General features: G+C 36.5%; 4 protein-coding genes and 1 long non-coding RNA gene across 7 annotated transcripts; 3 read left to right on the top strand and 2 right to left on the bottom strand.

Annotated features, from left to right (window-relative positions):
* Positions 1-31627: 31627 nt before the first annotated feature.
* Positions 31628-35456, bottom strand: LOC113492824 (replication factor C subunit 4). Its single transcript, XM_026870501.1, has 6 exons — positions 35232-35456; positions 34884-35159; positions 34318-34536; positions 33606-33765; positions 33077-33159; positions 31628-32729 (listed from the first exon to the last, which is right to left on the bottom strand). Exons 1-6 carry the CDS (start codon positions 35339-35341, stop codon positions 32522-32524), a joined length of 1056 nt encoding a protein of 351 aa, XP_026726302.1. The 5' UTR covers positions 35342-35456; the 3' UTR covers positions 31628-32521.
* Positions 35457-35658: 202 nt separating this feature from the next.
* LOC113492825 (ribonuclease H2 subunit B) lies at positions 35659-40592 on the top strand. Its single transcript, XM_026870503.1, has 5 exons — positions 35659-35954; positions 36031-36240; positions 36621-36745; positions 37027-37201; positions 39324-40592. Exons 1-5 carry the CDS (start codon positions 35858-35860, stop codon positions 39644-39646), a joined length of 930 nt encoding a protein of 309 aa, XP_026726304.1. The 5' UTR covers positions 35659-35857; the 3' UTR covers positions 39647-40592.
* Positions 40593-42062: 1470 nt separating this feature from the next.
* On the top strand, positions 42063-49969 carry LOC113492823 (YTH domain-containing family protein 3). Of its 3 annotated transcripts, none has more exons than XM_026870499.1 (6): positions 42063-42362; positions 42471-42495; positions 45289-45420; positions 46294-46302; positions 46715-48417; positions 48524-49969. In XM_026870499.1, the coding sequence occupies exons 1-6, from the start codon at positions 42339-42341 to the stop codon at positions 48563-48565; spliced, it is 1935 nt and encodes a 644-aa protein (XP_026726300.1). In that variant the 5' UTR covers positions 42063-42338; the 3' UTR covers positions 48566-49969. The 3 variants fall into 3 exon arrangements, with proteins under 3 accessions (XP_026726300.1, XP_026726301.1, XP_026726299.1); XM_026870498.1 differs by having other exon boundaries at positions 42066-42362; positions 46294-46419; XM_026870500.1 differs by lacking the exon at positions 46294-46302.
* A 2630-nt stretch (positions 49970-52599) lies between these two features.
* On the top strand, positions 52600-120136 carry LOC113492820 (heparan-sulfate 6-O-sulfotransferase 2). Its single transcript, XM_026870497.1, has 8 exons — positions 52600-53300; positions 63329-63565; positions 70450-70547; positions 99253-99378; positions 101869-101951; positions 109240-109484; positions 114933-115117; positions 116247-120136. Exons 1-8 carry the CDS (start codon positions 53112-53114, stop codon positions 116386-116388), a joined length of 1305 nt encoding a protein of 434 aa, XP_026726298.1. The 5' UTR covers positions 52600-53111; the 3' UTR covers positions 116389-120136.
* LOC113492821 lies at positions 91667-93947 on the bottom strand. The gene is made up of 2 exons (XR_003400531.1): positions 92982-93947; positions 91667-92013 (listed from the first exon to the last, which is right to left on the bottom strand). It is a non-coding gene; the product is annotated as an uncharacterized LOC113492821 (long non-coding RNA).
* Positions 120137-144179: the final 24043 nt, after the last annotated feature.

The raw sequence follows: 144179 nt of genomic DNA, 5'->3' as shown, positions 1-144179 counted from the left end.
ATTCGGCCATTAGGACCAAAAACAGTTGGTTCAGCTCAAACTGAAGCACGATTATTTCCTAAGTCAAGAACCGTTCCAGTGATGTTATCAAAGTAGAAAACCTTTTGTAATTAAGAATAAGTCGTGGCTAGCGTGATACTTAAGCTGGCACTTTCCAGCCTTATCTATTGACTAATTCCATGGGAGAGGCACTTTGTTCTAGCCGATAGCTTCGACGGGACAACCTTTTTCAAGCGGTAAAATAATTTGCTGCAAATTTATTTACACTAGAGGCTTTGAAGCGTTTTACTCAGTTAAGACAGTAATGTTGATTTATATCTATTGTCACTAAATTAATTTTACGTTGCTGTGTCGCTTGCCTGCTTATTGTTTTGTTCAAGTGTTTAGTAGGTGCATAGCTGTTAACTTTCTAAGTTATGTTGTTTAGTTATATGTAAATGTTCATTTTGAGAGGCAGACAGTGGTTATTTTATTTACTACTAGATTTCGCCCGCGGCTTCGCCCGTGTTGAGGCAGACAGACAGACAGAGTTACTTTCGCATTTATAATATTAGTAGGGAAGTAGGGATGGTAACGTCTCTATAAAACCATAGTTCTCAAATAATATGAAAGCGTAAATCTTCTAATTCTTATAATTTAAATGACTTCTAACTGCAATTCATTTTAGTTGCCTTTCTTCCTCGCACATTCTAATGAGCCTCTTAATATCCCCTCCAAAGTTCATAACATTAAACCGAATAATATATATTCTGTAAAAACCCGTCGACAGTAAAGTATACCTCTAGCTCTAGATGTAATCATATCCACCTCGTTTGAATAAGACAAAATAAATACATACTCAGGCATTTTGTCTGATCGTTGCCGGTTTTAACAGTCCGTCGACAAATACCTAGACACTATTAACACCTAACATCTAAATACAAAGTATATTTATATAATGCCTGTAGGTAGACCGACTCGAGAACAAAATGCTACATTATTTAATTGATACTTTCAGACTTTAAGGAGTTTCTTAGACTGTCGCTGACGTCGGTATATATTCAAATTTGGATGATGTCACGTTATGATTTATGGCTTGGTGTATTGAAATTGGAATAAAGTTAGGTTAGTTTTTGGTCCTTTTATCCGCAAAGAAGAATAGTTAAAGTCATGAGTGTAGACCTTGTTTTTACGTCTAATAAACTATTGAAGTCGTGTTACCAAAATTCTAACAATTTTCAAAAAAGTAAAGTTGATGGAAGTACTTTAAAGGTTAACTTTTCTGTGTTTTCTATTGTTTTTGATGATAAACCAATCCTTAACGATGTTACAAATTAAACAAATAGCTACATAGTAATAAATAATTAAGGCAATACCAAAGTCTCTTTTTTATGACATTTAATTTAAAGACTTCAATAACTTATGGGGAAGTACGTACAATTATTTTTATATTATCCTCGTCTGTCACCGAGTTCTTTATTGGCATTTATGTTCCGGACAAACGTCTTTAGAAGTCTACGACTTGGCTTTTTAATATTCACAGCTCAATGCACTGTTTTTTGTTTAATAAGCCACATTATAGAACAATCAAATTCTTTCATGTGTCTTTAATGACGTACGAAACGACGATATAATGTCGTTGAATAAAAAATATAGCTAACGGTACTCTGAGACCTAACGAGCTATGAATAGAGGTTTTGTGATGTCTCAACTCTACTTAATAGAACCTCAGAAGTCCTATCATAGGTCTCTGACCGTATGACGACAGGAACAAGGAAAATCTTAAAATTAAAAAGAAAATACTGCATATAAAATTTTAATTGTACAGGTTCCATAAAATGAATACATGCACACGTCTTTGACCTTTCTAACCTGCAAAAGTATCAACCAGTTTGCAGAGAGCTATACCTATAAATAGTAGATGAAATACTGTTGGTACATTGGTACACTACTCTATATCGGCATGAAACAAGTCATAATATCAATAGTAACTTTCTAGACGACCTCCAGAGGTCATAGAAATTCAATAACTAAAACCTAGAGCGGTAAAAACCCAGTCGCGCCATAAAAGGACACGATCGTAAAGCTCGTAAAAAATGATTTATGTAGTCCTTTGTACGCACTGTAAAGATTTGTATGAACACAAAGTATAAAGAGCGGGCCAACGTACCGAGAGCCTTGTTCTCGTGAGCGCTTGCTCTGATTTAGTTACGTTTAATGGAGTTGTAAGAGATCGGCGGGGTCGAGGTAGGTTGGCCGTGTCGCCGCTCGGGCACAAGGTAAAATAGACGAAGACGAACGATGGTATCTGCACGTGGAGCGCGGTACTCGGAGGGCAGGCGAACCGGTTCTGTAGTAACCGGCGTAGCTTAGGGCACTAGCCGCTTTTACGCTCAACGTAGGCCTGTGAACCGTTTTATCGAATGTTTATTCCCACTTCAATCGCTACGGGATTCAATACATGTTTCATTCCTTGAAATGTTTTACGCCGCGAAAAATTAACACTATCGAATTTGAATTTTTAAATTTTTGGTGTAATTTATAATGATTACATCACTTATGCTGCTTTGCCGAGTTAACGTTTTCATAAATATGCAACATAAATAAATTCATCAGTAATTTTGCCACTATTGTAGCAACTTGAGATCATAAATTTATATTGGCTCGTTACCTTATTTGGACTGAAAGGCTATTTATAATGCAGATTACATATAATGACTTGATCAAACGTTTAGCGTTTCAGCACAAATGTATTAGTGTCTGGTTACTGAATGTTGTTAGTTTGTCATGTACAGTTTAATGACACACCAAGGTTGTCGCACAAAAACCGAGGTTGACGCGTCCATCGACATGACGAATGCACATCACTATGGGTCGTTCGTCCTCAAACAAAGGAACAGCTAGGTAGGAATCCGTCAAGTCACGCCAACGAACCCCGCGCTGTGCTGCTCGGCCAGCATAACAACCGAAAGCTAATCGAAAACACCCGGAACTAATCATTTTCTAATTATAAAAAAATGCGGATAGCATCGGATTCCTTGGCATGAGCGGGCAACCGAAACGACTCAAGGAAAATCATAGTTTACCGAAACATGGGGTTTTCGGTGAAACAATAGAACAATACGGCAGATGTCGAAACGGATGCTATTGATATTCACAAATAAATCCATTAGAATTACGATGAAAGACCGTTAGTGTTGCCTCGCTCGGCACTCGCATGCAGCCTGCCCACGCGACCCGGATCTTTCCCGCATTTTTTCCGCGTGCTCATACCAGTCCAATCCGCCAAAACACGTAATTAAGTTGCAGATTACCGCCATTTCTGCTGGATAAGTTTTGCGTTCAATTAAGGCCACATATTTATTCGTTATACAAGCTGTAACATAAATAGTGACCGACAGAGCGCGATGCGAGCGGTACGATCATTTGAAATATTGTAGTCGATGGAGTTTAAAGCGTGAACAAGTCGATTAGATAGACTGGTGTAGTAGATGTTTAACTCGTTTTAGATGCGTGTGAATGTTATCCCTGTGAGCTGCGAGTCGCGGCTCAGGTATCGACCGCGCCCGCGTGCCCGCGTGCCCGCAGCGCGCCAGCGCACCCTCCGCGCTTCCTATGCGCTTTATTATTTACTTACCATGAGTAACATTTTTATGCCATTAAACGCATATTGATCATAATTATCTTAAGTATTCGTGTATATTGTGTGAACATTATTCAATTTTTTATTACTGCACCAATTTAATGAACTTGTGGAGTGTTTTCAACACGATCATTTGCATTTTTCAACTTTCTTGTGACGTCTTTCTATCTATGTATGGAGTTGGAACGAATGACTCACACGTGTAACTTTAAGTTTAGTTTTAATAAACGCAATTTATAACACACTCAAGCCTGTATCATTACCTGTGCGACTCAAAACTACGCCATTTATCATAACTATAAACACACCGGTGCAGAAAATGGTTATCACATCTACAAACATTATTATAGTGGCAAGTTATGAACATTGTAAAAAATAAACAATTTAGATGTCTGCAGTGAACCAAAAAGCGTTCAGGGTCCCTACTACCAGGTCTAAAAACAAGATTAATGCTATTGTGGGAGAGAGATAGCATACTACACGGCATAAAGCGCTATCTCTCTCCCACAACCGCAAAAGTCTTACCTTGAAAGGTGTTAATAGGCCCCTAGTAACCGTTTTTGGAATTGTTGCAGAATAAAGCAGATTGTAGAGCAGTAAAAACTATTGAACAGTTCCCGTCAATCTAGGGCAGGTAGTTTACGTTTAGTTTTAGAAATATTCCAAGAAGTCCATTAATTACCATAATAGATTACTTAAATGCCTTGCTCAACGTTTCCTCGCGTTTCTTAAGATCAGAATCAATCAGTCTGCGCCCGGATGCAAAATAGATACGTATACGTAGTACCAGGTTTTTGCCGTCATGTTGGCATAACAATTTCCTGCCATCATTTCACATTATGCTATAGAATAATGTCGTATCTTGAAGCATATTATGTCGAGAAATTTATGTATTTTTTCCTTTATTGTTAACATAGACTACGCATTAAACTGTAGCGTAGAAAATATATTCATGAGTATAAAAAATATAATTCTATCGTCAATAAACTATAACATTATATTTTATTGATATTTACTTGATTGATTGTTTGACAAAACTTAACCGTAAGTATGCAATTTGACTATAATGAAAAGAATCAAGTTTTTACTGATTATGTAATGAGGGATTACTATTTTAAATAATTTAATTCTATAGAATAGATAATGGAAAACAAAAAAGAAATACAATTAAAAGTATTTATTCGGTTTTGTCTTAATTTATAAACATGGATTAGCTAACAGAAATTTGTAGAGCTTTACTTAAACATGTCCTGGTCCTTCTGTACTACTTCACGTAATGATTAAAAATAGACGTAGGCAACAATAAAATAGTTAAGTGACGTGTTAATCGATCCCACACAACAGTCGTCCAACAATGCACGCACATACGCTGACATATTATGCTATGAAGATGTTACCTATAAACTTATAAGCTACACAATATATATGTGGTTAGCTCTCACACCTTACCACGAGATTTTCACATTTGCTCTTTGATCATTACTTAGTATATCAGCAACTAGTCTCTTTGCAAAGAGGTCGCAGTACGCAATGTACTAGTCACAAATTTTTATGACAGCTGTCTCTCTACCTCATGGTATCGCTTGTCTAGTTATTCTAGTGTGTAGGTACAGCACGTATCTTAGCCCGAAATGTATTTAAGTATTTCTTAGAAGTTTAATTCCATTGCAACAATTTAAATTAATGTTCTTAACGCTTGCATTTTGGGAGCGGTCAACAAACTTGGGCTTCCTTATGCTTTATAGTACGACTTTTGCTCTACTATAAATAGGTACCTAATGACTTGCATATTTGAATAAACTCGCGAATCTTTCACCGTGTCAGCTCATGACAGAGGACTTATGAAGGAGGTTGATTCTGAAACTAGTCGGGCGATCGTCATTAATACGCGTGAATAAATCGTTATTAAATAAATAATTATAGTCTAAACGCATTTTAAACCGATTTCATTTACTTTGAATCAAGATACGGATTTATTACCGTTTGACAGCTAGATTTAAACTTTGGTCCTTAGATACGCGGTGAGGTTGGTATGCAAATAAACGCATAATTTTCTCATAAATGGCTAGGAAAGGATGGGTTATACAAGCAATCCATAAAACGAAGGAAAGTTTAGAAAATGTCGCTAATTAGGAAGTCGTAAAGATTTATCACAACCAGTTGCATTTACACTAAATGCTAACTGCTTACTCAGGAATGGGTATCTACTGTACGTAGTATTCGTGTCACTGCAACTCGAGTCCACAATTTTCTTATTTTCTACAGGAAATTCAAATTACAAATGCCGATTCAACCAGTTAACTGTACCAAGATTTGTTATTTAATGGAGCGTAATACCTCCTCGAAATTTGGTTCGTTTCGTAAATCGGTATGCCCAAGCGGTCACGGCACGGGGTTGATTCGTCAAGCTGTAGCTATCGGCTGCTTCTAAAAACTAGAAGTACTGGCCTCTGGGGGGAGGGGACTATTACGTTCAGTTGGACGTATTATCGAGATTACAGTCATAGTAAATCGGCCGTAACCTGTGTCCAGGTGCGGCCTCGCTACGTCGAATTAACTAAAATCATAATCACGTATCTGGCGACTAACTTAGTGCGTTCTCAATACTTTGCTTCTATTTAGAGCAAAGTAATCTTCAGAAATATCAGCGTCCAATATTGTTAAGTTTGAATTACACAAATAAATCTTGTAAACGTATTTGAAGTTACATTAATTTGGGTTATTGAACCTCTTTACGCAACTAAGGGACAATAAACTCCCCACAGAGCATTAAACCAAAAGGGTAACCATAAAACTTGCACCTATAAAATTATTATAAAGTTATTATTGTTGTTACGCACAAGAATCACACACTTGAGTGTCAAGAATTTTAATTAAAATCATAAAAAAAACAACTGACAACAAATGTAGGTACATATACATAACTTAAATCTTAAAAGTTCGCTGTGACTAGTCGTTACGGTGAGTCACTGGATCATTGAACCCTTGGGGCCGCCATCTTGGATCTGCGCCGGCGCAGCCCTCGTGAGCCTACTTGTTCTCACCCCTAGCGAGCGTCAGAGAAACGGATTATTGTTCAATAATATATTTTAATAATAAAACTGTGTTAATGGCAGATATTACCCGTACACATTAAAGTTTATTAAAATTGCTGTACCTACCTACAAGCGTTTAATGCCTAGGAATTTTAATATAATTAATTTAATGCTGATAGGCAGTATAAGCCTCAAATATGAAATAAAACTATTATATTTTTACAGCTGAATTATTTTCGATGTCGTACTCAGCCATTTTTCTAGGATTAAAGTAAATATGTATGACATTTATATAAGGGTCCCTGTAGGCTACGCCTAAGGAAAGCACAATTAACTTTACGTTTTCCATTCTAACTTTCTTGACACTTTCAGAAATCGCAGGCAAGCAGGCATAATAGAGGTACCTACTAATACCTAATAGTTTTACTTGGAACTGAAAATAACAACCCATAATAACTTTCTGAGGTTTACAAGAAATAATCTCGAAATCGAATAAAAATAAAATTATAACTCAATCGATAAGCTTGTAAATGTTTGAAATGTTGCCATATAAAATTATACACAGGTTTCCGAGTAAAATAAAGACGAGGTGTTTCGTAGCGGCGTATACGGGGCACTTTGCGGTTTTACTATTTTATAGCATAGTAAAGCACCGCAATCATTGTAAAACAGAACTATTCTAGTTGTAAGGGCTCGGTATTGCGTCACTGCGACTCAATAAAACAACAATTGTATAATTCGACGTTATAAGGAAACATTGTATTGCGTTTTGTTCTCTCAATGGTTATTGGATTGTGCCCGTTGCATATACCTAAGGTTCGGCAATTTCCTTTCCTATTGTTTGTTGCTTATTCCGAATTCATTTTATTATATGTTCACTAATCTCTGGGTTTCCCCTCGCTGCAGTCATATAAGCTATTTTATTTTTTAAGGATATATTTCTTTTATTTGGGCAAAAATCGTCACACACTGGACGCCGGAGGGAGGACATCGGCAACGAGGCCGTCCGCGACGAAGGTGGTGTGACGATCTAGTCAAATACGCGGGGCGCACGTGGCCGGAACTTGCACAAAACAGAGAAGTGTGGAAGAGTAAGGGGGAGGCCTTTGCCCAGCAGTGGGATCTAAAAAATTCTACATAAAAAAAAAATATATATATATTCTTTCAGGGTAAAAACCTTAAAATAAAATCCATAATTCATACTCATACGTACATATTGGTTGACCTTTTTCTAAACAAATCAATTAATTTATGGAATATAATCTATAATTTAAGTGTCCTGTATAAATCGATTAGGCTAGAACATAGTTACCTAACATTTAGCTAATGATATACTCGGCAAGCATATGTTAAATAACTAGCACATTTACGAACTAGGCACTACCTTCCAGATGAATTACGTTTATTATAAAATTACCAGTTAGCAACGACTATCTATTGTATCTTAGAGAAAGGCGAGTAACTTATAATATCCTGGTAAGAACTTACTGCTTACCGTTTACTAACTAATAGTGATGTATGTTCTCGCGTCTGGTTAGGGTCGCTACACATTAGCCATTGCCTCCTAATGTAAGACTATAAAAAACAGAAATTATGCCAAACTATATCTCCTATACCCATATCCCCTGTACTCTGTCCCGGATTTGTCCTAGCTTAGAGGGCATCAAAATCCTTATGCCCAAAAGCGCCCTTTGCCAGAAGCCCTGGACGCCACGATCAACAGACGTACGGGTATGTTTAAAGAAACTTTTGATATGTTCGCGTTCGAAAATCGGGGTTTAAACACATCTTGTCCTAATTGTCAAATTTACAGACAGCGACCCTAATCGTACCGCAAATGATTATATATCAACCGTAAGTTATCGTCAATGACATCTGAAGAGTGAAGAATTTAGAGTGTTGCTCTTTGTAAATAAACCGGCCAAGTGCGAGTCGGACTCGCGCACCGAGGGTTCCGTACAAACCTGCAAGGTTTACAAAGTTCGTTCATTACGACAATCGAGTCATATAAATATATATGACTCGATTGTAAAACGTTGCTTCAATGCGAAATTTCAAGATTCTAGGTCGACTGGAAGTACCCTTTAGGTTTTGATTCCCTTGCGAGTACTCGCGCGTTTCAAAATATGCAGCTTAAATTGCTGTTTCTTTTGATTGCGTTGACATAGAAGTTTGATTTTGTTACAGCTTAAAGGTATTATAGACCTGAGTATTTGGTATGAATTTCAATTTAATACCTCTACGCGTTTATGAGGAAATAGGTAGTAAGTTTAAAATTATTAAAAAAAAAATTATTATGTGATGTAACTAAAAATTTAAGGTTTTCGGAATTTTTCCTTTATGTGTGCTATAAAACGTTGCTTCGTGCCAAATTTCAAGATTCTAGGTCGACTGGAAGTACCCTTTAGGTTTTGATTCCCTTGCGAGTACTTGCGAGTTTCAAAATATGCAGCTTAAATTGCTGTTTCTTTTGATTGCGTTGACATAGAAGTTTGATTTTGTTACAGCTTAAAGGTATTATAGACCTGAGTATTTGGTATGAATTTCAATTTAATACCTCTACGCGTTTATGAGGAAATAGGTAGTAAGTTTAAAATTATTAAAAAAAAAATATTATGTGATGTAACTAAAAATTTATGGTTTTTGTAATTTTTCCTTTATCTATGGTATAAGACGTTGCTTCGTACCAAATTTCAAGATTCTGAGTTCACGGGAAGCACCCTGTAGGTTTTGATTCCCTTGCAAGTGTCGAAAATTTGCGGCATAAACGCTGTATCTTTTGATTGCGTTGCCTTAGAAGTTTGATTTTTTCACAGCTTCAAGGGACAGTAGACCTGAGTAATTGATATAAATTTCAGCTTCATACCTCCACGCGTTCCCGAGAAAAAGGGTCTTGACAGACGGACGGACGGACGGACGGACAGACGGACGGACAGACGGACAACAAAGTGATCCTATAAGGGTTCCGTTTTTTCCTTTTGAGGTACGGAACCCTAAAAAGACGCCGCTTTCCAACATCTTATACACTCAGTGTGATGCTTAAATCAGTGAAATTCTTCGTCACCTTTGATCTTGATAGGTTTCACGAGGAAAACAACTGAGTAAAGAATAGTTTGCACCTTCCAGTGTGTATCTACCCTTAAACTAGCGCAGCCTTGCAAAGTACTTGTGTACAGTACCTTATAGTACATACATAGTAATTAACCAGTGTGTACATGTCATGTGACGTAGATACACCTGCCTACCGTTGCTCCACCAATTAAAATGTTCACTGACAATGTTTTAATTACTTCGTGTTGCTAAGTACAAGACATCAAGATAGATAGATACTTATAATTTCATGAGCGTTACAGTTATGTATAACTACATTAACGCCTTTTTTGTCGCGATGTTTTCATTGTTATAGTAATGGCGAGAAAGTACCTCGTCTCTTTTTAAGGGCTGGTTTAATAATTGTGTTTTTATTAGGAAATTCTCAGAAGTTATTTGCTCTTTGGAATTGTGACTTAAATGCCAATAGGTGCCAATTAATGTGTCTTTTTCCAAGTTTAGGATAGAGTAACACACCTGTTGCTTTGTTATAAAGGTGTTAAATAGACACCATATAGTAATATACTCTAGTTTAAATTCTACGATTGGGTACTGAATAAGCTAAATGTTTCTCCCATATAATCTTATGCGTAAGGTGACAATTTAAGACAAATTACCATTTGAGAACTTCTTACCTTATATAGGTTTAAGTTTTTTCAGGTTATACAACAGTATACAATAAATCAAGGAGTATCACAGCTACCATGAGAAAACCAGACTTCTCCTATCTTGTTGTATTAGTAAAAAGGGTAAAAGAAACTGAAACAAGCTCTGCCGGATTAACGAGCAAAAAAAATTCACCAAGGTGTCAAATTGAATTATGCTATAAATATGACAGCTGAACCGACCCCTTAAGTTTGCGAAGGGTTAACATGACACCTCGTCTGTCTTTCAATACGGACAATAGTGTCGAAATTGTTCAAAGGTGTCAAAGCTTATATTCAAATAACCAGCCATTCAAACTGTCAGATATGGATTGGCAGGACTGTGGGAGCCAGACGCAGCTACGCCAAGTACATAGCGCTGTCTCACTTCAATAGTAGGATCACAAGGTACGAAGGTTTCTGAAGAATAATCGAAGGAATTATAAAGGTTACGAATGAATGCATGCGTCTACAGTTTGCTGACCCCTGCCAATCATGATCACACTTGTCCAGATTTAATTCAGGAAGCGTGTTAAAGAAATCTGGTTGTGGATGGCGTAAAAACAGTCGACAAAAAAAAGTTTCGACCCTAAATTGTCCGTCGAAATATTCTTTTTGATGTCGAAAAGTAAAGTTTTTTGGTACTGCATTTCTTTCTTGGGGAAGCTTAAAATAGGAAGCAGTAAGAAGGATTGCATATTAATTTTTCATTTGTAAAAATTCCGTAAGCTTGCCTGCATTATAGGGTTCACGTGTAAAACGTACTCATGGTCTTAGATTGGTACAGTATATATTTAACAATTATTTTATTATTTCAACCTTGAGCCAGTAGGTTTTATAATAACAGATACAAGCAACAGTTTCTCAGATAATTCCCATGTTTAAGCTGATTGTATTTACCGTTCGCTTGTATTAATCACGCACGATCTGAATGACATAGTGTCTTTGTAACAACACACGATATAATACTTTTCAAGGGTTTTATCAAATGTAAATAATTAAATGTACATGGCAAATAAAATATATCAATAAAAAAAAAGTATTTAGTTATTAAGGACTCCGATGTGGTCCGAACTAGTCGGGTAATCCCGATATATATGCGTGATTAAACCGTTGTAAAAGGCAAATCAATTAAATTTTAGGAGTTACTAAAATGTTATTGTAAATCATTTAAAATTATTGCTTTTCCTGACAGCGTATTTTCAACTTCATCTTGAACATTATAACAGTTTTCCGCAAGGGATAGAAAAGGGACCTCTATCCGGGTATTTCAGGACAGGTAAACATATTATTTCTAGAAACTAGATTATCGTTTTATTGCAATGTTTTTCTATTTAATCCCTGCAAGCTAATTGTTTTATGTATATTAAATATGGGATATAAACGGTCTATTCAGAACGGTTATAAGGATTATTTATTAACTATTAATCTTTTTTACCTAAATCTCTATTTAAAGTCATTTTATTGCTCATATCACAAAACCTGGACATTCCTCAAAGCTTAAAATTTAAAAATAACCATAAATTTTAACTATTCACAAACAAAAAATACTTCTAAAATCTGTCTGAGTACCTCCAAAAAAATTACAACTCGTGTAAAAAGGTTGAACGATTTGCTCCGCGTAGGCGAGTTTAACGAACGTAAACTCAAAAATACGCAGAATAATAGTTATAAAATAATATAAAACTAGAAACTGTGATATCTCGTCACTCGGCGGTCGGCAGCTGGTGTTATTAGACGCAGCAATTACGGCCAAGAGTGAACACCAACGACGCTTCAAATTGCGCAATAACAATCATAACTTTTTTTCTATTTTTTTTTTCGAGTCTTGATGACGTGTCGCCAATGAAAGGAAGTGTTCGCTTTGTAATCATAGCTTAGATCTGGATCTGAGGTTTGTAGGAACCGCCAGTTCTTAAGAAAGTGTCGGTAATAATCACAGAGATGGAATCTTAAATGATTTATTTGAAAAGTCAAGTAAAATACTTGTGTAGTTTCTAACTTTTTTTCTTCTCATCTACCTTGTTTTTTTTAATAGTTTTTTTTTTCAGTAAACTTGAGCGCAGGCTCTATTCATCCACTTTGAATACAAGTAATTTGGCACGCACGTCATCACTAAAGACCGTTTCGTTTTAATAAATTATAATGGCATCTTATATTCTTTTTTCATTATTACCTGCCTGTATTAAACCTTCGCGAGATTAACAGTGAAAATAATAGTTAATCGAATTGTAGGAACTGTGATTACACTCGTACCTACGTTCTTACCAAAGTAACTATAATTATGTACAGTTATACAAATCAAAGTTAACAGAAGGCCATTAAAGTTCTATTAGTAGTTATACTTAATATTAATGTTATTTTCTTATGTGTCTGACTGCATTGACGTAAGAAGTGTTTTGATGTTCGTCTCGGTATAATGAGTACGGCTTTTAATATTAAATTTATTGTTTTACTATAATGTTAGGTACTTGCTTATAAATGTATTTTTGGTAGCGTGCCTCTGATGAAGCCAACTGAAAAATATTTCGTGGTTTGAGTAGTTGAGCGGTTTAAGGCAAGAGAACGATGTGCTATTTCCAAAAGGCAAGTTTGCTATTGATGAATTCCGCTCATCAGTATCAATCGTTTAGTACATGTATACATTTGATGTTCTTTTATTAACAGGTCTATCTATGCAGTATGGCTAGCGATATGCTTAAATACTGCTTCCTGCTTCGGAATTTGTTAAACAAGCCACGCAAAATAATACAACTTAGGAGTCAAAATTATAACAGTGAGCGATATCTTGTCGTTCTATTTGCAACGCTATATTCTTTTTAGTCCTTTCCAATCTAGTCCTTATCACAGGTATAATAATATGACAATAAAATGCGACAGTAAGTATGTAACTGTGTAGTGTCAATAATAGTTGTGTTCCCATCGCCAGGGCGAGCTAGCAAACACCGCTTCCCTGGAACAGCTAATGATCACATGTGTGGGAAAACCTTCGGCTTCCGCATTCACTTACAACTTTATACCATCAAAACACAATCAAATATAACACTTATTGTCATTATAGTAAGGTTCCTGTCAACTGCATGTAAGTGGTCGATCCTTATATCAACGCACACGCAGATCGTGCCAGTTCACGGGAAAGGTTCAGCGAATATGTTAGAAATAATATTGACTTTTCATTTTTTTGTGTTTAATGGTAAATTAACTGTATGTGTTTCTGTTGTATGTACCTGAAGATATGAAAAAAACATTGTTTTAAAAAAAAACGATACTGTAAAAGTATTATGTGAAATATTCTGAATGAAACCACACGTATGAGTAGAAAGGAGAGTCTTCTGATATTTTAACTAAGTGTACTATTTTAACGGAAATAAATAATAGCATATCATAACTCAAACTTACATAATTTCATACTTAAAATTATAATCTGATGACCTCCGTGGTCGAGTGGCGTACGCACCGGTTTCAAGGTGTCGCTAGCTCTGAGGTCCCGGGTTCGATCCCCGGTCGGGTCAATGTAAAAATTCACATTTCTACATTGACTCGGGTCTGGGTGTTTGTGGTTCCTTCGTTGTATCTGAATTCCATAACACAAGTGCTTCAGCAACTTACTTTGGGTTCAGAACAATGTATGTGATGTTGTCCGCATTTATTAAAAAAAAATGAAAAATATGTCTAGCAACACTTAATACCATTCTAGAGAAACAAAAATCCTGCGCCTGTACCGCTTCTTGAAGTACTTCTGTGTAGCCAAAACAAACAAAAATGTTAAAAGTAGGTAGCCTGTTTTGCAAGCACAATATTATCACTATATTAAGCAAGGTACTATCGATAGCACAGACTAATCTATGTAGATACCAGTCAAAGGGCATCTATGCTAGACAGCATATACTAGACATAGACATAGGGCATAACGTACTTGAAGATAAATAAACCAGCGAACATCGCCTTAGGTACCACATAATCGATGCGGTTATACGGAGGTTATCTCGCCCTATCCGCGCTTCCTATATGACTCAAGGTGCTTGCCACAGCTTCACAATAAACGCTAATAATACTCGTTTACAATACGAAATCTGATCTTAAATTACCTGGGGCCTTACCACTGTATCTTTTAGTAAGTTACTTGCGGTTGTTGAAAGGAGATGCCGCTTTACGTGTGATGTGCTGTCTCGCTTACACTAGTACTTGTTTTAGTTGTACAGGTAGTTGTAGGCCCGTAGGTATCGGTTTTAAATAGATACTGAAGTATCCACTGATAACAACCGATAGAGTCATAGGTTATGTATAAAATATGTTCAAACCGAAAAAGAGGTTTCACTATTTCTTAATAGAGAAAACTCTTTCTTATAGAAATTATGAAGGTTATGTTTATGTATAGACAATTAAATCAGTATTCATTTTTTTATTATAACTATAAACTTTTATTTAAATATCGACACAACTTAAAATTCAAAGACTCAATAAATGATGATGTTCCAATTTTATTTCATATGATTCCAATTATTTTAATACTTCACGTATTCATGATTTGTAATTGGAAACTTTAAAAAGAGGTCTACATTATCATTAATATGGTAAACCGATAAAGTTGTCCCAATAACAAAATAAACGTTAAGCTTCATTAGTCGTCCGGTAGTCGTCAGTCGAACATTAAAAAACAAAACTTCGTGATCAAATTTCACTTTGGTATTTGTTTTTTTATTGTCTATGATAAGGAAAATGTAAAGAGGTCACTCGTGGTCAGTAAGCATGCGTAGCATTAGAATATTCTTCGAAATAATTTCGCAAGGGCATAAAATTTGGCGCGGAATAAACTTACTTTGCATATTTACAATACAAGCTGTCTTTTCGACGAATGACATGAATCATTGACTGCCAATGTCAGTATATTAATGTTAATATATTTTTTATACACCCATAAATTCAAGACAAATCCCTCCAGCGAAAGATGATATCCCACTTTTTAAGTCGGTTAACAATTTTCAGAAAAATCACGTATATCAACTACTTAACTAGACGATTAAGTAGTAACTGTTTAATTAACATAAATATTAACTATTAACTTGTCTATAATGTGCTTTCTCACGCTTTTGCCTAATTCAAGTACTTAATATAATTAACTGAATGTAGCGATCTAATTAAGATAGGACCGTAACATAATAAGGTTTACTTTTAAAACAGTATTGACTCTACCACTTTCGATTAAATTAACACTTGTTTTTTTTTATTAGGTATATTAGTAGCTTTAGACTAACTTCAAATTCTATCCCAAGGTTTAAAATTGGTCCTGGTCTTTTCACTGATCAATTTACATAACCCTTCTAATTTTAAATAGGTAAATGAAAAAAAACCTGCAAGGCACATCGTTATTTTCATGGGTAAGTTAGATATAAAAAGGACTTTTGCATAATCTCACAATTAGTATCTCACTATACTTTAAGTCAAAATAATAATCAATATTGCAATTACAAACTCTGAATGTCGGTTAAACAATTTTTTTCTAATATAAAAAATAGGCTTCTTTTTTCGAATCACGCTATTCCAAAACCAAATGATAGCTGCAGAAAAAAAAACAAAATGGCCGATATTCATTCCCTGTTGATTTTATAAAAAAGAACGCATTTTTTTTCTACAGCTCTATAGCCACAGACAACAAAAGCACTCGCAAATGATTACATTGTATTGTACCTATACAGATTTATTTAAAATGAAAATAGAGCCTGTTTACGAATTAGAGACTTGAAAAGCGGCGTGATCCCTAAATAGCCATAACGTAGTTCAACGACCCGGCGGCCTTGCCCTTGACGGAGTACCATGGTCCATCCGCTGACGGATTGGTGGTTACACAGTACACTGACGCGGTACACTCATGGTGAACTGGCGCGTACTCTCCACGTAGCGCTGCGTAATACTCGGCTACGTTGGAGATGAGTTATTCGTTTTAAAATGCTTTTTTAATGCGACGTCGACGTTTTGGTAACTCATGCTATTGTTTTTCGAACAATCAAATATGGTGGACAGGATACGTGGCGATTTGACAACCTCTTTGGATTTTTGGAGTTTGAAAATTGAAAATAGTACGTACTATTTAATGTGCTGTCAGATATAGAGAAAATAATAGATTGTGGTTGGTTTTATGTATCATCTTACAACAAATGAGTTACATATTTTAGGAAGGAACATAAGTAAAGTAAATGTTCGCAGTAAATCTTGTAGAGTTTTAACGTCGATGAGAGCTTAGTTCAATTTTTATCAATCCAGATACAAAAGTAAGACAAGCTATCTGCAGCTAATAAATGTTAAATCTTGTATTAGTATCGGGAAATCAAATATTTTCTATGAGAAATAATTCAATTCAGAAATAAGTAACTTCCATGAGTTCCGTGGCAATCTGTCCCTTTGCGCGTTCCCGGCAGGCACGGGAAACGGCATTCGACATAGCATATGGTATTGGATTAAAAACCTCCTTAGAGAGAATTTCGGTGAACTGTGTCTCACAACCCTGAACTCACGCTAAAATAACTTAAACGTGCAAATCACGACAAACGACAAAAGACAAAATTATACACTTATGTAGAGCAATAATTGGACACATTTTGCTATCGTCATGACAACTTTACTATTGTCAATATTAGTCACAGTTGCTTATTCTTAAAGTGAGCTACTTAAAATAAAATGTCGACTTTATCAAAAACATTCACGAACAGTAATGTTTTGAGAATGAACAAGTTCAACAGTTTTATCACGTTCCTAGTTTTGTAATTTTTACTAAATAATGAAGTCGCAACCAAACAAATGAAAACTAACAAAAGACATTAAAAAACAAATATATAAATTGTACAAAAAAATGTATGTCTTGTTGAATAGGCTCAAAATTGTATGTGTAATTAACATAAATCTTATCTAACGCTAAAGTTCCAACGTGTTAAAAAATATTACAATTCATCATCATTATAGAAGATTAATCACCATTTATGTAGTACATTTTAAATAATTTCACACACAGAACATTGAACTAAGACAATGTCTTTTTTCTCAAATTCTTGTCATGGCGTCTTCTGTCCGTCGTCTAATCTGATCTAATTTTCATAAGGCGGTTCCCTTCCTGACATGACATAGAGCTAGGATTCCAAGAACGCTTTCGACGCAACCATAAATCAAAAGGTTTATGAGAATACGTGACGAGAACTTGAAGATGACGACAGCATACTGCACGGATTATGTAATTATGTTGCTTGTTAATAGAGGTAACTGTAAATGCTGCTGGAGGCAACATGCTAGTTTGCTTTAAGAATACATACAACAGACAAAACAAATCTTAAACAAATACCTCTCTAGACCCTCAAGTCATCAGTACCCTCAAAGTAAGCTTTTATTTGTTCTTCGCCCGTTGAGATAATAATATAATACGTGCAATCTTGTTTGATTTAAAAGCTCCGAGCAGTGCCTCAGACGCACTAACTATTAAAGCTTCTAACATCCCCTCGGATAGTCACGATCGAAATGTGTATAAAACAGGATGGCGTAAACACCAGTACGAGCTGGTCCGACCGCTTCTTGCTGCGAGATTACAGAGGCGACTAACTCCACTTAATGTTTTCTAGATATTGCATCCAATGACAGTTCGCATGCTAGAGAAATGATTGAAAATTCCCTTCCAAGAAGCGTGAAATGAGAGGAGGGTGAAGGCGCCGCGCCGGCGCGCTCTCGCGGCCGCGCGGTGCCCGCTTGCGCGCGCGCATTCCTGCTGACCGCAGCCCTGTGTTTAGGAGTCACTGGCATCGCGCCGCTCGCTTTCCACGGCTTATGTTCGCATAACACCACCACACTTATATAATAAAGGACCAACAGCCAGCTTCAGGTAAGCTTAAGATTGTAAGCTCCGCTGTGGTTTACCAACTTTCAAATGCATCACACTCCTATGCTAATCACGTAAATAATAAGGAAAGCTGCACTTTATCAACAACGTTTGGTTTTCTGTCTTCGTTTGTCTATTCTTTATGAGCACGACCCTTCAATAAACATAAATTGCTGTTTATAGCTTAGCTTTTGGCAGGCACTACGCTGACCATAAACGGTAATGGAATAATGTTAACGTATCTACGATGCAGATCTTCTACTTAGTTTACTAACATGCTTATAGTTTATGCTTTCAAGTATTGGATGACCAGAATCAACTCAAATGTCAATTAAATCAAGGCATTCTTGACCCCAAAATCCATAATTTGTTATCCATAATTTGTTCAAAGATTAACTCAAAAAAGGGGTCACCATGAAAACGAAGATTGGATCCTCGAATAGAATTAATATTAATATTACTAATATTTCAACTTTGGTTTTCATTTAGAGTAAGAAAACCTATATTTATTGAAAGCGCTCAGCAAGTTTTCTTTGACACCACGTCGAAGAAGTTTAAAAACGCGTAGTTCAGTTTTTCTCGCTTGTAAAAAGCAAGATTGCGCTCACTGCACATAGATTACACAATATATGCATAACGTTGCGTTGACATCCACATCACTGACATCACTTACTAGGAATAAAACAGTCGGCAGGAAGCTGGCTTAAGAGTCGGACACGCCATTACAATTAAGTGTCCGCAAGACACCGATCGCTATAATTACGATAATTAGCGTCACGCAAGCCGACTCATTGCATGTAGCCTTTCTAACAAACATTTGAGGATCGGGATCCCACGGACTGAATGAATGATATTGTTCAGACGCAATTCCGGCGGTTTCTTTTTATTTTATATTATGTTTCCTCGATGATACTGTCACGCAAAGAGGTTTTAGTGCTGTTATAGTTACTCAATAGTTACCCTAATGATTCTGAATAGGTTTTGAAATTCATTTTTTTTATTGAATACGATTGTGGCACTCACGTAATGATACCTTATTTGATTCCAATATTTGTCTGTCGCTTACGAAAAGAGGTTACGAAACCCTGTTTTTTGAACTGATCTATTCACTTCCCGTGTTTTAAACATTCATCACCGGATTACACCAAAACCTTGTTCATTTGGCTAACTGATATGACCTGAGCTTTTCGACATTTTTCATCGACTGATGCGATTACCAATTTAGTCATTGTATCGCGTCGTAGAAATATAAAAGTCACATAAACAAAGAGTCCCAGTCTCAGAACTTGTCCGACGCGGGGATCGAAATTGCGACACTTCGCACAGTGGGGGGAGGTGACCTTTGTCACTTAGCTATCCGTGCAATACTTGATTTGCTAGTTAGGATAAATTATGTATATTAAATAGAAGACAGAATGAGTGATTTCTGTAAAGTAAATATGTGATTATGCGTGAGAGGGAATTGGACTGAATAAATAATGAAGTATACTTAGCAACATAGTTGCAAGTGGCGTGCGTGCAAGCGGTGTCGACCATCTTTCAAATTTCAATTAATGAGTTGTTAAACTTTGTCCCGTGGCTCTTTAAAGATTTCTGTAAGATTTGAAGAAAATTTTGCGTAAGATATAAAATAATACATAAGTATTCGTTGCTCTCTGCCCCCGATCTGTTTTAGAAAATCTTCTATCAGAGTTCCTACTTAATAAAATTACCGTCCTTTATACGCAATCGTGTAAACATGTCATTTGTCTCTCCCCAGACCTGAAAACATTCTAACTTACAGATCAGAAATTCATTCATTGGTGATGATGAGTACAAAAGTTGTCCACGTGACCTTTGACACAAGTTTTACGTAATACAGACACATATTTCTTTTTTATATTTTGTACAAAAAATATAATTTGTATTTATATTATTCTGACGATGAGAAAAGTAAGTGTTTATATATGAACATTAAGCTCACAATTACTTCTATCTCAATCTTGCGCACCTATTAGTATCTAGATATATTCTTACAGTTTCATTCACAGTATTGGCAGCATTTAATAAAGTGATACTCCATACATTCCTGTTCTCCTAACCAAAACATTTTCACAATATCACCTTTTCAAAATACCGATACAAATGTATCTTTGTCATTTGATTTAGAATAACATGCAGCTGACTACCCAAGCTTACAGCGGAAGTTATAGGCGACAGGTGGCAGCACCTGCACTTAGTCCACATATCATGCCAACATGAATATATCAACTTTATTCGTAATCGATTTAATGCATCGATTACAACTTCACTTAGCATTTGTTTGCATTTATTTACAGCTTCGAGCGTTTTTTTACTGTCCTTAAATGCATATTTCGTGGCTTTAGAAGCGTCAGCTTTTGACTTTTACTGAGGGTAGGGTAATATTTTAGCATTGGTTAATGTTAATGTCTGTATTTATTCTTGAAATGAGATGATTTGTTAGGCTTTCCATTTGATAACAGCAGACTTTTATCGAGAAATAAATGATTGAATTTTGAAATTGCAATTCTATAATATGGGTAAATATCTAAGTATACCTCGCTCAACTTCCTACAGTTCAAGACTCACAGCAATGTAGCAAAGATGGAAAATAATCAAGTTATTTCCTAATGAGTTTGATGTGTATTTCCCCAACGTAATTGTTTACTAAATAAGGCATTACGGTCTCAAGTGCTAATAACGTTAGAAACAATTTTAGATCTTTGTAACTGTAAGGAGATCTCTATAGGCGGGCCAATAAAATCCTATGTTCTGCAACTTTGTGTTTTTATGGGCCGTAATTACTTTAAACAGTTTAAACGGTACCTCGTAAAGCTCTCTAACAGGGGTACGCTGTATCAATTAAAATAGTTGTATTCGTTCACACAGGAACTGAGCCGCGCTTTCAATCACCCCATGATTAGCGCGGAGCTGCTGAGGACCGCGGCCGGGCGGTGGGCACCCCGCGTGACGCGCCGCCGCTCAATGAGCCCGCTCTGATAGTCAACATCGGCGACACGCACCATGCCTCGCAAATTGTTGCCTACCAGCGTTACGCAACAATAAAATTGTCGCTTACATACAGCTACATCACGCTACATGCCATCTAACGCAACGCGGCAAATAATACGAGCACTCCGACTGGCGTTTCCTGGGACTTGGCTGTCATTGTGAAAGAATTCCGGCGTTGCGTTATTGTCTTGCTTTATTGTGTCCGTCACAATAGATTTCTGAATAAGACTGTCCAAAATTATGATGACACGATGTTTAATAATGGATCGTTTGGTCATATTATTGGTGGGGACTGAAGGGCCCTGTGTCAGACTTGAATAATGGCTTCAAAATAGTTTGCGTAAAGAAGGTCTACGGATCGAAAGTTTTAAAAATAATTTATCCTACACCTATCCTATATCATCTCAATACTCAGTTAACACTCTAAGATTAGTATAAGAAACAATTGAAAAAAAACACGTGACCCACAAGCAGGACAGGGAGACAGATAAAGTGAAGGTTCAGGGCCACACAGTTATATCACGAGAACACCACTGTAATCAGTTCGAACAATCTAAAAGGCACAACAATTCGCTCGCAAATCATTCGATACTTACCTGCGTATTTTCCGCATATTACCTATGTATTAACTCAAGTACCGCGTAGTGTTGCATAACAAGTGACTGTCGCACCACACGACCGTCCATGGGCCACCCTCGCCGTTCACCAATTAATCCGTCCAATTGGATATCTAGCACAATACCTATGTCACCGCAATACATACCCACTCAACTGAACGCCGGGCCGCCTATAAACGTTACTTTGATTTACAATTATTGGTTTTGTCGTTAAATCGCCGTGTCCGACTCCATACTATTGTTTCAATTGTAAATATTTTTACACTGCATTGTAAAAAGTTACCTCAATCAAAATTTGCATTGTATAACTTTTGGCATCTATGGATGTAATAGATCGCCAAACTTCGATAACATTTCCATAGCATTCAGGTGCCTATGATTGCACAGTCGTATTTCCTTTGAATTATTAATGAAATCACGGATAAAACATTCCACAATGTAACATTGCATTACGCGGTGGACAGGTGTTGTATAGCACAATAACTTCAAGGTACCAGTGAATGGTAGGTGCGTGAATGAACACAGTACTAGTTCATTTGTGGAGGCAAACGGCGCGCGGCTGCGCGGCTTGCGATCTTAAACAAACGACCAATAGAACGGACATTGTGGCCCAGTTAACGATACATTTAATACCAACTAGTGTCCTTCTTAATCGGGGATATTGGCTCAAAGGCCGCGCGTACATAATCTAATGATCTAGGTAACGACACGTAATCGAATTCTGTAGATACTTGCCAACTGTTGTAAAATCATGCCTGCATTAACAATAAATATAGATAAGTTGCGCTGTACTTACAAAATAAAACTTTATGTACGAAGTGAGAATGTTAATATTTTTAATTCTTTATTTACAACTACTTTATTACTTGCCAAAATGGCCAGCTCGTATAATCCGTATAAAGACAGCGCGTACGCATCTCACGAATCGTAAGTTCTGTTACACGATGCTACTCACGTTTTATTTTATGTCTTAGTCAATGGTGGAAAGGTGCAAAATACAAGCACCTGCCTCATTAAGATACAGTAAGCTCCATTCGTAAAGATACATTCGTCAAGCGTTTTGGCGGCAAAACGCACTGGCTCGCAATATGGCGCCTATTTTCCCACGCATAATGCGTGGATTCGAAAACACATTTAAAATTAATTAAGTATGACCGTATTTCCGTGAAGCAGAATAATTTACAAAGCATTAGAATATATAAATATGGATATTTGATCTGATAACAATGGTGCGTAATAACACGTCCGAATTACTTTTCTATAAAATAGTAATTAATTATTGAAATGAATGAAAACTTCCTTTGAAAAAAAGTGGTATAGAAAAGATACAAAATTCCCTAATGCGCATGTAAAACAACTATTTTAGGGGTATTGTCCTAAAATAAGTTATTAAACAGCCGAGAGGCGAGAAAATATTTAGATGAGAAGACCTATTTAGTCAATATGGGCTAAGTACTTATATCTGGTACCTAGTTTACTCGAAGCCACTTCATATAAACTCTTGGTCTAGACACTACCGAAATGTCTCATTTTGGTCCCTTTGGCACGTAAACGTCAGCATACATTTGTAACTAATATCTGCGTGACTCTGCAGGAGACCACGGACTCGAGAAATATCTTAACACTCCTTGCTTATCACCTTAAATCATTCACCTTTTATTTTGACGTGTTTACGGCCATGGTGAATTACAGATATATTGAGTGAATATAATAATGTCTTGACATTTAATAGTAATGTTCTGACCTAGTGTATTATCGAGTATTTGATCAAAAGTTGATTTGTTTATTATTATTAAAGCGAAGCGTTTTTGGATACAGTCTTGCGATCTGCTACTACTTATGTATATGTATGGATTAAGTGTCTAAAAAGTATTTTAACTAAAAAATATATACTCAACATAGGTAAGCCTTTTAAATAGAAATGATTAAGGAATAAAACAAAAGAATTCAATATTATTTTTCCTTTATTCAACACATTTACTAAGAGTTATTTTGAGGAAACAAAGGACATTTTTAATAGAAACTATTAATAAAACACAATAGAAATATCAATAGTTACAGTTCTGGTGTACACAAATATATTATTTACTTAATACAAAAATACTTAATTTCCTTTATTCATATATATACCATTAGCCACACAATCAACATCCGCCGGTATACCGGGTGGAGCAAGAACCAGTCGGACTACATCAATCAAAGAGGTATGTAGGCACACGTTACTCTCACTGTAACTAAAGTTGATTTTAATGGACAATAATTACAGATAAAACCATTTTTTTCACTTATTTCTGATCTCTGAAAATATATCTTTTCGTAAATAAACCGACCCCCACTTTAAGGAGAGTAATCCTTGTATTGCGGAGGTTTTCACAAATATTCAAGTCATATGCACAAAGACACCCAGACTCGGAACAAGTATTTGTGGATTTCACAAACGCTCGACCTACGCGGGAACCCGCAACACGCCCAATGGGTTTGGCATAGTGACCTCAACCTATCGGCTATCCGTGCAGATAAATATATAGGTATTGTATAATTTGACCCTAAAACTTTTTTTGACTCTTTTTAACAGGGAATTTCTGTATTAAGTACATTGAGCGTAATAATAATACTACGATAGCCATATATTTTAAAGCCTTTTTAATAATCAATTCTAAGAGTCTATAAAGAACAAAAATGAAGGCGTTTACCCAGCCTTTGTACTCCGCACTGTATTGTTATCAGCCAAAGGCAAATGACAAGGTCTTTCTCGGCATATTCTTTAAAAACTTTCAAAGGAGGGTGGAATACAAGGTAATAGCCATCTGTCCCAGCTAGTTCAAAATCTACAAGGGCAAACCGACGTTAATACAAAAACCTGTACATTTCTATAGTGATCCTATTCATTCAACATCGTTGGGGTACCACAGGGTAGGGTCCTTGGTCCTTTGCTTTTATGTGGATCTTTGACTTATTACTTCAGATGACAATGCTTCATGTACGTGTAATTTCCCCATTATTATTCTTAAAAATCTTCTTCAAAATGTAGTTCTGTTACATAGTTGTGAGGTTATACAGTTTCTACTCTGTATTGCACGCCACTAAGTATAGAAACTTACGCTATCATTAACATAGTTCTCGTGCCACTTTCAATTAATTTCATGTAATTGTGTTATCAATCGCGCTACCTATCTTAATTATTTCTTGACATACTAATGACTGATCTCGTGTTTATCTAGCAATATGAAAACTTATAGTTAGTCAACCAATTTACCTTTATTTATTACACGCCTAGCAGATGTCGTTCTTGCTTAAGCTGGATGATGAAGAACAGATGAAATGTAAACTTTTGAAGTCGTATTATGATCGAGTGTAAAAAAGTTTTGGTATTAATACGGTGCCTTTGGTTTTAAAGCAACATTACACATTGCTTTACAATTATGTGACGTTCCAAATAAAGTTGCTGGTTTATTACGTTTTCTGTCACTCCGCATTATAACTGCATATAATCTTGAAACAAATACGTTTTTGCTAAACTCATTAGCATGCCTGAGACTTTCGATTAAGGCAAAAAACTGCATAAGACAAGGCGTGCCTGTTGTAACCGGTGAATTGAACATAAAAGTGCAATAATGATTGTGGTGTCACAAGCTGACAGCAATCGTGACCGCGGCGAGGTGGGCGCATCGCGGCCGCGCGCGCACCGAGCTGACACCGCAATCGGCGCGCAGCCGAGCGCCCGCGTAATGACAGCTCAGCCGCCATTAGCTCTCATTACCCCACAGTCACGTACCGCAGGCAGAAATGGATTTGTCTTTGCAAAAATAATGATTGTAGATTGCAGACCGCCTCAAAGAAAATTGGATTCGAATGCGCGTAAACAGGATCCAGGGTTAGGCGGTTCACATCGCTGCCCTTGAGCTGTGGATGGACGTTGCACTCGCCGCCAGCGCGCCGTGCTCCGTGCTCTACATTCTCGCGAGCACTCGCCGTGATCGAAGCCTTCAATTGCGTTGCAATCACATTTGGTACCTATATGTTCTATAAACAAGCAGTTACACATGCAATTACATCATACCGATGAATTCGTAAAAATAAAACTTCATATTTAGCAGTTTTTTTAATTAAAAACAAGTGACAAGTCAGTGCTGAGTCGTCGACAAAAAATGAAGACGATACCTAATCATGTTATGATACTTGATACTGGGTTAGCCAATTCAGACACGATGGGAACTTGCCCCACGTAAGTAGTATTCAAACAAAATGTTGTAACTTAACGACTGCATGATTCATGCTACGGTTGCGTAAAACACAGCCGTGGTACAATAAGTAAACCTAATTACAGTGCGAACCTGAATACGAGTCTACGTACTATGGGAAGCTATGTTAGAATACAAATGGTAAAGAGGCCATTATTCAAAGAAAAAATATGTGTTTTTTCTATAGGTACATGAACCTCGTGTTCACTTGCATATATTTTTACGCAATCGAGTTATTTAGACATTGAAAAAATACCGTAACTAACGCATAGAAACATATTTCTGAATTCGGTTTCTGTTTAAATGTTCCAAGTACAGTCCGTACCTACTCTTGTTCCATAAAGTCTGTCCTCACTAAAGCGTGTACTTGACCGTGGTCGCCATTTCTCAGATCACGACAAGCATTTCTGCATATACATTTCAGGCACGGTGACGTATAATTCTTATCTCCGCGTTAGTTATTACGGCGGCTCGTAAAACTAGAATAACACCGCGCACTAGAAGCAACCTTACAACGTTCTCAATAAATAGCAATCAAAGTTCATTATTGAATCAATAACGTTATGCATCGTCGGTCGCGACTCGTGGAGTCTATAAAATGTGTCCGACACTTCATAAACCAGATGGGTGAGAGCCGGTGCGGCGATGCGGCGATGAAACAGAATCCAGTAGCCAGTAGCCAGTAGAGCCAGCGACCTCGAACATTTCACACATAAATCTTGTTCACAGTCCCCGTGAGCCGTTCGGTGTTCACAAACAAATTACAGCGCGTTATCCGACCGCGGCCGGCCGAGGGCCGTTATTACAACTAATTGGCGACAATCAAGCCGGCTACTGCTTTTGTGCGGCAGAATTTTCTCGTCGCATCACTTTGTTTTTCAGACAATTCAAATTCTAACTCGTTTTTTGTGCTATTGTGTTAGATTTGTCTATTTCAGTGTTAGTTAGAATATAGCTCGGTTTTATTTATGTTTTTACTGCTTATATTTTGTTTTGTTTTTCATAAATGAATAATTCCTTCCGAATAACCGAATCTTTGAAATCTTTTGAAGGCTATTAACGAAATAGCCGTTATTTTATTTTAACGGCTTTACAGTGCCGTGTATTAGTATTTTTTCAAGTTCCACGTCAACTAGGGTGCGTATTCCCCTCTGCATCTATTTCGAGCAGTGTGCAATGTGTGCATGCATAACTAAACTCCAATTAGCATGTTTAATGCATTTATTTTTAGTCGTTTCTTGTTTGACGCTTGAATCATCGACGGTAATTTCAGAGACACAGGAAAATCTATTTTATTTGCTAAGTAGAAGCAGTCGCGTGGCGGTAACTGTGCGAACATTATACTAATGCGTTAAAGTGTTAAACAAAGGAAACTTACGTTAGGTCGGGCGGTTCCCTCGACCCTCGCTGTTCGCACGGCCCAGCTAACGCGGAAGCGCAATGTTTACACGACAAAAAAATAGCGTTCGTCGTGAGCACGCGCATACAATACACATAACTCCGACTTCATGGGAATAACGCAACGGTCTACACTCCGCTTCTCCGACAATTGTATTTTACCATCTTTATGCGTTCCTGCCTACGCCGGCTGGTTCCAGTTTTGAGTTATTGCCGAATGTAATAAACGATACATTCAAGTTGTCGTCTACAACTGAATAGTTATAGTTATTTCTCGGTTACCATTTCCTATTTGCTCGGAACATGGTCGGAAATCTCAAACTGTAATATCTGAGCTGGATACATATCGTTTGGATATTCATGATCATCGTTTATGTCCGCAGGTAATAAATGTACATAACATTTTAGGATCTCGATGTTGAAAGTCCGATTTAAAGGTCATCTTGATCCCAGAGTAGTTTACAATATCAGGTCAACGTACTAAATAATACCTCTGAAACGGACACTTCATTTCACATCATAAATATTCAGCAAAAACAAGAAAAACCTGAAGAAGCATAATAAATATTACCTAAAAAACAAATATACGTGCTCATTACAAACGTAGTTAATCATGAAATAATACACCATCTAATTAATTTAGGAGATAACAAAACACGTTTGTAGAAAAACTGCGCTGTAGCGGAAAAATTACAAGTAATAAAAGTAATGCGATAATCTTTTATGAAAAATGTTGAAGCGGACCGGCCGAGCACAATACTAGCGAACCACGCCGTAATTCAAATTCTCACTTTTAACAAAACGTTTACAAAGCGAGCGGGGCCTTACATAATTATTTTTTTGTTGGGCCCGCGCTTTATACCTTCTACCTGGCGATGGGTACCTGCCCCACTAAACCCACTACCCGGAACACTATTAAGTAACTCTACGAGGCATAAAAACATGTAGAAATAACAGAGAGCCGACACTCTTGATGGACACAGTATAATTTAGTCTGAAAAGAATTTGTAAAATTGCTTTGTTAGACAGCGGTGGGACGTTTGAAAAGGCAACCGTTTCCTGAGAAAGGCCCGCATTTCGTCCATTAGGGTGTAATAGCCATGGCAGAATGATAACTCATTTTGACCGTTGTTTCTGGAAGTGGCGCGATGGCGGGAAAATTATTATTACTTACTTCTGGCGGGAAAAAAGTTGTGAAGCAATTTAGATGGAAAGATTATGTCGCGGTTGTAAAATGTACTGCACAAGCTCTATGCATAATGAATGATACAACGGTTTCGGCGGATTTTCAGGTACTTTTGGGTAGGAATATCTATGAAATTCTAGGAACGAATTGAACTCCTCAGGATATAAGAATCTGTTAAATATTAAATTTCCTGTCATTAATATTTTGCCAAAAGCTTGGTGCCCAAAGATCATTAACAAAAATACGACAAGTTTTATGATATAGTATAACCGAAACAAGGTCTTTTCTTGGATTCCATGAACAAAAATGCAAACAAATTAAATAAGTAAATATTACATTATCCTGCGGGTGTATTATGCTAAATTCATTTGAATTTCCAAATGAGATTTCGGCCGACAAACAGGATACAAATGCCAAGATACCTGAGCACATAACAATCAACAAAAACAATTTTAACATAACAAATAGCATGCAAACTAATCTCTCGGAATGATTCGCGATCGCTGTCGGATGTGAGTACCTCAATGTTGTGTAGGTATAGCGTCGGGGCGAGGGGCGAGGGCGCGGGGCGCGGGCGGGCGCGGGGAGGAGGTTGTCGGCCCCGGCCCGTGACGTCACTCACTGACCACTCCGGGACCGCCACAATGGCCTTTCTCAGAAGGAGCAGATGCGCCTACGCCGCTATCTGCCGCTCCCTTCCCCGCACCCCAGAACGCTTACCCCGGCCGCACGTGAGGTTTTCGAATCGACGCCGATAACCTTACAGGTCCAATCTAACAAAACGTACCTCGTATTCTTGTTTTGCCGCTCAAGAACAAACCATGACTTAACCGCCAAAAAAACTTCAACTTTACCTTTGAATTAGATGAAAAACAACCACAAAAACTTACATTGAACGACCAATAGCTAAACAGCGCCGAGTGTATCTAAATGACATTATTTGGGCAAGTCTGCGCGCGCAGGTAGAGGCGCGGAGGTAACCTCGGCGTCGGAGCGCGTACCTGCCACTCAACGTATCATTACGGCGCACCGGTAATCAGCCCGCGATCGCCGGCTCGCCGACGCCGCCCGCAGCCAGCTCCAGCCCGCTGCTTCGTGTAGAACCTCGCAACTTCCATGGATGAGTGTGGATCTAGTCATGATGTACAAAAACATGCACTAAACCTCCACTCATCGAAAGAAATTGACCTTTCCGCCGGCGCTGTTTCGTGGAACCGTCGAGCACGACGCACTGCACGCACTGATCGTTAGCGATGTCACGTTGTAGTACCGAACCGTTCACGAGCACGTTGCCGTGTTTTTTTTTTAAACAATCATGATTGTTTGCTGCGCGCGCTCCAGCGACGGAGCGCGGCCCGCGCGCTCTGCCCGCTCACTATGAAATAAACGGTCGAGATTTGAAATCTGGAAAGCTAGACGCTGCGCGTGCGGCGGTGGGGGAGGCGGCAGCCGCGGCGACCAATCCCGGCGCCGCGCGCGCGCTGACTGACGTGGAGGGGCGAACCACCGCGCCGCCCGATATTATCTTTCTCTAAGAACGTTATTTTCTTCTTTCCTACTCGCCAGTCCGTTCAACCGACAGCGGAAGTGAAATGAACGCGCGCGTAAACTGCACACTCGGTGGTAGTGGTTTGCAGCCGAGCTAGTATCCACCTGACAACACATTTTAAACGGCCAGCCTTATGAATGAAAGTAAAAAGACACTGAGTGATGGCCAATGCACTCGGTCATATCGACGCTTCATACATTTAGAGTCAATACAATAAGGTTCTTTACTTGGTACTGATAGTTGAGCAATCCAATCTAAATGCCATTGAGATAACAGAGTGCATTAGTAGCATGGTGCACACCGCTGTAATTGACTACTGTTGCAGCCACACACCGTGCAATTCCGCGTTGACAATAATCACACGGTAAAAATGCGCGCGTTACAATTGATGAACTATTTCTTGAATATCTCATGCATGAAACATGGCTACATTTATGAAGCTAATTGAATTGAAATCAAAATGTATAGAAACGTAAAAAGTATGAGAGCAATGAAATAATTTTCTATTGTTCCTTATAAGACCACGCTACAAAAACTTAACTCATTACTAGCTATTTTAAATAAGTATACTTTTATTCCCTTAGCAAATTTTATAGAAAAACAAATAACGCTAGTTTGCAAAGCTATCTAAAAAATTAAATATATCTACAGCCGAGGCAAACTTACTTACATGAAATCTCCCCTCTGTTCTGCACCCTGTATCGCTATTCCACGTGGTAATTTTGTAGAGATAGCCGGTTCTTCTCACACTCACATTTTGTAACAGCGCTTAAGTGAATAGAACAAAGCAATGATTTAAGAACGAACTTTTATTTGATTTGTAACTCCATGATCTATCCATTTTGATGAGCAGTTTATGCTCTTTTTTACATTGTATACTTCTAAAAGCTAGTGAAGACCTAACTATTCTCATTATGATTTGTTACTACTGATGACGGTTTTGTCTTTTTTTTCGTTAGTCAAAACTAATGACAATATATTGATTCCCTATCGATTAATCATTAATTCGATAACCCGGGATCCCTCTATAGGTTTTTTTCCTAACATACATCATGTTTCGAAAGCTAAACATTCGACTCTTTGGCGCGTTCTAATCCAAGGTGCTAGATACCGCTAAAAAAGATTTTCTTTTGCCTTCTAACTGACATACAAGCACAAGGGTTACCAGTATCAAAAAAAGCTTAAAACTTCTTTTTTAATACGGCTCAGACACCAAATTTCAATTTAAGTATCGCGGGAGCTTTCACCAAAAGTTAAAGTGACATGAACCGGACTTTAATCTTGGAGCTATTGTAACTACATATTTTACTTGTAGTTTTTTATTAATTGGATGTATAAATAAAACAAAAAGCTGTTCAATTAACATATTCACAGTTTATTTAAAACAAAACTTAATTATATACTTACAAGTTATTGATGGGTTGCTTCAACATATTTTTTATGCGAATCTTATTTCAATACAACACTTGCATTAAATGAAGACATCAGAATTTCAAACTCTGTTCAGCGACAGACGTTATTTTAATGATAAAGAACGGTTTTTTTTTGTCATGGACCCTTATGACAATGCAGTAAAGTTCACATTCGCAATTGTTGTGTAAAATACAATCGAGTTGAGAACTTGCTACTTCTTTGAAGTCGATTTAATCTTCTTATCATCATTTTTTGCCGTAGATAGTCCAATTCACTGTTTGGCATAAGCTTTTGTTGTTTTAAGACTCTAGTCTCGTAAGCTTTATAAGCTTCGAAAATAGACTAATATTAAAGATATTACATGTTCAAACTAAACTTACAAATGCAACTTATTCGGGGAATCATTCACGTAAGAAAAACCGGCCCTGTTCGAGTCGAACTTAAGCACGAAATGTTCCTTATTATTATCATGAAAGCCATTATAAAAGTTTGTGTGGCTGTGTGAGAACCTCAAATATTCTCTCCTCAGACAAACAACAGAACAGCACTAAATTCAGGTTATAGTTTCCAAACGTCGGTGTTTTTTCATTGAATTTGTAAGTTAGGTACAAAATTAGTTAACACTATCGTTATGTAATCATAAACACCTTACCAACGAAATGATTTTAATGCGTTTCTTTTTTATCTTCAGAACGAAACTCTAGAAAAACCCTTTAAGGTTGTTGTACATAATTATTTGATAAAGCGGTTTACTAATAACTGGAGTCCTTAATCATGACTACCATGAGCTGACTCGATGTGGAGTCCGTTAAACCGTTTTAGCAAATCATTTAGTTTTTGCCTCTCATTATATACCTTATGGGTTATTATTAGCCATAATGATGGTACATCCTAAGTCTGTTAGCTGCATGAACTCCGCTCCGCCGTCGAGCAGCCTGTGCGAGCAGACAGCGACCTTCTCGCTAATCTCACACTTCTGCTTGTTGGTGAGGTGGCCAGATGTCACCACTGTCGCGCTCAGCTGCTCCAGTAGTTGCGATGCTGAGTACGCGTCCATTAGGAAACTAAATATTGAAGGATAATTTATTTGATTACTTATAAGTTAATACCTACTTTATTAGTGCAATATTCTATCTTGAAGTCAATCAATTCCGTAATTTTAGAGATAAATTAACAGAGCAGGAAAAAAAGTAACTGATAGAATACAGTCGAATTACACTAATTTGTAGATATAGGTTAAAATATATATTAAAAACCATAATAGATTATACTAAGAACCAAGTCCTACCTACTGGCAGCAATTCATAGTGACAAAGATCATAATAGAAAGCACCTAAAATCCAAGTATTATAAGGAACTGTTTTAAAAAAAGTATTTTACAAAAAAATATATATTATCAACAACTACTCACCTTTCTACAAATTGTTCCAACTCACTGTAATTCTTGATACTCAAGTATTGGTTGACTAGCTTGTCCGGGACCAGTCCTGTTACCTGTGTCAATACATAATATCAAATTAATAAACATCTTTTTGAAGGGGTATAGCGCAAAATATCGACTACGTCATAAACGCCCGAATAGTCACATCATGCGACGGGCAAAACTGTAATATTAAATTATTATTAGTAAATTACAACGTAAAAAATATTCAATGCCTTGCCAATACCCATATCTATAACAGAAACACAATTTGTTTGTTTGTTAAATCGAAAAATCACTAGATTGATTCAAAATACATCTTCAAGCCACTTTATAGCTACTTTAATTTGACTAGATACTTTTTCGAATTTCTGTTAAAAAGTATTTTGTTAAATAGATTGATGTAGAATGGATGAAAACAAGAATGAGTTAAAGAAGTTGCTAAAAGCCATCAATTGTACTCAAGCAGTATCAATTCTTAGTAAAAAGAAAAGATTAGAAATATTCTGTTCTCTGTCACCTCAACCAGTCCCTCAGCGGTGATCTTGCCGAGCAGCCGCTGGCAGCACTGCAGCGCGGTGAGTGCGCGGCGCAGGTCTCCCTCGCACGTGTCCACGGCCTGGTGCAGCACGTCGCCGCCTCCCACGTCCACGTTCTCCGCCTCGCAGATATCGCGCAACCTTCACAAGTATTGGAGGATAGACATGTGGATTACTGACTTTAATCCCTACTAATATTATAAATGCGAAAGTAACTCTGTCTGTCTGTCTCTTACGCTTTCACGTCTTAACCACTGAACTGATTTTAATGAAATTTGGTACAGAGATAGAGTTCACCTTGAGAAAGAACATAGGATAGTTTTTATCCCGGACTTTTGAAGAGTTCTCTTGGAAACGCGATATAACCGACCTCGACCAGGGCGAAAAGCTAGTACACATATAAAAGAAAAAAAAGGGAGAGGAGAAATATTTTTCTTTCTTTAATTGGTCCTAAAATCCAGAGTTAAGAGGGCACTTTTACGATCTAAGAGGTACAATGGTGAGGCCAATGATAGTCATGCCCCTTACTTATGAGGAAACAATTATAGCTGTGCCTAGAATTTGGCAATACAAAAAACTTGTTTTATATTTAAATATTTACAAGCATTGTTTGCTGACCAGTTATATTGAAATTAAAAGAAAAAAGTATAATTAATTACTAATTACTTACTTATGTGGTTTTCACATTCTTACCTCTTAATAACATTATCCCTAGCTAGTGGTCTAAAGCGGAACTTGGAACATCTGCTAGTAATGGGTGGTATGATCCGTGACACATAGTTACAAATGAGACAGAATCTTGTTGTTTTAGTCTCTCTTTCCATAGTCCGTCTTAACGCTGCCTGTGCGGCTGTGGTCATGGAATCCGCTTCATCCAGGATCACCAGTTTGTATGGAGGACATGGTCTTCCACTGTAATGGCAAAACAGAACTTGTAATCAATGAGGCATTACTTATTTTTTGTTGATGACTTGTACAATATATTCAGTCTGTATTTAGTAGTATTTTTTTTGGAATAGGAACTCTTGTAATTTACTATTTGACCCCTTGGACTAAAAATCTACAAAGTTTATTTTACATGAGACATAATATGAGACGAGACAAAAACTATCCCATAATGTTTTTCTTAAGGTAAAGTTTAAGATTTGTACTCCCGAAGTTATGGTTTATAATTAAAGATAAGGAAAATTTCTCTAAAATTTGTATTCCATGTGTTAAAGGATGTTTTTTAATACTTTTTCTTTAACTTTGATACTTACTCAGGCCTTGTGCTGCTAGCAGTAAGCTGAGCAAAAGTCTTGACTTTATCTCTTACAACTTGTATTCCGCGTTCATCGGATGCATTGAGCTCCAACACACGCTCCCGAGATATATCACCAAAAAGTTGCCTGGCCGCGGCAAGTATAGCACTCGTCTTACCGGTACCCGGGGGACCGTAAAACAGTAAATGTGGCAGATCCCCGCCGGCCAAACACTCCCTCAACACCTGAATCACCTCTCCTTGGTCTACAATATCATCTATCGTCTTCGGCCGGCTGTAAATATCAAAAAGAAAATACGTTATCTCAAATCAAAAGTGTAAACATGTTGCTGTTACAAACACTTACTATTTTTCAACCCATGGCGCTGGAGGTTTCTTCTTGCCAGATGTTTTGACACCAGACGATGAAGGTTTGTCAGCCACCGAAATTTTACCAGTTTTTAAGAAAGCATCCATACTTATTTTCTTCAATATATCTTGCAAAAAAGTAAAACCGCGGTTTTACCGAAACTTTCGCCAATTTGAATGACAGAATGGACTTGCCGCCGTTGACACTGACACTGTCATTTTTAGTTGAGGTACGGTCCACAGGAAAATTTGTGAACAAATTAATTTACCGGTTTTCACATCAACGTCCAAAAGAAATCGTAAATATTTAGTGTTAAATATAAACTTAACTGTCTTACTATTTTCTTAAAATTATAAACGTAGAATCTATCTCACAATAGATTCTATCTCACAATACAGTATAACACAATAATAGTTGACTATTGTACTAACTTTCTTGATTCAATTGAATAGTTGATTGAAGATATTTAATATTATGGTAACAATTTTCACATGTCACTCATCGACTCATGTCAGTTACCCAAATATCAACAGTAGTAAATATAGCGCGAAAATAATAAAAATACAGTATTTATGAAAATAATCGTAACGTTTTAAGTTCATTAAAATATATAATCCTACGAAATGACGACTAGAACAAAGAAAAAGTCGGGAGCAAATGTTACTCCACCCTCTCCACTAAAAAAACGAGTTGAAAACTCGTGGATACTTCTAGCGAAAGGTTTGGCGATATTTCAACATAACATACATAAGTTTATTAATTCAGTTTATACTAAGATGATTCTTATTCTTTACAGATTCATTATTAGAGAATAGTAGTTTTAGTATAATAAGTTTACCACACCCTGTGCATGGGAAACCGGCAAAGTATTGCCTTGATGACGAGCACAATAAAATTTACGAAATAATAACATTTGACGAGCCGCACCGGTCATGGTTTATCGGGGAAACTGTTAAATCCGACGGCAGTATACAAATGGTCACGCCTGTTAATCCACTATTTTTAGGTACGTATATATAATATGAATGACTTTTTAGACTGCATATCATGCTGGTGGAATAATTTTATTATTCTAGTATTTGAATTTAATTTTCATAAACACAGACTAAATTTCCTCATTCCATTAATGCCTGATTAGAATCATATACTTATTATCAAGTACATTCCTTATCAATTGTAAAGGTGTTTGTTATGATAACATAAACTAACAGTACATTAATACCATAACAACTTATTAACAACATTTGGTACACAAGTAACTGGGTTAAGAAGATCAGATAGCAGATACTCCTTGCAAAAAACTACTATACCTATTAAGACTGGAAACTGACCTCAAAGCAGTTGAAAATAATAGTATAACCATCACTATGCTATTTATGATTGCAGTTTTACCAAGATTAAAGGAACAGTGCAGCAGCAGAGCCATACCCTTAGAAGACTTGCTTTCGGAAAAAGGATATGACAAGATTCTTGATTTTATACCAAGTTTCGATTCAGTTGCAGACTTAAAGGTGAGAATACATGCAGGTGTCAAGCTTGGCCTGACATTCTGTGTTCTCACTTAATGTCTAGACACATATGTTTATTAAAATAAAAAATAAATTCATATTTTACTAAAATTATTTCAAAATAAAATAGTTGTGATGTGACATTTATAATTTAGCTAGAAAACGGAATTTCTTCAGCAAGAAAATAATTAATGGAAATGCAAGAAATAGTAGTTACATTCACATTTATGGTGCACTCAATTAGTTTATTCAAAATGCTGTTAAACAACCATTTTATTTTTCAGGGACCAGCAGATATGAAAGCATATAAATACAATGAAGAGAAAACCATGACTTGGCTGGAGGATAGAGTGCGCCGGCTATCCAAAGTGTTACGGCAGAAGAATATTCATGTCACATCTGGAGCTACTTCTGCCACATTTGTAACCAGCAATATCAGTAACGATAATATTGATGAAGGTGACTAATACATCATACTTATTATTATTAAAGCCTTATAAAAGACTGCAATAAACCTAGCCATACTTCAATAAACTTAATTTGGCAATAGAAAACAGTTTCATCTAAACACAAATTCGTTTTCATTGGTTTTTAAATATCGCCCATTGCAGTTGTTTGGATGAGACTTGACTTTTTCAAAATGTCCGTATGGATTGAGGAGCCACTTTCGATTTAAAAAGGAAGCTCGCCCCCTTATTTAGTAGGAAAGTAAATAATTTTGTAGACCGAATTCTGAAATTTGTAGTATAATATGTCTAAAGTTATGTAACTGTGAATGTGGCTCCTCAATCCAAACATCTGAATTGAGGAGCCACCTGAAACACGGAAAGTATTCCATGTATATTTTTGAAAATTTTGTATCATTTAGTAGCAATTGTGTATAGTGTCTACTAAAAATTTGAGCCCAGTACTGTTTATATTCAAGAATATACAATACTTTTAATGTGGCTCCTCGATCTATACACAAGAGCATGAATTGCCATGAAAGTTATTGGTCAATTTATATTCCACTCTAAAGACATTTAGTAGTAAGTGTGTTCGAATTTGTAGTATATGGACAAAGTAGTAGACTGAGCGAATTTAATAAATAAATGCATTTCATTTGGCTCCTCAATCGTGACGTCTGCATAATAAATAATTGACTGTACCTACCTGAGATCAAAACGGAATAAAATACCAGAGACACTAACATTTAGTATAAACGGTCTACTAAATACATATGCACAGATCAACATTGTATATGTTCGGTATCTGAAAAACAAATCACTTCTAAATATTCCTTACGAATTCGCTATTTAGGGTGACCATGTTATATGAATTAAACTAGGATGATTCATTTTTGAAATTTAATTTTTCGACAATATTCGGTATGTTTTTGGAATCCAAAGTTTAGAAGATGCAATTTGTATTGTAGAAGAAAATAACGTTTGCACATCTTGTAACCACCAAACAGTGTGTAAATATACTGTATCAAAAACAGTGTCATTTGAACTAAATGTTTCTACGAGGTTTAGAGTAAACGAGGTACCAGAAACTATAATGATTTCAAGTAGCTTATATACTTTAATAGGCGTTATAGAATTTATCCCTGCGATTAGCGAAGCTGGAATGGGTCACTATAAATGTCACTACCCAGCGAATGATGAGATGTTTTGTTATGATGACTATGATTCTCACTGTAAAATTCATAAAAGCACCGACCAACCAATATTAATTCATTCTTTAACTTATGTCGAAATTGACTAGATACTAAATATCCTAAACCTATGAAGAGTCTTTGTACCGAATATTGTCGAAAAATTAAATTTCAAAAATGAATCATCCTAGTTTAATTCATATAACATGGTCACCCTAAATAGCGAATTCGTAAGGAATATTTAGAAGTGATTTGTTTTTCAGATACCGAACATATACAATGTTGATCTGTGCATATGTATTTAGTAGACCGTTTATACTAAATGTTAGTGTCTCTGGTATTTTATTCCGTTTTGATCTCAGGTAGGTACAGTCAATTATTTATTATGCAGACGTCACGATTGAGGAGCCAAATGAAATGCATTTATTTATTAAATTCGCTCAGTCTACTACTTTGTCCATATACTACAAATTCGAACACACTTACTACTAAATGTCTTTAGAGTGGAATATAAATTGACCAATAACTTTCATGGCAATTCATGCTCTTGTGTATAGATCGAGGAGCCACATTAAAAGTATTGTATATTCTTGAATATAAACAGTACTGGGCTCAAATTTTTAGTAGACACTATACACAATTGCTACTAAATGATACAAAATTTTCAAAAATATACATGGAATACTTTCCGTGTTTCAGGTGGCTCCTCAATTCAGATGTTTGGATTGAGGAGCCACATTCACAGTTACATAACTTTAGACATATTATACTACAAATTTCAGAATTCGGTCTACAAAATTATTTACTTTCCTACTAAATAAGGGGGCGAGCTTCCTTTTTAAATCGAAAGTGGCTCCTCAATCCATACGGACATTTTTCAAATTATACTAAAAGTATTACAAACAGTAGATTTATGGTGTAATTTAAGCCTGTTTGTATTTTCAGAATTCTTCTTAAAATATGCTTGTGGCATGGTATCTGAATATCTGCAGGAAGACATGGCTGAAACACTAGAAAAGCGATTTAATTTTAAGCCAGATTTAATTGAAACCATTGGAAATAAACGTAAGTCTGAAGTTGAAAACAAAGAGCCAAGTAAACGAATAAAATCAGAGGCAACTGATTTGGATTCCAAGGAAAATGGATTTGTGCCCAATAGTAGTTTCAATGAAGTTAAGAAGGAAAAAGCATTGACAGCAAAGGAAAAAGCAAGACAAAAGGCAGCTAGTGGAACCAAAACAATATCAGCATTTTTTAAGAAAAAATAGTTGTCTGCGGCAACCACATTATGTAGTGTGTTTCATCCTTGTTTCATCCGTACTAGAGCAGAGGTTTCATCAAATAGCTCTTATGGCGTTATGTTGGCAGCAACGTTATTCAGTGTTGCCGACTACATTTAAGAATCTGCTCCCTAGAATTGGGGTGATTTTAAGTTTTAAGTAAAACGTCAGGGGAAATATTTTATGATTTTCTTTTTATAATTTCAAATAAATTAACCTCATAAGTTTTCATTAAAATGCAGGCTGGAGGGTAATAAGTGGCGAAAATAATTTAAAAGTTAATATGAAATGAAATATAACAAAAAACATTACATTGAAAGCCTGATTAGCTTTTAGAGTAATTATGTCCTCCATTGTATTTATCCTTGTCATCAGAAGTATCGGTATCTCACGTCTCTCCCACTTCAATAATGAATCGATCGATTTCAGCGTCAATAGCAGAGCCATCGGCCCAATACTTTTCTTCAATCTTTTCTACGTGCTCACATTCCTTTATCCATTCTTCTTTATTAATTGAAGCAAAAGCTTCCTCGGTAATTTCAACAATTCTGTTGGTTGCTTGACCCACATTTTTCTCAGCAATCTTCTTTTTAAAAGACTCTGTATGAGCTCTATAGGGTTTAAGTCACAGTGTTAAGGTGGAAGCCTTACCACTTTATGCCCATGCTCTTCCAGCATCATATCTGCTTCATAAATGGGTGGCTTATGTGCTTTAATAATTAGGTAATACTGAGCTTTTACCATGGTTGGCAAATATGATAAATATGAATCCTTTCCTCGTAGTTCAACTTTTTGCGACAGACAAGCGTGCCAACATTACGGCATAGGAACTATTTGATGAAACCTTTGGATGAAACGCACTATAAATAAATATTTGACTGCAGGAATGTATTTTTTAATATTGTTTTTATTCAATACACAACACAACAATTTCTTTGTTTTTTTACTGCAAAATTTTCGTATGTTGATAAATATATTAATGCTCACCCCAGAGACTAATGAAGGTATTTAAAATTACAGAAATAAGTAGAGCAACTATAATGTTATAGTTGCAACTAAGAGCAACTTACAACGACAAACCTCGTATTTACGTTAAGATAAAATCCAACGACATAGTTGGAAGTTCATTCATTCAAGTTCAATTCCTGTGATAAAGTTATAACTTAAATGAAAGTTACTGCAAAAATAATGATGTAATTAGTTTATGAAATAGGGCAGTACATCAAATAATTTAATTATTTGCATGTTAAAAACCGGTCAAGTGCGAAACGGTCTCGGGGCGCTGAGGAGGGTTCGGTACAATCAGGTTTATAACCGCACACCACACTAACCGTGCCGACCTATAACAACAGATAAAATAGATATCTGGCTAAGCTATGGTCGGTAAATGGTACGACTAAAAAAAGTATGGGCGACTTTATTATTTACAAATTGGTTTTCTTATGCTTATTTATACGGAACTCGCTGTGTTCTGAAGCCTACACACTGTACACACTTGACTTGACTAATACACATGACTTTTAATAAAATATATATATATATCACGAGTTAATTGACTACAAGGACCTATTTATTTATTTATTTATTTAATAATCACACTAATCTACCATTACAGGTTACTTAACCTAATGCGGTAGCTAGGACTAAACAGAGGTCTAAGTATTTATGTGAACTAGGGTTTCAAAGATTCAATTATTATGCACATAGTTGCAGGTGTAGATTCCAGCGACTGTTTTAATATGTAATCTTCTGATAATTCTGATATGCATAGGCAATAAGTTAGCCTGATACACATGCCCATCATTGCTCCTCCTGGAGTTGCTTGTTGCTTCATCCACTTTTCTCCTAGATATGAAATCCTTACTATTTACTATTGAAACCTACAACCCTTTATGCAGCTTAAAACTTTCTGACAGACAAGCAGTTCTAGTGAATAGCGTCAAATTAATAAATCGTAGTGAACTTTGGCCGCTGTTCCGTTGGCGTTGTACGAACGTTGGTGCAGGTTGCGCAGACGCACGGTGACGTTGCTCCTGGTACCGACCGACCCTATCTGTCTGTGTAGGCAGAACGAGACGACGTAGCTGTATCTGTTGCCAAAAACGCAAGAAACTCGAAACGTTAACGCCGCATCTGTGGAACGAAAGCGCCAGACGTTGGGAAAGCGCAAATGTTAAAACGCTAGTAAGATAGCAGCATTACTGACTTACGGACAGTATGCCTAAAATTGTTGACTTTTGAACTGCTTAGGTAATAAGCCAAAACAAAGTATCTTTATAACCCACATCAGTCAATTTGTGGTCACATGACATTTTGGTAAAATTTGAGAAAAAAAAACAATAAAGTGTTATTTACTCCATTTATCTTATTGTGTTTCTACAATGAACAATTAGGATATTTAAATTGCCATAGAAACGAATTTATCTCGAAAATTATTGTTACGGTCTTCGGTTAACCGGTAATTTCCGACAAAATAATAGCAACACTGCTTTGGTCGCCATTAACAAACGTCCATCCGTTTCGGACTTTCAGCGGATTTTTATACAACACGGACATTTAGAAATAATTAAGTGAATCTCGGACACTCCGGACCTTGTGTAGTGAAACTGATGTGATTTATTTTGATATTGTCGTGTCTAAAGACTTCCACAAGTGCTCTATATTCTCAAAATCGCGGCCAATGTCAGCAGGCGTGTCAGATCAGGTATTTCGCATTTACACTATCTCTATTCAATAATTACGTGTTATTTATTTTAGATGTATAGCTAATATTAGTGTTTTGTTTCTTGTTTCATGATTATGGCGGTTCTAGCGGATGAAAGGGCAAGGGAACCAAGGTAAAGATGTTATCGTTGTGACGTTGCAAAGTGTTTTCTCCGTAGGTGGAACAGCGTACCGGTCGGCTTCACGTTTGGTTTTCATTACTGCGATGCTGCGATTAGCGTCGTAATCTTTTCAGCTTTCACTTTTATTCTTTATTGCGTGATTTTATATGTATAGTAACGTAATTAGTATCGTTGCAGTGTAATATACATTGTAGAGCATTGCCTGAATGTTGTGTGTTTGGTGTTGTTAATAATTTGTGTAACAGAAGGATTATTGTGTCCACCTGGGTGTATGTAGGTGGAATGGGTGGGCTGTTCTCCCTATCAACCCACAGACATCTAAAATAACTTGAAAATCTTTGCCTCCCACACACAATCAATGATTAGTCTATGATATTCTTTTTTTAATAATGAAGGAGAGTGAGCACAAGACATGAAAACATGTACTATTTTGTAGACCACAGTATCAGTAAGTCCTAATATTTATCTATTTATTCTGTTTATTTACATGTAATAATCTGTTTGTTTTGTGTAATGTGGAAAGCAATTAGTGTGAATTCAATTTAGACTAACAATTGGTGAGCTTATCTGTTACTGGTAAAACAATAGTTATGTTAACACACCTCTAAAGATACATGTTAAGGCTATAAATGATATTAGCTGTGTCACACACTAATCTAAAAGACATTTGTTTGCGGCTATTTACACAATATGTAGGATACAATTAATTGTGCTTTACTACACTTGGCAACAGCTTCTTATAACTGCCTAAATTGAAATTGGTCAGTAAAATAGTGTTAAGATTAGGCATGACCACTTCACTAGGAGTTGCTGGCTATTTTAAATGCCTAACTCAGCAGTACTCTATATGCTTCACACTTAGTAACAAATTTCCCTAGTGTTTACACTATTCTATCATCTCTTTGTATCTGTTTTTTACAATCAACTAAGTGGATTTGAGTGTTCGCGTATTTGCCAAATATATACTTGCTACCAGCTGGTGATGCAGTCAGAGAATGTAAAATATAATTAATTTCATTATTAAATTTGTCATATTCATCTTGCCAATTACTGTAGTATTTATTAAAGAAAAAAAAAAGCAGCAAGCCATAATAACTATGTAAACAGCATGTAATTGATTTGCGTTGTATTCCTGTTGTATATAATTGCAGTCAATTGATTACTTCATTCTAATTAATGGGCATTTAAATTGGCTGCTCTACAATATATAAAGTCTATAAAGAAACCGCAGAATAAAGGCACTCTATGTGAACAAATGGAATAGAAATGTAGGCTATAGTTTGCATCCCACACGTAATTGGACTCTTGCGAAATGTGATATTTAAATGAGAGCAACTCAAGTTTGGTAGCACTAAATAGCGTGTTGAGTGGGAAGTGTACTTAATTTGCAATCCCTGTATTGATACAATAATATGGTCTGTGGATTGCCCAAATTTGGGCAATTCACAGACCAATATTATTGCTAATCCTGCTTTCTTGCCTTGTTTATTTCCTATTACTATTACTTAGCTAATTATACTGTATTTTTTATGCCAATTATCTAGGAATATAAGACTGAAATTAAAACCGATAAAGCAACTAGCATGTCTGTCTATTATGAAACAATTGTTATGCAACTAGATGTTTCAAGGCAAGGAAATACATCAAACAGTTGTTAGAATACAGACTTATAAAGCCAAACACAGGCCATCTGCAATATAGAATATAGTAACTGCCTTCTTTAAATTCATTGGTGTCTTCTCTTGCATTTTGTTGTACAAATCATAACATTTGCTTATGAATCAAGGTTATTGACTCATGTCAAGCATAGGTGACAATTCTCTGAAATACTGTGTTGTGTTTACAGATATGACTCAAGTTTACATTGCCTCTTGGAATAAATTTCGTAAATATGTCTCATGTCTGTCTATATTGATCCTCTAGACTGTTAACTGTACTTCAGATTTCTTTATTGGGCTTAGTTGTAAGCCTCAAGGTTTACAACTGCCCTTTGAAAATACTGGTTTAAATCACCTGAGTGCTTTTGTTTGAGGTATGTTGCAAAATGCTGCGTTCCCCAATCCTCCTGTATCAACACTTATAACTTAGATATAGGCCTATCCCAACTTAAATGATTTGACTCTTTCATTTTAGGGCTAGCGCCAGAAAATTTGTCTTTTGTTGATGGTGAAGGAATAATTTAAGTATTACTTATAAACCTTTTCTAATTATTGAAAACTGATAACACAAGCTTTCAGATCTTACATTCCTTACTATTTCAAAAATGATGTCTGTTACCTGCCCTATTTCGTTCGCGTTTATCCGCATTTTTCGTACAGCGTGACGTCACAGACAGCTGCAATCTTTTAAGATACAATACTGTTATATCGCCTTTAGACCACCTGTCTTTTACACCTGTTGATGAGGCGAGACATACCGGTTTGTTATGTCTTTAAGACTCGTGTAAAGTGTCCAAGACACCTGCCGACTTGACATCTGAGACAAATGCACATGCTGTCAAAACGCCCCTTTTATTCGTGACGAAACCTTGCATTGAAGTTTGACCTTGCTGGTGTTCATAGTAACACAAGCGTGTTCACGTAATGCCAGTTTTGTATTATCATCCAGTACGTATCTACTGAATAAAAGAAAAGTAATTTTGATAATTATTTTTACACTAAGTCAAATACCTATTTGAGATTTACTATGGTTTCCTTCGATATTTTATAACCTCTCATGTTCTACGCAAAATTATTACTTTACTATTTTACATGATATTAAAACGTGAACGTTTACGATTTACAGTGACAAATGCACCGAAAGAGCAACATTTAGAGAGCGGCGGCGACGAGCTGGCAGAGGTGTCATGGCGCCACCAGCAACAGCCTTCTTATGCGCCACCCATCTCGTCAGCGGCCGATCCCTACAGCGTGGCAGGTAGGTACATATGTTTCGATTGTCTTACAACATAGTTACATAATTAGGAGACAACTGATTCTTCGAATTAGAGGCATAATGAAACGCTGCAGTGGCGCCACTGTGATGTGCTAGCTGTTCCACTCCTTGTTTTCATTATAAGTGTATAGTCACTAGAAGAACGGCCAGCGCACATCAGTTCTCATTTGGCGGTTATAGCCATCAAGACTGATTTACATTTATTATTTTGGGTTAAGTCAATGTTGGTAGCTGCCCCAATGAATTTTGTACTCTCAAAAGTCTCAAAGTAATTCCTGAAAGACCCAAATTCTTTGAAGTCTTATAATAACCATTCATACTGTCAGTGGCTTTGTAAGAATTCAATTTAAAATCACTCCTTTAGAGCGAGCCTTACACTTGACCAAGGATGAACTTGCCGTTAATCAGAAATTAGTACCTAATATAATGTAAATCAGCCTATACACTCAGTTTTAATAACCTGTCCTGTTTACACTTGGCAATGTTATTGGAATTGAATAATTCAGTTGTCAATATTGCCCTCAGTGTTACAAGTCTTCTCTTTTTCAAAGATGTTCTTTTGTGACAATTTGCGTAGAGGCTTAGCAAGTGGTAATGGGAGTGCTGAAGTTAGCTATATTAAACGTCACACAATACACACAAACACTCATATATGTGTATGATAAATTACTACACATTTAATATGCATAAGTTATGTACATATATGATTTAACATTATAAATACGCAGAGGTCTGACCTAGGAGTTATGTTGTCAATACACAAAACATCTTTTGTATCTTGTTGCATTTATTAAGACTTAATATACCTTGGAAATGGGATATTTGTTTAGAGGCAAATATTTTTCGTTATTTCAGGTTATTACGGTACAACAGCACTTCCTTATCAAGCTTTTGGAGTCGGGGATGGGACATGGTCCACCAATGGAACAGACCCGATGACTTTCGGAGGATACAATCCTCACGATTCTTATGGAATGGATGGTAGCTAGAATTCATTAAGTAACAAGAGAAAAGATGTCACTATTTTCACAATTGTCATAACTTTCATATTATATTCATGAAAACGAATATACTGTGATGAATATCTTGCTTCTATTAAACCATATCCATTTTATATACCTCACATGCCATCAGTTAATTCATCTTTTCCATGTTTTTAACGTTTGTTCTCTCACTCATGTTATAAAGGCTATTTAAATTATATTGAAATATTTTTTACATATCAATTGTGAAATATGCGATGGTTTTCTGTAATTATACATTTTCGCAATTCCAGGTGTGTTTGGGCCCTCAACGACACCATTTTCGACCGCTGCATTCGGTCAACCAGCGTCAACTTTTAATTATTTTCACGGTAATGGCGACTATTCAACTTGGGGACAACTCGGTCGCGCGAAGCAGTATGATGATTATTATAGGGCCGACGGCCTTTACGTGCCGGACGGCATCAAAGCTGTGGAGAGTGGCGTGCAGTCGCTCTCGCTCGGCGAACACAAATCGGAGAAGGATCGCCCTCCGGAGCTCAAGGACGTGTCGGGTGGCTCTCAACCCAAAAAGATGACATGGGCATCTATCGCCAGCCAGCCCGCCAAGCCCGCGCCCTCCACCCAGGGCGGCGCAGTAAAGAAGAAGGGGCCTGGCATGCCTCCTCCGCCGATAGTGCCCGGCAAGCACAACATGGACATCAGCACGTGGGACGCAGGCAAGAGCGCGCCGGTGGTGACGGCTCCGCCACCGCCGCCGCTCGCGCCCCCGCCCGTGCCGGCCCCGCTGCCCATGCCGGCCGCCGCCCCGAGCGCGGCGCCGTCGGGCGGGCTGCAGGCGCGCGCGCCCCCGCAGCACGCGCCCCCGCCCGCCTGGGCGCACCCGCCGCGCGCGCCCCCGCCGCAGCACGCGCCGCACGCCCCGCCCCCGCAGCACGCGCCCCGCCCGCCGCTGGTGGCGCCGCCTGTGGCCGTGCCGCCGCCACCCACCGCGCCGCCTGTGCCGCACCCAGTGCTCGACGAGCTACGCGTTAAAAATGATTACAATCCTAAAGAATTTGACTTAAGTGCACCCCTTGCTCGGTTCTTTGTGATTAAATCGTACTCTGAGGATGATATCCATCGCAGTATCAAGTACGAGATTTGGTGCAGTACCGAGCACGGCAACAAGCGCCTCGATGCAGCTTTCCGGGAGCGCGAGCGGGAGGGGGGTGCCGTATTTCTGTTCTTTTCAGTGAACGGCAGCGGCCATTTCTGTGGAATGGCCCGTATGACTAGTGCGGTCGATTACAACTCCAACTCGAACGTATGGTCGCAGGACAAGTGGAAAGGACAGTTTCGTGTAAGGTGGATCTATGTTAAGGACGTTCCGAACGTGCAACTGCGTCATATCAAATTAGAAAATAACGAGAATAAGCCGGTGACGAATTCTCGCGACACTCAGGAAGTGCCGCACGCTAAAGGGCTGCAAGTGTTACGTATTATGCACTGCTATTGTCATTCGACTTCTATTTTTGACGATTTCATTCATTATGAGAGGCGTCAGGAGGAAGAGGATTCGCGAAAGGTCCCTCATCACAGCAACCAGGACAATAATCGTGACGACCATGACAACGGTCGCGGGTACCGAAACTACCGAGACTATCGTGATAAGCGAGACGGACGCGATGGGCGCGACCCTCGCGACGGCCGAGACGGGCGAGATGGTCGCGAGCAGCGTGATAGTCGTGACGGTCGCGATGGGCGGGACGGGCGTGACGGTCGCGATGGTCGGGACCACCGGGACGCGCGTGACGTACGTGACGTGCGTGACGTGCGAGACCCGCGCGACCACCGCGACTCCCGCAGCTACCGCGACCCTCGCGACGCGCTCGACCTGGACGACGACGGCCCGCGGGACTATAACGACCATAACGATCGTAATGACTCAGGCATGTATCGTGACGGTCCGCTGTCGAACATGTATCGCGACCGAGATTACAACAGGCCTCGCAAGGTTCGTTATATCAATCACTATGCATTAAACTTAACTTGTTATGTTTGTCCTTAATATTTGTTTTACCATCTTGTTTATTTGTCATTAATCAAGTACTTTGTTTCAGGACCGAGACGGTTCGCGCGGGCGTGGTCGTCCTCGCAATTGATTGATGTGCTCGCTATGTGAAGACAATGAGGACTGGCTTCTCCCCATAGACAACTAGTAGTCGACTAATTGGTACCGCATTACATAGACGTATGTAGAGTGGACATACATAGACAGCAAAGAGGAATTATGTCCTACGACGTGACCGGCGGTTGTTGCGTTCCAACCTGAACAATTTTAATGTAACATAGATATTATTAATTGTTTTAAACAGTGCATCGCTAAAAAACTTTCAACAAATTAAAATGTGCTAAATAATATTCGTACTGGAAGAACGTTTAATGAAACAAACGCCTAGTGAACAGAACATTAAATATTATATACCAACTGTCGTCATGTACTTGTAACGCGCTATGTGACGATGAGTGGAATTGTGGACTTTATTTCAAATTTGTGGACTGAATCGATAAAATATAGTAATTTTTATAACTAGAAAATTCTGTGGTGAGAGGAGTTGATCCTATGGTTTAGGGACTGGTGAAGTTTCAGAAACGGTGATACAAGTATCTACATTGTGCGCTGACTGAGTGTTACGATACCTCGGCATCAAGTGTCTATAATATTCATTAAATATATGGAGAGCTGATAATATCAGTGGTGACTTATAACTTTTATATTGCAGAAATTGTAATCAAATAAGGTGTGGACCTTTTGTATAAATTTTTTTATATCAATATAATGGACAGTTATGTAAGAGTTCTCTCGTGGCATTGAGTTTAGTCTTACTCCATGTGCTGGCTTTACCTGTTTTACTTTTATTTTCGATACGATGATATTACATGTTTGCAAACAGTATGTTAGATATTGCAATATGGAGTAAATTGATACCTATATATCTTTATCAATTACTATGTGCAATCATTTGAGATGAAACTGATCACATAATTATTTCTAAGTTGTAGGTATGTATGGATTGTTCCTTGTTGAATTTTTTTAACATGTGTACATATATATTATAAAAGAACTCTTAAAATATTTTCTACTTTTAAGTGAAACTACAGTGTGACGAGAGAAATTTGATGACAAACAGCAGGAAATTTCCATTATAACTTGTTCTGACCTTAATTATATTTTTATTCATGTATCATTACTCCCCCACCTTAATTTTAAAGTGCCTTTTCGTTTACAATAAATTAAATATTTTAAATCTGTTCTTGATTTGTGTAGACGTCTAGTAGTAGTGCCACAATGGTATTTTATTAATACCATCAATTAATTTCTAGTTAATTTTGCTAATGCATTCTAGATATGTCCTTTGTTTTACATATTTTTTTAGTTTGTATTCTGTTTTAGTAAGGAAAATGAATTCCTTCTTAACATGTGAAACATTGATTTTAAAATTATGTACCTTCTATATGAAATTCTCTTACTTAGAAGTGATACTGGATTAAAGCCTGTCATTGAATTTGTTAACTATTATTTTTATCCAGCCATTCCTTTAAACAAAATTTTAAAACGTAGTTTGTACATCCTGTAGTTACACAACATTTTTGTAAGTAACTAAGAGACCAATTAAGAGATCTGCATTTTATTCGATTATTTTAATCCACAAAGCATGGAAATTATTTTAATTTAAGAGCCCGTTTAGATAAAGTTAATGTTTTCCAATTAGCGTTCTGTGCTAATTCATTTGCCTAATGACATCTGCGTGACCTAGAAATCGCAAATCACATGCAAAACTACGAATGCGGAAACGAACGTGGTGCGGCTAAACTGGATCTTACTGCTGCTATATAAGGAATGTTTCCATTTCTGGACTATTTTTTTTTACTTGTAGGTCAAGTCGTTCTTAACTTCGAAAAACAAACATTTATCAGTTAATTCCTAGAATTCATTGTTCCCCAACTTCAGCACTGATGACGAGGAGCAGCGCAGACTAAGTGCATTCAACTGTCTTTTAGAGAATAGCAGCTTTTTCATAATGTTGTTTTACTGTCAACAATAAAATTGTGCTTATGCATCGCATAACTTTATTAGGCACTCGTCAAGAGATTAAATGCCTATCTTTACTTTATTCACTTTTTTTAGTTCGCTTTAAAAAGCAACATTAGCGTCTTCATATAATTTCTAAGTATTTTTTTATTTGGATTATGGTTTACAATCCTTCCAACAGCTTACAGACAGAATATAGACGCAATGAAGGACCTACCTTCTTACTTATATCTTGGTATCCTGAACGTCTAGACGAAGCGGATAAGATCACTTTTAGAGCTCCGGTCATCAAGTAATAGAGACAAGATGATTGATTACTTACATTATTTATGATGGCTAAGGTACGGTAAGGATAATATACCTACTATAATGGAGAAAACTCAAAGAGTATCCTTCCAAAGGAGTTATTGGTGTAGATTATTTGTAACGCATGGAACAATTCGTGGACTAGAATGACTGGGATGATAATACTTACAGGAGTTAGTAGGCAACCTATCTTCAAATACCTGCAGTGATATTACATTTCTTAAGTAACTGGAGTAATTGAATAATAAAACCGTTCAAGTACGAGTCGTACTCATTTGAAAATCGTTGTTTAGTAAAATAAATGCATCACATACTATGAATATATCATTATATATCAACTGTCTTGCTATCACGGATTATGAGATACAGCCTGGTAACGAACAGACAGCGCGCCTTACTAATAGAGTTTTATTTTACCCCTTGGATTCGGAACCCTTAAAATGCAGTATACATGAAAACATAATAAATCTATAAAGGAAGGACTAAGCCGAGCAGTGAAATGAAATGAAATCATTTTTTCTGTAAGTAGGATATATCATCACTTTTACATGTCTTCTTATTTTTTTGAGAACGCTGGAGTCGACATTTCCTATCTGACTACCCCGAGAAGAAGTGGCTAAGTCAAAGTTGGTGGTGATAATTGCGATGTTATCTACTCGAAACATTCGTGTGGTAACGCACTTACTTTCGTGCCCTTTTAGAGCTGTTACATTACCTACAGGTAAGCCAGGTATTTTAAATGCTGACCTAAAGAATATAATTAGGTCTAAATATGGTCCTGATTAGCTATTACCTAATAGGCTTTGAATACGAAGCTATCGGTGAGTAGAACTCAGTTCAGTATTGATACTGGGCTAATGAGTTACGTGAGATAATAAAATTGTCCCAAATTAAATGGTTACGCTTCACTTCCTTTTATCTTGACACAGCCTTTCCTTCAGTTGCTCTTGGTACTTACTTCTTGGCCTGCCTCTTCGAGCCTCTACATGTCCTACTGTTATATCCTACTTTTATTAGAAAAACAAAAGTTTGTATGTGTGGATGTTGGTTACTCTTTTATGTAAAAAACTACTGAACGGATTTAGAAAGAACTTGGTAACTGGGTAACCTATGTTTTATGTTTGAGTAGGATCATTTTCGAATTAGCGGATGGGCTCAAAAGCAATGGCTAGATTAAACGTAAATGAGTCCTGCCGAATAAGGTGACCAATCAAATTTCTTCCCCTTTTCTTGACACTGTTTGGAATCCTTTTGGCTATCTATTCGATACCTTAAATCAGTTCATGATATTTTTCTTATACTGAGATTTTTCATAAAAGAGACCTTTCAAGATTAGCATTCAAAATTATCTAAGCCAACGTCTTGCGAAGCCTAATATAGGTACGCAAGAAATCTTTATAACGTAAAAACCATAAAAAAACATAGAATAGTTCGAAGACGTATAGTGCTAAGATATAGATATTGGCTTTAAAAAGTGTCAATTTCTAATACAATAAAAATCATAGTCTACGATAGTAAAGTGGTGATTTACATGTGGTACCAAACGATATAATTATAACTACAAATATATAAACGCATTTACTGGTTCTGCTACTGTAATTCGATTTTGCAGTTCTAATTTATTCTTTCTTATCTTATTTCCGATCGTAGATTGAGATGTCAAAGAGTTTCTAAACGATTTTCACACTTCAACCTGTACAAATAACGCGGAAGCATTAAAATCGTAGTATCTCACATTTTTATACTAAATGCCCATCTTGTTGTCTCGCTTTCACGTTGATGCGATAGATATACAAAATGATTGTCAATGATATGGAATGCACCAAATTGTGTTGAGGAAATTGAATTTACCATGGAAAATAAAATTGAGTGACTGATAAAGTGCTTTGATTCTGTTCATTAATTAAAATTGATAGCCAAACCATCGCGTTTCATCCATTCTTTAATATGGTTCATGAGTCAGAGTGCCTTAGAAACGTGTGCCCAGGGATTGTTTGTTTGTGTTCATTCGCGTCTCGATTCCGTCAGTCGTCTTCGCATAGTGTCAGTCGCAGTCGGTTGGCTCGGGCTCGCCTGGGGTATCGTTCTCGTCTCGCATTTTATTTTCGGCATTGTTAGTGGCATAACATATTACGAGTGATATCAACAAAACAATGTTATCGCACTATATCTCCTAGAGATAATCGAATTACGATAGCTACAATGTGAAGTTAATGTTACGATGAATTTATGTACTTTTCTAAAAGATGTAAGACAGTAGACTGGTCAGTGAGAGTGTTTGGTTGTAGATATTTTTGTAAAAATGAGACATGCATTCAGTCGAAATGCAAAAAAGTGTATCAGTGCAAGTAGATAGTGATTTCGCTTTGTTGCTGCCGAGCGGTGTCTACGAAATAAAAAAAATGGAGCCAAGATCGAAGTTACGAAAAGTGATACTCTTCTGTTTACTACTCTCATTATTTGGAATGGTTGCATTTGGATACTTCTGCCCTGACCAGGTAAGCCCTCATAACTGGGAACCATCGTAAATACGCACCGTTCTGGTGTTGTTTATCATTTGCAAGTGACATTTGTTATGCTTTGTTTTTACTTCAATCAATCAATTTTACTGTCTAAATTGAGAGGAGAAATAATGCCAATGCTTTTGCTTAACTTAGATTATGTGAAGCAGGTTTTTCACTATCAAAATTTTGTACTGAATGTGCAATAAAAAGATAGGTTTACTATTTACTACACTTTGTTGACATTAACAGCATGTAAAACAATGGTAAAAAATGTAGGCTTATGTTTAAGTAATGTCCAATTAGTATTTATCATTTTTTTTAATTTGTAAAGATGTTACTTATATAAAAAAAAATTGTGTCCACAACTAAGGCTAAAAACTGTAAAAATCTTCAGATAATGAGGTCCAATAGATATATATGAGGATAAGAAATTATTATTTTTATCACTTAGTAAAAAAAAAGTACATTCTGAGCCAAAACAATTTATTTTTAAATACATTTTAATTTAGAACCACAATTCTAATCAGTTCATAAATTCATGATAACACATTTGATAAGTAAGCGGACAAAATAATAATATAATTTACATTAATTGAATAAACCACAGCAATTAATTATGTTAAAAGAAACTGTTTATTAATTAACATTTGTTGTATATTCACACATGAATCAGTGAATGATAACCACTATATTAGAATAATCAATTATAATTGTTGTGAATAAGGATGAATCTCCGTTAATTTACAGAAACTCCGATTTATTTCATGATTCAAATAAACTTACAGTAGTTTTATTTATAATATTAAATTCTTAGTAAAAGTGTCACTTTTCAACTTAAATATAACTTATTGAAAAATGCCTGGGATATTGAGCCTTATTACATTCCTATCCGTAAACTGAGATGCTCTTTTCTTGGTTTTAGATTTGTTTTCCCATAGTTAATATTAGTTAACATAGTGAAACTAACAGTTAGAATATATTTTGTATTTCAAAAGGAACAATGGAAATGTTGAAAACTACATTTTTAATTTTGTTTCAAATAAATACCCATAAGCCCACAGTAGTCTATGATTATCATGGAATTTAGCTTTCTATTTACTTACATAAATTAATACAATTGATTCAGCCGTTTCACCATGAAGTAACAGACTGACAAGTAGATTCTTGGTTAAACTTCTGTGGTATGTTTTGCGTTATGATTCTTGGTCAGCTTCAGTTTGTCTATCTCAATTAATTTAGATACATTGTAACTGTAACATGTGTTTTCAATCTAATGTTAATAATAATAAAAAGATACTCAGTAAAAAGTATTAATTTACTGTACATAAAATATACATTTTTTAATACACTCCGCAGTATTTAATTTTATATTGTATCACAGTGGCTTTCACTAATATTCAATGCACATGCACAAGAGACTCAAAACAAGCATTCATGGATGACATAAATTTAATGCTTGTCCTACGCGGGATTGAACGTGCAACACGTCTCGCGCAATGGGTTTGGCGTGACCTTTACCACGCGGCTATCCGTGCAGTCAGTTATAATAACATTAAAAGCATCTTCTTAAAGATCTTAAGTAATTAAAATCTCATATCTTCATTTTATGTTGATGTTTTTATGTGATTAAGTTGCATTATAATTATTTTATCTCAGTGTTAGCATTATTAAAACATAATTCTATACATTTGTATGATACGGAAATATTCTTTGTTTATTTACTTAAATGACGCAGGATTTTTACACCTACTTTATATTATAAAGACATATTTTGTGTTTGTTTCCGTGTTTTGTTACCACTTCACACAATTTCGATATGGAGATAGCTCGTGGATTACAAAAGAGGATACATTTCATCCCGAAAAAATAGTATTCTTGTGCGTGTGTAGTGTAGTGTTTCTGATTAGCCGTGAGCAACTCCGCGTAACGCAGTTGTATAGAACTAAACAAAGGTTCCAATTTACACTTAAGTTACTTTAAAGTTTTAATATCAATTTACAAGTGACCACCAGCCATGAACTTGTGTGCTGGGTGATTAATGAATGATGAATCAAGCTATGACACAACATTCCTACTTTACCTACAGATTGTAAAACTATTAAAGTACTTATTTAAAGGCCTTACTGGTTTTACTATATCCCACCATATTAGTAACCGTATTGTGTAAGAATATCGTCTTTAGATAATGACGTTAATTCTAACAAATATTGAAGCAAATGTGAGTTTCTTCTTTGTATGTTACCCATGATGTCTTGATTTGAATTGTTTAGAAAAGTTTGAAATCAAATAAAGGACATGGTCTTGGGCCGCGCTATCCAAGATCCCAACACTAAATCGAATTCTCAGCTCTCGTCTCTACATCCCTCATGACCATTATCTTATGTTATCCTTTATTTTTGCACGCCATACTGAAATGCTTACTACCGACACCAAAAATGAACCAAAGTAGTTTTGAAGCTTATCGAAAAGATGTTTTTTTGCCTGCTCATCCAATCTGATATGCAAATTGAAAAGAACGATTAAAAATAGATATAAATGAATCTGAAAATAATACCAAAAACTGTTCATGCATAGCTTTATCATTACTTGGATCAAGCTTAAGTATTATCGGACACATCTTGTATAACTGCAGTTTGATTCCAACTTAGCATAAACAGATACTTCTAGCTAGACTGTACCGGCTCTACTAATTAAGCGCGTGGTGGCCATGCGGCCATACCTTTAAGTTTTTACGAGTAGGTAGCTGAGAGGCGACGGGCCGCGGCCGGTCCGACAGCTCGCAAAAAACCTCCCGTAGCAGGACTTGCAGCCTCCAGTCACGTCACAACTACATGTTGGCATGAACCTCCATCTTGTACCCATCAATCATTTTTTAGTAAAAATTCGTCCAACACGCCACGATTCGCTTTTGACCGGTTTTTATACTTTTTACATAATATCATCTCCGTAAGAGTCAATTGGGACTACTAATAAAGATATTTTCGCTAAAACTGGTCACCGATGTGGACAATCTCGAACGCGCAGTGGCATAATGGTCGTGTTGTGGGCGGATGGGTGTTAGCGGTCGGAAAACAGTTGGCCATTTGAATAAATGCAAACAGTTTGCAATATCGTTGTATGTAGGTGTCAAGGCGGCGCCTGACCTCACCTGATATGTGGTAGGAGCTTTTTAGCTTCTTTAAGTCGTTTACGTGTCGTTTTATAGTTTAATTTCGCCTCGTGCTTCGTACCGCTTATCAGATGTAGTTAGAATGTAGTCCGAATTCAGGATTTCTAATATTGAAATTTAAAGTTCATCTGTATCAACACAAATACGTAACACAATGCTTGGAATGGTTCATTTGCATCTGTTCAAACACCGAGATATCGTCTTTCATATGAGCACAAAACAAACTCAATTGTCCTCGTCTTCTTTCATCCATTTCTTTTGGATTAAGTAAATACGCCTCGATACGCACATTAAAATGTCTGGCTATGCCTTCTTCCCGGACATCAAGCGTGAGACGGTAGCCTACGGTTCTTGAAATACCACTTTCCAGTTCCCGTTATGGTCATGCGTTGGACATTCGCATTGCAAAACTCAAGACAAAGGATAAAATTGCATCTCTTTGCACGCACGTTGCGTTTTGGTGTCCACGCGGCCTCATAAGGCGCTGCGAGTTGTCGTCGGCCTCTGTCGACCGCGCCGTGAATTGATAATGGACAGGATAACACCTGGACAGTAACACTAGCACTATTGCCATCCACTTATTCAAATGCGCTTAACATTCACAATAAAAAATCCCTTTAAACTCCCTAAGAAATCTAGCATCTACATACATATGGTTGGTGAGTTAAGACGGTCAAAGAGATTCACCAAGTAGGTTTTAATCGTAAATTGCGTAGTCATGGAATGAGTTATGTGATTACGTGTGAGTACTTCGTAGTTACGTTGTCAGTGTTTAGCATTGCATATTAGCTCAATTAACCTAATTAGATGGCGCCAGAATGACCACTTCGGAAGGATTATCTTAGGATGTTAGCATGTTGTCGTAGATGTGCTATCTCCGCCACTAATTGTAAAAGAAATATCGAACTAATAGTTTCTTGGCTAATTAATTTACTAATACTACTCGTTTTCAGGTCATTACTTTAAACTGTGGAGTACTCTAAGTGAATCTATCAACTCTAAAAAATTAAGAGAATTCGAACAGAATAGCTTGGTAAAATAACTTATCTATACCTAGCTAGTCCTTCGACCACTCATTGATATATTTTGCAATTATTACGTTCTCGAAACGTAAACACGGTGGATACGACCATAAGGTAAATTATATTTACTATATTCTGCACCGAATTACGATCACACGCGATAACCGCATTAATTTGGTTCCTTATTATAACTAAACCTTGTTATAACGTTTTGATAAGCTGTAACGTACTTGACCTATATACGAACTAGGTCTTTCACTGAAATTCAGATCGCAGTAAGAAAATAAAGTGTAGCTAGATAAGTACGTGCATCGTGTGGGTCCGGCGGTCTACCACGATATCACGACCTTTTGAAGCATTTGCATTTGTGTGAGAGAGAAGGTGCTCTACAACATATACTCTCGTACGTCTCGCTTCCCCAACTGCTGTATAGCTTTTTAAGAGGTGCTGAATAAGTGTCGGGGTGAACATTCAGGGCACGTTGTGGTTTTTGTTAATTTGATAACGTCAACACAGTGATGTAACTCGAGACTTGATTAAGTTTTACTTTGTAAGCCTAGCAAGCGACATTATTACGCGCTACTTACGTGTACACGTGTATAATCACTTTATTTACATCATAATATATGCCTATTGCCTATTTAATTACTTAATTCGCAACGAGTAAATATTCTGTGTTGCGTTGCTTTGAATCGAGGAAAATGTTTGTTTTATAATCAGATGTATGTCAAGATTTCATTTTAAAGTATTTTATTATTATGTACCCTGAAAGCCTAAAGCTATGTGTTCATTCGTGTATTCAGACACGGTCTCGAATGGCATTTCTATCAAAGTTTAAGGCGACGTTTTTCTGTCAAATAAGAAATGACAAGAAAACAATAGAAAAACGAGTGTTACGTGAATCGTCTAGGGGCCGTAGTTGAGAACAAACTTCGTAACAGTAATAACTGAATTTCGATATTACAATAAAATGGCGCCTCCGCGCCTGGCGCCTGATCGTATTTCAAGTATAAGATATTATAAACCGATGCCGCATCGATGAGTAATCCGCCGCGAAAACCTTTGATCGATGAGAGCTTTATTTAGAAACATAATCGATACTGGATGCAAATGCAATTGCTTTTACCAATCATTGATAACCACTACTCAACTGTAATACGGTCTTGTTTTTGTTGTAATATGAAGATATTGATTGGTTATCGCGGCGACAACTCTCGGTAATCATAATAAGTGGAGCAGAATCAGTGGGGAGGCTGATTGTAACTGTATATTAATGGGCGCAGGGGCTCAGCCCACTTCATTAGGCGGACAAACAAGCGGGGAGAGCATAGACGCCCTTTATCTCTCCACCCTCTTAACCCCCACCGACCTCTAACGTGAACCTAAAAGATATTTAAGCATTTCTCCCCTTCCAGATTAGATTTTATTGTAACGGAAACCATGAAAACATGCACCGAGATGAGAAATAAACTGGGAAATAAGGAAGTTGGTTTCGTTAAACAGGGTAAGGGTTGCTTTCATGCTGTGTTGCACAGGCTTACGTGGCCCTGTGACGTTAGTGAGACTTTGTTCTAGAAACTTCAGTTGAATGAAACCTTTTTTTAATAAACCCTTAGAGACTGCGATCTTTAAAAAGAAACTTCATTAAGTTGACTGTTGCTAGACTTGCTAGTCGAAAAGAACAGTTTATTAAAGTAAGAAGATAATGCAAAACGGGTCGTAATTTTAATCATTTTTGCGACTGAATATGTGTCATCGATATCTAAAATGGTTTCAATAATATACCGCGGATTTTAGGCGTATTGAGTAGGATGCCATTTATTTCAATATACGTTGGACCTGTTGGCCTAATAAATTATTCGTGATAATAACCTGTTTGGTGAGAACAATACGAATATGGAGAATGTTGAAACATAAATGGTTTTGCTAACACAATACTGATATTGAACAGAAGTTTAATGATTACTACGTTTTGCCCGCGGCTTTGCCTGTGGGACGTCGGTTATTACGGCAAAAAGTTTTGTACCTTCACTATTTGATTTATAGTTTAGACTAGTAAATTAGATTTTATGAGCTGCAAGACCACACGTTATTAATTTATCGCATCCTTTTCTATTCATAATATTTTAAATAACAGATTTTTACTAAATCAATCAACAGGAAAACTCGCTAAAGTTCGAGTTACATATGAACTTTATAACGTACTTTGATTAGACTTCATTAATACATGCGATAATGTTTGGTGGTTAATTTAAAAAGTCATCGACTATCGTAAAGTTTATGACAATATGTTAAGCAAGCAGTTTAGGTTAGTTTCGGAAGTTGTCTATGTCTAACAGTGATGAAAAGAGATCGTAAACTCGTGATCGGTAGTAAAATTTTTATGTTTACTTTTTAATTTTTTAATAAATCTTCTAGCACCATTTTCGTTTTAACTTTTGATGGTTCCTTCTCTTGCGTGTATGGAAACAATTTATGTATTTCTTAATTTTTTTAATTAAAGTTTAATCTTTAGCCTATTATTTTAATCATAGCTATTACACCATAAACGTTTAAATCTTGGGGTTTACGAGTTCCGTTTGTTAAAACGTCTATCTTTGTCGTGCTTATAGATACAATGACAAATATACAAAAAAAAGATTAAGTGAATACGTTTTTTATAGCTTCATAGTTTTTTGAAGATTAAAATTATTTAAACAAGTATATAAATCTTGGGAAAAAGGTGTCAAAGATGACACGCTCAAATGTCCTCTACCTTTCCCCAAACGTCATTTTATGCGCTAGTAACATACTAAAAGTATATTAAGTAGAAAGAAAGTACAGTGAAAAATGAAAAATACAATGATAGAATGTGACAGGTTCCGTCTAAAAATGAATAAATTCTATCAAAAGCATTTTGGTGTTTATTCTAAAAAAAATAACAATAAATTGCACTTTGAAGCTTTGTATCATATTAATGGCACTTTTACCACAGTATTATTATCTTTACTGCGTAATTTTGTGTGCTAGTATTCCATATAATACACATTTAAAAAAAGGTTTTTGTCCTAGTATCCTTATAAAACTTTGCATGAATAACTGCATGACCTAAAAAACTTGAATGTGTCATGAAAGTAATCTACACCAGTTTTTTCGTTTAAACAAGTAACCTCTTTTGATATCAGATTTCTCTTCCACTATAACAGGATTTAAACTGATAAATTATTACATTTCTCTTATAAAGGGCACTTGTATTGATTACTTTACTTTCGGTTGGAAGTAATTATTTATTTATTTATTTATTTATTGAATAGAATAGAACGGTAAAAACCAATTACACTACTCATATACACATAAAACATAACTTATCAACATCAGTAACTTATATCTAATCGGTACAACATACGAAATTTAAATATAAATTGAAGATACAAGGAAATACAAGAAAAAAATAAAATAATATCAGATAACACAAATTTACAATAAAAAACAATAATAATGAGAATTTTAGTACACAGCACTCATACATCTCGCGCACAGAACCTCAAGCATTCCGACAAAAACAATCCTCGGCCACTCGCAAACACGTCACACTCTGGTTTGAAATCCAGGAATTGGTTTAGTAGTTTAAGGGTACGAGGTATAGGGGAGCTAGCTCTGCTGACGGTCCTGCATTGTGGTACTGCAAACAGATGATGTTTGCGATTGCGGCAGTAATTATCGGGAGCAAAAATACAAAGGAGTTGATTGTGTATGTCTGGCGCGACAATTTCTCCATGAATGATTTTGTATGCAATCAACAGTTGTTGCATTAATCGCCGTACTTCAAGAGAGTTGTAACCTAATGTGCCCAGTAAAAAGAGAGTTGGATATAGATATGGGTAATAACCGTGAACACGCTTGTACAGGTATCTTAGGAAAGCCTTCTGCACCTTTTCTATAAGTAGCACGTACTTGCTCTCGCGTATTGTACAGTAATTTAATAACATGTTGACTACGAAAATCACGAGTATTTCGAAGTACGAATCCAAGGCGACGAAAAGATTCTTTAGCCACTAATGCCATGTGATCATGGAAGGTAAGCTTTTGATCGAATGCGACGCCCAAATCTTTTATTTCCATAACTCTTTCAATTGTGCTTTTGCCTAATTTATAATCAACATAAATTGGGCATCGCATGCGACCAAAAGTCATTACACGACATTTACTGAAATTAAACTCCATTTTGTTTAATAGACCCCAGTTATATATAGCATTTATGTCATCTTGGAGAGCTAAACAATCAGCATTTGATTTTATTTCCATAAATATTTTTAAATCATCGGCATACAGGAGGCACCTAGCGTGCTTGAGAACTGTGGGAAGGTCGTTTATCATTAATAGGAAAAGCAAAGGTCCCAGAACTGATCCCTGACTTACCCCAGAGCGAGTGTGGTATGGGTTTGATTCGTAGATCCCCAACTTCACGAATTGCTGACGATCACAAAGGTAAATGTCTTTTGAGACCTTTTGAATCTTTTATTGGCAGGGGGTTTGCACTAAAAAAATCTCCCAGACATTAGAATTATCTCGAACTGAATTGGGAGAAACATCCCAAAAGTTCTTAAGCATTCTCGAAAACGTTGCTTAAAAGATAGATAGATGGAATGTTCTTTATTTCACACCACACAAGTGCAGGATTGGATACAAATAAATATTAGCATGGTGCTATATTGCGCGGTCTTATCGCTAAGAGCGATCTTTGTCCATAAAAACCTGCCTCGAAAGCTTTGCTGCCTCTTGTGTATAGAAAGTAACATACTCTAAACAGTATGCCAAAATAAATGCAAAACTAGAAAGAGATCATCAAAATCTTTAAATCTCAAAAATGTTTTTAGTTAAAAAGCTCCAACATAAAAATAATACTGATCGATTTAACCCTCGTATAGAAATGTAGGCGGGAAAAGGATACGGCAAGATAAAACACCTAAATATGAAAGAAGATTATTGACCCGTTATTTATGAGAAACATCCATATAGGCATCATGAATATAACTCATATATAACCCGCAATGTGTGTTTAGGCTTAAGCAACGTAATATAAACCCATCCGTTAATATCTACTTGTGTAGACGAACTTTCAGGGTTGAATTACGAACTACACGACAAATATGAATCACTAAGTCTACAGTCCGCAAATAAAACTAGTTTTAGCTATTTCATTATCATATGTTAATTTCTTTTTAATGGCAAATTTTATGGACTATATTTGAATGAGAAATTTATGGCATCGTAAATTTTATCATAATATCTGATATGGTATTGTGATCTATTATAATGACAGCTACATATTAGAGCTTTGACCTCACAATGGTTTACTCAAAAAGTCTTGTTATACAATATCATTTTTATTTGCACGTGTCCGATTAAGATCAGCGTAAAATAATGATGAGGTCGATTTCAAATTCATTCGCGTGATATTTGAACTTTTCTTTATCAAGATCTAAAATCAAATATGATATATTTTTTTGACTTCATTTTAAAAATATGTTTTCTTATTAAAACACTATTGTTTATACGGAACCCCAGATTAAAGACAACGGAATTCAAACGAATGGAAAGAAATTGAAACTTTACGAGCTAAATATTAAGAAAATTCTGATATATTGATTCTGAATTATAGTTTAGAATCTATGACCATATCCTGTGCAGTCCTCTGCAGTTTAACAAACAGCTGTTTCTGCAATCATTCACCATAGAAGCTTTAACCGATTTTTTTTTGCTCTATATTTCTTTACCTTACTTTCTTTATAATCTACAATAATTGAGACACTATTCTTATTAATTTAACTTTCACCTTTTTCTGTTCCCAGGTGTGCGCACTATCACCTCGGGAGCGAGTGTCAGAATCATTGGCTCTGACGTACGCCGAGGCTCCGGGCCGGCCGCTGCCCGACGTCATCGCTCAACCGGGGCTCTCCTACGACGAGGTCCTCCACGACGACTTCCGGTTCGATCTGAACGCTCATGACGTCATGGTCTTCTTGCACATACAGAAAACTGGCGGTACCTCTTTTGGGAAGCATCTAGTCATGGATTTAGACTTGAAGGTTTGTAATACTTTTTATTTAATAGGTTGTGTGAACGGATTTTGCAAAAGGTTGCAAGTCCTAAATCAGAGTAAGGAAGTACCAATATGACTATTTAAGGGTTATAATAAAAATTTTCGAAGCCATTGAAATCTGAATCGCGTACTGTGGTATTGGGATAAGCGTGGTGATCAACTCTTAATTTTTCTTTAGATGGAAAAATGCCTCTGCAGTGTACATTTACATCCTGGAATAAATATTACTAATACATATTGCTAAGAAACAGTCTCCCACATCTCGTCAAGTGCACCTGTTTCTCCTATTTACCCGTAGGTGTCTAGCTATGTGACAACTTGGTGGGTGAGCGTGGAATTCTCGTGGGCGATTTAAGGTTCGATTCTGTTAGATGTACTAAATTGCAATTGAAAGCATTAAAGCTAGTACGCCTACACTTGAAAGTTCAGATGGCGATTGTAAAAGCCAGTACAGATCGAAAAAGGACAGGTTTTTGTGACCCTATCGTTTGTTAAGGTAAACGTACATTAGTACGAGAAAGACGCAACGCAGACATGACATGAAACCGATTTAGTTTTGTCGAAGGACTCCTATTAATATTCAGATATCTTTTTACCTCTTTATGTACCACGATACGTTGCGCTTGCGCTCGAAACAGGCACACGAACGTTTACCTTTAGCGTATTAAAATCGTGTCGAAAATTCGTTTAATCTCGTTAAAAAGTGAAGTGAATTATTGCCCGTACTCACCTTTACCAATTATGGAACACAAAATTCGAATGAAAAATCTGTGCGGGGCGTGACATACGTATAAATGAGGGTGTTACTCCGAGAGTGGGCTATTAAAGCATACGAGGTACGGTGACACGCCAGAATAGGTGGAAATGGGTAACGCTTTGAATGAACATGCATCGTCACTCGTAGTACCTGACGGGCTGACGTCCATATAGCAACTTCTTGACATACGATCATGTAGCTCCTGATCCCTGTATTATGCTACTAGCACTAACAAGCATCTTAAGCGAAACATTGTGAATGTAAACACTCAGTAAACAGATTGTTGTTTCGCTATAGTCAAACAAGACTATGTGCTTAATGCCGGCAAACGTGCCATATTGGTGGTTCTAAGACAGTTGAAGATCATAAAAGCGCTTATATCATTTGGCAGCACGTTGACGTAAATGATAATTGGTCCCGCAATTAAGACGATGCGGCTGACTCTTCAAACATCTAAACCTCTTTGTAAGCTTTCCAACGTAATTAAAAATTAATTTTGCAGTATCGATTTTAGGTAGGAGCGCACTATAATCCGATAAGATTAATTGGATTTCGCGTTATTTTTTTAGGGTTCTTTATCCAAAAGGTAAAACGGAACCCTATAAGTAAAGCTTCGCTGTTTATCCATCTTTCCATTAGTCTATTGCCATCACCTGTATCTCATGAACCGTGATAATAGAATTTTTGTTGTTTTAACAATCAATACATCAAGGTTAAGTTGCGGTTAGTGAGTGTCTGGTCATAAATGTGATGGGCGAAATCATGAATGGTTTCTATAGGTCTAGCCTATACATAAGTACGGAACCCTCAGTGTCCCGAGTCTGACTCGCACTTGACTCGTTTTTATTTCCTACTGACGGTTATCGTTTGTTACGAAAATTGATGGTACGATGTCTAGTTAACGTGATGAAAATTAAGCTTTTTCATTGAAAATAGTTCGCAGTTTTACTACAGGGTTTTATAGCCAGCCATATTATTAATTAAAAGCTACTTAAGTCTTTACGGCTGACACATCTTACCTGGTAACAAAAGGTCACCTACAAAAAAATAAACATGAAATTTTTAGGAGCCCCTGATTTACGAACCCGTATTAAAAAACGATCTCGAGATCCTCCGTATCTCATTGATATTCCTTCGTAATAAAGCCGATTTGAATGTAAATTGAGACAAGTAGCACTTCCACGATAGCCTTCGGCTATAAAGTGTATCATTTCTGCTCATGTGAGATAGATTTCTATTCATGACGGAAACCGAGCAATTCGCGTTGGCGTGTGTTAAGAATGAGAAACGAGGATTTATTGTCACGTTTTTTTAGATTAATTTGGGGTTTTCGATTTTAAATCGATCTAGTTTTGAACTATTAAAAATCCCAATATATACTTATCGCTATCTTGTAACTAAGTGCCATCGTTGTTGTTACTCATTCGAGACGGATTTGTCAAAGTACCACAGCCATAAAATTATAGGGTTCTTAATAAATGAGTAATTTAGATTGCACAGCTTTGAAGTACTACTAAGCGATACTTTATTACATTTTTATCTAAAGAATTCGAGTAATAAGTCGGTAGTTATCTTAATTTACATGTTCTGCCACCATTTCAAGATAAGTTACGTTCAGTTTCCGGGAATCGACCACCGAACTTGAATAGAATCTTTATTTGAGTAATTGAATAAAAACAGGCGATGTAATAACGGTTCAGGTCACAGGTCACAGATAAAATGAAAAAAAGATGCTCTGTACGCAGCGGCCTGCTCACGTACGCAAACTTTGAACACTTTCAATAGGACGGCTTTCATTCGCTCCGCTCGGGCGAACAATTGAAGAGGTCTGCGATGCCGCTACCGAATCGTATTCACCATTATACGTAAGTTATATTAATTTTATGAAGGCACACCCATTGTTTGAGAGTATTAATTTCGTCTGTGTACCCCCCGGTATTGTATCTTTATCGTCGGATGGCTAATGTATTTATATGACAGACGTAGACACTATTTATATCTGTCCAGTCTAGAAAATATTTTGATGATCTAGCCATTCTGTTGAGTGAGTGTGGCCAAGCGTGTGACTTTTTTCATTTTCGCAAGTAGTTTGGCTCAAGATTCTTGCCTCTTTTTATTAACGTTGCCTGCAAAAATTTCCAAAGACTTTATGACTGTCTGTCTGTCAACAATATCTTAGTCAGTATTATACTAAATCTACCTTGAAAAGACGATTTGAATAATTCGAGAGAAAATAAACAAGTGATTATACAGCCGCACAAACAGTCTACATATTGGAAAAAGAACATTTGTATGTGTTCGTTTTGTACATATTTCAAAGTCATTGTGTGTGGTTGTGTACGTAGATATGTAGTTTGTTCATATGTTAGTTCGCTTCAAGGCTTGGAGCGAGGCGGTACAGAGGAGGGCGCGTGTTTTCAACCGCAGTGTAAATATTTTAACGCTCCGGCTGTTTCGGCCGCCCTCTGCCTACTGTATTGGGATGTGGTTTTGAACAATGCTCAAGCGCTTAACGTTTTATTGGATATGGTATTCAAACTTTTTGAGAGACATTTTTGCAAAATTCCCAGCTGCTGAGTTTTTAACTATGCGCTGAAACTATTGCATGAAACTCTTTCGTCGACGGGTACACAAATGTTGACAATATTTCAACGGTTTTTTTTAATAGGTACCTATCTACTATCGCAGAATGATTACGATTATTCGCGCACATGTTATTTTTTCAATAGCTCCTTATTTATAGACATGCGTGAATAATAAAAACGTTAAGTTTAAAAAACGCTGGTGTTGGTTCCTTATTGCGTCTTTTTTTATAGTTTCTTGACGGGGTCCCAACAAAGGATGAATGTATTCCGGTACCGACCCAACTTTAATTCTATGTGCATAGCATACGTATTATGTACATCTAGTTGCCTCCTAACTGCTTTGTTTCTACGCATTACAATGTACCACAGACCACTACATGCTCTGAGGCTATTGTTAATTCTATAGCATTTGTTCCTCGGTGAATAATTTTGAACACAGAAATAAGCTTTATAAAAGTACGTGTAAACAGCGTGCCTCTATTGTCTTTGTTTAAATTTTGATTGAGTACACTCTTGAATTTGAATAACTTCAAGAACAAATGATTTGACGCCCGAGACGTAAACAAAGGCTGTTAAGACATTGTTTACATTAAGACAGTGTTGTTTTTACAGAAACCAATAGCTTCGAATTGGGAACGAAGGCAGTAAAGTTTGTATAAGAACACGAAGACAATATCGACATTGATTAAATCTGAACGATTCTGCAATATCTATCCAAAGTTACGCTGTTCATAGAACGAAAACAAATAAAAATGATTAATCCGGCCATTGAAACGTACGGGCGATTGCACGCTCCGAGCCTAATACGTTTACTGATAGTATATATGTACCATCGTTATTCACTTTTGCTGGCGTTAAATCATATATTTTGCAGATCTTCTCGAATCAATTTTTGCAACATCTGCTCTTTGTATTTCGTAGTTTTCGAACATTTATATAGCTCTATATTACAATATTTTTGCTATAAGTGAGTAGTTTTCAGCCAACAGTTGATTAAAATAATATGGTTGATGAAGTGATGCAATCTCGTAAAATCTCAAAAGAAATAAATGTAGTTCATTATAAACTTTAAACACTACTTAATTCACACTTTATACACGATAAAAAAAATATATTTCAAACTTAATAAAAATCACAGTTCGAACTTTATCAATTTCTATTCAAATGTCGGTCTCAAATCAGGACGGATTATGGGGTTATGTGATTAACCCAATAGTTGAGAAGCAAATTTGCTTTGAAGTTTCTGTATTATAGATGTATAGAACTTCAGTGTAATGTGATCACACAGAGATTTCATATTAAATGAATATTGAAACCAATATTCGTCCCTTTTCTGTATGAGAAAAGTTAGAGTAAATCCAGACTAGTGTCTTTACTGATACTATGAAATAAAAGCTTTTAAGCTCTTTAATGAGAAAAGGCTTTATGGATTTTAATAAGAAAAATAACATGATGAGAAAGGAATAAAGTATAAAAAATTTTATCTCACTTATTTTCGTGGAAAGCCCTGTGTTACTTATCCATAGCATGATCAATGTCGCTTCATTCCAAAGAGTCATAATTAGAGTCTTTTCTTTTAAAACAGAATACTTAGCAAGGTGCGTTTCTCGAAACTCAATAACGTCTAGCTTTCTCCGTACTAGCCTGTACCTTGTTTTAATACAACATTGTGTTTCCATTTCCAAGCATGTCTAGTTTCATAGCAGTGTTTAGTAAATACCGGTCACTACATACCCCTACACCGTGTATTTGCCCAGCTATCTCGTCATATAGCTCGTAGCCGTGTAATTTGGTATTTAGAGTGTATCTCGCGTCACTTGTGCTCTGCGGACGTCCGGCCCGCTCGCTTCCGTCCTTCTAATTTACTCTACAAATTCAGCCAGTACTTGTGTCGTGTCAAAGATACACGAGAATTTGTGCTTTGCTTTCCTACGTCCACTTACATAACTCAGATGTACGAGATTATTCCGGAATTTATCTAGATTTGTCTGTTTTATACCTTTGAATAAATTGGGTCATGGTCCGCTGGTCTTTAAATAATCAAATCCTTCTCCAATATTTTCTGAATTATTTCTTTAATGTAGTTGCCTGTTAGTTCTTCATAAATCACCTCTGAATTGTTTAAGTTACTTAAGTTATCACATATTTTCCTCGTACGCTGAGCTAATAGCCGTGGCGCACTTTTACTTTTACTACATTCATTCGCACCAGCTGCTCGTTATATTTATTCGTATTTATCGACGTCCCTAGAATGTAAGTGGGAAGAACGATTGTAATCATCGGCCTTGTCCACCCACGGAGCAGTTTTGCCAGTTGTAATAGACTATTGTTATTCAACTTCAGTTTTCCTTGCGGTTGTTTTAATTTATCGTTAAGTATGATCCACTATGTATGTAGGTACTCTTGTCTTATCACTGTAGGTAGACTGGAGTATGCATAAAATAAATATTATTTTATCTCTCGTAGTAAGTTCTGTTGCATCATCAATTGTTTTATTCACGAGCAAAACATTCCTATATCACTCAATTAGTGCAATGTAGATAATTTAATTAGTTGTTATTCGTTCATGTGGTACATTGAAAACTAAACAATGAGGAATATTAAGAGGTTACCTTACACGGGATGTGCAACAAAATATTTATCCATCTAAGAAAACACTAATGCTAAAATAGTATGGCGCGTAGAAGATATAATCCGCATGACCTGACCCGAAAAGATTAAACGTGGATTGTCCCTATAAGTATGAGTGTAGGTATCTGGAGATGATAACACATCAAGTTCCAGTAGTCCATCCAGGTACAAATACTATCTCTGCTATTAGTCTCAAAGTTAGCTCAGTGCTAGATGTATATACCCTAGCTAATTTACTATGAAGTTAGTAGTTACATCAACTACATAAACCACAGGTGATTTATGCAAATTTTATATCTTTATTGCATACGCTATTGACGGGTTGTGCCCGCGACCTCTTGCCCGGTGGATCAAGACACTACGTGACGAAACATCTGAATGTAATAGAGCTGTTAGGAATAATGAAAGAGGTTACAAAGTGTCGGGGTCTGTCCGCTAGCGAATCCGCCCGGCGACGCCCGCCAGAGCCCGGTCCGATACCGATTTCACTGGTAATTTCCGCACTCTACCGATCCCCCTTCAAAGAACTCACGCCCAATGGAGGAAATGAAAATCCCTCTCGGTTAAATTGTACGCCTGGGAACGATTTAACTTTTGTGTTTAAATGTACCTACTTAATAATTTATTGACGATATTTAATATGAAAACGTATGAGGGTACCCTCGTATGATATATTCCATTAAGTTTGATTTAATTATTTTACATCTGATAGAATTTCTGTATTTTTTCTATTAACTTAAAATGGTGCTACCTTTTTCAAGTAGGTATGTTACAAAATAATTGATTTTACAACGATATAACAACTGTCTAGACTACGTCGCATCATGTTTAAACAGTCTGTACCAATTAAAGTATTAATTTACAGACACAAAAATTAATGAGTCCATTTTTTTACAGAGACCATGCAACTGTCAACGAGCTCGTAAACGCTGCCATTGTTTTCGGCCGCATAGCAACGAAATATGGCTGTTTTCGAGATACTCTACCGGCTGGAAGTAAGTACCTGATAAAAAAACTAGCTGTCATAGTGAAATTTAAAACATTCCGAACTCCATTCTTTTTGTCGCCGGCGAACATATTTTTTGTGTGAATGGCTCGGAGGCACAAGCTGTGTAAACTGCAACACGTGTCTCATTAGAATTCTGTGCCGGCCTCCAATGGCGACAAAGAGTTGAAGTCATATTGTAGCGCGCGATAAATTCATGTCGTGATAATTATTTCGGGCTCGAAATTTGAATATGAATTATTATTGTGCCAGGCGTCGAACAACAGGGACATTCGATTACATCAGCGCGGCGCCGACGTGTCCTTGGGCCCATCGGTGGCCTTTCCTGTTTTGGGCATGCAAATGTGCCGAATGTACATAAGTAATAGGTACTTGATACACTGAGCCATGCAAATCACCTCTCCCGACTATTGTCCGCCGCCCTTGGGGTTTGTACGACTGTCCGGACGCGGCCTGCATCGTTAATTGAAAACGAATTTCGATTTGATTACCACTCACGGTAGTTACGGTATACGGCTGCCGTAAGCGTTAGTGTGTGATCCCAACTTGTTTGTAAGTTGGTAAATAACGTGGACAATGTTAGCGGCGAACCTACTGCCGCTAGGTGCTTGGAGATAGTCATAGAAATAAATGGTATGGGATAATGGATACAATCTATTTGTCGGGTCCGCCTCGACGCACCATTATCATGGAAACGACTTTATTTGTGAAATCTACCGTGGTCTCATTGAAACTAGTAGGTATATACTATAGACACGAGTGAACAATAATATCGTTAGGATTTCACTATGGCATCCTTTTGGATAATATTATAACAGGATGTGTAAAATAAGTCAAAATTGCGGAAATGCCGTCGGGATATTCTCTCGTAGAGACTTGGGGATTATATTTGTATTCGATAGCAATAGTAATACATGTATAGATCGTTCCATCTAGAGCCAGGTGTTGTATGCACGTTGAATGGGCGACATTTCTAAGACGTAACGCCAGTACAACGTTACGTGTCACGTTGCGAGTGAACTACGGGCGCAACGTGTTCACGTCGCGTGCCAAGAATTCTCGGTGACTGATACAAGAATTACACGATTAAGTCTTCACGCTAGAGAGTGCATTGAATATATGTGTAAGTGAAATATCGACCGCGTGGCTTGCTAGTACTGAACTAACTACTTAATTTATCTGTTGATAAATTGTTATTAATTCTACTACAACTGTTAGTTTCTATGTTGTCATGTTTAGGACGTGTAGAGCGGCATTTATTTTCCACAAATCGAATCTAGAATAAACAAAGTGAGGAGGTGACAGTGGGCCCTCTGTTTCTTTTTTCTGGTATTATCTAACCACAAGACTACGACTGTTTACATAGACTTTTGACTGGTTACTTTACCCACGTGTCATTTTGCCACAATATACCAATGAAACTGTCATCTTCTGTGTACCTTAATATAATAAACACTTGCCAAATAGTTATGTAGAATTAAATCAAAACGTAGCCGACATTTAACTAGTGTTGTATAGGCTCAACAATTGTTCTACGGTTGTACGAGGCGTTGATTGTGTCAATTTTGTCGCGTCCAAAACCGTTGAGCTCATTGCTATGCCGGTTAGTAAGCCGTAAATTAACTGTCCATCACGCGGTCTGCTCACTAAATAGACTTTACTGGTGGTCCACTCAACGAATGTTTTCCATAATTCATATTATTGGTTTGTTTGAATCGTTTCCGGCGAATAATAGGTGTTTCGTTCTATAAGCTATCCGTCACTACACAGTATGGAGCGGAGACTCTTTCCTACAACTGCAAAATATAACATTACGAGGAGGTTTTAGTCGTTGTACCCGCGAATTATTTTCTTCTATGACATCTTTGACTGTGTTTTGATTTCTCCAAAAAAATTTTCTGCCATTAATTCCTTTGTTTATACGGTGTACCAAAGCTTCGAAGTTAATGTCAAACTTCCAAGAGTTTTATTATTCATTCTTAAATGTCGTCAAGGTATTCGTACTATAATCGACTTAATTTCGTTACGAATTTATTTCCGTGGTTCATCCTATTGACAGAAAGCTACTTTATTATGAAAGCTGCTTTATATTCTGCTGATATTTTTTCAGATGCCGCGTAGAGATTTTTTGTTATCTTTTTTCATTTGAATGATTGCGACAGGACATTATTTTCTGTTGTCCCTTTTTATAACGACTTTGTAAATAATATTTATGATCTGAATTTCTGTATGTTAAATGAGGTATTAATGTAAAAATTGTACTTGCAAAGCTTTTGCCTTTGAAACAACAGAACAGATTATATTTTGTGCTTTAACGAATAAAACCTTTTCCTGTCTCGCCTCCTAAATTTAAGCTCGAATCGTATTTCAAGCATACTAATCTATTTAAGTCATTTGGGAGTAATTTAGACTGTTATGTAATGATTATAAATATTTGAGTTCACACCCACGGGCCCGCACCGCGACACAGATGTATTATGTTTTTAATTTATCGCAGTTATTTCACATAATATTTTTTTAAACCGATCTATATCGTGTCAAACTTGCTATTTGTAGGGGCGTCACTAAGTCGCAATATGTGTGTAATTATTTGTAGCAATCAATTTTATATTTTGGTTTTATTCGGTCCTATCGTAAAAAGTATTCCTTCTTGAGAACGTTTGTCTCATATGACGAGAGGGGAGTACGATATAAATTTTGTTTCATCAATTTGCAACGAAAATAATCTTATTTCTCATACCCTCGCCGCATCGACCGCGCTCGGGCGGGCGTTATCGCTCGAACAGAATTTTTATTGGACCCGAAAATATTATCTATACTGCGCATTTAATTTACTGAAGGGCACCAAAAGACACTGCTGTATGCGCTTGAACAATTCAAGTCTTCGATGAAAGTAACTAGATTTGAATTAAAATATTTTTTCAATAGACTTATATTTTATTAACATATCTATTCATAACAAAATTAAATTTTTATCTCTTGACATCTTAAATGTTGATTAAAATTGAAAATTCTTGACAGAACATTTATATTCTCAAGTACGTTTTTACGTGAACATTTTCTGAATTTGATTACAAATACAGCGCCACACGGTATTCTTAGAAGTGTTTTGACAGGAGTCACAAAGGGTCATTTAAATTTACACGCAAGACGGATAATGTGTTGGATTGGGTTAGAGGCCACGTAACGATCTATTCAAATACTCGACAACTATGAATATTTTATACATTACACTCGACGCTTCTCTTACACTGAAAGTAATACGTCGTATTCAAAGTGGAGACACTCGTTCTGTAATTGAATTTATTCATTCAAGAACGTCCACAAAGAATGTCAAAGGAGTTTCCAATAAACAAGACCAGCTTATACATAATGCGTTTGTAAGCTGTTCAGAATTTTCTCACGGGGTGACGGGTGGCTTCACTATCTCTGATTACTTGTAAGCTATTAATTTGGTTGTCGTCGCCAGCACCGGCGGACCTCCCAAGTAGTGTCGTACTCCGGGAGGTCGTACTCTTCCCCTATTTGACAAGTTGTTACCGTTCACAGATTAGGCACATTGTGCTCTAATGTTTGCCCACTAATGCCGTACACATTACGGCTCAGGTAAACATGCCACCATAAATGGTGGAGCTCTATTAACCGACGTTTCGAGTAAGTTATATTTTTACTTAATATGGGATTAATGTCAGATAAGATCGCGGTGTGCTATGATTGAAGGCCGTCTTGTAGGGCCGACCTGATTGTTGCGTGCTCTGTACTTCATAATGTTTATCATAATCCCGTGTGGGTGTTTATTTATGCGTCGGTAGCTGCTCCACAATGTTTTATTCTTTGTGGTAATGTCATTTAAATAAGATCAGTAGGATTTATCGCACTGAATAAGATCGAAGACTTTTATTTGTAGGGATATTTATTTTATCTGTACTATTAAAATCGTCACCAAATAAAATGTTTATTTAATTGCTTGACAACATTTTTGGCACGCAATTACGTCAAAAGATGTAAAGCAGGGTGTTAATTATCGAATAGATTGCCTCGGCTTTCTCTACGAGTCTATTATTATATCCCGGCTATATAACTTCGTAAAGCTGTCGTAATACGGCTATAGTTTGCGGCTATCGTAGTCGTCATCTAATCAAATGCAACCCTAGCTTGCAGTTACGCGGAACACATTCCGTTAATAGGAACGTCAATATTAAAGTGGTGTCACAATTGTTTGAATAGCTGCCATTTTAACGAGTTGTCTGTAATGTGAAATGTCTGCTCTGGAGAGTTTCTGCTATCTTTCAATTCACTGCAATAATACACTTGCACATTTCTCATACAGCTCGATGTTTAGAACATCTTGCTTGCTGAGATATGCTAAGTGTAGTATTGAATAATTATTTAAGTACGTCGACAGCAAGATGTTTTGAGCATATTTTCTCGTTCTTGAGGCTTGCTCCAAAGTACTTTTAAGCCCCGACGCAACATGAGAGGTTTTATAAGTTTGACGGTTTTTGTCCATATATGAAACCATAGCTCCTAAACGAGTGGACTGATTTACTAACGAGTGGACTACTGGTACTTTATTGAGGGAGGCAGTTTTTAAATTTTCACCGTATTTCTGTTTGAATTCGGGCTAGCGTAAAAACTGTGATAGATCACAACTTCTATTATCTTGTCTAGAGAGTCTTTTAACTTTATGAAGATAATCATATCATTTAAAGCGTTGTCTTTATATATTTCAGGCTACAGTTAGTATATGGCATCAGGTATATACCATATGAAACCTGTATAATAACCTACTTGTTTCATGCCCAGCCCCTATCGTTTACGTTGCGATAGGCGCTGCCTTATCACACGACGATAAATTATCTCAATAATCTGTCTCAGAGCCTACCACTATCAATGCAAGTGATAGTCTGTGGAAAAGAGATGTTACTCTCCGCTGCTTTATCGCCGTCCCGCTTCTGCAAGTCTCACTTTAAGAAATAATGAAAGTCTCTTGTCTCTCGTAAACATTGTCAGTAAAGGAAGTGAGCGTTTTGTTTAATAGCTGTCTTATATTAATCGTTTGCGGGTTTTAATCTAATATGTTAATTAGAAAGCGATGTTAACTGTTGAGCTTTCAGATAACAGATTTATAATGTAAGTGATAAGTTTGTTTTGATTTTAGAACTCATTTTGTTTACTTTTCAATCATTGTTTGATCAAGTATAATGTATGTACGATAAGCCAGACTTGACTTCTGATTAAAAATAAGTTCTAGATATTGGTCTGCAATTCAGTCGATGTAATTTTATAGTAACAACTGAAAAGGTGAACTTTTACATTCTCAACAAAAAACTACGCGAACAAATTCTCAAGTTTTCATACTCAAAATAAATAACACCGTACATATTTAAGTGAGTTTATTGTGAGCCGTTTATAATAACTTAGAAACTGTTGTTCTCGACATTGCGAAGATAAGTTCCAGGATTTTCTTATAGGACGTAAAAGTTTGAAGATTTCAATACTTTATGGCCATCCTATTCGCAACTCGAACTTGGCAATGCAAACAGGAATTTTATTGATGGGACTTTTTATGAACAATAAATTGTGCTTTTACTAACCTTGAACAACGTCAACGAGATAAATTATTTCTTTTTATTTTATTCGTTTGTTTGATAAAGTGTGTTGAAATGAAACTTTCAGAAAATAAAAGCAAAATTTGATTAAAAGCAAAATTAAAACAACGCTTCAGCCATATTGAACGTAGCCCAAACATAAATATTATAATACGGAGTTAATTAGATGTTGTTTTAATATTAAAATTTATTTTACTAACTTAACGAACCTTCGTTTTGATCATTTTTAAATTTAGCTTTTTATAACTTCGTGGAAAATATATTATGTTGATATAATTATGTACTAGATATTTTAATATTTCTTTGCTGGATTATGATTGTTTTAACCACATGTTACAAGAAAAATGTGTGGTTGTTGCATAAAACATATTTTACACGAGCTATCAATTCATATAAAACACAGTTTAAAACTTATTTTTTCAAAACTGTACAAAAAAAGACCAGCAAAAAGCTACGAAAATCCTCGTAGTTTTGACAGTAAAGTAATTGGAGGGCCATTCACACCAGAACACAGTCCCCTCAAAATATGAATGTAAAAATAAAATTTTGCGTTAACAAGCGCATTCGTCATTCGCATTCAAAATGTAAAATGAAATTTCATTCTGGAAGCGGTCATAATGACAAAAATTATGAAGTCATTACGTCTCGGTACGTATGAATGAGCTTTGTCGACCTAGCAGTAATGCCTCTATTTGTCGGAGAGAGATAGCGCTCTATACTGTGTATAACGTCCTCTCGCTTCCACAACTACAACAATACAGTTCTGAGAGATGGCAGTAGGCCTCTGAAATCTACGTAGCTCGTGCCATTATGTAACCATTTATTAATTTGGTCTAGATAAATTGGCTTCGTGATGCGAGCGCTTTTAGTCGGTTGATTACACTCACAATATTTTCACTATTCTGGTTCTGTAAATCATCAATTGTGCGCTGCTTGTACCTCGTTGTATTATTACAATAATAGCAACTATAATAAGTCCCTTATAGACGTAACGAAGATCTATGACTTTCATGACAAGGAAGAATCTGAAAACAATGCCGTAAATCATTTAACATTTTCAGTTATAAATTAATTGAAATCTTAATAATGGACTGTCAATAAACGAGTGTATAGGCATATAGCGTGCCCCGTATAATTGACATGTTCAAATGTGTGAAAACAATTACTTATGTCATTTAAATTCGATATTGATTTCGCCTTGAGTTTATTGAAGCCAATTCTCACACTTTATTAGATCTGTGGAGAGGTTGCGGGTCATTGAAGACGTTTATAAAAAAATAATTTCCGACTCATGTTAGTTACGGGTCGTAGACAAAATAACAATTTGTTTGTATACCCATCATGTTGTTTGATGGGTTTTATATCGGAAATAAACTTTTGTGTCATCGTAGAATGTTTACAGTGAACCGAAGAGCACACACACGAAATTGGTTCTCGAATAAACATAAACCGAGGAGGTTATAGCAACCTTTTCGATATAAACTTTTTAATAAACACTGTACATAAATGAAGCATACTTGAATGTTTTATCATTGCGTTCCACTGTATCTAGGTTATGTTTTCATTATTAAACAACTATATTTACATATGCAGTCTTTTGTCATGACTGTACTCGATTTGGTACCCGTTAATTAGTTTATAACGACTGTCATTGTTGTGAATCAAAGTTACACACGTTACAAATACTATCAAAGTAAAAGCCCAATCTAAAAAACCTGTCGTAAATGCTTAGTGGCAATTACGAGTTTAACATGCGTGTTTAACTAACTTTGAGTAGCGTCGTGTTTGCATCTAGTTGCATTCAAAACACTTGTATATATTATGTATTTGCAATGAAGATCGTGTTTGAGAGCCTCTAAATCTGATTATATCCCTTGACCTCACCAAAATTGTTCAAAAGAGATAGAATATCAATACTTTATATAATGCTGAAGAGTTTGTTTGTTTGAACGCGCTAATCTCAGGAACTACTGGTCTAAATTAAAATAAAACTTTTTGTGTTGAATAGACCATTCATCGAGGAAGGTTTCAGGCTATATACCATGACGTTGCGACCAATAGGAGCGAAGATACAATGGAAAATGTGGAAAAACCACAAAATTATTCATCTTCGAAGGCTTCCATTAAAAAAATCCTAACTTATATCTTCTAACCACGCGGACAAAGTCGCGGGCAACAGCTAGTATAGAATATAATTCTTGTGAGAAATAATCCAGGTGCTTGTTAAAAGAATTACCCGAAGGAAACTGATTACCATGGACACTTGGATCCTGTCACGTCGTACGTTTTGTTTTTATAATCTACACGTAACTGTTCTGTTGCCGTGTGCGTTATTTGCCTTAAGCTGCATACACATGACATGTTATGTTGAGCTTTATTTAAACAAGACTTGCGTTGACGACTGTAGAATTTTCTTGAGTATGTATTTGTGCACTTTTATTAGTAGATGGTTGATAGTAATTTAATTGTAAAAAACTGATTTGTACAATTAAATTATTGTATTGTACTTGATTGTATTGTATTCATTCGAATATTATGAAGTTGTAGTGTCTTTGGAGTAGGCTTATTAAATTATTGCTTTTTGCAATATTAATCATGTTTTATTTCTAGTCCCAGTATTTCAACATCATAACAAGTGAGGCATGCCTTCTTCCAACATGTCTAACCGCCGAACCGTATCATCTATTAAAATGTACATCGGACTGTTCGCAGAATTGTAACAATAGTAATTTTGTTCACTCCACAAAGTTTTTGCATTGCAACAATAGATTCAGATCTCGTGTATAGTTTCTTGTAACGCGATATGGTAATTGTGTCACGTTCTCGGCTCAGGCTGTGGGCCGTGCATTCACCGATGTTCTCTGCTGTTACTACAACATACACATATGATTTAATGTGTATGAACATCGCTTTCCTGTCACACATCTGAATTTACAACGTATTAACGTTTTGAACGCTAAAAAATGTTATGCTGACGGCAACCTTTGTGAGTACGTGACATCAGGGATGCTCCGCGCCGCAAATTATGTGTATGTCTTTTTGTTGCTGAATGGAAATTGTTTTCTCTTTACATTTAACACGTTACGTAGTAAAGCATACAAATGTATGTGAGCCTGTCGTATGTATGAATACTGCCTGACAGGATTATTGTGAAATGCAATAAAAAATAATACTCGAGTCTCAAGCAAAAATTTCTTCCTTTTTTACTAAGACGATCTATTCTCTTAGAGATATACCTAATGCAATCTTGATAGTGCACAAAAAATATACTTGGCACTAAAATAAAGATGTTATCTCATAATATGGGAAGGTATCATTACGAACCAAAAAGATAAATTATACCTATTAAACTTCTTAAAGAAGCAAGTTTCAGTTGTGGAAGCGAGATGCTGCTCTACACCGTGATTCACCATCTCGCTTCCTCGAAGTACGACCAAAGTGCTAGTTTCATAACTTGTAAATATGAGACAGAACAATAAAACATCACATCTATCACGCACGCGCAGTAGGAGACACATCAAGATATCTTTATTACTTTGATAAATAGAAGTAGAACTATCGCGTGAATTAATCGTTCGTTCACCTTTGTTATACATTGTTTTTCAGTGTCAGACCTCACAATGTTGTAGACACGTTTTATGTTACGTAATGTCGTGTTGTAATTGTTGTTATTTCATGTTGCTTTTTAATCGGATTGTTTTGTATGTAGGCGAAGTTCAATTGTTAAGATAATACTAGAAGTAATTGTGAAATTCCTGTTATTGGTGTAAACGTGTTGTAATTTGTAGAAAAAAATTAAAAACGGTCTTACTTAAAAAAATGAAGACCAAAAATTGGCCAAAACAATTAAATACAGAGCTTTAAAAAAAATTACATGGCTGCACTTACATAACAAATGTAATCAGAACGTCATAAAATGTTTTCTCAATAATAAATTGAAAGGCGTTACTCATATAGACATAATCCCTACAAAAACACACGTCAGTCAGCGTCAACATGAAATAACTTTGAAACGCATGCATGCATCGTAAATGTAAAGGCTTGTCAACACGCATGCACTGGCATGGAAAGATGTGAAGGGGACGACTCCACGGCGCCTCAATGTGCACACACCCGATAAACTGCACAAAATATTACTTATTCGAAGAACGTTTGTCACATTTGTTAACTTACGCAATCCCAGTATTGATTTAGTGGCCAATCAAATCAATTATGACCCTCATTAGCTTTCGATCTTACTATTTTTAGAGACATTGCTGACGTCTTGGTGCAAAACTTGGTACGAAACGTAATTATTTTGCAGTTTGGTGAATCAACTCCGTTCTGTCATTTAAATATTATGTTTTATATAGGATCTGCAGATGTAAACTAATCTTGTCTTTAAATCGTGAAGTATGAATTAAATAGATAAAGATGTATGTTTCTAATCGTTTGTCAAAACTTAGTTATGTGTATCACAGTTAAGTGTATTTGGTAGTCGAAGTACGGTATTGCCCGATAAATTCAATCGAATCAGTCTTAATGTTAATTAATTAATGCGTTGCCCAATGGCCGTAGCGGAACAAATTCACTGAATCACTTCCTGCCAACTAAGTTCGTCGTTATAAGCGTTTCCTTAGCTTCATCATATCGAACACTTTCGAACTGTAGTTTGTGAGCAGTGTTAGTTCCAATTTGCTGATTAAATTGCTTATGTTTCCCGTATTGGTTTAATAAACACGAAAAGTTTTTGCATTTCGATTCTGGTTGTATGGAATATACCTAATTTGCAGTTTCTAACTTTGTGAATGTTGTGAGTGGATTTGAAATCGTAGCACCAATTGTTAGTTAGCTCCATTTAGCTTCACTCGTGTTAACGATGCCTCCCTCACGTAGTTTTCTGTTGTCTGTCCCCTACGCATTATAACGCTCGTAAATATCCAGTTTAAACATGGGTTTCCCCAAAAGACCGCTACAAAGGAACAATCCTGAAGGATATTGCTATATCAGCGCGTTTCTTACGACACTCTGGGGAGGTGACTGGGTGATCTATTCTTGGACATCTACACTGCTACAGCCATGATTACCTATGTTTTAAAAACAGCTGGGACATTACACAAATGGCTATAGTTTTTGTTCTCCCCTAAGGGGAACCCGTTATATGTTTTCTGTAGGTAGGTGGGTTCTAAAGTGTTTTACACTTTGCTTTTCCTCGCTTATGCATCTTTTCATAAGTCGGCTGCTAGCGTATACCTATGTATAAACACTTTAAACCTCAGTGCTGGTGCCTTTTAGTCGAGATTTCCTGGTACTCCTTCGAATATGCACGGTAAAAATCTTTTGCTCTAAAATGTTCGATTTATTTTTGATCATTTAATTTTTAAAACATCACGCGATGGCTATTGCCTGGTGTTATCTTTTTTATAATATACAAGTATAATATAATTTACCTTATCATCCGTGTTAGTATTATAATAACAAATTGCACGGATAGCCGAGTGGTACAGGTCACCACGAAGATGTTACTGCGTCCGACGTTTCGTCGCATAGTACAAGTATTCTGTGATCCAAAACGCCTTGTTCTGAGTCTTTGGTTCTTTGTGCATGTGACTCGAATGTTTTTGAAATCCCCATCGAGACACGGATTAAAATCCTTAAGGCGGCAGTCGTTTTTTTAAGAAATATATACATGCACCTACACAATATATACATAAGTAAATTTTACGAAATTATTTTACGCAGGTTTAGATAAAATTTTACGCCAACTCGTGTAACCTTTTCACTTACGACCCATTGAACTGCAAATATGAAATGCGTACTTAATTTAAATGGTCCAGAAAGCTATTTGTAAGCTCAATAACATAGAACCCAAATAACTAGAGCTCAGTTCTAAATTTATCTCTTAAAGTGCAATTACTTTGGGGATTATCTCCTATTAATTTCCCAAAGTCCATGTGGTTTTAGTCTGTCGTTAAAATAAATTATGAGTTTAAACTGTGCCGCGACACGTGGTCCATGCTCCCCTCGGCTCGTTCACGAGGGTGTCACACTCGCTAACTTCATTTACCATCTAATCTATTAACACGATCTCATCTGCTTAACCCAGATCTAAAATTTATGTTGTTTTCCTAAGCGCTGTATCGTCTTAATTATTCATAATATACCTAATTACTTTAATGTGATAAAAGTATGTTTATCGTCAGTAGCTAAAGTAAATTTAACGTCTTAACGGTAATCTTATGTTATCTAACAGTAAAGGCTGTCTAGACAGGTTACTACCTTAAAGCAGCGAAAATTATTAAACGAGACTTTTACTAGTCGTAAAATGTATTTAATTAGTCGGGTTTCGGTTACGCGTTGACGGTATATCGTCTTACCAATTAGAACAAGGTCTGATTTGTTACAATCCATATTTGTATGTAATATGATATCGCGAAGCGCCACTATACATGTCTGATATCGCGTGGGAAACAACGTTTTAACAAATAAATTATTCATTACATCGTGAACGCTTGTATGAATTGAGATACAACTCGAATTTCATATACGATTACGTTCTATCATCTGTACCTGTTCGCATTTGAAAGGAATTGGGTGTTTATTTTAGATGTAGGTCAACAGGATGTTGTGTGAAATCTTATCTTATCACTAATTTCCGTGTTGATTGAACCGATATGTAAGTTTATCAGTGCAGTTTATCAAATGTCAATAACGTGTCACTTGTTATGCTGTGTGATTGAATTCGGCACGCGTCTCTGGTGGGTCGTCGCCTCCCGCGCCTCCACCGCGCCACCACAGGGCCACTCGTTGCCGTTGACGTGTACAACAATAAATTAACGACAATTGCACTAATTGTGCAGCTAATGGCTGTGTTCACTGACGCATTGTCTAGCTTCGCTATCCGAACATTAATCACCACGCTATCCGGAACTATTTGACACGAGGGAATGGTATTTACGCTCCTTTTACGGTTTAACTGTCCCGTCATTTGTATTTCGGGCACCACATTTCGTCCCGATGTTTTCGTTATTATGTTACGTGATAGGATCTGTTCTGTCCTACAGAAGTTTTGTTTCATAAAGATACCGCACAAATCAAATCAACGTTATATTGATGTCACCCGCACCCTTTGCGGTAAGAAATAACTGATGTATATATTTGCCGGGATCAGGAGTCGCAAAGCGCATGTGACCGACCCCGGAATTGCTTTCAGCGTATAGTTCGCGTGAGGCGCGCGGCCAATCTGCGGCCGATATAAATCTACAAGCCTGCCGAGTTTCGAATAAATTGCAAACTATAAGGATCCGTGCAATTTGCCCTCCCACTCGCGTTCGTCTATCGGGAGACTAGCCACGCGATTTCGACGATTTGTCATGTCAACTTCAACGTTTTTGTTTTACATTCATCTCCTCCGGCAATGCCGAAACACTTGGATATCTTTTTATAACGTTGCGTAAGGTTTTAGCTTTGGTTAGTTTTTTACTATTTATTTCGTTCGTATAGTGCTTGGAGATAGCCATCGACTAAAACGATTTATTCAGATTTTTACGACAATCATTTTTTTGGATGTTAAAATAAAACAAACAATTCTTATTCAGTTACGACATTGTATCGAAATTGTGTACCAGGTGACCGTGATACATAAATTCACTCAATTTTCAGAGCATGAAAAATTGCTTAGAATTGAGTTTTCAATTTCGCTTCGCATGCCTTACATGACAAACATGCACGGTTTGCACACATACGCTTTGATAAATTCGCCCGATTATTCCGAATTCGTTAGATTTAACTTGTAACTCACTAAGTGCATTTGAATGTAGTTTCCGAACACAAAGTAACTTTAACTTTATTGAAGTGCGCCTTAAACGTGAGTGGGCGGGGCGAGACCATAATGCTCTTCATGAAAATAGGCAATTTTACTTTTATAGTGACATTAAACCTCTTTCACTTTACTCCACCATGAGAACGATATTATTCAAAGACCTTAGCACAAAAATGTTATTAAAAACAGTAATTTTTAACAATTTATGTTTAGTACCAAACATTCGATTAATAGTTTCCGATATGAATCAAGATAATTAAGATTCTACAGATTAACAAATATCAAGGGTTTTATTTTGAGTAATAAAATAAAAATAATAAAGTCTTATGATCATTTAATAGCCACTCGACATTCTGGCCGTAGATCATTTGGGCTATCATTTATGTTTTTATTGTTTTAATTTGTCCTAATGTATTCGTCACTTTGATGCTATATCAAAACAACATTCTTTTATTTCTTTTCAACCGACATCAAAAAAGAAGGTGGTTCACAATTCGTTTTTTTATGTTTGAACTTTGGACTGGATGATCCAATTTTGTTGATTCTTTTTTTGCGTGCGTGCTCTTATTTCGTCCCATATTTCAAGTTTGTTTCAGTCGTTTTTATTTGAAGTCAAAAAAATATTATATAGTTTCCAAATTATAGGCTACATTCAAATAGGGAATAAATTACGATCAAAAAACAAATATGGAATTTCATGCACAAATCCTTTATGATCTTGTTCTCAAAAACAGCTTACAGAGAAATAACATTTCATTCCAAATTGGAGAGTTCGTATGGAAACTAGGAGATAGTGGACAATGTCCTGCAATATTGTCCCAAAGCGTACGTACGTTGTTAATATTGAAGCACTGAATGCAACGTCTGCATACTCCCAATTGTGAAGCATAACTGAGAACAAACTCATACTTAACCAAAGAACACGACAAACTTCGCAAGTTACTTACGTTAATCGGATATCCGATATTGGACTATTACGATCAGTATGTACCTTCTGAATTTCTGCAAATGTTTAACTATCCTTTGTAGAATTAAGGTCGGCTGTCAAAATATTTATGTTGTATCGAAATTTATTTTGTTTGCCTTAATATTTTGGGAATTCATAGGTGAAATAGTCGGACTAAAACACATGCCTATGCACGTCATTTCTAATCGGAATCGATTATTTTGTGCAACGGGTCATTCCTCAAACAATAATCCGTTCTTATTTTAAAGCCAAGTCTAATTAACGAAACTCTTCGTTTTGTGGTTTTGTAAAGTCTTGCATTCTGAATTTATCTCTCGCTGTCCGGTTACAATTACAGGACACTGAAATATGCGAATTCCAAACTGAAGTTTAATCTTTTTAGACACTCACAAAGTCACAATTGTGGTATGTTTTAATTTAAGTTGTAATGTATTTTTGTACCGCAAGTGATTTATGCTAACATTCATTTAAATTTATGTTCAAATTATTCAGCGAAATGAGATTGTTGAGAACAATCAGCGCCAGAATAACAACATAGTAGGTCATTTCCATTAGCCGTCTGTGTGTTACTATCAGATAGTAGGCTTGTTATTCTTGGCTTCATGCAAGTTGCCGGGACGTATTCGTGGTTAATTAATTTGCTGACTTCCCTAGTCCTAGCCGGGCGGCGCGACGCCGGATCTGCTGTCTGTCCATTTCAATATAACGCTCGAGTGAGCCAACCAAGTGCCTAATCAATCGGTTACGCTGTTGAATTCCAATAAACCTATCTCTCATGTCGTGATTGAACTATAATCGAAACCTTTTGTCAAATGTATCATTCTGGAAACATTAATGGCGTCGTTTTATTTGATTTCAATGTGTTGTATCTTTATATCTCCACAGGGGACGCTGTGATGTGATAGTCCCATGGTCCAATGAAATTGTTACTTTCTCGGAATGGTTCTTTTATCTGGCGAAGTTTTATATGAGAGATGTGTTAAGAGACACCGGGTGGTAGTGATCTAATTGTTTTGCTTCGGGAGCCGGGTTCGGCGGCACATGCTGCCGACACGAGGCGGCGCGGGCCCAACAAATAGGGCTGTCTGCGGATACTGAATATGAAGTCGTTAGTTGAATGCCTCGCGAAATGGGGGTCGAAAGTTGTGAAACTAGATATTCTATCCTATGACATTTGTAGTATTGTGGTATACTGTTATTGTGAGCTTTATTTTTTATTTACATTAAATTATGATTTCATACAATTTAAATAAATAAATGCGGACAACATCACATACATTGTTCTGAACCCAAAGTAAGTTGCTAAAGCACTTGTGTTATGGAATTCAGACACAACGAAGGTACCACAAACACCCAGACCCGAGACAATGTAGAAATGACAATTTTTACATTGACCCGACCGGGGATCGAACCCGGGACCTCCGAGCTAGCGACACCTTGAAACCGGTGCGTACGCCACTCGACCACGGAAGTCGTCTATTTATGCAATTGACTCTCTTTTCTTAACCTAATCAGAAATATATTTTTTTTAATGTCGTGTTCATTAATCAAAATGACACATCTTACATTGTGTTCAGTAGAGCCGGACAACCCTGTGAAACTTTCCTATCCCGTAGACATGTTTGTTTTCTAGGGCAAGAGTTTGTCGGATTGTGTTTAATTTGAGTGTGCACGCGCAGGCTGAGCGCCGACTGACATCTGTGCATTTTCCTACCGCAGGGCGTTATTTATGTAGTACTTTAGCTTCCGTTCTACTTTCTGCTGCAATTTAGATTACATAGTATGAACTTAGTACATTGTTTAATGATACGTAGGTTCAAAAGATAGTATGTCGGTTACGCCGACACCACCGTTGAAATCCCACAAGACGTAAGTTATGTCCATAAAAAATTCACTGTGAAGCGGTCGTCTGACAAATAGGGGACGCCCGCCGGGTCCCCGGAGAGGTGGCGGGTAACGAGCTACCCTGGCGGGCTGGCGGCCGGCGGCTGGCGGCTGGCGGCCTGCCACACTGACTAATGTCCCCACTTTACACGTATCGTTAATGTTACCACCAAGCTGATCACCCACATCTTGGGGTGCCCATATCGCATCTTTTATCGGCTTGTGGCGTCAGCATTTCTTGCCAAAAACTTTATAGCCTTCAGAATTATACCTTGTTTTATAGCTAGAGAGATTTTAGATAACCTTTAAGTACCTTTGCCTGTACAAAGACTCTGAAGTAACTTTTCTGCTTTTGGAGACAATTGGAAAATTTTCATTTCACCTACATTGTGCTACTGAAAGTATCTTTTTACAATTTCTTTTAGTTAAAATACATAATTTGAGCGTAATGTTTCCGGCTTCTCCGAACGGAAAATGTCTTTGTTTGTCCGCGGATGCTTATTACGACAAGTCCGGAAAATTCGTTCCGGCATGAAAGCGCTGGACCGTACTTAAGTGGGCCAGCTATTGTACAGGTCGCAGCACCGCAGCCGCTACAATATAAAGTCCTTTTTGTTTTATTACAGTTATGTATCAACATCGCCAACACGCGTTTATTTAATGGCCCGCCTAATTCGACGGCCCGTTGTGATTCTTAGCAAAATGTACTCGTACTGTGAGTGGCGTGTTACTATAACTGTGGATTGTTTCATATAAATATAAATGTTTGCTTACAAGGGTTGTGTAAAAGACGCAAAGAAGTGGTTTGCTGTTAAAACGAAAAATAAGTACGAGAATGTCGAGCAAATAAAAATGTGTAGTATCGAGATAGCGGGATGCAGCTTGTGTGAGGGTGTCGCTTTGTCGCGGGTATCGGGTCGGCGTCAACAAATATAGCCCGGGGAGGTCAGGCGCTACTCGGGGGGCCTTCGGGCCTCCACTCCGCTGAAGATAACCATTCGATAGATTGAGAAACATTCCACTTGATTAATTTAAACGAACGACGGATATCGATGAAAGCCGGACTGAATAAATGCTCGAGTTTGAGATCTGATTTGAAATAAATGATCTATTTACGTAACATAAATGCTTGCATTATCTAAAATGATAAATAAATCAAATTATGTGCGATATGTGGTTTGTTTATTTAACCCAAGCATCTTGCTTTGCAGCTATGGATCTATAGATGACATTAATATCATTAAGTCATAAATAACTGGAAGTTTGACCGACATACTGTCCTAACAACATTAAAACATCACCAAAACACGGTTAGAACGTGCACTCTCGATAACAGCCCATCAATCAACATTTGACTAATTATTCACTTATCAACATGCGAATTAGTACATATGGTACCCACTCAATGATGTTATTATTGTTAGTAGCGGTTGTTCCATTTCATTCTCATTGATAATGCAGCGATATCGATAAACGCAGTAGGTAAAGTTTAAATTACATGTTTCGTGATTGCAGGCCATTGGCGATGCGACCGGCTGTGGAGTTTTGGACGTTAGTTTAACCGAATAAATGCACGATTTAACACAACATGCTATTTCATATGTAAATAGTATGTATCGATTTATCGTTGAGCTTCGTGTGTGCTGTAATGTATACCTACGTAGTGTTAAAACACTGTTGTATGTTTGTATTGTGACGGTGATCAATCACTCGTGGCATACAAATTCACCCGCCGTGGGCTCGGAAACATTTCGGAAACAGGATGCAAGGCAATTCACTTTATTGCTTTATACATAACCATTTGTCCCTTTATGGATTCCTAGTATATATTAAGCTGTTTTGTTTTTGGATACCTTTATAAAATAAATGTTTATTTTTTTAGGATGAGTTTCGTATTGAATATAAACGGAATTGAAGGGAGTTTCGTTATTAATAGGCTATTTGGCAATCGTGGCTGTTTGTAAAAAGTTCAAAGGAAGTTTCATGAATATCGGTCGAGATGAAAAATATATTAAAGGCAGATTGGATTAAAACAATATTTTAACTCTCAACTAGTTTGTCGTTCATAGAACTAAAAACTCGTTTTTCTGAATGCGAGTCTATAAAAAATACAAATAAACTCATCCCATATAAGGGCAACTGTATAACCAACGCATTAAAAAGGAGCATTGCATTTCAATAAATCTTAATTTAATTAAACCCATAAAATTCAATTAACACGTTCCCCATAAACAGCAAGTTCAAGGGAACTTCAGTGTTTTCCATAAACATGTCGTGTAAACACGCAATAAAGGCAATCGCAGTCGAACTCACGGTTTCGTTACGTTTCCCATTAGCATTGATAAACGTGGAATAATGACAGGTCCGACCGGTCCCTAGTTAAAAATGAAGTTCTTCTGTGTACCAGATGCGATCGTGGCACGCATCTGGGGACGGCGCGCGCGCAACTACATTGCTTTCCCACGGCTTATTGAAAAACCAGATATACCAAAGATATGATCGTGCTTTACTATAATATCGTTGAGCGAGGAAATATCAATTATTGTACGCCCACTGCCGATGTGCCTAAGACACGCTTTGGTAAACAGTAACTAATTGGTCCAGTAGTTCAGACGCCCCGCGAGCCGGCGGCACCGAGCCTCCGAACCGATGACATCCGATTACACAATCGGTTGTTTAAGGACTGATTTATAAGAGATAGTATCGGCTTTCAATAACACAGGTAACTAATTAGATTTAATGCATCGGGAGATGTCAACCAGCCGATGGTGGGAAAATATGTAGACGGTAATGGAAACGTCACCACACATTAGATGATGTATAGGAAATGTATTCAGAAACACAAAGCTTACTGTATGAAATATAAATCTCATATCGATAATGTATTCATTATATTAAAATTTATGTCGCTAGTTACACGGGTGCAGTGATTACTTTAAGGAAGTATTGCTCGCCGTTAATAATAAATGCATCGGTGAGATTTATGCCATCCGCTGTCCGTACTGTCGACATTTTTATATTATTCTCTTAATTATATAAATGTCATAAATTTCTCATGGTACTATATCGTTTAATAAACACTATATCAGAGCTCATTGTGTCCGGCTGTATCGTGGGAATCGATTGTGACATCCGAATAAATATCGATCTTTCACTTTTTAGTGTGACTGTTAGTTTAATCATCGTTTTTGTGTTAGCTTTATATGGATGTGGTATTGTAGTTGATGCCTCCTACGAGTGTGTGGGACAGCGGAAAGCTTTCGATTCCACATTAGGGTACGGGTCACGTCTTAAGGTACACGCAGACGTCACGCGTATCGCTTCCGGCGAACACCAGTAATAATGACATGTGACTGCACGCCGGAGGAGAGATACTGAACCCACATCAATTGTAAATTGAATATATTTCTCAATTTGCCTTCTGCGGCATCGTGATGAAGCTTCCCATTTATATTGGTTTGGCACATTAACTTGGCAATTGCTTGCGCTACTTTAAATATTCCTAATTGAATCATATCAGTATCAGTTGTGTTAGGAAACTACCATGAAAAAGCCTGAGAACTTTTTTGGCATTTGTTTGTTGACCACTCGTATTATGAATATTTTCGTATTGACAATCAAATTAAATGTTGACAATCTCCTCAGCTTACCGTATTTGTTCACACTTAAAGCTTGGACGGATGTTTGTTCTCATCTTTATGCCTTAGTTGTCTGCGGGTAATTTAGATTCAACCAAACGTGACCTTAATCGAAATATTACGTTAGAAATAGAGTTAAGTTTTTTTTTGCCTTTGTAACTAGAACCACGGCGCCTGGACAGTACAGTTTTTTATACAGCCAAATAAAAAAAAAACGCTTATACTCTTCGGTTTGTAACAAAAAAGCTGTAGATACAAATGCGAGAATGGATGCCTAGTAACGAAGTTCGAAATCAATCGATCAGATATGTTCGAATGGCAATACCTTCTATGAAGCTATTGTAAGTTAATTGTTTTAAGGACGGCGGCACGTGCCGTGTCTGTGTTAACAATCAATTACGCAAATCACTCAAGCTACAATTGATACAAAGACTATGGCCATGTCAAAGTGAAGCAATCTCAAATGAACGTTCCTCAGTCCATGTTTGCTTAATCATCTAAGTAACAACGAGCTTAGGCAAGCTCAAAACAAGTCTAGACTTTATTATTTGTAAGACATCCGAATTTGCAAAAGTTCAAGCATAAATTACGTTCTAGACAACGTTTTCTGTAAATAATACCGACGTCGGCGTTACTCGAAAATTGGTTAGTCACAGCCATAAATACTTGGAGTAGTCAAATCGTATTGTAGTCATAATAGCCGATGCATAGCTGCACTAGTGAACTTGTTCTTGCGATTAGACGACTATAGATTGTCGTAATGCGTGACGGACAGACAAAGAGATTCCGGAGACGAGCCGACGGAGTTGCAATAATGAACCACGCCCCCGGCGTGCCCACCCCATTGTCGGCAGACGTCGGGATACATTCTCCCTTCCCTTTGATGTTGACTTCTCAATCCAACCTATTTACAGCTCTTAAAAACATAAAAAGCTTAGGAAATCTCACCCTTTATTTTTTTATCGCGGTCAAAATTACAAAAGGGTTCTTGATCGTGACAACCTTATTTCGCCCTTTAATAAGATTTTTTTACTGTAAACAGTGTTCCTGATGCTTGCCCAACAGGCAGAAAATTAAAAATTTACAAACAACCCCAAGGGATTTTGTTTCGAGAAATAATTTTCTGTTCCTTCAAGATTAACTTCGGGGGTTTAAACAAAGTTAATGGGTAGGAGTAAACACTATGAATAAATTAATGTAGACTTATGGAATTAATGGGTTTAATCAGTACGCCTATTACATGAATTTGGTTTCTAACATTATGCTGTAAGGCAGTAGTGAATAATGTCTAGTTTATCTATTATGCTAAGCACCGGCGTGCGACGCGTCGCTTCTGAGAACGCATTGCGAATGCGCCGCACACTGGTGTCCCCTTTATGTTCGGCACCGCCCGCCACGCATGCCTGCTCCCGTCCGATCAAAATTCAACCCGCACATGCAGCTCGACTCTACATTTTTTCTCCATCTCCTCCACTCGACAAGTTAACACGTCGATTGGAGGATGTCGAAAAAACTCAAGCGATGTTCTTGGTAGCCGCGGCGACGCGCCCCTCCTGCATATAAACGCTTGTTTAGCACATCTCACAAATTAACGTTTTCACGTCACATCTTTGACATAGCCGTCACATATCGTTTTCTCCGTTGTAAGCAATTAGTACGCAATTACTACATGGTTTATGATAAATAATAAAAATTAATGCTTCAGTGGTGTGTGTTGCGTGAGTGTCTATCATCATAATAAATATAATGTTATCGTACACACTTGTGCTTCTATATACTATACATTTGTGTACGTTTAAATTAAATCATTACATGGAAATGAGACCTTTGTTGTTAAATAACTAAAGCAGCCATTGTGTTGAAGACAACTGCAGTCACGCAAACCTATTATATTGAGTTAGTTGCTACATGCATTTAATCATTTCTAAATTAAACTATCCGAACAATTTGTTAGGCTTATACAGATAATAAGTTACTGTAGCATGCATATATATTTGGTATAGCTTTCACTTCTGGCGCCTCCTGTTCAATGGTGTTGATTTGTAACCAAAGGCATTAATTAACAGCTTGACGTGGACGTGGAAACATCAAAGCAGACTCTTGATCATCTGATACTGTAATTGAGCCGTGTGTAGGTACGTAACGAGGCGCCGCCACTGAAACGTCATCGCTTTCAATATGTGGATGCTCAACATATTGTCTATGAAAGATTTAATCGCCGCATCTAATGATCGGTTAATTGCGTGCTGTTTGAATGGTGTCAGCTTAATATAGCTCACGATGAAATATTCGTCTCGTTTTAGTCGCTCTATGTTTTAGAGTGAGTGTGGCTAGAGTACGTCTAAAGTACCAATTTGTTACTGGAACCGTAACAGGATATTCGGTTTAGCAACTCACATTTACTGCTTTCAAAGTTAAGTTAATAATTATGTATCCTGAATAAAACGTTTCGTTAATGCATTAGTTATATTTGGACTTATAAAGTAGCGGCTTAATATGAATTTATCACGCAACCACTTACTGAGAATGTACGTACAAATTGTCCGAATGTTGTCGGTCAAAGTGAAGGCCGAACTTTTCCGACTGAACACGAAATCCATCATTAGAACGAGGTGTAGTGCCGAGAGGAGGAGGCGTTGTCCAGAAATACTCTACGGACGCTCGTCTAGTTATTTTTATCCGGCTTCATCGACAGGTATGTTGTGCGTAACGAACGTAACTCAGACAATAGCTTGTTACTAGACTTTTATTAGCGCCAGACATCCTTGTTTACTGTAGTCGTCAGCAGGAACCCTGCAGCCATGGTTCAACACGAAGCACTAAACACTGATCCGCCACGCTCCACACTTAGCTATTTTTGCGCGCTATAAATTTTACGGCGGTTATTGGTTCTGAAGTAACTGTTTGGATGTTAATTTTATGTACGTACACTTTTCTGTAATGATTACGAGACTCGCGGTACAATCGCTGCTGTAATATTTACGAGGCTTGTGGCTGTATCACTCTTCCTCGTTGAAATAAAACGTATCCTTTCCAGTTGTTGGTATTGTGGGTAAGTCGGCAGTCGTCTTTTATTTATGTCACGTTGGTATCGTTTTTGATCGGTTGTTTGTCGAGAACTGTATTTGACAAAGGAGTTGGCGTGGCTCTGTCGGCCAAGTTGTCGGGATTATCCGGATAATGCCGCAGCGTTTCCTCTGATGCTTCTTATCGACGCTCAACCCGAAGAAAGCCGGCTCTGCTGTGTAAATAATATTCTTTCAATAACATCGTTTTGTTGACCTCAGACGCTACAACTTGCTAGTTTTCCTGTATGTGTGAATGCTATTGTTGTATGTACAGTCTTATCAGTTATTGTTATAATCACGTGTAAAAGGGACGTTATTTTTTTTTATTTGTTTGGTTTAAACAAATACGCTGTGACACTTATTTTTATATTTATTCATTATATATAAAATATGTTGCTGTTGTTAGTTATGCTCATAAGCTTGAAATAGGAGTGCATCAAAAGTAGAAAAGCCGTTCTATGTATACACTAATAATATGTTAAACTTTCTTCTTATTGTAATATTACGCAAATAGTTGTTGTCAGTTCCCCAGATAGCTTTATAGAGTTTAAATTATGCCATTAGTTACGGGAGATAGCTATTTAATCTCCCTAGTTAGCAATAACTCAGATGACTCTCGCAAATTGCACGCGTAGTTATATTACAACACCTAATATATTTAGGCGAGCAGAACATACAAATAAGTTATGAATCACCAACACATCATAATATACGAGTTTATTAGTACGAAACACACGCTAGCCACCTACTTAAATAAATACACCTCTAGTTATCAAAGACATAGCAATTAGAGTCTTACATAGAGTAATCCTGTAGATGTGAGGATTACCGCAATGAAGGTTTTCATTAGAGGCGGCGGTGGACGAAATAAAAAGACATGTAATTTCGCTCTCATGTCGAAACCGCGTTAATACGACTGAGGGTCGACGAAATCCTTTCTGGTCATCAAATTAGCCCAACCATTACCACGGGATCTCGAATCTCCTGATTATACATCAGCAAATACGTACATTACATCTTATAAATGAAGTAGTTACTCAACTTTAGTCTATTCATGAGGACTGTTTAACGGAACATGAACGGAAGCAAAACAACGTTTAGTTGTGAGCTTGTGAACAAATGAGGGCGAGTAAATCAATCAGCAAATACATTAAATACAATCTGGAACGAATGAGTTTGTTTGCGACCGTTTGTTCTCAAATACTAGCGAGTATTTTTGGTAGTGGTTAGGTGGGAAGAGATACGCTCCTAGGGATTAGCAGATTATATTTGCCTCTGAGTACAAAGCCGCTAACTACCTTCCGTCTCGGGGCAGGTTTGCGGGGAAGATGTCTTTGTTGTTGCGTATTAAATATATAACTGTATATTATTTTTCATCCGGATTAGATGAAGTACTGCTTTGTTCTTCGTGCCTATCTGCTTGAAAGAATTCAAGAGTATTGTTTTTCATTTTGCTTTATTCAGTTTTGGAGTGAACTTGATCGACCATTCCAAATGATTTATATTTTTATAATGAAGTTATATTGTGTCGTGCAAAAGTCACGTTAAACTGAAACGGAATTTAACTCGAGATTTTAGTACATTACGCTCTCGGCCTCGGAATGCTTATAAAATCGCTTAAGATGGTACAACTTGATTATTTTGTTTTTGGTAAAATATGTAGGTTAGTCTCAAAACTAGGTACTAAACAACTAAGTCCTTGTGTTGAAGGCTATCACATCAGACGGTACCCGAAAATCTAAATAAAATACAAAAAAAATGTCGACGTTTCCAAAACTTGAAATGACGTAAAAACAGGCCGATCGATCAACTTAAAATTTTTACCCAACGTTGTATTTCTTTACGCGCATGTTTTTGTAGTAAATTTATTTCGTCGAACCACGATGCGTGACCGAGTTTAGCTGGTATTATAATAATATGAGCTCTGACAAATTATTATGGTGATACATATAAGATAAGCTATTCATCCGTCGTCGTTGCCGCCTCACAATAGATCGTTACGAGCATCGGCTCCACACTTCCTTATTTATATAACACACTTTATTATTATGTATTAGATTATCTTTAATGAACCCCGCCTTAATCACGGCTGTGATTAAAATGTGAATCTTCAATTAAATTTGTTGAATCATTATTGATATCTGACGATGATAGAAATGAAGGTTTCTTTGATGCTGATGGATTGGGAAAGATTTTTGAATGTTTGAATTTTCTTGCCGTTCTTAAATCTGTCAATCAGTACTGTGGGTTTGATTCAAATTTTGCGGTAAAGGTTTCCTCTTAGTTCGGTCGACAACTTAATAGAGAACCAGAAGTACGTTTCTGGAACCATTTCTTAAAACTATTATCCAAACTAACTTAATCGTCTTTTAACATCTCAATGCCAAAAGAACAAATATTTTGATATCACGACCAAACACACAACACATTCGCGGCATTTAAGTAAAACAATTTCATCCACGACATTTGCTCGGATACCCAGTACCAGATAGCTGCCTCCGTTTGTGCGGGAAGAAAATTGAAAACAAAGTTTGTAGTTTCGCATTTCAACACGAGTGGTATACTAAGTATATATATATCTCTATAAGGGGTAATATAGCTTATGTTGGCTTGCACTCTGCGAGCTCCACTTTTTACTAGCTTTGTCTTTCATTCTGTCGGAAGTAAATCTCATTAGTCTCTGTCCGCCACGAAGAGACCGGAGTACCGCTGATACCTTATTTAAACGTTACATAACCCCACAAATTATTTAAAGATATTTCTACTGGAACTATGGATTGTATATCATGGTTCTTGGTATTGCATGACTCATGTAAAATTTTGGGTCAAAGTCACAGTTTTGGTTTATGTAAATCTTTCAATTGGGGATATTACGATAATGTTTATAGTTTATTTTTCTTTGCCTCAATAAAATCCCGTTTTGAAATTATAACAATTTACCTCACCCATTAATTAACCTGTCATTGTTGCTATATTTTTAGCTGTTTACGATTCTTTAAGCTTCTACATTTTAGTCCCATTGATGTATAACTTCCCTTTTTTAATGTCTATTCTTGTGTAAGAAAATAGGGTGGCTTTTCGAATTTATGTCATGATATTTTTAAGTGGTGATCCGAAACACACACACACACACATTGTTTTCACGTGGTGACTGGAAACCGTTTACTTATCTAGACGGCATTATAATTGACTAACATTTAGAGATTCTGCTCCAAAATACAATGTAAAGAAGCAACTGTCTATCTAATGTGTAAATTATGCATGCTTGGCACTAGCCTAAATAGCATTGTGACGTCATTCTAAATGCCAGTCTTTGGTGTGAATTTTTAAAACAAGACCACGACCGCGATGCGATTGCTAAATCTTTTTAAATACAAGTGATTTATTGGTATCTTTAGGTACTCAGCGCCAGCGGTGGTATCGATCGATCAGTAGGGCCATCATGTTTTTGTTCGATAAATAATGATCGTGTTTCTTGATTTACATTAATGCGGGGCATATTTGAGCTGTTTTACGATGATTGGGATGTTCATAAAAAGCATTGTTCGATCTCGACAGCCCGCAGAATACACGATACCGGTGTTAGACATAAGATACGGAGCGCAACGTTTTTTCTCGGGAATTTAGATCGGCAACGTGATAACGTAACCGCTGTAATATATTTGGGCCAGTTGGCAGTATTGTTGTTAACTGTTAGCTAATTCAATGCGTTTGGGGCGAGTGGTGTGCTGGCATTCTGTCGGTGAATGAACCGCTGCGAGAGCTCGTCGACCGAGCGCCCGTGTTCACAGGGAAGTGGCGTATTGCCAATCCGCGCTCGAATATCCTACGGGAGCCGTTATCGTCACACTTTGCCTGTACTACTAGCTAATGGACAATAACATTTGTCAACATGTCGCGGCGATGCGCTCCGCAAACTCTGATATGAGCGCCCCTCATATTTGCACGAAACTTTTGCATTTCATGTTACATTCTTTATTATGATATTATACACTAATTAAAAACGATCGTTTCTTAGTGAACACAAATATGTGCATAAAAATAAAACACGCTTTTTCGTGATGAAGATGAATATATAATGGTTATTTATTTTTATATCTCTTGACGATAATGACCGCAAAAATAGTTCGAATGTGTAATGTAGAAATGTGGCTTTGTGCCAGACGAAAAAAAAGAACATTTGTTAGCGAGACTCGTGTAGGTAAACATTTGTGGTCTGACACCATCATAATAGCTAACAATCTGTTTGCATAAATCGTCACGTTGCAATAAACATATTCATGAAAAACCAATTTGCACCTTTAATCATTGCGACTTGGCGCTATTAAAACACTGCTATATGGAAGTCGTTATGGCCAATTAATTTCCAGGTAATAAATTTAACTACAAATCACACATAATGTATTCGCAGGTTTGTTTAGTTCAACAAATGACTTTGACGACTGTTGTCGTGTTTCCATTGATCGATACCAGACGAAACGTAGTAAACAAAATCGTTTGCTATTCGATTCCATTGATTAGTGCTCCAGACGTCTGTAGGTACATTTGTTTATTGATGCCTAATACCATTTAATCGTGCTATCGATCAACTAATCTAGTAAATTTGTATGTACTTTAATAAACAGCAAGTAGTATCGATAAGGTGTTTCGTGGCCGAGTGCCAGCCGGCCACGTTTCTCCGTATCTTGATTAAACACACGTTTGCTATAAACCCTCGCCTCGGCGCCGCCAAGCCGTCTGAAGGTAAACCTCTTCCTTCTTTGGATACGGTAAACACATGCTAATCGAATTTTATCCGTGTTGTTTTATCAAACTGGTACGGTAAGCAACAAAAGGCGCTTAAACAATACATTTTCAAACCAACTGCATAAAGTCAAAATCAATGAGTTGCTGCAGCTGTTGTGCTATTTGGTAACAAAATAGACTTAACATCCAATAAAGTTAAAAATAATATAAAACCACTTACAGTGTCACTGGAAAATACTGTCACTTTGCAAGTCAGATTGTGTTAACCGAGTTCTATTGCTGACTGTACGAACAACGTTGCGTTATAAACGCGCTGCAATGTGTCAGCGGTATCGCCATGATCTGCATACACGCGGAGATCGTTTGATGTCAATTACACGTGAGCGTGGCAAGCCTAATACCGATTATCCGACATTATCAAGCGAAACGACAGCGTCGCGCGTGCCTCCGTCAGTAACCATTGTTGATAATCAAAAGTAATTTATACCTCAAATCCTTCGGGTAAGCTGTTCACAGAATATGAATCGATATCCATACTAAGTAAGGTGAACGAGATTACGGCGTGAGAATAGAGATTCAATACGTATGTGACTATCGAGACTTGGCCGTCGACGACCTATCTGTGACTTCATGCTTCGCTTCACGTGAACAGCTCTCCACTGAACATTGTTCCCTATCTCCGACTTTCAACTAACGTGAAATATTTGCGGACATTTTTCTCTCCCATTGTGTTCTACTAATCTATGGCGCTTAGTTCACTATTCTTTATCCTTTCGACCTTTAGCTAATCTAAATAAAATTTTTGTACCGACTTTTAAACGTACTTTCGTAACGATGCTGTAACTAAACTATGCTCGAAGTTCGATATAAAAAGTTGAGCTTTCTCTTGCTTCTTTGGATCTCGTTCAAGTTTAAAGTTTAAACAAAGTGCTATATAATTTTGCCTGAACTTTGCTAACCGTTGGACTTTGTTTACAGATGTGGTCTTCACGCGGACTTCACCGAGCTGACTGCGTGCGTGGGTGGCGAGTTGGACAGGCATGAGGGCTCCGCTGTGCACCGGCGGTACTTCTATATCACACTGCTGCGGGAACCGGTGTCCAGGTGAGCCTTAGTGGATTTAATAGTGAAGTAATTTTAGCTATTATACCTATGAATCTCTTTTGATTTCGGTTGTATGTATGTAATGATATTCCGTTAGTTAGGTTATTTTCTTAAAGAAAGTAATTGATCTGAAAATGCAAATTGATGACCTCTCAAGTATAAGGCTAGTGACGGCTTTCAAGAAAAGATTATATTACCAGTAAACAGGACAGCTCAATTAGTATCAATTACGTGTAGTTGTTGAACGAGTTGATAGTGCGCAGTACGCTCGATCCCATTCTCATAATTGCATTACTGAACGTAGCCTTAAATTGGATCGGTTCACGGCTCCAGCTTAAACCTGCGAATAATGTTCACATTCCCCGTTTACTTAATTACTCTATACTTGCTTATATGTTAGCCTTTAATAGCATATATTCAACGCAAGACTGCTGTAGGGTGTAATTGCGTTTAATGCAAAATCGTAAATTGTACGGCGTTCGCCCGAGATTTTGTTTCTACCTTAGAATATTTCAACGGAACTTTAGTTAAAGCATTACATCCCTCTGTAAAATAATTAAAACATTTGTCTGTGTTCTTTGAGGTTGTGTGGAGATTCATTATGTATGTGTTACCCGCAGGTGATAGTAGGACTCAAACACTTCGGGTAAAATAGCGGATTTTGTGTTTAGAGAAACTAGTTGAATCAATCAAATACGTCATCACAAGTAAATTGCAACCGCGAAACTAACGAAGGGCTAATTTGATTCTCTTCGTCAATTCAGTTGTAGGGTGCAAAACATGTTAGTGTGCGTGGTTGTCGGCATGTTTACCTGAACCCCTATCAGAATTAACAAATAAATTGCGGGGGCCCTGGCGCCCCAAGTCTCCGAACGTGTGCCAAGCCTGATATACGATGAATGGAATTCCCAATGAGTGTATGCAAAAATCCTGTAAACAAGAGGTGCACAGTCAGAATACTTTCACGTTCGCCAAAAATATTTTCGATATGCAAGTTGTTAAAAACTGTTTTGCAATGCGTGCTTGTTGTTCAGTTTTAAAGCGGTAAAAGAAAAATAGTAAAGGAAACAGAAATTTTATTTACATACTCTAGTAGTCGTTAGTTAGGAATCTGAAAGGAATTAGTGAGTTACATGTCAAATATACTTACTTTTACAAATAGACTACAAATCGCAACAACTGATTGTAGTTATAAATAATATTTCTTTCAAGAATCGTATAACTTATAACAAAGCTCCGCAAAAACTAACACACATGATTTACCCATAGTAAAGACACACATATCAGGTATTTCATAGCTGACGATGGTCAGATTTACGTTTTAAAAAAATACTTCAAAAAATGAACACTTTTAAAAATAAACCACTAGCTTTCAATATAAAATATAAGCCCACCTTTTAAGTCCTCGCTAAAAGGTAAAAGTGTGTCGCATCAACTTCACTAGTTCTATCGATTGGGCGTCTATACATAGAGAATCCATAGACAGACAAGTAAAGAGTGACACGGCCATTAAATGCTATTTCCCTCTGGCCCGTAATTTAGCAGGCTTTATAATAAGCTGTATTCGAAAGCTGTCACCGACCCTCGTCAATATTTTACTTCGGTAAGCAATTTACATCATGTCTCATATTTTTATTCCCTACACGTATAAAAAGGAATGATATTCTTATTAGACTTTTTTTTCAGAGACTTTATTTATGTTTTTATCTATTTAGGTTTATAGAAGAGTACCTATATTTTGTAGCTGGACTGGTTTCTAGTGTACAGTTATGATAAATTATGTGTAGAAGGATAAAAGTGTTTTTTTTGCGGTTTTAAATTATGTGTTTAACGATATCAATTTGTTTACTTTTTCTTTATTTTAGGATTTCATGTTGTTTATTTTTTGTATAATTAAATTCCCTAAAGTATAAAAGTACAATGGTTACTGGAAAAGTTGCCAAACTCCTCATGTGGGTGCAATTTAATGTTACGTCCTGTTTCGACCTTTTCACCATAATTGCCGGCGTTCGCTCATTTTAGGAAAACCCACGTAATGTCACTTTGATAGATGAGTGGACAAGCAAATATTCCTTAATAAACGACATTGTGTGTACAAGTGTAGGCCAGTATTTAATCTGATAACTGAAAAAAAAGAACAACATAAAATCACTAATCACCTCTGAGCTTAGGTGTCTTCCCACACAGGAAGATTTGAGCGTTGATTACGAGGCTAGCTCGCTGCGATCCAACATTCGGAAACCAGGTCTCCCCACGATGTTATCCTACGGTGGTTTATCAGCAGTATCTTAGAATAATTAGGAAATATATCAATTTTAAGAAAGTCTCTTCCTATCCATACATAGAACCGCAAGACCATCGCAACCATTTGCAAACCTTCTAAAACACAACATACTAATCCCATAATTGGTAATTACCAGTGCTTTGCGTCTTCCTGCTTCCTTTGAACTAAATATATAAGCGGTATTACTAATGAGCAACTATTTTCAGGTACCTCTCGGAGTACAGGCACGTGAAGCGCGGCGCTACGTGGAAAGGCTCCCGGCACTGGTGTCAGGGACGGACGGCTACAGGTAACGATTAATTACTGTATTATCCTGTCTTGCTACTCGGTGTTACGAAAAAATATCTTAGATTGCTTTATTGCTTATTGTACTATTCTTACAATAAATACGGAAAGGGGATTGTGGTATGAGAAAATTAATATTTTCTGGGAAATGTGAAGCAATCGCAGATTATTGGTGTAAATTGAGACAGGTTTTTGTCTACGGTGACAATGTGAGCAAATAATAAGTTTATAAGTTTGGAAGAATGGTGGTTTCTTCGACGGCTTTGCTCAGCTTCTAAGCGTAGAGAATAGAGCTATTGAATACAAAAAATATTTTTCTAAATCGAACGTAATTTTAGTGCGTTCAGAAAATGTAACTTTTCTTTCATGTAATAGAAAAGAAAATGGAGGCATTATGATAACTAAACGTGAACATTGAATAATATTTAAATTGGGTCACGGACTCACGGTCTACGCAAAACAAACTTACTCCCAACTTTTTCTGGCATACTAATTTGATATGATTGTAATAATAATGTGAGCAGTTGTAAAATCCAAGCTTCTTTTGTTAAAAAACTGAATGTTTATTTTAAAATATTGTTATCCTATTAAAAAATAGGTTCCATTGTGCTCTAATAATGTAAAAAATTAAAATTGTGTGCTATTTTTTGTGTATGCATAAAAAATATTGTCAAGCGTGAGTTGGACTCGCACAAGGCTTGATTATTATAAAAACGGCAACAATATGTTTGTTGTTAATTCGGAATTGTTAGTTCGGAAGCCCCTAAAATATCTATTTTATTCCCTTTTAATACTAAAAATATTAGTTGTTATAGCAACAATAGGAATCCTTCATATGTGATTATGTCAACTGTTTAGCGAATACCTACTTTTCACGAGATAAAGCTTGGTGACAGGCGGGCAGACGGTGTCTTAGTAATAGTCTCTTTGTAAACCTTAAAAAGCAAGTTTGCATTCAGCCTTTAATACAAGTAACGAATACAGTATTAAGAGGTCATAGTTCATACAATGAAAGGTCAAATCAATAAAAGAATAATATTTGCTTCGAGAGGTGAATCACTAACCGTCTGGACACTTAGACCGGCCGTGGAGACGAGTGACAAGTCCTTTGTCACAGATTAAACGAGACAAAAAAAGTTTAAGCAAGTGTCATACGTATAGACAGCCAATTGTTAGAGAATTCGAGTTTTTATTTTTATTTATGGAAACCTCCTTACAAAAATTTTATTTAAGTCGAATTTTTTATACCGTCTTTGTTTCGCTTTATTATTTTTTGTTAAAGAATCTCAGTTTTTAGCTGTTCATAATGTTTTATTATTGAAATTACCTATAGGTATTTATATTTATCGCAAGTTGATTAAATTTCTTGTAATTTAAATAAATATGCTTGGTTATTTAATTAACCTTTACTAGTTTTCGTTTTTATTTAGTCTATTTTTGTGCCAAAGTAATGGTCTCAACAGCCGTTTTAGGCAGAGTTAATAATATGAAACCATTTATGTTTCAAATATGTGACTTCAAAAGACTGGCTGATGTCGTATGAATAAAACATAAAACCATTAAATTCTTTAATTTAGAAATATAAAAAGGTGCGCAACTTTTTAAATTCAATTCAGTTGCGTTCATGCCAATGTAATTTACGTTGGTATAAATAAAATAAAATCGTGTGTTTTTTCTATTTTCAATTCGAATTATTGAATGCTTGCTTTATTGCTATGTGCTTGTTTACTTTAAATCGTAAAACGTGAAATATTTCGGTAAGTAGGAATATGCATTATGTGTAAAAAAATACAACAGAGGTAGTTATAATACTATCTTTAGCTTTTAAAGGTGAAGCCCGATTTGGATGCAGTTTTTGTATTTGATAGCAGATTACTAAGAAATTGTTCTTCCCCATGTTCCATTAGAATTTCTTTAGATCTAGGTGTACCTTAGAAACATAGAGTATTTATTTAAAAGTTGATGTATGTAGAGTTATGCACCATAAACATATCGCACTTGTAAGCTTAATTCACATAGCGTGTTCTCTTTATATTAAATATTCTATCATCGTATAAATTATACCAGTTTATAGCGAGCTGTGTCCTGTATTAAATTAAACCTATTATTACATAGATCATATTGCTATTAAACTTAACCGTTTAAGGCTCTCCCACACGGCTATTGCGATAGAAATTATTATGCCGCTAGTAATGTTAGTATGTGCTATATTCAGTAGTTAGTTAACAGTAATGCCTACGTTACATTTTTGTAGAGGAGGATTGAATATATGTCTAGAAAAGAAATTTTTCCGGAGCTATTTTTTTAAATTCGGGATAAATCAAATGGTCGAACAATATTAATACGCAGTCGAAATGCAAACGATGTAGATAGCATCTAGATTTTTTTTGTTTGTGTTTCTAAGGCAGTTTATTAACAGGGCAGTTTTAAAAATCTTTCGGTGAAAAAATCTGAAAAGTTTTACACTAGGTACTATTTTGTTATGCCTTAAATTGTTCATGATCGATAAAGCGGTCGATCAAAGTTATGCAATTACTGTTCAGAAGCATTATGCTAAGGTAAAACTTAATGTACTAGAAACTAGAACTCATAAAATGTAATCCGCAAAATTACTGGTCAATGTGTGTAGTGTAGTGCGATTTTTTTGCTCGGGTTCAAAAGCTAATGCTTGCAACCCAGAAGGTATAGTTGATTTAGACATAATTATGTTAGACGTGCAATAACTAAAGACATCTGAACCCTGTCCTGATTATTAAAAAGGCAAACGTGGCTTGATTGTAAAAAACTAAACAAAATAAGAGTTTTTTTTTCATGAAAGGAATTGTCTATATTTTTATTTATTCTTCGTTTTCTGCCAACTTCAATAATTTCAGGGTTCTTAAGTGTTTGTTACCTTATATCTGGAAGAGCCGATTTTGATGGTTCTTTTAACATTGAACGTGATATATGTTGCTGCCGTTTAGTCCCGAAAAATATCATCGAGATGGGCTCACAATTTTTTTTATTTGAAGTCAGTTTTATTCTTTGTTGTTAAAACAATATATGCTTCTATGAACCATCAAGTACTTTAATTTCTTGAATTACTATTGAGTACCTATTAACTAGTTAATGTTTAATCAAAAAGTCAATTCTTTAAGTAATTTAAGCTATAAAATGACCTTAGAAATGAACATACGAATACCACAGTAATGATATAAACATTGCAGCATTTACGACTTGAAATTTCTCGTATACGTATTTTTGTTATTTTAAGATGTTAATGAAGAGATCTTTAGTGCCTTGCTTAGATACCTACTGTACTAAGTAGACATAAAACCTACTTTCCCAATACATATAACAACTTAACAGTAATAATTAAATGGAGTTTTCTAACCTGTATTAGTATGAATAGCAGGTTTATTTATTTTGTCTACGTTACTGTCTGTATTCAAATCCACGCGGAAACTTTACCTCACCGAGAGCACTTCATAACTTTGTAATCCAATTGAGAGAGGAGAAACTTCTCAATACGTGTACATTATAGCGATATTACTTTATTTTTTGGGTTCCGTATCCAAATGGTAAAAATCGAATTCTATTTCTGAGGCTTCGCTGTGTCCGTCCATCTTTCATCACTCATGAACGGTGATAGCTAGACGACTTGATGCGTGACCATGTCTTCTTGCAAAATTTGTAAAACAGGTTTTTCTTTTCAAGTATTATAAATGATATATTAAAAAATAATAAATGTGATATAGGAGAAAAATATAAAAAAGTATATATACTTTCATTTTATTACAGTGTTTTCAAATAAACTGTTAAGACAAATGTAGTTTTTAATCTGCTTAACGCTTTATTGTTCTGTTTGCTTGCTAGTTTACCTGCCGGGGATTATACGTTTAATAGTACTATTAGTATCTTTTATGTCCTTTATGAGTATAAATACGGATTATAACAATTAAATAGCAAACATATGCTAAAAACCTTACTACCTACTTTTTAAATAAATATAAACTTTATGTTGCGGTTTCAATGAACGGTGCTTAGAAGTATTTGAGGCCCTTAGTTTTGACATGATAATTATTTTTTTCGCTTAGTCTAGTGCGTTGGCTGAATGGCTCCAATAAATTGAAATGTCAAATGAAAAGTCAGGTCACTTGTCTAAAATTAATGTCATTTTTATACATTTGAAGTTTTCTATTCGTTTACTATTCTAATGCTATGTAACACTGTATAGGGCAGAGGTATTGGTTGTTATCAAAATATACAAAATCTATAAATATTGGTCCATATGGCTCCACATGTTAACTCTTTTTGATCTCGAAAGCAGTAAACAGCGTATTTAGATTATTTGGACCTGTCTTATCTGTACATGACTTAAAATTGGTAAAGATTTTACAACGTCAGATATTTTGTAATAGATACTTTTTGGTATTTAAAGAACTGAAATATATACCTGTCTCTACCCAATACTTTCATACCAAAGAGACATTATACTGAGAAATGTTTCATTATTCTATCTTTGGATAGACTAACTTCGATTCGTTGCGAATTTCCCGGTTCCTTTAAATTCTTGGGATAAAATTGTTCTTTTGAACAAGGTTTAAAAAAAACAACAATTTTTGAGTGAAGCTATTAAAATCATTCTTCCATTCCTGACACGTTTAAGATTTATCAGATGCTAAAATAAAGCTAACTTTTTTCCAAGTCTTCATACGAACCACAAGTTTTTCACAATACTCCCGTGACATTAACCCCGAGTTGCGATGGTCCGTGAGACTCATATCAGTAAACGCTCTCACGATAAAGATGAATTTATAGGGCAATGTTTTATTTATGAATAAACAAAATATGCAAATACGCCAATGTTTTTCCAGCTCCCTTATCGAAAATCGCTGTTATGTTAAATTTATTGACAGCAGATTTATGTGTTTTATTTGAAACTGATATTCCGAAAGTCTCTATTTACTCAACTGCTTGCTACGCACTTTTATGTCTAATTAAATTTCCCTATCTCCAAGAAACAGTTTTAAAAGGGAAACTTGGCTGCGTCTGCAGTAACGTAGTCGTAAAGTATCCGGTTTATTAGGGTTTAAGTTTAGAGAAAATTGAACGCTGATCTAAAAGGTTAACCCCTCTATATTGTGGGATTAGTACGCAGGATGATTGCGAGATTTCGTGGGAAAGAGTATCGTTTTTATTTCATGCTGGCATGGCTCACAGCCTTCGTACGTATTTTTATTCAATATTTATACAGAATGCTTTCTATGGAGTTGAGTATATTAAGAAATTAAAACAGAACGGCTTCCTTTACCTTTTTTATTCGATTTTTAAAATCCTTAAGGCAGATAGCAGAAGATTGCTTATTTTCTGTGACGTTTTTTTATTCACATCATAATTTCCTTGTATAAAATATAAGTGGGGTCGCCGTAACCCCACGTGGTATATAACGTGGGCGCAGTATCGAGAGGTTGAGATTGTATCACAGTTTAACACGTACGCCGTTTCCTTATCAACTATCGTCACTCGGTGGAGGAGACTACTTGCACGCTAGATGCATATGGATATCATCTGATCGGGGATCAGGGTTGTAACTGAATGATAACGTACGCATTAGTTATAAGAAATTAAATATTCATATTAAATTTAGGTACGGAATATGTCATTTAGTGAAATGTTTTGTAATTTGAATCGTGGGGGTACGCGACTAGGGTTTTAATTTGAAGTGTGGCAATGTGATGTTGGATTGCTTGTGCCATCAGGATTCATTATCATTCATATTAAAACGATGGTTAAGAATATTAAAAATCTTTTTCCTATTTTTCGCCGAGGCCATGCGCCACGTGAGCCCACGAGCAATGTCACAATTCATAATTATAATTCTACTCGTAAGTTTTTTTCACGAATCACATAAATTGCGTGCCGAATTACTTCTTACAAGTACACTTCATACAAATCTTCTATAATATCTTATATAAGTTATATTCTCGCTGAAATAGAAATAGATAAAAATATATGAGGTGTCAGCTATTTATGAGATTTCAGGATGAATTCGTTACAGCGAAGAGACGGTCGGTAGTAATAAAATATAACGCTACGGCTTATTGTGTATTGTATGGATAGAAAATATATCTTCATGATTACATATTTATTATTTTGTATATTTATATTGAGTATAAGAAAGGTTTAATCAGTTTAATGAGCATTTGACCACAAATTTTTTTAGCCTACGTATATTTTTGCGTTCGAGAAATCATGTGTTTTTGAAAAAAATCTTATCAACAGATGTTGAAGCTCTAGTAAAATAGGTTTTTGAATTCAGGCAGTCAGTTAACATAAAAAGCGGTATTCAACTGAATCCAGTCCAAAAGTCTGTCGATGTTGGTGATATAGGCTAGGCAGGGTTCAATTTGATGTGATCAGTCCATCCAGTGATCGCAGTCTCCAAAACATTTTTATGTAGCTAAAAAGGCGACACTATTCAATCGCATGCACATGATCCCACAAAAACATTTTTTTTCTGCTACGAAAAGTCCTAAAGCGTATGTTTTCGGCTTTACAAGATGACGTAATATATAATCTGTATAGGTTACGAAATGTTTATTAAAAGTAATAAACAATCACTGTTCATACATAGAGAAAGCTAAAATGCGTGACTTCAATCGATTCGTTTAGAATTAAAACATCAGGCCTAAGCATTAACATTAATTAAAAGTGATAACCGATTAAAATATGTTGTTGCGTGCGAGAATTCTCGTCGGCAACCATTTTGTTCCCCTTTATATAATAAAATTGTTTTAATCTCTATCTTTGATATATTGATATTTAGTTTGTGAACCTTCTATAAAAATGTTTCCATTAACTTAGCCCGCTTCGAACTGTTGTTGATGTTGATAACTTTAGACAAAGTTTTTACGCCGAAACTTTTTCATGGGCTAGTATTTTTGATGCCAGCGTTTCTTCAAGCCTGTTATCTTTAAAAGTTCTTTTGTTTAGTAAACTAAAATATATATTTTATAGCGGTTCGTGCCCCTTTCAGGCTCTCCTTGCGTGGGCTTTGAACCGCGTTAAAATTGGGTCAGGCAAGCTAATTTATGGTCCAACAGACTGACATACGCGGCTTCTCTACCTTCAACTAATTGAGTTCGCTGCGCCTTTCTTAATTAAGATTCTCTGAACGTCATATGTGCTAAATCCAGGTCACAATTTACTTGAACTCTAAATTGCATGTAAATTATTTTCATCATAAAATCCTGTCTTTCCGCATAGCACGAAGTTTTAGCTTTTAAAGCAGCATATCTTTTGTCCTACAGCTACAGAAGTACCAGCGTGTTACTCCGGTGACTCCTGGCGCGGTGTGACGCTTGAAGAGTTCATGTCTTGTCCCTGGAACTTAGCCAACAACCGGCAGACGCGGATGTTGGCTGACCTGGCTCTTGTCGGCTGCTACAACGGGACCCTTCGACACAGGACCGCCGAGACAGACAGGGTGCTGCTAGCCTCGGCTAAGAGGAACCTAGCAGCGATGGCGTACTTCGGACTTACGGAATATCAAAAGGTTAGTTCAATTTTAAGTACCGCGAATGTCCACGAATAATTGAAAAATCCACAAAAAAAATACATTTACTTTTACATTTTCTGCATGAATTAAATTTTCATTACCGCCAGTCCACGACATTGCTGAATATCGATTTCTATTATTTTCTCTACGACCAACTTATTTTAAAACTAGTTTTTCTATTTACAATTTCATTTCAAGGTGACGCGTGGGTTTCAATCGTTTGACGTTTACGTGAAAGAAATTAAAACCTTGAAACTGAATTATGCAATTGGTTCTATTTAAAGCATTACAATTGTGTAGATCGATAGTAACCACAGATATTCGTTATGCACGATGTTGAATTTATCAGTATAATAGGATCGGACCAATGCGACAGTTGCGAATTATCCCTAATTGCGAAATTTGCCGCGGCTTTGTTTAATATCTACTTTCAGATATCTGCGTGATGTTGATTCGTATCGAAAACCAATAATTAGTTTCGCAATGGTTTAACTTATTGTAGTGTTTAGAGCTTTACCCGTTGCGTTGTTATAATCAGGTATATTATTTGGCAATGTCCAGATTTTGTTGCCCAAAGTAATGTTTGCTGTCGGCAACAAGCAGGCGTTTCAACGTACCCGTAGACACCGTTTAATCGGAAATGATTGTACGTATATATATAAGTTTGTTGAACGGTGTTTTTTGAGCATAATTTCCACAGTATTCTGTATTCGCTAAGATTTCGTTCGGTATAAAAATCCTATCCGATAAAACGTATCAGACAAATTCTGTTTAAACCGGAAATCTTAATTTTGTGTATCAAGTCGTTTGATAATTAGGATTATATTATTGTTACTAATGATAAGACATAGCTACTTACATTTCTGAAACGAAATAACAGTCTTACGGCGTTTTGTCCCTCCTTATTAGGGACCACTCATACCTCATCAATTATATCAATCTGAAGATTTTAAGTAGCTCAAGTTCTCTTTGCTACTTCTCGTGTTTTAATGAGCAAAATAAACATAAATACTTACGGAGGTTTTTCTTTACGTAGCAATGTGCGTGTTTGTACAAGTGAGACAGCGCTCTACATTGTCCTGCTTTAATAACGACACTCCTGCTTTAAGATAGAGCTTATTATAATTCAAGTCCCTTAAACTTTTTACATTATCATATATTTTGCATGATTATTTATTGATTTTTAGGCATCAGGTTTAAATTAAAACAATTAATGAATACGTTCGATCGTACTTTTCATTCTTCTATAAGTAAATTACCCACGCGATAAACCACTTCCTTGCAAATAGTTTTACCTTAATTACACAAGACACAACCTCCTTGAATTTTAGAGCAGTTTTCATCACCCGATACATCTTACCGTAGACGTAGACGTAAAGTGTAATTCGTACGTTCAGGCCTACCATCTGGTCTTACGACGGATCGCACTTAACTCATCGATTATTTAACTAACCTCACCCTGTTAACTTAACCTCGGGGCTCCTCCACTATAGAGTAAAGCTTTTATCTTTAACGATGTAACTACTCATTCTCTGTTTAATATATCATGAGATTACTTGATTCAATTATTTAAAACTCGTGTCAATCAATAGGAGTGGAGGGAATTACTTTGCTTATGACCAGTCTTGTTATTTATACCTTCAGGGTAGGGCTGGGTTTCCTCAAAACCGAGAAATCGTTATTTTAACAATTGTGAGCATTGTATAGCAGACGATAAATCTTAGCCAAAAACATAGCAATTGTAAAAAAAGTCGATTCCAATTTTCTCAAGTAAAATCCGCAATTCGCAATATGCAGATATCCGAGTTAAATAATCAGAATAAAAATAAAGCGCTACATTTCCTCCTTCATCGAACTAATCCGTGTGAATTTATAGCAAATATCCCCTAATAGATTTAACTTGGAGTCTGCATACAAATGAGTTTTAATCCTTCTTTATGGTTATTCTATTCTGAAATGCTAATGGCATCTTTATTAAGTTTAACCCTGGCTGGGTTGAGTTACATCCTCCTTGGTGCGAGATAGCCGTGTGTCGCAGTTTCTCGGTTCACTGAGCACGCGTGTTAAATGTTAAACTCTAACGCTAATGCACACTCAGTGCACTTTGTATGTACGTGATAAGTAAAGTTGTAATTTATGCAGCAGCCTAATGGCGATGCGGATAAACGGTATTCTCCACGAAGCTTTTTGATCCTATGTGCGAAATATACAGTGTTTGGGGTCGGGCATTAGGAATTCTTGTATATGTATCCTATGTTTGGTATTTTGTCTAGTTAAAAGCACAATTATCAAAATAGTTGTGGATATATTATACTATGAAAACTATACGTTTATCGACTCAAATGCACCCCACTATTTTCACATCCCAAAGAAAAACACGATTTACTGCATTTGGGGGAAAAATCCAGTGAAATAGGTACGTTTAGATAAGAATCATCCCCTTAAAACTAACTTGTAACATCGCGTAACATAATCCCTGTCTTAGTATAAGTATGGATTACGTAATCCGGTGTTATGGCGTTACATATTCTATGTCCAGTGACCCGCTGAGATAAGCTCGCACATTATTCGTACTTGAATCATTGTCGTATCTGCTCCGCCATTTGTCGCCGCCGCCGCCGCGCTAGCCGCAGACCATTCTTTGTCCCAATGAATATTCATAGCTCATCTATACGTATGCAAGGAATTTTTACGTACCGGTCCTTCGTCGAGTTTCCTTCGTGCTATCTTAAGGCAAATAAAATGCATAGACTTGGATGTTGTAATTGAATATTAAATGTTATGAGTTTTTTGTCGTGTATTTGAAACGGTAAAGCTAAATTGTTTCCTTGGATAAAATGTTTCCTTTTTGGCAAAGTTGATTTTTGGCAAGATTATGTTTGACACTAGGGATGGAGCAAAAAGTCAGATCGCATTGTAAAGCCAGTATGACGATTATATTATACCCTTGCGAAACTCCTCTGTTGGATAGAGGAGTTTACATTGTTAACAACTTAAAATGTAAATAACTTGGTCTCAGTTTCCCTCATAAAGGTCACACAGCTATAAATATTTCCGTCGATATTCATGACACTGAAACGGGTTGTTAGCTGACATTTTGTTGCACGGAACCCTCTGAAGGTGAGAACGCCTTATTTATGTACATTCCCGGCGGGCGTGACTATACTTTATGTAAGGTATGTTAAACACTGGGCTTCAGGCTTTAGGAAAACTAGGTTGCACCGAACGTCGAGAACCGCTCGTACCTAGCGTACGTAACCAGTGGATCTACTGTTAAGCACACTTTCGTGTGAACACGTCTGCAATATTTATTACAACATAGATTCTAACTTTATACTCCTTACCAAGGAGTTTTTGCTCGATTGTGATATAAAGGAGGTTTTGGTTCTCTGGCTCTCCGAAGATTTACCTCTTTGGTCGATTTTCTTGTGAGGTTTGAGCTATCGCAAAATTCTTTCTAAATATTTGAGTAGCACTGGTTATATCCGATCCCTTTTGTTTATTTTATAACATAACTTTTCATTTCCCACGCTCTCCGGTTATTCTTTCAATATAGGTACTTGTTTCTAGCGTAAAAGAACTAGGGCATAAAATAAGCAGCAGCGTAGTTAATAGCCGGCGTCTAATCAATCGTAACTGTCAAGTTAAACTAGAACTGCGACACGTACAGTAAGAATGGCAGCGTTTTCTATTCCCCGCCGAACAGTTAACACGATATTGTTGTGATTATAGCTCAGTTTATTTTTATGGAGCTGGAGGAAACGTTTGGATTGTATTACCATTAGCCTGCCCAAAAGTGTTTTTGTCGTTTACTAGTTTACGGCATTCGATTTCAACGGCTTTGTATTGCGTAGACCGATACAGCAGAGTCGAATTTTTGGTGGGATATTTGAATTGATTACTAACTTCAATTTTCAAGTTCGTTAGATTTGAAAACACTAACAACAAAATGATTTTTTTTGTAAACTGTTATAGTTAGAAGAAACTTAATGAGTAAATTGCAAAAGAGTTTTCCGGAGAAGAGTTAGAATTTCCACTATTTCAATTTGATCATGCGAGAAGTCTTTTTGGCGCCGAAAGATAGGTTATGCATTTGTTAGCAAAATGGTTCAAATTGTCCTTTCAAACAAAACAACTAAGCATAAAACACCTAGAAACTAGGACCAGTCTTGACCTCGTTGGTCAGCCAATCAGCGGTAATACAGTATCATTATGCATATTGGGACAACCCATAACTAATTTATAACTATTGTTTATTGTCATAATATGTCATAAATAACAATGGTCCTAATGTATTAATCTTATAACAAATAGTTTGATCACTTAATAATATGAAGGAGTAAATTGGGGGGAAAAATTGCTTTTGTTTTGGGTTTTGTAGATCCCGGAATGGCACAATATAGGTCAGTCATTTTATTCGCTTTTACCTCTCACAGCCATTTACGTTATTGAATTTACTTAAAATCCTTCTCAGTTCAATTCAAGAAATAATTTTACAGAATTATACATTTAGATAAATGAACTCTTCTGCATTATTTTAAGAGCATTAACGCAACATTAAAAGCTAGGATCCAACCAGTGCATGATTAATAGCTATGCTTTAACACGCATCGACCAAATGCGGGAGACCGTTTTTGGCGGTTCTGGATTATTCAATAAAAGTCTAACACTACCCGCTTCCTCGTCCGAAAAGGTCTGCTTCCACAAGGATTCCCTCGCCTATCCAAAAAAATAATAGAACTTGGGTTGGCTAGCAAGTCATAGCTATTAAAGAACTAATAGAAATTCTATATTAATAGAAGTCATGAAAACTAATGGCATAAACCGATTACGTAAATTCTTAAAAACAAATCTCTCGCTCCGCATTCTTGGCAGAAAATTTCAACACCTTAAATTAGTGTACCAAAAATGGGAGGGTAGTTCTCTTGATAAACGTGTGTTTCGCGATATAATTAGCAATGTAATTTCACTAACACCTGTACCTAAATGTTAAGTTGGAAGCCGTTAGTACACTCAGGGGAAATGAAGCTGTGATCTATAACTAGCGAGATTACAAGACATATTTAACTAGTAGATGGTGCTAAGTGTTTTTCAGCTTATGTCCTGAAATAATAATCAAATATATTTTTTTAACGAAAACCCTCTTTTCTTCTTGGAAGTTCAGCACTACCATCAACGTAATGTGCTTCTTTTTTTGAGCTTTAACATCTGAACTTTTAGAGGCTTTAACAAAAATCATAAATCATCTAAGACAAGCTTTAGAAAATATATCATTTTTCGCGCAATATACTGATTGCGATGCGATTAGTCCCTTAACCAATCAGTCATCTATGCTGACAAATAATATTTTACTGAAAATAATCATATACGAAACCGTTGCCGAAAATAGAAGCTTTTAAATACAAGCCTATGTCACCAGATATTAACCATCCAATGTTGTTCCAGATATCCCAGTACGTGTTCGAGGAAACCTTCAACCTGCTGTTCGCGGTCCCGTTCACGCAGCACAACGCCACCGTGTCGGGCGCCACGCTGGCCGCACTCTCGCCCACTCAGATCGCGCACATCAAGCGGCTCAACTCACTCGACTTAGAGCTCTACGAATTCGCCAAAAATCTCATGTTTAAAAGGTATGTTTAAATGGCTACCTTAATAAAAAGAACGTTCAATCCCCATCCAATTTCGTATCGGCTCGTCTTTTCTCCACGTCAAACATAAATCTATATTCTACTTTCCCGTCCAGAGCGTTGTCCACAATTTGTTCGCGTTTCACAAACGAAATCCAGTTTTACATAAAATCCAAATTTTCATCTCGCCAATCTCAGCTCAGCAATCGCAATCGCAATCCAATTTCGAAGAGGATAGCGTCATAACACTAAGCTCGCCCTGCTAGTATATTTGTATCGCTTTGATGGCACAAACACCGTTATTTGTTAACATTTTTAGTAGTTCGACACCCGGCGATGGAATAAAAAGAAATTCCTTATAAACCCGAATCTCGCAGAATGCGTGATCGAATTTTTTACATTCACACAAACGAAATGTTATCAAGTAAAGATCGTCTGTTTTACGTCTCGCACGGCTCACTAATAATGCGGTTTAACGATGTGAAAGGTTTGAGGGTTCCATATCTGAGGGCGATAACAAAACCCTTTTGTTAGGGACCTGCCCACGCGTGCATCTGTTCACACATTGTTAAACTTCAATTAGTTAAACTCGTAGCAACTGTTTATGTATCTGTGTAAAACATTTTGAGTACGTTACAATAATAAACATGATTTTATTAGTTTATTTGGGGTCAAGCTCGCGCTTGCCCGGTTTCCCCGCATACGATACATATTTATTTGGTGACCTCGGCACGTCAGCGTGACCCCGAGGATATAAGTTGAGAAACGTCGCTTTAGATTGGGTTTCTAATCTAAGGGGATATCAACTGTGCCCTTTATACCGCACGTTTGCGGTACCACGCTTGATTCGATAGAATTTCTTTTATTTCTCCACTACGCCCCGATACTACTGGAGTTAAACTTTCAGAACTGTGTCAAAGCAATTTTGTCTCGGAGAGAATTTTAGTCGAGCTCGGTTTTACTTGTTTGTTTAAATTCGTTTAAGGAATTCAGGGTATGCTTGTGTTGTTAATTGAGCTGTATAACGCTTTAGGATTGTTCAAGCAATTATATTTGCACATAGATGTGGGCGAGTTCTTCGGGACGTGTTTTAATCGAGACAGGTGTTCTGTAGTTTGGCCTTTGTGTTTAGATTCGAAGCATTGAAGAAGCGGGATACTGACTTCGAGTACCGCTGGCGGCACCTGGGCGAGGTGGCGCGCTCCGGCGTCACCGAGTTCGACTGGGACAGCAACCTGGAGGACGCCACCACCGAGAAGGCCCGCGGCAAGTAACGCGCACGACGCCCGCCGCCACGCCCGCGACGCACTAGTCATACATAACCACACTATTGAATAAATACATTATTTTTATTCAACAAGCTATGTAAATAATATTAGAACGCGTTAAGTACAGTACTCAGAGCGATAGCGCGCGACGAAATCGATTTCCGCGCGGAACAAATGAGTTTATTTAATTTTATTCATAGTCGTGCATTTATAAAGATATTCTACAAAATCCTAGAATGTTATTATATTTTTTTTACATATTTCGGCAGCTGTTATGTATTTTATATTTGATTTGTAAAATGCGCTCTCAATCCATCCCTTATAGTTATTGAACTAAACATACAATATATTATAAATATATCTGTAGTAGGTATGTAATGTTGAACTATATTGTTGAATGAATGTTGACGTTTGATAGATACAGGGTAGGTAATGCATCTAGGTTGAACCCAACGAAGTGTAGCCTTTAGTGTAATTGTTACAAGTAATTCCAGAGAACAACGTCGAAAGTTTGACTGCGAAGGGAGAAGTACGGATGCCAAGTTTCAGACTAACTACAGCTCTATTTTATAAAGCCATCGACATGTGCTTTCTTAACGGATTCTCGAGTGTATAGAAATGTAAAATGAATTTCGCAAACTTGGGGTACTATTTCATTCTTTCGTGGAGGACTTTTGAATGGGGCCGCGAGGTAAGCAGTCGACAGTGGGATCGTGTGCGACGACCGAATATATTCCCGACTCAGCTTTTCTCATTTATATAGAGAACAGGATGCGGTCAATTGCGATTGTTTGTGATTGAATCGAAACGGGTGATTGATCGTGTCGACTACACTGCGGGAGATTCCACGGGACGTGACCCCGATCGCGCGTACTATTGTGATTACCCACCAATTTAATCAATGATCGAGTATAACTGCGTTCCGAACTAGACCACTGTTTACTTCGCAGTCTTTTCCTATCAAACAAAAGTTATCGAATCGAATTGCTCAGGTTACCTCGAGCGCGGAATAATTTATCGAATCATAATCGAGCAAATGTATCGATATTCGTTGATGGAACAATGCCGCGGTGCTCTCGATCGCTGCCGCCGCGCCGTATTATGAATGGCCCGGGAGCGTATCGCATCGTAACAAGCCGGTAATATTTTATTTTGCTTTCTGTACTATCGTGGGTGTATCGCTACTATATCGCAGTGACGTCGACACCAGACCCAACAAAGAGAATACGCGTATTAATATGTAACGTACAGTCGGGTGCAGACAAAGGGATGTATGTCAGATATAATGTTACGTGCGCCATTCCTCAGGTTATTGTTGATATCTGAAGTGCACTCAGCTTTGTGGAGCGTCCGTATTTATAGTTGCAAATATTAACTGTACCTAGAATCTATCGTAAAGCAGGAAGTATGTAAGCATTCGTTCACAAGTTTCATTTCAAGTCGGGCCTTTTCTACTGTTTTTTTTTAATAATTGGTTCATTATAAAAATTCTCATTTAAAAATTTGACCAAAGAACAAAAATGAGTGCTATGTATGTTTGTTCTCATAACTAAGTTTCGTTAAGTTTAACTTTAGAGTCCGATTTGGCACTAGTTTTTTAAATGGAAATAAAATGAACAAAAAATTAAAAACTTGCATGCTTATTAGTAAGAATTATTAGATAAATATTTAATGAGACTAGTGCCATTTTGAGACTATTTACAATTAAGTGAATCAAATAGACAGCTGTAAATAAAACAATTGTGTTCCAGGTGTTGTTTATAATAGTTAGTTATACCAAACTTTGTATACAGCCTTTCATTGAAAAGCTCGGAACTTTTTATATTATTTTTATATTTATATTTAGTAAGTCTTATTTTAAATAGTCTGATTTTTTGGCAGCATTATTTCGTATCTCAATCCTGTTAAGCGAAAATGAAATACAGGAATTATTGAATTCCCCAAAACAGCTCCAGTTTTTAAAATACTGTGTGAACATGGAATACATCGGTAGTCGTTTGTTTTTCCATGTGAAAACATAACATGACATTTTTACAATGGATGGCAGAAATAACAGGGAACTATTTTTACATTGCAATAACACAATGGGCCGTTCGAGTCACAGCTAGCGACAGAAAACGAACAAAAACGTAAAAAGGTTTCTGTTATTTTACACGGACTCAATGTACCTAATGTATTGGTATCGAAATATACCATTGAAACTGTAATAGCGAAAGTACACTGCAACAAACAAGTCTATGCCGTCTGTTTGCGATTATTCTTAGTGCGAGTGCATTTCGTATTCCGTCAAGAGCACTCCATTCTCAGTCGTACTCCCTTGCGATAGAGTTCACAATGAAACCAGTGTTTACTCTTTGAAGTGTAAGGGAATTGTGTATGAAAACGATTTTTGTTTTTAAACTATTTGAAACAGTCTGTATCGGGTCGCGGCAACTTTGAATACTTTTTTTAAATAAATATTTGTTGTAGCTTGTCAGCTGTTTTCAGAAATATGTTGTAGCCTTTTTCTATATTCCATATTTTTTGCATTTAAATCACAGATTTTGTTAACTTAACTGCCAGAGAAACAGTGCAATCGATATATTTATTTGGGATATTTTGTTTTGTATTTTTTATACCTATAAAAATATATTTTTATTAAATGGCAATTGAAATGTGCATGTTTGTAGATTGTAGTTACAATATGGAGTTGTATAAATGTAACCAGTTTAAATTATTCGTATATTACAAATGGTGCGAATTATCTGTAGGCGTGTATATAATTTGTAATGTGGATATGTTTTGAGGCCGGTCAGTGGACGCGCGCTCGAGTCGCCGGCTCTTGACAATAACGTTTATAGGTCGCTTCAGTTAGCCGGTACCGAGATGTACTGAGCGATGTAGCGAGGATGCATGGATACTGTTTACTTTAAATACGTAGACAAAAAGACATTTTACGAATTACTTTTTGTACAATCGGTGACAGAACGGATTACCTGATCAAAATGTTGAACAAATATAAACTCTATAAACGTGCTGCCACCGACTGTACATATTATTTATCTCATTAATTTGGGAGCTGTCTCACAATCGATGTTACTCTCATAATTAGTTTATCGAATTAGTGCTAAGTATCGATAAATGTATGTATATTTTTCTGTGTGTAAAATAACGCTAAGCCCTGTGATATAAAAATGATTGCACCCAATGTTTTGCAGTAAAATCCTTATTGAAATTTGAAAAGCATTTTAATTTTGAATTTGCCTTTATATTTGTTATGCTTCACTTGTATATATTAAATTGATTGTTTAAATTGGTCTAAGTGACGTGGATAACTTATAAACGATGGGTGCATAAGCCATAAGATAAGTTAGCCATAAACACGTAAACTTTTGTGGTGACATGATATTGAACTATGCGCTGAGAACATTCAACAGAAACGTCTTTTTAGATATTTTTTTTAAAGTGTTTTCAAAATATCATTGCATTTAATGAAATTTAGATTAAAATACAGAGTGTTTGATTTTGGAAAGTTTTTTTTTTACATTAGGTTGTGATGTTTTGAGTTGTATATTTCAAAGTTTTTGTTAAATGTTCTCCAGCGCTGTACATACCTAGTAGTTATCTATGATCATGTACCTACAGCACACCACCGGTACGCGTTGTCTAGTACCAAAACTTAGCGTTTAGTTGTTTTTTAAGTTCCAGACTGAACCAAAATATAGTACTTTATATTGTGTTAACGATCACCGAGTAATAAAAACAAGCGAAACTACTCCATGGTTTTATTTCAAGTCACATACCTATGGCGGCGTTACGTTAACGAGTGTTGCCCGTCTCGCCAATGTTGCCACACGTGATTTATGTCCATGTCTAATGCAACACGACGGGAATGTACGAAACCACATCGCTCATATCAGATAAACTCTTAATTAACTAAAATGATCCGGAAAAAATGTACAAATACCTAGAGCTAAAACCCAATTAAGGTTACCGCTTGGATCTTGCGCAAAAAGCGGTTTGTGCGGGCTTGTGCAGTGAGCTTTATTTTTCTAAATATGTCCGTATATGGAGAGAGTGGTGCGTTGTGTGAAGCCGGTGTCGGCGAGACGTGCAGGAAGCTCGAATGGTCGAATTTGCATTTATGTCATTAGGCTGCATCCGTCGGCCAGCGGCCGGAGGAGGGGTACCCCCCCCCCCCACCTCCTGCCCCGCTCCGCACCACAGACGTGCCTTACGCGTCCGAGACGTAATGACATTTGTTATGTCTACTCAATCACACGACATTCATACAATGATTTTTGTATGGTTCTTTGATCGTCCATGAGTCATGCATATCACAGACTAAGTGGCAGATTTCCGATCCTAATTTGGCTTCTTTTGTGATACGGAATTATTCAATTGTCATTCGTAAGGTCGAATACTGACATATCAATCAGAATTAGGTCTCTTGACCACGTTATTGCTTTAACTTGTTAAACATTTATCGAAATAAAACGTTATTTTTTATCCTTCTTCCATTTATCCCGGTCTACGAGAATACTTACTCAATTCACTGGACATTTAAGAACCTCTTAAAGATAACTTGCATTTCAGTATTCCGAGGGAAGTCTAGTAATAAATTCATATTGCCGATACCATACGAGCTCTGTTATAGACAAATGTAGGTCACGTGGAGGTGTCAATAATACCAAGCACCTACAGACTAGCCTGTTACCTGCAGTTTAAATAATGCAGGGCGTCGAGTGTTTCGGTAAGTTCTCTTTATACTCTGTATACTAGCTGACCCAGCAAACGTTTTGCCTAATAAATTATTTCTAGTTGTATTTATTTTTTAATGGCACATTATAAAAATTTCTTCCAAAAAATAATTTTATGGTGAGCAACCCTTATCACTTAGGGGTATGAAAAATAGATGTTGTTCTATTCTCAGACCTACCCAAAATTTCATAAAAATCGGTCGAACCGTTTCGGAGGAGAACGGTAACTTACATAGTGACACGGGAATTTTATATATTAGAAGATATCTGTAGGTCTAGAGTTTCAGACAGTATTTTTAAATCAACCCTGCTTTTAGTCCCTGTGGATTGCTTTGGTTCAGACAGTGACAATTATTCTAAGCCGTGGCGTGAAAAAAAAAAACATTTTTGCCTACTTAAAGATATCGTACTCCTTTATTATTAAATGCTTAAAGCTAAAATGTATGTACTTTTTAATATGTTGTATAAGTAGTAACGTCACAAAAAATAGGTTATTATGCTCTTGCTTGAATGTTGGTCTACTATACATTCCTAAGCCAATGATCATTATGATAAAAACCTTAATTAGAGCATTCTTTGATGTTCGGAAAAAAATTAACCAAAGAACCGAGCATAGCAACGCATATCGGCTACATTCGTAAAGGCAGATCAAAGAAATATGCTTGATTTCCTTTTGATGTAGTTAATTCCCGATTCTCTTGCCATGATTAAAATAATAATAGGACCCCCTAAAACCTGTAATCTTGGAAAGGGAGAGGTCCGTGCTGAAGTATCGGCGTCGAAAGGATTTCAAAATCTTCACATAATGCTGTTAAGCTTCTCACGTGATATGTCTGTGGTAACCCTATTAACAGTTAGTCTGTCGAAAGGAAAACAATTCCAAATAAGGTGGTAGTCGATATTATCGAGACAATTTCAATTTCTAACAGTTTACGTTAACGACTTGATTGGCAGGTGCAGTAAAGACTGAATATAGGTTGAAATGCCTTCCTATTTGCATACAATTTTCATGTGTAGTTTATTTATAGTCAGGAAATTAAGGTTTGGGAAATTGTGAATATTGGTGTCCAGTCGTGGGCTGTCGGCAAATATAAAACGTAAGAAAACTTACACCAGATTCAGAAATTGATTGATTTTATAAAAAAAAAATACAAAATGTTAAGGCCTGTTAGATGTCTTCTACAATGTTGTTTGGGTTCCCACTTTTCAATAAAAGACTTGAAAATTAACGAAAATAAAATGTATTTTACATGTGTTTTTATTTACTTCCCGACGCAGCTTTCAACTATGGTAGACCAAACCATGCACATACCACATCAATAGAACAGTAATTTTAGCGGAAGATATCACTTGGCGCCAAATTTAGTAAGACGTGTTTCGTCAGTCACGGCAAAGGTAAGTAAATCCATTTGATAAGTTTGACAGTGATTGAAATTGATTACATACCCAAATCAGTACCCTAACCTAATCCTAATTAAATTCTAATTTTGGTTCTATATTAATCCAATCAGCGTAACTCTGCGTGGATGACTGATAGGTTCAACGTACTGAATGAAAAAATCGGATCTCATTGCGTCTTGTATCTTTGGCAACTTACAAATAATAAATGTACTATGGACATAGATACCAAGTGTTTTTAATAGAACGAAATACATAGTCGAATTGTTAAGAACATCCAAAATATTTGGAATACTTATTACTACGTTAACTGAAGGAGGTAGGTTCTGAGGCCCATATATGTTAATTCATATTCTAATAATTCAGCGCTAAAAAGATAAAGACAACAAAGCGATGTAAGCTGATATAGAGCGTGTTTTGAAAGTGATAACTAAAAAGAGAAGGAAGCAATAAGCGTAATCACACACTTGTTATATCGAACTAGTTGTTGCCCGAGTCTTCGTGCGCGTGGTTAGAAAGATAAAGGCAAGATTTTTTAAATCAGATTAATTGTTTAAAGACTGCGCTCATCTTTTCCCCGTGTTTGTGATATATTTTGTTACTTCTCTAGTCCTGTAAATTATGCCGTGATAACATAGATTCTATAGCCTTCCTTAGTAAATGGGCAATCTGACACGGAAATATTTTTTCTGTCTGTACCTCCGAAAATGTTGCAGTTGTGGAAGCGAGACGAGACGACGCATACTGTCCCGTCTTACTTCGGCATTAGCAAGTCGTACTTCAAAGAAACGTGGCAGTACTCCCTAAGATAAGATCACATTTAATAAAACGATCGTGTTTCCAGTTAGAGGGGTTTGGTGTGGCTCATAATACATTAAGATGCACTCGGGACGATCCCCGACTGTCTCCTCTTACTTGGTTTCCATGGAAACGATGCTCTGTTATTTCTCAGAAATCTAGGAATAGGTCAAATCACAAATCTCATTAAAGGTTTTAATGAGTGCGATCGAAATCTATCCCCGTTACTAGTAGATGAGTTTTAACAAGTTTTATATCTCTAGGAGTTTCCTGACGTGCATTAATATAAGCTTTTATATTTAGTTATAAAGATTTTAACTTCGTCGACACTTGGTTCTTAGCAAGCGGTAAAACTAACTCCAGAAGCGATAAAAATAACCGTCTCGTGTTATAAACTTTAGAAAGCACCTCGATGTGATCTTGTATTTTTGAGAAAACCTTTTATAAAGACCATTGTGTAACCAAACGTGCAGTGGAAGCAAGTTTAACAAAGCTGAAAGTTTACACACAAAACAATACGGGCTCGCCCAAACCATTGTTTTCAGTAAATTGAAGGAAATGCATTAAGATAAAGAGGGTTTTATTTCTGAGCGAATGAGCGATGTTGTTTCCACTGAGACACTTAATGTTAAAGCGTTTGAAGTTTTACAAAGAGCTCGGAACGTCTAAAAAGCTTTCGAGTCCTTCAGTGTTGTCTCTTCATTCAGCTTCTTGTAATCGCCATTGTGTCCTTATCTAATGCTCCAGTTATCTGCTAGGGCTTAGGCACCAATTTATAGTTATTATACGGATGGGCCTAAGGGCACCCGGTTATTACGGTCTGCCTTTGTTTGGCCCCCGATAAGGTCTGTGAAAGGTATTGAACAGTAAACAGGTCGACTCGCGAATCTAACTTATCGATATTTACTCCGGTCTTTTATCTAGTTCAACTGTGTGCCAAACTAGAGATTAGTTTGTTCATTTGATATCTGGTACTGATACCGTATTTGTGGTAAACTTTCTAAGTCAAACGAAGATTGTATCTCATTTGGGCGAGTCGGTAAAAGGACGCTCTCAATACCACCCGTGACATCCCTTTTAGGTATTCAGCGCGTCTTATCTTATAAGTTAAAATAACTTCAGAACTTCTACTTCATAAATTGGTCACGTAGCCAAAACGAATTAAGTTACTATCCGATAAGTTCTGTAAACAGCAAATTTCATAATTCAGGAAATTATTGCTGGGATGACCGTCCTCAAGGTTCTTAAGGCAAGCTTCAATTGTTGATCCCGTTGCTATGGTAACAGGAGACAATTTCGCCAATGACACAGCTCAAAAGTAATAACTTGAGACCACTTGTCGGATTTTCGTTCGTCTTTAATTATTCGGTATCATTCCAGTCTGTTATTGGTTCGCCGAGGTCAAACGACAGTTGCTCTTCAGTAAGATTTGTTCATTGATCGCTGAACCAAATAGCTTTGGATGAGGCTTCGATAATAATGAGGAATATTCTCCCTATTTCCCCAAAAATGCGATGATCTTTATCTATCACTTGACGTTTTCCGTTTCTAGTATGAGTATAATTCTGTTTCTTTACGCTTTCGAGAGTACGTGGGTGTTTATTTTCGGTAACCTGTTCAATTAAAGTACGTATTTAGTTTTGTATTCCGTAACACACGCGTTGAGTTGAAACTACAACATAAACAGCGTAAGAAGGCATTTTAACACACAATTACATTAGTCGGTAGAAGTTAATTTAGTAACAAAACAAACTTGTTGGAAGAAACTGGGACTATTCAGGTTCAGTCCAACAAAGTTGCATACCTATCTTATCCATCGATGAATTTCTCTCCAATATAGCGATAAGTTTATCTCCCGCTATTTATTGGCCCTACCTCTGCAACCCACACTAAAACAAGGCAGTAACTATAAGTACTAGGGCAGCAAGCTTTCACAGAGGTGTTCTAATCGTAAACGCATTTAAGGGCCTTTGAGAAGCCGTCCCGTAAATAAAATTAGCTTTTCAATAATTTATGAGAGGCGTTGGCGACGGCACGGTCAGGCTCATTAATCCGATAATGGGGGTAGGACAAAGGGATATTGTTTGAAGAAGGACCATCGTGGGTAATAAAACAGTATTGCTGCTTACAGCTTACTGCCGGAGTGCGGTTAGGTAATACCTTTCGGCTTCTGTGGATCTTGGAACAATGGTGTCAATTCCTTCTTGCAATATTGTAGGATGTAACTTAATATTGACTTAGAATCTTGAGAGCAATACTTTTTGAGATATTTTCCGAAGAGAATGACCATAAAATTCGCATGATATATTACAAATTGCGCTGTACGGCACTTTGTAGGATCTAAAGCCTAAGGAATGATGGAGATAAAGCGATAACATTTCTTCCACTTATCCAAATATTACATAAATATATAAAGGATATTTCAGGAGGATATTTTTCTCATCGAATACATAATTCATAGCTAGCACGTCGCATTAAGTCGTACCTTCGTCATTTTATATGATGAATATTTTATCATTAGGTTTGTTCCGTTGAGTAGGTTCCTAAATGATGGAAATACCTAAGTTATGCATGAACAATATCGGTTAGTGTGTGGTCAGTGGTGACTGGCGACTGGTAAAAGTGTTAGTCGGGTTAAATGAACTTAGTTTTGTTAGGGACCCGTACCCAAAAAAAATCACCGTGATATCTAGACAGTTAAAATTTCCAGGAGAAAATTGTACATCTTTCTAGATAATTTTTTCACTTAACCCAATATGTATGGGACTCTGAGTGTCGATTCTGACTCGCACTTGACCGGTTTTTTGTGTCTTTATCTTGTTGTTTGTGTAGATAATTTATCATTAAAACAAAAATTATCTACACAAAATTAATATTAATTATTACGTACTTTCAGCTAGCTTTTCCCTGCGACTTCATTTAACAACATACCGCCGTTAATTCAGTTAAACGTAGTCAAAGATTAAGATTTTATTAAGTAATGCCCAAGAATAACTATACCCTACAATACTGTGACATGCAGTTCAAAATACATTTAACAGTAAAAATCAAACGGGCAACCATAAACACATATCACCATTTTGTAACACGTCCTCGCTTATCATATATCATGGGGGCAAAGACGGAGATTGACTTGATAAAGATGATGTATCCCTCTGAACTCGTAAGGTCATCTGGCCTCACTCGCCCTGTGTCAAAGATATTGTCAGATTAACTCAAGAAGAACCCACATTGGTCATTGTCATTTAAGTTGCGATATCACATATGACTTATTTCAGATTATGCCTTTACTAACTGAAGTATATCTGAACTTCGACGGAGTGGTTCATAATTATTCATTTAAAAAACGGTTTACTCATGCGTATTTAGGTCCCAACCGGAATCCATTATCATGAACTGACTATGCTGTGGGGTCGTAAACTATTTTGGAGTTTTTTTGTAATTAAATAACTAATATTTTAGTGTAACCTTTTCGGGCTATTTATTTAGGTAAATTCAGATAGGCCAAGCTGCGCTTATTCAAAAATGTCAAAGTGCTGTGTTTTCTATTTTTATTATCAAATTTACTAACCTCAATGGATTTATAGTAGCCCTTAACTGTCTACACTCTTTCACTGTAAAGTGGACTGTAAAAACGAACAATCGTTTAAAATGTCACTGAGTGTTGTTTAAGAGCATCGCTTTAACACCAACATAAATATTCACAGCACTATATTAGTTAAATATAGAGTAAGTACCTAACTGATTGTCTACTCATAACAACACACGTATAGATTCAACTTTTAATGGCTCGTTTTAAAATTTTTTTTTTCTTTTTTTTTAATGCCTCCCAAAAATCCTAAACACAATATTTTTTTTAGCCTATCTAATAGAACAGTGCTTTATCCATTTACTAGATCAATACACATACTTTAATGTTATATTCATGAAATCGGGTCCTTCTAAAACAATAAGTAAAAAATAAAGACTCAAACAAGATCAACTAAGCTTGCCCTACGCGGGAATCGAACCCGGTTTGGCGCGGTGACCTCAACCACTCGGCTGTTCGAAAACATTGGTAAAGTGCGACTCAGACTGGCAACACAGAGGGTTCTGTAAATGAGCGGAAGAACAAAAGTAATGTTACATTGAACAATAAACACCAGAATAAAACAATCCTAGATATTGCATCTCTTACATCTAAATGTTAAAACAATGAATTGAAGCAAACTGGAAACGATAATATTTAAACAAGTAATCCCTATTGGTTAGTACTGTCCGGTTGTCGGCTGTCGTAGCTTTAATCGTCTTGTTCCTTGGTGCAGAGGCCTTCTACCACGACTCAAATAAACAATATTACAGTAGAAGAACAGAGACGGCGCTCTGCACCGCCAATAGCGCTGTCCCGTTTCCACATTTCCAACAGTGTTGATTTTGAGATGTCGTGTCTGGTCCGCAGGTCAACGTGACATAAGACAGATCGTTGGACCTACAGCTGCATACAAATTGTAAGCTACTGTTATACCACAGGAACCGTTTTGGTAATTGTATACCGCAGTAAATACTATTTTGGAGTTAGTAAATTTTAGTAAAGATATTTATTAGATAAATGATAGTATGTTTGACCTCTGAGTGCTGAATGGTTTAGATTTAAGCGTCTAGTTACAAGTGAAAGCTTAGGCTGTGTTTTCGTCTGGGATAATCTACATCAATAACAAAATTAAATCTTTATTTATCAAGAACATAATAGCCACAAAGTATATTAAGTTCTTATTTTCAACGACTAGCCAAATCTAATAGTTCTTAATCAATAATAATAAACGCAAAACAAAACAAAATATACATATTAGAAATTCAATATAACATTTTCCTTATTACACTGTCTAATATTCGCATAAACATCGTTAAGTGTTAAGTGTTACGTCAAATTATAAGTCGAACAAAAAATAGAGAATGCAAGAGCTATAAATTCACGCACTTATGTCGGATACTGTCTCCTGACATTTCTTTAATTGACTTTACAAAAAATAATAGTTTACCTAACTTATCGTTTAAACACAGAAAATATAAATACGCAATGAATCCAACCAATTTTACAATTTTTCTTTATATTTTCGTATAGAAGATCGCTAGCGAACTTTTCTTCGTAAAAAAAGTTAAGCTGCACTTTATCAAGAAAAACCTCTTTACTAAGGTTTTAGGAGATTTATGAGAAACGAATGAAAGTAACAATTTGTGTTCTCCATCGAATTAGGGTTCATACAGGGTCGGATTTGATACGTTGACTGCTTAGGCCGAAAGTAAGAAATAAGTAATTCGACGACCTCCGTGGTCGAGTGGCGTACGCACCGGTTTCAAGGTGTCGCTAGCTCTGAGGTCCCGGGTTCGATCCCCGGTCGAGTCAATGTAAAAAGTTCACATTTCTATATTGTCTCGGGTCTGGGTGTTTGTGGTACCTTCGTTGTATCTGAATTCCATAACACAAGTGCTTTAGCAACTTACTTTGGGTTCAGAACAATGTATGTGATGTTGTCCGCATTTATTTATTATTATTTATTTATTTATTAAGTAAACTATAGAAATTGTACAAGCAAATCCGTACATTTTGCATTAATCCGTGTAACAGTGAACATAGTTTTACTCATAGAAATCTAAATAATAATTACCTTATTATTTCGATTTCTATGGTTTTACTTAATCAAATTCCCTAACAAACTAGGTGTAAGGTAATCATCGTACAGAAATGAATAAGCAAAACGACTAATATAATTGTCATCGCCAAATAATGTGTATTATTATTGCGGGTTCAATATACGTACATATATCTAAAGACCTATTAATCCAGAGAAGGATACTTAATTAATCGCACACACATACACACACCCACGCACACATACACAACAAACACACACAACACGCACATATTGATCTCAATTTGTTTATTAATGTTTTATAAGTAAGACTTAAGTTTAATTCATTTTAATTTTGTTTTTTTTTTTAATTTGTAATGTTTATTTTTTATCTACTGTTAATTTGATACACAGTGTTTATGATGTTATTAGGAAGAGCGAGGCCTCCTAGCACAGGTAAATACGAGGTCTCCATGTAAGATTTTATGTTTATGTTAACTTGTGTCAAATAAACAATATATCATCATCATCATCATCGGCCTAGCCTTTTCCCAACTATTTTGGGGTCGGCTACCAGTCCAACCGGTTTCAGCTAAGTACCAGTGTTTTACAAGGAGCGACTGCCTATCTGACCTCCTCAACCCAGTTACCTGGGCAACACGACACCCCTTGGTTAGACTAGCTGTCAGACTTTTCTGACTACCTGTAACGACTGTCAAAGATGTAGGAATAACAGCCGGGACCCACAATTTAACGTGCCTTCCGAAACACGGAGGAACTCGCTATGACAAAGATGGTCACCCATCTACGGACCAACCGCGTCAAACATAGCTTAACCTGTGATCGAATCACTTATGCGGTTATAACTTAGCCACGAGCTCCTCAAATAAACAATATATATTTTTTTTAATTAATACTACAAAAACCATCAAAGTTCTCTGCCCAAGGCCTATTGCCTAAGCCTAATGGGAAATCCGCCCCTGGTTTCATATATACTATTATTATGGTAAACAAGTAGTAACTCGAAATAACACGCGACACTGGCAACGCTAAGTGTATCATTACGCGTATTTTCCGTCGTAAAAGGTTACTTTTCATCTATAAATATTAATGACTCACTTCCTTAAGTTTATTACTTGAATCTGTTTTTTACGTATTTGGTAGAAATATTGAAAAATGTTCAGAAAGTACCTCTAAACTAAATATTTTTCTAATCGTAACTTTTACGTTGCATTTTGGTAATAGTGTTCGTCTTACGCCTAGTAGTTAAAGAAACGAAGGTAAATGTACAATTAATAGAGTTTTAGCTAAAGAAAAAAAACAATTTCCTTATAATGTTCGTTGTTCTTTTCGTAACGTATCTATGGGGCTCTCATTAGCTATTAAAGAAATAAAGTGTACAAATTTATTTAACATGACGCTAAAAGACCTTGACCGCGTACTTAAAAGTTGAACATGCAATATTTTTAGTTAAACTTCTCTTCTAGGCCTGTATAAACTACTTCATCTCTATAAAGAATGTAATTCTGTCGCGGGAAGATTCGTTGATATCTCATTCACAAAATCCACCCAGATTTACAGCAAGCATTTGTTAGTTCTCACATATTTGTGTCGTATAGTGATCAAGTAGGATTAGATAACAAATATGATTGTACATGCGATACTAGAGCTTAACAGTATTTCATTTCAGTCCAGATTTCTATAGCTTGAACAGGTATTATTGTACCTAAGTACCTAGGTATAACTCACAGATACATTGCAACGTCTGGCGGCCGGCGTCGCGTCGCTCGCAGCTGCTAATTTTCTCAGCAACCCTTTGCTTAGTGCACGGTAGGGAAAACTTCGTCTAGCCAGCACCGATGGGGTGGTTTACTTGCATATAAGTATTATTCTATACACCCACCATCATAATATGAAGCGGCACTTCCACGTTCGTGACTAAAACCATTGTGTTTCAATTTCATTAATCCGGCAAAATTTCCGAGTTCTGGTTTCGGAATCGAAGTCATTTACTATAACTTTGGAAAGCTAAATCCGGGCCAACGAAAAGGAAACAAGCGTAAAAAAGTTTTAGAAGTAAAACCTCTTTTGCATCCAAGTTTTAAGTCTTAATCTGAGGTGGTAAGTCTCCGGGCGCTGTTCCAAGAGTTCCAACACGTGTAAATGCAAATTTCTCGACAGGAAGGGGTAAATGTAAGTTGAGTCATTAGCCTCTGAGACGGCGAAGTGGCTTGCAGGCAGACGTGACGTTTACATCGTCAGAGCACGAGTGGAGCACCCTCACGTGGAGATTAGGGGAAAAGTTCGCGGAGGTAAGTGCAACCCGCCAACCCGACAACCCGCCAGGTAGCAGTGAGCTCTACAAATACGGGAATGTTTGCCACACTTGAAAAATTCTTGATCCTTTTCTTCACATTTTTAGTTGGGTAACAATTTTTACATAAGCTTTGCATTTTTTAACTTGAAACAATACTGTTATCTTTGGTTATAAACCTTTGTCAAATTATATTAAATGGTGATTGACTCATTAACAAACATGATACGAACATGATAAAATCATTTTGGACAAATAAAGCTCGTCGCTTCGTAATATCTTGAGTGTTTCTCGTCTCTTTCTTAATAGAGCAAGTTAATTGATTATGAGAAACAAAAGGTTATAAACTGGAATCCAGGTCGAGTATACATCTGTTGTTTATTATAGTGGGACTGCCATCTGGTCTACGTAACCCAATTTTAAAAGGCAGACAGACTTTCCAAGTCACCAATTATTTTTATCTAAATTTTTATGTTGCGTGTCACTTTGCCTGATTAAAACAAAAATATAAAACTGATTTGTTACTGAAACTTTATAAGTTTGCATTATATAATAATTAATAAGTTAGCTAAACATAGTTTGAGGATGAATAAATGAAACAAACAACTCTTCTTCGTAACATTCACAAAAAAAGAAATGAATCAATATTGCAAGTAAGCACACTTTCAAACAAACAACCATTGTTCTCATAAAAATTGATGTTTGGCTGTTAAATAATTTACTGCATCTCAAAACGAGAGATGTTTACGTTGCCAATCCATTCCGACCACAATCTTTACTAGAACTAGTAATTTCAACGCAGTATTGCTTTTTCATTTCGTACGCCATTCATCACGAGAAACAAACGAAGAAAGATTTCAATTACGACGTGAAATGAAACGGTAAGCATAGCCGGGAGGCGTTATTAGACTTGCATCAGTAAACGTAGATATGATCTATGGGTCATAATTAGCTACATTCTTAGTCGGGGCGTTATTACGGCCACCCAAGATGATCCGCCATTGGCCAGCTCTGAGCCTCGAAAACAAAAGTATTCGATAATTAAAAATTCCTCAACTTTACGTAGACTTGAAAAACATATTTTAGACCTTCGCTGGGATAATGTTGTCTTATTAAATGTTCCATATTGGAGGTTGTGAATCGATTCCGTTTCTTTGGATGCAGTTTGGTATTTGATCTTTATCGGTTCTGTACGAGGATGTGATCGAAATAATGTATAAACATACGTACCTTGTAGATAAAATCAGTGGAATTCTGAAATATTGACGTAAATTACGTAGATGTTACTATAGGACAAATGCAGAAATCGGTAATAATAGGAAAAGAATGAAATGCTTGAAGAGCCGTTCGGGTTTACCATATAAGTGATTAGTAGTATGTAACATAATATAATAGTCCAATAATTCCTCATTATTATTTTTTAGGGTTCCCCACCCAAATGGTTAAAACGGAGCCCTATTACTAAGATTTCACTGTCCGTCTGTCTGTCCGACAGTCACCAAGGTGTTATCTCATGAACCGTAGCTATCCAGACTGCTGCCGCAATAAAATCCGTAATAACTGGTTGAACACTTTATTTGAGTGTGGTATTCACAAATTTAATTGTCATTGAACCGATTTGTCTATCTTAAATCTACTTGTTCTAAAAAGTCGGAAACGACTCGCACTTAACCGACTTTTTCTAATCAAGTGTGTTATTCAATTCCGTACATACTGCACTAAGACATAACTTAATTAATACCCTACAGCGTAGGTTTGAGTTCAAACACAATGGCATAACGGTGTATATATTGTTACAGCTGAAGGTGGTCCAGGTGAAACTTAATTAGAGTACAATTTACATGATAGTATTTTAATGACGTGTAATCAACATATCTGGGTCGCAATATGGATACCATTTAATACCATAATTCAATTCCCCATTTCTGTCATTTTGTAAATGTATAATCGGGTGTTAGCTTTTAATGGGGCTTTTTTTGTAATTGGCTAATGAGGTTTAGCTCTCTTTTCAATAGCATTTGTAGAGATATCATTTTGTCAATGTATCATCGGGTGTTAATTTTTAATGGGTCTTTGTTTGTAATAGTCTAATGAGCTGTTGCTTTTTTTAATAGAATTTGTATTTCATTTTATTTCACATCCAAATAATTGAAAACGTCAAGTTAACGTCAGTTTTTTATTTGTTATTAAGTACAATTAAAGTCTAATGAGACACGTGATTAATTGTTAAAAAGCATAAAAAGACAAAGACTTATTTGTGTACCTACTTTAATATATTTTTTAAGGACCTACTTGATCCTATCACACACATAACATTAAATATCTACTCTCTCTGTTATGTTACAAATTATCATAATTAGTTGCATCTGGTCCGTAATCGATATTAAATCTAATAGGTACCACACAAGTTCAAATCGATACAATGTTTCACATGTTTTGGTCACAATGCCAGCATAATTCACATTTTACATAGAACTGGAGGCTATAAATGTAAGTAATGGTGCATTAAAATACTCGGCGCCGTATGACCGGCCGTTATCATAGAATCTTTGTCAGAGGTGGTCAAACTGATGGCCGCAATTTTAAGGAAATTTTAATGAAATATTGTTTTGATACATCCTTTAAACTGCTCTTCTAGGTCTTATAGTTCATGTTGACAGACAGATTTTATGATAGTTTAGTTTAAAACACAGGTTTTTTTTAAAACGACTCTCGCAGTAAGGAATTTAATCCTTGCGTCGCGGGGGGTTTACAAACATACAACTCACATGCACAAAGACACCCAGAGTAAAAGTCCTATACAGAGTGCCTGGAACTCCTACTTAAAAACTTAATGACCAAAACATGTAGTTGGTCATTATTACAGCGGCTTTCAAATGATGTTCTTCCTCCACAAAGGTTGGTTACCCCTGATCTGCGTTATCAACACTATCTATGGCATCTACAGAAATAACTGAATATGTTTATTACAGCAACACTTCTAATATTAACAAAACGCTAATAACATGTATGTTTGAGATTAAATTCTTTACAACTGAGATAAGGCGTGGAAGCTAGCGCCCGAAATCCCGAATTTATTTTTATTAGTCTGTTTCGAAAACAATAAATTTTAAGCAGGTGTTTGAAAGATAAGAAGCTCTTAAAAATGAGAAGATAGTTCGGAAGTAAATGTATTAAGAAACTAGTTGAGTCCAGCGGTTTCATCCGCGATCTTCGATTTCTTTTGCTTCGGTATTTATCTGATGATATTGCTAATTAATTTATTTGTCTCATTGTCTGATTGTCTCTTAGTCTCCTAGTACTCATATACTCAAGAGACAGGGTTGTAATAATCCATGCCAGAGGCCTATGGGCAGTTCAAAGTAGTCTAGAAGAGTGGTTGAGGTCACCAAGCCAAACCAGTTGTGCGCGTCGAATCGCGGGTTTGATCACCGCCTAGGACAAGAGTTGAGTCTAGGCGGCTTTGGGCATGTGACTTGAATGTTTGCAAAATCCCTTCCAGTGCAGCGGGAGATTTTTTAAAGTCATCATATAATTCAAATCCGATGTGCAACACAGTAAACGAACAAACTTTCCAACTTTATAACATTAGTATGGAGTTGAACCTTCATACTAGATAGGTCCACTATCTTAACATTTAATTGAAAGTAAATGTCATCTTATATCGCTTGATTAGTGTGACTTATTGCTATCCCATATTGTTCCGGGACAAGGGCCTACGTCATTTGTGCCACTCGTTCCTTAGAAGGCAATATATCTCTTATATCGTAGGTACAGTCAGCGTCAAAAGTCGATGAACAGAATCAACTTTACAAAACAGCTGTTCACAATAAAATGCCATAAGTTATAGTCGCAACTAGGAAACAAAATAGAATGTACACCAGAAATTTACAAAAGTCGTTAAACACGAGTATTTCAAAAGTATCTGAGCACTAGTATTCCTAATGTCGCTGAACATCATTCTATCAAAAGCCACTAAACAGCAGAAAAAACAAAATTAGGCTAACAAAGTATATTTCTAATGTTGCCGTGACTGTGTTAATGTACCTACTTTTGACGCTTATGTTGTTGAGCTACTTTTGGGACAGTGCTTGCTGTATCTATATCAATACAATTTATAACTTTAAAAATGCTGGACCGATTTTGATACAATTTGAATGGAGTGACATTTAAAAACATGGATATTTAGAATTTTTAATCCATTATTTTTTTGTAAAATATTAAAATAATATAAAAAAAATATATTTTAAATTAAATTTATTATTTCACATATTTCATTTATTACTTTAAGTAATAATTCAAATGAAAATATTTTAGATATTGTTAACGAAACCTTCTTCTCAAAGTGAAACCTCCTTCAAGATCCTTAGTGAAACCTCTTTCGAACCTGGGATTTGACAAGCAGTCCGCTATAAAAGACGGAGCGCCCTTAGCAACGACTTTTGATATAATGATGTTCAGCGACATTAGGAATACTAGTGCACAGATACTTTTGAAATACTCGTGTTTAGCGACTTTTGTAAATTTTCTGGTGTACATTCTATTTTGTTTCCTAGTTGCGACTATAACTTATGGCATTTTATTGTGAACAGCTGTTTTGTAAAGTTGATTCTGTTCATCGACTTTTGGCGCTGACTGTACATGATTAATAACCTATGAATACGTTTTAATATTCTTCTTTCTTCGCTCTTTGGGGGAGGCCTACGTTCCGCAGTGGACGGCAATAGGCTGAGATGTTGATGATAATTCTTCTTTAATTAGTGTGTGCTTCAGATTTTTTATTAATTTGAATTACCGTACCATATTTCATTGCTCCATCCTATAAATGGACTATGTAACACTGAAATATTTTTTCAAATCGGACCAGCTGTTCCTGAGAGCAGCGCATTTCAACAACTTTATAATATCACATAAATATAGATTATATTCTTCGTAAAGTAAACCTCTCGTGACCATTTCCACGTCTCGAAATCGATTTGGACGTGCGTAATATTAGACGATTAAATCGTTACCTTTAATTAAACCGGGACGTGTTTGTAGGCCATAATTAACCCAGGCCGCTCATTAACCATCCTGTAAGTAGATTATATAGCCATCAGTCGGAGATTACTGACTGAATGTTATTTAATTAAGATCTCGTCTTGCTACTTGTTATGTTGGCACAATTGATTGATATAGAACGTTGAAGGACAAAGAGTATGATTTGAATGTTTCATTTTTGTCTGTTTAGAGGGAGAAAATTACAATTTATTGCACTGCTTCGAATGTTTGTAAATGTATAAAATGTATAAATTATAATAAATTGTTTTTTTGGTTCCTTAAAAATGGTGCTCATTTTTAGATATCCATGAAATAAGTAAAAATAATAATTACGTACAATATCCTGGAGGGGGTCTATTTCCAGCAGTGAACCGTTTTATGCTGAATCGTTTGATAGAATCTAGATATTATAAATATAGGCGTTGATGAAAAAAAAAAAATGAAATAACCAGTTTGTCTACTCCGAAGCTTTAAGGAAGCAAATCAGACAAATTAAGATCTCCATTATTTTTGGAGTCGATGGAAATTTAAAAAAAAACGACTCCCGCAGTAAGAAATTTAATCTTTGTGCCGCGGGAGGTTCCACAAACATACAAATCACATGCACAAAGACACCCAGACGTAGAACAAGCATAAGAACCCGCGACCCAGTGGGTTTGGTGATCACGACCACTCGTCTATATGCAGCCTTATTGAGAAATACCTTTTCTTGAAAATCGATTATTAACGTTACCTAACACTCACATGCAAAGGTTAATGTCCGAAAGCATTGTTTTATTATCGAGTTTAGTATCGAGATAATTTCAGATTTATAGTTTCGATTGCCCAGAAGTAGGAAGTGGCGGATTTAATGACGGACGTTAACGAATCGTTCGTTTTTAAGCACGTTTTTATTTTTTTTACTTTCCCAATACGATTGGAAGTATATAGACCGCACACAGTGGAGGAATATAAACTTTTGAATTAAGTGGGATTCACAGCTGATTTAAAAAAAATCGGTTGGTCCCCTTCTTGTTCTTTGGAGTTCTTAAAACTTCAGCCGGTATCAATATTATCATAAATTCATCTAATTTCTAGAACACGAATCCTAACTGAACTATAAAAGCTAAAAATGCTCAACTTAAATGCACTAAATAAAGTCTAAATCGAAACGAAGCTTTTAAAATACGTCGCGTTTTTCAGTATACTGTTTCTTTTAAAATTAAAGATGAGTACGAAGTAAAGTCAAAAGGGTACGTATTATGAAAAGTGTATAAATATATCGAATAAAATAATAAACCGTTTTAATATTGATAGACAGGCTGTGCCTTGGGAGGCGCAAAAGTGTGTAGACGATGTCTGTTTGGGAAACTGAAGAAAAATCCTCTTACGCTTTCTAAGATAGTACGTTGTAGACACAATTTTATTTCTTGGATTTTTATCCTATTATATTTGTCAAGGAGAATGTTATTCTATTCGAATTTGATTCAAGGATTTTTCTGTCCTAAAATTAGGAAGCGCGTAGAATAAGTATTGGTCTACAAATGCTTAGTTAGATATTGTGGATCAGTGCAACTCTTGCGATATAAGGATTTAATTCCTTAGTGCGTATTTCGCTTGTCCTTTAAAGACAGTTAAGTTTAAATTTGACTAACGAACGAAATGAATTATCAGAGAAATGGGATCAGATAATCAGCCCGTTCAGACAAATGACATTTATACAAGCACGAAGCCAGATCAAATTTTAATCACCTAAAAAACGAATGACAATTTCACGTGACTCTTTTAAAAGGATTGTCATTACAAATTTCGATACATTTGTGTAATTAACGCTTGTAAAAATGTACTACGAGTGCTGGTCAGTTAAATAGCTCAACCACAATAACACAAGCGAATCGATATTATGTAGGCATATAGATTTGTTTGAGACGTCGGCGTCGGTGCCACAATGACGAGACTGAAGCGGAGCTGATCAGGCCACTTGGCCAGACTAAGTCATGGCGTGTGGACAAAGGCGGTGATAGAATGGTGGCCAAGGCAGGGCAAGAAGTGTCGGTCGTCCAGGACTGAGAAAGATGGTAGACGATATAGTTAAGGTGTCGGACTGGATGAAGCTGTCACAGGACCGTAAAAATTGACAGGGAGGGGAGGCCTATGCCCAGCAGTGAGACGAAAAAGGTTGTGGATGATGACGATTGTTGAATGTTTGTAAAGTACAATTTTATTGATAATACCTTCAAGTCCTCCAAGCTCCATTGCTTCCGCGATACTACAAAATTCAAGGAACACCAAGATTATTGGCACCGGTAGGCACGTACCGAAATGTATGGAAGAAGCTATTTATATTAACAAGTGTTTCCCTTTAAATGACAATAGATTCGAATAGGATATGGGCATGGGCCTAGCGAGGTCATCGCTTGTTCTATGACGTTTAATTTCGCGAATAGTTAGGATTAATTCCGATTCCAATTTGGTTTTTAAATGGTTGTGCAGAAGCCATAGTGTTTAGTATTTCTAGATAGAATGGTAGCAGTAAATAACATTACATATTTGACGTTCCTTTTGGTTTACTGGCTGCTGTTCAGGAGGTCGTGGGTTTGATTCCCATCTAAGACAAAAGTTTGTGTCATTAACACGATCATTTGTTCGGTGTCTTTATGTAATTTATTTATATTATCTATGTATTTAGAAATATATTTAATTATTATGATCAGTTTTCTAGTGTTGTTTATCTTTCTTTATTAGCACGTATTATTTGTATAGAATCTCTTAAAGTTTTTTACAATTTTATAGGTTTTAATTGTGATTTATAGACGTTCGGTATTTGTAGTCAAGAGGTGGCCGAAGCGTGCGAGCCGCCAAAGATTTGCCCGATATATAGCTCCCCATTGTCATTCATTGGACACGACAAGACACCTTGAGCATTGCAAAATAAAACAACATAATCAATCAATTCGTATGCTAAGATTTGACTATCGATAAAATAAAGACCCAAAATAATTATTTGAGTTATACTTAACAATAAACCTTTGTTACAAAAAACGATTTAGACAACCGCAACAAAATTCAAACCACAGATTGTAACCGCAAAACAATTAAATTAAGATCGCGTACAGAATAGAAATGACTGGAGTATTCGTTCCCAGTGGGCATGAAACAGGAAGCGAGCCATTACGATCACAACATTATGAGTTAGACGCCACTTAACAAACATAACAATTAATTGTCATCTCGAAACATGTCACAGATGCGGCACTGAGTTATTTCGACGGTGGGACACGGAATGAATGAATGAACAGATTGAGGACGGATGGAGCATAAAGCTCGCTAAATTAGTTAACAATGTGATGACAACCCCTCATAAAGTAAGAGCTGACAATGGGAGTGATGCGTCCGGGCTGCCCCGCTCGTTGGCAGGCAACACACGCCATTCTTATTTGCACTATCACATTTGCATTTCTGCATCGTGGGAGCGAAGCAAGCGCATATTTGGCAGCATACAAACAAGTGAAACAAGACTCTTCTGTATAAAACTGACTTTGTCTACTTGAATTTTGTCTGAATTTTTAGAACAAAATTGTTGGAAAATGTGTAGTAATGGAAATATACTAACGACTGCAGTCTCGAAATATAAATCGTCGTTATGTAGAATATATTGTTATGAGAGAAACTGAATTTCGTTTTCAGTGCAGTCTCTATTATAGCGATGGTATATGACAGCTATTGTTTTGCTCCGTAGTGTTGCTATCAAGTGGGTTCTACAAGTAAAATATGGTAACTGTCTTCTGCTGATAATGAACATATAATTATTATTTGTAGCAAGTATTTTATTTACGTTAATAACTTTTTAAACAAATAGGAACTTGTAATTGCATTATTTTAAATATCTACTAAGATTTTAAACTAAAAAGTTGGGTTAGTTTAATCTCTGGGTTGAATAGTTTCATTTTGCGTTGAATAGTGAAGTTGTCGAGGAAAATTATGTATAGCACAAGCTGCGATAAATAGTAGTAGGAAACGCTTGAATTGGTGATATCTTCGCTCCCCAAAAATACAGGCTTAAGGATTTTTTGAAAACTAATATTCATATTCCTAGCAGTCTTTATGATCTCGAAATCTAAATTAATAAATCCCAAAATATCAAAGCAATCAGTTTCAAAATCCAGCTTGACAAAGCTCGTAAACTGTATCTTAGAATTAACGATTGCCTACTTTACAGTCAAGAATCACGGTTGATAAGGTCCCATTAATTGCCGTATAAGACTTGCTTGGCGCCATTAAAGTGCCCATAATACTAACGTTGTAATGATGTTTGGTGCCGTACAGAAGTTGTTAGCTATTGATTTTCGTAAATGATATTATTTTTAAGGCAATTAATGTAAAAAAAAATATCTTACATTAAATTATTTATTTCCCGCTTGTAGCTACGGGGCCTTTATTCTGTTTTATACTTATACGCCCTCATCGCTATAATAACTAACAACTTATTAAGTAACACATCTGTTTTTCGGCAGCGTGTCCACATCGTGTGACCCGGAGGCCTCTTCCAGCTGCTTAAACATTTTCCTGTCTCTAGTTTTTCTTGACCAGGTATCGCTGTCTCTTTCTGGTCTCGAAGTTGGCATTCCGTTATGCTTTGGGTCCATTTTGTTCTGGTGTCTCTTCTTATACATCCTGTCGGACTCCAATTTCCGGGGGTCCTAATACCATGTCCTAAATCAAGAATAATAAACAATTGAAATAGAAGAGAAAGACCCTCTTCACCATATAAAGCGCCATCTCGCGTCCACAACTTCATACTCACTGCACACTACCATTTCTGCAAATGGATTCAATTTTATTGGAGTCGTACGGTAACTAACCGGAATCATTCATGTTTTCGACTTTAGTCTAGACAGCCGACAGGCGCCTAGAAATTGGTATTTAGGGTTCCGGTACATAAGGGTAAAAATTAAACCTGTTACTAAGACTCCGCGATCTTTCTTTTAAAGTATTTATTTTAAGTGTACATATTATTAAACTGCTTTGTTATATTTGAATTAAAAATGTACCGCGAAAATAGAAATGTAAAAATCCACCTGAAATGTGATGAATAATCAACTTTTTTTTCAAGTATGAAACCCTCAATGCCTCACGTTCGACTCGCACTTGACTGGCTAGGTATTTATTTATTATTATTTATTATTTATTTATTTAATTATCACACTAATCTACCATTACAGGTTACTTAACCTAATGCGGTAGCTAGGTATATTTTCTATTAGCCACATAAACCGATAAAAATCCCTTCACGATTTTATCGTAGGACAGACATTGTTGACACAAGTTATTTGTAACCGATATTGTTTTGTTTTATCGTCAAATTAATTGTATTGCCGATGCTTTTACAAAGCGAGTGCGTGTTTACTCATGTTGATGGGTCCCTATTGTTGGCTGGATGTCAATTTATGAAGGCGGTAAAATATTATAGGCACAATTTGTTCCCGGTAAAGGGAATAGGGAACGTAATTATGACGAGTTATGAAGATTGTTTTTATAAAGATGTTGAGTTATGAAGCTATTATTTTTCAGTGCTTTGAAATTTTGATGTGTTGGGTATTGGAAAATAATCTTGTTAGACCAAAAATTTTTATAAAATTGAACTCTCGACTTAAAAATGGAGATGATCTAACAAAAATTATGAATTCGTCTGGGTACAGATTCTGCTATTTACAATGGCTGATGAATGCATGAAAATTGGATTAAATTTTCATTATTTGTATTATTCTCAGAATTTTTTCAACACAATCATTGGAAATTCAGTACGCTGTAGAACACACCCGGCAATAAAATGAATTTCCAATAACTTTGTTAGCAAAATGCTTAAGAGTATAGAAGTAGTTTCATATTTATCATTGCTCATTGTAAATAGAAGAATCCTGGCCCTGATTTTAAGTCTAAAAAGAGACCGAAAGACTAACTTAAGAAAGCAACCTTAAAGTATTCATAAACACACGCAATATTTACTAAACTTAACTTATTTATGCAATGTAGAGAGAAACTCGTAAATTGATATGACATGCGGCAGCCTAACAAGAACTGTGTACAGAGTTATTTGCATGTGCAACGCTCGTGTCTTGTTGCTGTAACGTAAAGTTACGGGATCCCCGTCGACGTAATCATGTCGGACTAATGTTTAGTTTTGAGTAATGTATGTGTAGACCAAACAAATCTTAGTTATGCTGTAATGCCGGTCAGGAAGGAAAATGCTTTCTCTAGAATAGAGATGATGACAATTTTTTTTGCAGTGTCCGTCTTGTTGTTTTTTGTATAATAATGGATAGGTACGTATTTTTTTATTTGTCCCGCAAACATAAATTGACCAAATTACAGTGAATGAAACTTACGCGTGACGTCACGATTGAGTATAAATTTTACTTTATCGTTACGTCACAAGCCCCCTCTCCGAATCTTTGTCAATTTATGTTTTTCTGAAAAATGTAAAAATACGTGTCTCATACTTTTCAATTATCTAACTGAGGGACTAATGAGATTTTTTCTTTTTATACCCAGTCATCATCCCTTGTTGCAAGAGTCGGTTTCGGGCAAAATCTCGTTCGTTATAGAATGTTGATCGGTTGATCATAATGCTGTATGGTAAGCTTAACTTTAATTCAGTACGTAATTGTAAAAAAATGACTCGTGCACTGGGGAATTTAGTCCTTGTGTAACGATGAGTTATACTAACATGGTTACGAAAAATCGCTCTAGGAATAATTAGTTCAAGTCGATGCCCATGCCGGGGTTATTCCTGAAACAAAAAAGCAAAGTCACATTTAAACGTTGCATCTAGTCTCATGACATCAATTGAAGTACATTTGTTTCACTGTGTAGAATAAATTACAGAAAAAAACGGGACTATAAAAAAGCAAAGCTGCTTTGCCTGGCACGGTTTTAATTTAATCCTCTAAACTAATATTTGTCAGCTGGTCAGCTGCACGTGCAAGACAATCCCCTTTAGGGCAAAGACAAACAAAACCATCCTTTTTAAACTGTGGACATACATTTCGGTGTTTTAGCTCCTTTTTTATTTTTCTTTTGGTACCATTGTATGTCACTACGAACAGTACTGGCAGCAACACAATCAGTTAGCATGCATAATCTGATTAATAAACTGTTATCATTAGGCTAGTCTTCTCCCAACTAAGTTGGGGCTGATTCCATTGTAACCGGATGCAGCTTATCGGAAATACCAGTGTTTTATAAGCAGCGACTGCCTACATGCCCTCTTCTACCAAGTAACCTGGACAACACTATTCCATCTATCCTGGATATCACTATAGATCCATAATTTTACGTGCTGCCGAATGACTTAATGACTCGTTGTGACGTACATAGTCATCCATCCAGGGACCACTCACCCTATCGCATAGCTTAACTTGTGCAGTTGTAGCTTAGCCACGAGCTCTGTAAAACAACTTTACACAATTAAATTTAATAAATTACCCAATACATCGTTGTTGCGACGACAAACAACAAACAAAAAACCACCAATACCTTTCTTGTCACTGAAAGTACTGTCATTTTGTAACTCGCATTGTCTAACTTCTATTACTAACTGTACGTGTACTCACGTTAGTTCGCATTACGTGCGAGTGTGTTAGTACATCGTTTTTGCCTCCGAAATCCTCTTAGGCATACGCTACATGTTAGTGCTATTATGTAGCACTAATGCGATTATTATGCACCCTAACGAGGCTTCGTAAGACGTACTCAGAGCTAGGTACTAATAATGCCGCGTCGAATGTAAACTGGGTAGTCATTATATCGGAATATGAAATGTTTTTGTTGTGTATGTGATCTATGTTGGTTATTTTTGCTTTAAATTTTCCGAAATCAAAAAGAAGCTTTTATATTCAACGGCATTTTTATTATTGGTCA

The sequence above is a fragment of the Trichoplusia ni genome, chromosome 4, assembly GCF_003590095.1.
Source record: "Trichoplusia ni isolate ovarian cell line Hi5 chromosome 4, tn1, whole genome shotgun sequence".
NCBI lineage: Eukaryota > Metazoa > Arthropoda > Insecta > Lepidoptera > Noctuidae > Trichoplusia > Trichoplusia ni.
Note: the sequence above shows the minus strand (reverse complement) of the source record. Positions and strands in the feature narration are given on the sequence as shown.

What these genes read in the sequence shown, in the direction of transcription:
- LOC113492824 (XM_026870501.1), bottom strand. Translation starts at nt 35,341, where the DNA reads ATGGATGCTTTCTTAAAAACTGGTAAAATTTCGGTGGCTGACAAACCT. An exon ending in GCGCCATGGGTTGAAAAATA is followed by an intron (nt 35,160 to 35,231) that starts GTAAGTGTTTGT and finishes TGATATTTACAG; the next exon opens with CCGGCCGAAGACGATAGATG. An exon ending in CCGCTGAGGGACTGGTTGAG is followed by an intron (nt 33,160 to 33,605) that starts GTGACAGAGAAC and finishes GTATTGACACAG; the next exon opens with GTAACAGGACTGGTCCCGGA.
- LOC113492825 (XM_026870503.1), top strand. Translation starts at nt 35,858, where the DNA reads ATGACGACTAGAACAAAGAAAAAGTCGGGAGCAAATGTTACTCCACCC. An exon ending in GTGGATACTTCTAGCGAAAG is followed by an intron (nt 35,955 to 36,030) that starts GTTTGGCGATAT and finishes TATTCTTTACAG; the next exon opens with ATTCATTATTAGAGAATAGT. An exon ending in TGTTAATCCACTATTTTTAG is followed by an intron (nt 36,241 to 36,620) that starts GTACGTATATAT and finishes TTATGATTGCAG; the next exon opens with TTTTACCAAGATTAAAGGAA.
- LOC113492823 (XM_026870498.1), top strand. Translation starts at nt 42,339, where the DNA reads ATGTCAGCAGGCGTGTCAGATCAG. An exon ending in CAGCAGGCGTGTCAGATCAG is followed by an intron (nt 42,363 to 42,470) that starts GTATTTCGCATT and finishes TGGCGGTTCTAG; the next exon opens with CGGATGAAAGGGCAAGGGAA. An exon ending in GAAAGGGCAAGGGAACCAAG is followed by an intron (nt 42,496 to 45,288) that starts GTAAAGATGTTA and finishes TACGATTTACAG; the next exon opens with TGACAAATGCACCGAAAGAG.
- LOC113492820 (XM_026870497.1), top strand. Translation starts at nt 53,112, where the DNA reads ATGCATTCAGTCGAAATGCAAAAAAGTGTATCAGTGCAAGTAGATAGT. An exon ending in CTGCGGGAACCGGTGTCCAG is followed by an intron (nt 99,379 to 101,868) that starts GTGAGCCTTAGT and finishes AACTATTTTCAG; the next exon opens with GTACCTCTCGGAGTACAGGC. An exon ending in AAAAATCTCATGTTTAAAAG is followed by an intron (nt 115,118 to 116,246) that starts GTATGTTTAAAT and finishes CTTTGTGTTTAG; the next exon opens with ATTCGAAGCATTGAAGAAGC.